The sequence below is a fragment of the Balaenoptera physalus genome, assembly GCF_965194825.1.
Source record: "Balaenoptera physalus genome assembly, chromosome: 6".
NCBI lineage: Eukaryota > Metazoa > Chordata > Mammalia > Artiodactyla > Balaenopteridae > Balaenoptera > Balaenoptera physalus.
The window spans coordinates 127,595,266-127,739,444 of NC_138885.1; the positions used below are offsets into that span (position 1 = coordinate 127,595,266).

Consider the following 144,179-nt stretch of genomic DNA (forward strand, 5'->3'; position numbering starts at 1 on the left):
TCCTGGCACCGAGCCATTGCTATGTAGGAGCCAGAGGCCATCATGGTCATGGCCTCTTACAAAAATCACTCTCTGTGATAAGCATTTTGTGTCAGAGGCCATATACATCCAACTGAGATTTGAAAAGAAAAGATTTAAGGCAGATTTGGAAATGTATTACATTTGTCTTAAGAATATCCTTTTCAGAACGAAATTGAGTCATTTGTTGAGACGTGGATGGATCTAGAGACTGTCATACAGAGTGAAGTAAGTCAGAAAGAGAAAAACAAATATCGTATATTAACGCATGTATGTGGAACCTAGAAAAATGGTACAGATGAACCGGTTTGCAGGGCAGAAGTTGAGACACAGATGTAGAGAACAAACGTATGGACACCAAGGGGGGAAAACCGCGGTGGGGTGGGGATGGTGGTGTGCTGAATTGGGCGATTGGGATTGACATGTATACACTGATGTGTATAAAATTGATGACTGATTAAAAAATATATATATATCCTTTTCAGGGATGGGGTAGGCTGATTTGGGGTAAAACGCCAGCTGTTATTCTGGAGTGGCAACAACTCAAGCTGGGTTCATGTTCTTTCAAACCAAGGTGAGATGTAGGAATTTTTGGAAAGAATAATAACATTCCCATTGACTTCAAAGAAATAAGTGTCACAATGAGATGAGGAGACGGAATGTGGGTAAATCAGGCTGCTCTGAGACCTGCTTGTGATTGTTCCATAACGCATCAGTGCAACTATGATCGTAAAAGAAAAGAATCTTACAACTGGGGAAATCCTTCCCAACAAGAGTTTCTTTATTTAGCTTTCCTGAATTTAGAGACCACAGAAGGTCCTTTCATAGCAAGACAATTAATAAAAGTAAAAAAAAAAAAAAAAAAAACTTTAGCCATCAATGTATGGTGCATTATTCTATTTAAGATTTCATTTTTAGCAGTACAGCACTGCTGGGCAGAATATGGAAGAAATGGCACGTAATGTACGGGCACAGTGAAAACAAGCGCGGGCGTTGAAGTTGTGTAAAAGAATTTCAGAAAAGCAAAAAAGTAACTATGATTCGATTTTCAAGTTTGTTCAATATGTGAATTGTCTCCAGCGGCTGGGCTGTCTTGTTTGCACAGTTATTATTCACCTCAATAGCAGGGTCTTTTGAAATTATCAATTTGTGATGTGGCAGAGATTACAACCCTTGAGTGCACAGGAGTGACTTCCAGGTCACAGAAGGAGAGGGGGGGTGCTGGAGGAAAGACTTGCCAACAGACAAACCCAATCCCAGCAAATGCTGCCAGCAGCTGAGCTGGCCCACCTGGCAGCAGCTTTGCTTCCGGCAGCAGCTCTCGTGCTGGCAGCGGCCCTTCCGCAGCCGCAGCTACACGGGCTGCAGCTCCAGGTGCGGCGATGGCGGCAGACCGCGGGGACGCTGCAGCAGCTCCCAGGGCAGCCGTAGCAGCAGGGGCCGCAGCCGACCCGGGAGCGTCTGCACGGGGCGCAGCTGCCGCCACCCCAGCCGAGGCAGCCACCGCACCTTACACAGCCACAGCTGCCCACGGTGTCAAGTAGGGAGGATGCGAGAGAGATGAGGAAGGAGACACAGGAGGGGAGGGAGGTCTGATGCTGCCTTCTGCTGGGGGAGGCCCTTATATACCGACTCTGTGGACAGGAGAGGGAAGACACATGACCATTTCCCTGTTGCTATTTGGCTTGATTTACATGGAAGAATCCATCATCTCTTATTACTTCCCTTTTAGATACCTTTGTCTTCATCACATTTTCAGTTTTGTTAATTTTTTCATAAAACTATATTCCAATGCAATTTGAAAACGCCTAAAAGTTCTAGGGAAGCATGCTGGGAACCAGGCTGTCAACAGGGATGGGCAGACTTCTCTATCATCCCTCACTGCCCAGGGAACATTACTGTGTGTGGGGGCTGTCCGGGGTTCTGCAGACCATACCCATCATTGGACAGCCCCTAGGCCAGGTGGTCTGTGAGCTTCCAAGGGGGTCAGTACAGTGAAGTTTAAGGTATAATCTCTGACCTCAAAGAGTTTGCAATAAAGTGACGTTGGGAGATGGGGATGTGAAAATGGCAACAGAGTCAAAGTCCACCGCCAAGGCCAGATGCCCTGATCATGCTTTGTGGCCAGTGGGAACTGCTGAGACTAGAAGCTTTTATTCTTTACCTCTTCATTTGAAGCATACCATTGTGATTTGTCTTCTCACACCCAGGCTGTAATGATTATTTTAAAAACAAATACATCCTCCGATGAGTCTGAATTTTGATGATGTAGTTCTTGGTATGTTTAGCTTTGGATGAGGAACTAATTTTGTCTTCGATGATACGACATCAGTTGATGTCTGAGAGAAACACTTTGCTAAGTAGCCTGACTTAGGGGATTCTGACAGCAGGGCAGTTACCCTGAAGAGTGCGGGGGCAGAGGCCAGAGATGTAGGGGAAGTTGGGAAAAAAAGGAGTCTGTGGCTATGAGGTAAAGCATGTAGTTGTGGATCCTGGTGAGATCTGAGGGTTGGTGACCAACATGGAGGCTGTAAAAATATAAGGTAGGAAAAATGAAAGTGCAAGTGGGCTATTCATCACACAAGCTGGTGTAGGAGCATCTCTAGACATCACTGAGAGTTCAGAGACCTTGGTGGGGATATTTGGTGGCTGACTTTCCCCCAAGCTTCATTTGCAACAGGCTTGCTGTTCAGAACCCATTTTGCCAATCTGGTAAGATTGTTCTTCAGGAATTTGAGTGAGAGGAAATGCTGTGTCGTCCCCAGGGCTGACTGTGGTGTTATCAATGATCCCAAACCATTTCTGTGGTATGCGGACCAAAGAGCATTTCAGCTGCTCAGGGGGTGCTTGTACAGGGGTGAGCGGCACAGTGGAGCAGAGATATGTGAATAGGTGTGCGAGCTTTTAAAGAGGCAGAATCAACAGAATTTGGTGAGAGACTAGATATGGGCTGAGAGAAAGGAAGGATTCAAAGATGACTTTTGAAATAGATTGCCAATTTGATGGGTAAGGAACAGTGGAGAAATTTACTTTTTTGTGGGGGGTGGGCAGGGAAGATTAGGACTTGAGTCTGGGGCAATCGACACTGGAAGTGCCTCTGAGATACCCGCAGGGAGAAGGTAGAGTGCGAGTTGGCTAAGTTCGGAGTCTGGAGAAGATTCCAAGCTGGACGTGCACACTGAAGGAACGAGTCCAGGCACACACATGTGGAAGTGGAAACCATGGGTGTGGATGTGAGCGCTAAGGGAAGGATTGCAGGGTGAGAGAGGAGAGCACTGGATCCAGGCTTTCAATAGACAACTTCGGAGGTTAAAAAAGAAAAGAGGGTCATTTCATTTAAAAATTTTATTTGCGGGCTTCCCTGGTGGCGCAGTGGCTGAGAGTCTGCCTGCCGGTGCAGGGAACAACGGGTTCGAGCCCTGGTCTGGGAGGATCCCACATGCCGCGGAGCAGCTGGGCCCGTGGGCCACAACTACTGAGCCTGCGTGTCTGGAGCCTGTGCTCCGCAACAGGAGAGGCCGCGACAGTGAGAGGCCCGCGCACTGCGATGAGGAGTGGCCCCCACTCGCCGCAACTGGAGAAAGCCCACGCACAGAAACGAAGACCCAACACAGCCAAAAATAAATAAAAAAAAAATAAAAAAAAAATTTTTATTTGCATTTCATTCCAAAAATTTTGGAAATATAGCCGTGAACATGTAACTTCACAAGAACTAAAATGGCCAATTTAATGAGGTGGAAGGCACACAGTAGTAACAAATGGGAAAATTTTGAAAGAGAATGGCTTGTTCAATTTGTATATTCATATTTACTCATCTGCATCTCGAAGTTTCTGTTAAAGCAGGGTGATTTCAACTGAATATTTGGAGAGAAAACCATTGAGGAGAAACAGAACAGGAGCTGGTAGTAATCAAGTGCCTTCTTAATTCAAAATCTCAAAGATTCAACTGTGTTTCTGTGAAAATGAAGATCCCTTCCAACATGTTAGCATCTCTTGGTTTGTTTCTAAAATGACTTTAAAGAGAAAAGGTAAAATTAGCAAATGTATTGGGTCAAATATAGTCCATAAGAATGTAAACAAGGAATAACCCCAGACAACCCCATTTGGAAACTGCAATGGCAGCAACGAGGGAGTGACCACTGGTCAGGAGTCCTGGGTTGCTCCCTCTCCCTTCTCCCAAGATGGTTTATAAGGGCTTCGTAGAAGGCGGCATCAGACCTCCCTCCCTCCTGGGTCTCCCTCCTCACCTCCCCCGAGGCCTCTCTCCCGACGCCGTGGGCAGCTGTGGCTGTGGAAGGTGCGGTGGCTGCCTCGGCTGGGGTGGCGGCAGCTGCGCCCCGTGCAGACGCTCCCGGGTCGGCTGCGGCCCCAGCTGCGGCCCCTGCTGCTACGGCTGCCCTGGGAGCTGCTGCAGCGTCCCCGCGGTCTGCCGCCATCGCCGCACCTGGAGCTGCAGCCCGTGTAGCTGCGGCTGCGGAAGGGCTGCTGCCAGGAGGAGAGCTGCTGCCGGAAGCAATGCCGCTGCCAGGTGGGCTGGTCTGCAGGTGCTGCTGGTTCCCATTCTGTTGGTAAGACTTCCCTCCTTCCCATTCTGCTTGTTTTTCCTCCGTTCTATGGTCCTGGACTCTCTTCCTGGCTTTCTTTTGTACCTCAAGTCTTCCCATCTGCAAAGTTTCCAAACTAATAGGAAACATCTAATGGAAAAAATATGTATTCAGCCCAGCACCTGAGTAACTGTGCAAATTAGTAAACTCAACTGAACACAATAATGATTCCTAATGTTTGGTTTTATGGATATGAATACATCCAATTGACTGCCATTCAGCTCCATATTTGCTCCGTTTTTACCTGTCCTCATGCATGGTTTTCTTTTCTTTTTTTCCTTTTGTGTTCTTAGTTATCACAGAATATCGTCCAAACTTCCTAATAAAATAAAAACTAGATGCCCGTAAGAAAACATTCTTTTTGTTTTCGTTGTATCTGAGCACACTGAATCCTGGTTTGTCTGTTCTGAAACTTAAGAGAGAATTTATCTTTGAACAAAGCCTTTAAAACCCTCACAGTGGCAGCCTCACAAGCAAAGGTCGGATAGGAAGCCCTGCCAGGTCTGGGGGGACTAATCTCTCCTCCCAGTGAAACAGCACTTTGCCTCAGTGACTCCTCTCTCCCTTATACCCAAGCTTGTAGCCTCTTTCCTGGTTCATTGATGCAACATGACATGGCCCATCAGCAGCTGGTCCGCAAGCCAAACAAGGCCATTCCCTTCAGGACCCAAATACAGAATTCAGTGGCGGGACTAAGACCACTTGGGCTTTTGACAGGTTTCTTTTACTGACATATTCAATCTTTTTTCTTTGCCTCTTCCTGTTCTTTGTGTATGAAGTTTTCTTTTCAATTTTTTCAGTACACTGCAACATTCAATAAAAGATATTGAAATATTTTAAAATAAAACACATTAGATTGCCACAAACTCTCCCAATGCCTCTGTCTTCTCAGCTATCTTTAGCAAAAGTAAAAAGTGAAATGAAGGCCTGATGAAAGGAAGCCAAGGGGAAAGGGGGTTTTCAATGCATTTTTTCCAGGAGAAAGTCTTTTCTCCCACTCTTTCAATTTAATTAAAAGCAACAGGGTAACCGCTTCTTTTCTTTTTCCTTACCTTTCTATTGCCTTCTTTCCCTCTCCTCTTCTTTCCCCTCCTTTTCCTTTCCTTTTGTCTTTTTATGGTTATTCTCTACAACTTTCTTCAATTGTGGAGATCTTGCTGTTTTATAAGGTGTAGAGATGGTAGGCTGAGGAGATTTTGGGTAGCAATGGTTCAGTATTTTCACATTGATGCAAACTTCATGTTCAAAAAAGCAAAAAAAGATCTAGTGTGGATAACATATAAAAATAAAATAAATTAATAGTATAGCTGGACTCAAAATCAAGATAAATATCCCCATGGAGAAGACACAGAATGAGAATGCAGAATGCAAGGCTGTAGGCGTGGCCTTGTTGGGTTCTGGGCCTGAAAATGGGCTATTAAGAGAGTGGGGATATGATAGCAGAGACTAGATATCCCACATGGGATGGGAGACCAGAGCCACGCTCACTTTCAAGGTTAGGTGCCAGGGTGGGTCCTCTTGGGTCTTGAAAAATACCTACTGCTCTTTGCTGCCTAGGGCTATGGCTTCTAAACTATTGTCCACCAGAGAGACTGGAGGATGGACACAGTCCTGAGACCGCAAATCTTTTCCTCCTGCTTCTCCTCCTCCTCTTCCCCGCCCCTCCCCTTCCCCCTCTTTCTTCTTCTTTTAAATATGAAATGTTCCATAACTTTGCATGTCATCCTTGCACAGGGGCCATGCTAATCATCTCTGTATCATTCCAGTTTTAGTATATATGCCACATCTGAGACCACAGATTGACTTAAATCATCTGTGGTTTGAGAATAATCTATGATATCCCATGACTACTATGGGATGGGGCCTGGGGGTGGGGCAGGAAAGATAACTACAAAACTTCTAGACAGGAAGAAGCAGGGTGTGGGGAGTTGGGGTGAGAAGAGAAAGAAATGAAAACAAAACCAAAACACCTTTCACTTTAAGTAAGTCTGCAAACAAGTTTCAAACACACTTTGTAGTAGGAGCCTCTAAGATGACGCCCAATGATCCTTGCCTCCTGGTGTTGACACACTTGTGAAATCACCTTCTCTTGAGTATTGGTTGGATCTAATGGCTAATGACCACAATGCCACACAAATGGTAGGATGTCACTTCCTTGATTAGGTCATAAAGTCTGTAACTTCCGTCTTCAAGCTGACTCTTGATTTCTTGGCTTGTACACTTTGATGAAGCAACCTGCCATGTTGCAGGGACCCACATGACATGGAATTGAGGATGGTCTTCAGTCAACAGCCAGCAAAGAATTGAAGGCCTCGGCTCAATGGCCCACAAAGAAATGAATTATGCCAACAGTCACATGAACTTGAAATGGATCCTGCCCCAGGCAGGCCTTGAGAGGACCACAGCCCAGTCAGTACCTTGACTGCAGCCTGTAAGAGACTCTGAAGCAGAGGACCCAGTTAAGCTATACCCAGATTCCTGACTCAGAAACTGTGAGATAATCAACGTGGCTTTTTAAGTCATAAAGTGTTGTAGTAATTTGTTATGCAGTAATAAATAACTAATGCACATTTGAAAACATCTAATGTTGAGAAAGAACAATGAAATAAAACTTCGGACGTGAATTCATTTCAGATGAAATTGACTTTATAAAACTGACAATGTTTTTTTTTTTTTACATCTTTATTGGAGTATAATTGCTTTACAATAGTGTGTTAGTTTCTGCTTTATAACAAAGTGAGTCAGTTATGCATATGCATATGTACCCATATCTCTTCCCTCTTGCATCTCCCTCCCTCCCACCCTCCCTATCCCACTCCTCTAGGTGGTCACAAAGCACCGAGCTGATCTCCCTGTGCTATGCGGCTGCTTCCCACTAGCTATCTATTTTACGTTTGGTAGTGTATACATGTCCATGCCACTCTCTCACTTTTTTCCACCTTACCCTTCCCCCTCCCCGTGTCCTCAAGTCCATTCTCTAGTAGGTCTGCGTCTTTATTCCCGTCTTGCCCCTAGCTTTTTAATGACCTTTTTTTTTAATTCCATATATATGTGTTAACATATGGTATTTGTTTTCCTCTTTCTGACTTACTTCACTCTGTATGACAGACTCTAGGTCCATCCACCTCACTACAAATAACTCAATTTCATTTCTTTTTATGGCTGAGTAATATTCCATTGTATATATGTGCCACATCTTCTTTATCCATTCATCTGTCAATGGACACTTAGGTTGTTTCCATGTCCTGGCTATTGTAAATAGAGCTGCAGTGAACATTGTGGTACATGACTCTTTTTAAATTATGGTTTTCTCAAGGTATATGCCCAGTAGTGGGATTGCTGGGTCGTATGGTAGTTCTATTTTTAGTTTTTTAAGGAACCTCCATACTGTTCTCTATAGTGGCTGTATCAATTTACATTCCCACCAACAGTGCAGGAGGGTTCCCTTTTCTCCACACCCTCTCCAGCATTTATTGTTTGTAGATTTCTTGATGATGGCCATTCTGACTGCTGTGAGGTGATACCTCATTGTAGTTTTGATTTGCATTTCTCTAATGATTAGTGATGTTGAGCATCCTTTCATGTGTTTGTTGACAATCTGTATATCTTCTTTGGAGAAATGTCTATGTAGGTCTTCTGTGCATTTTTGGATTGGGTTGTTTGTTTTTTTGATATTGAGCTGCATGAGCTACTTGTAAATTTTGGAGATTAATCCTTTGTCAGTTGCTTCCTTTGCAAATATTTTCTCCCATTCTGAGGGTTGTCTTTTCGTCTTGTTTATGGTTTCCTTTGCTGTGCAAAAGCTTTGAAGTTTCATTAGGTCCCATCTGTTTATTTTTGTTTTTGTTTCCATTCCTCTAGGAGGTGGGTCAAAAAGGATCTTGCTGTGATTTATGTCATAGAGTGTTCTGCCTATGTTTTCCTCTAAGGGTTTGATAGTGTCTGGCCTTACATTTAGGTCTTTAATCCACTTTGAGTTTATTTTTGTGCATGGTGTTAGGGAGTGTTCTAATTTCATTCTTTTACATGTAGCTGTCCAGTTTTCCCAGCACCACTTATTGAAGAGGCTGTCTTTTCTCCAATGTATATTCTTGCCTCCTTTATCAAAGATGAGGTGACCATATGTGCATGGGTTTATCTCTGGGCTTTCTATCCTGTTCCATTGATCTATATTTCTGTTTTTGTGCCAGTACCATATTGTCTTGATTACTGTAACTTTGTAGTATAGTTGGAAGTCGGGGAGCCTGATTCCTCCAGCTCCATTTTTCTTTCTCAAGATTGCTTTGGCTATTCGGGGTCTTTTGTGTTTCCATACAAATTGGGAAAGTTCTTGTTCTAGTTCTGTGAAAAATGCCATTGGTAGTTTGATAGGGATTGCATTGAATCTGTAGATTGCTTTGGGTACTATAGTCATTTTCACAATGTTGATGCTTCCAATCCAAGAACATAGTATATCTCTCCATCTATTTGTATCATCTTTAATTTCTTTTATCAGTGTCTTATAGTTTTCTGCATACAGGTCTTTTGTCTCCTTAGGTAGGTTTATTCCTAGGTATTTTATTCTTTTTGTTGCAGTGGTAAATGGGAGTGTTTTCTTAATTTCACTTTCAGATTTTTCATCATTAGTGTATAGGACTGCAAAAGATTTCTGTGCATTAATTTTGTATCCTGCTACTTTACCAAATTCATTGATGAGCTCTAGTAGTTTTCTGGTAGCATCTTTAGGATTCTCTATGTATAGTATCATGTCATCTGCAAACAGTGACAGCTTTACTTCTTCTTTGACAATGTCTTTTAAGTAATAATTTTTTGGGAATTTTCAAGGAGATAAATAAAGGGATGACTTCCATAAAAAAAGAATAAGAATTTAGAAGGCAAATACAGGTAGAAATGAAATAAGAATAGGTTGATATCAAAACAACCAATCTGAAATCTTGGGAATAAAATTATGCAAGTTGAAATAAAAACTCAAGCAACAAAATAAATGTGGGCACCGTTAAAGAGAGAATTTGTGAATTGTAAAATAGATATGAGGTGTTTACTCAGCACACAGCAGGGAGAGATCAAGGCCCGTAGTAGAGAATAAAGTCGTTAGTCCCAACAGTCTTATCTAATCTGGGAAGAAACATTTTGAAAACTTTCCCAGTGGAGCTGCCTCATATGCCCAAGCATTTCTTCCCACTACCCCTAAACTCATTCGCCTTGGACTTAAATTCAAGACACCTGGGTGGATTAAATTTCAGGCATCTTTTATCCTGGGGTGGATTAGTTTCCAGGCAGCTTTCACTCTACTAAAAACATCAGACTCCAAATTATCACAAAGCAAATGTCAGTGTTTTCCATTAGAACTTTTAGTGAATATTGAGTTGCTTAAAATTAATTAGAACACCTCTTCTTAGACAGATCAAGTAAGAATTTAGTAGATTGTGCATCTGTTTCTTTTCTGGGGATGCTCACTAGCCAACACCACAGGTCTCTGTGAGTTAGGCTATTCTGATCACTGTTTTGGCTCCACTGTGGTAACCATACCATCTTGTCTTTGGCAATTAAGTGACAGCACTTGGCCTCTGCTACCCCAGGACCCCATTATCTCCATTGCATTTAAGTATCTCATTTCAATGGTATCAGCTCCCACTGTAATTTCTGACCTGTAGAGAAAAGCAACCACAGAGTTCTTCAGGAATGCTGGGCTCCCCTCACAAATGTATTTCTCACAATCATGGTAGCATTTTTTAGCAATAGTGTATTTTTTAGTTAAGATTTGTACGTTATTTTTTAAGATATAATGCTATTGCACATTTAATAGACTGCAGTATAACTTTTTTTTAAACATCTTTATTGGAGTATAATTGCTTCACAATGGTGTGTTAGTTTCTGCTGTATAACAAAGTGAATCAGCTATACATATACATATATCCCCATATCCCCTCCCTCTTGTGTCTCCCTCCCTCCCACCCTCCCTATCCCACCCCTCTAGGTGGTCACAAAGCACAGAGCTGATCTCCCTGTGCGATGCGGCTGGTTCCCACTAGCTATTTTACATTTGGTAGTGTATATATGTCCATGCCACTCTTCTCACTTCGTCTCAGCTTACCCTTCCCCCTCCCCATGACCTCAAGTCCATTCTCTACTTCTGCATCTTTATTCCTGTCCTGCCCCTAGCTTCATCAGAACCAATTTTTTTTTTTTTTTAGATTCCATATATATGTGTTAGCATACGGTATTTGTTTTCCTCTTTCTGACTTACTTCACTCTGTATGACAGACTCTCAGTCCATCCACCTCACTACAAATAACTCAATTTCGTTTCTTTTTATGGCTGAGTAATATTCCATTGTATATATGTGCCACATCTTCTTTATCCATTCATCTGTCAATGGACACTTATGTTGTTTCCATGTCCTGGCTATTGTAAATAGTGCTGCAATGAACATTGTGGTACGTGACTCTTTTTGAATTATGGTTTTCTCAGGGTATATGCCCAGTAGTGGGATTGCTGGGTCATGTGGTAATTCTATTTTTAGTTTTTTAAGGACTTTCCATACTGTTCCCCATGGTGGCTGTATCAATTTACATTCCCACCAACAGTGCAATACAGTATAAATTTTATACACACTGGTAAACAAAAAATTCACGTGACTCACTTTATTTTGATATTCACCTTACTGAAGTGGTTTAGAACCAAACCTGAAATATCTCTGAACTATGCCTATATACAATACTAGTATAATAATAATAATCACACATTGATCACTTAATATGTATTGGACCTGTGCTACGTATTTCTTTATCTATTATCCAAATCAAAACAAATCACACTTTTATGAGGTAAGGCACAGACAGCTAATATATATCATTCACTCTAGGATATTTCATCTTTCTGCTCTTGGATGATCCCAGTTGTCTGATTTCCATGTTATTTTGGGGACAGACTTGAAAGTATTGAAATAGTATTTTGGGTCCCAGTTGCTCACTGAGACCATACAGATGGTTTGTTTCAGTTTCATCATCTCCATCTTTTGGTTGTATCCTGTTTACTGCCCAATAGCTGAGGCTTTAATGTGATGTTGATGAGGTTCATGATGGTCCTGTCTTTCATGGTGTCTTAGTCTAGGATAAAACACTAAAGAACCATGTATTTTAGCACCATATATATTCAGGAAGCCTGTCCTCTGAGTCCATGGGGGGAGAGACCAGACTAAAACTGTGTTACTGGGCTCCTGTCAGGAGTTGAGTCCTCTGATTCGTTTAGTTTCCGACCCATAGTAGAACTACATTTTCCCTTTCTGTATTTGGCTGAATAGATTATGTAAATGCTAATTATTAGGAAAAGTCCAACAATGACAGAAAATTAACTCCCCTAAACTAAAAACTAAAAAAAAAAAAAAAAAAAAAAGAAAAAGAAAAGGACATTAATGAGTCACATAATTCTGACACTGAATATATATAATGATATTTTACTACAAGCTGAGAGAGCTTCCGCAGGTCTGATTCTCTGTCTCGGTTTTCTCATTTGTAAAATTAGAATAATAACAATACCTACTCATACACTTGTTGTGAGGCTTAAATAAGTTGTTAAATGTCAGGCATATAGAAGGGTGCCTATATAGTATGAATTCAGTAAATTTTAACTTTGTATACTTCTGAAACTCTCCAAATATATACATATTCTAAAACTATAACTATATAGTTATATATACAGATACAGTACATATTTACTATATATGTATATATAGTTTATTCTTTTCCTATAATGTAGTATACTTGAAAAAATTGCAGTGTTTCCATCTAGAACCATTGAAATTATATTAATAGACCTATAAAAGTTTAGAATTAATGTATGTTTCTAATGAAATAATTGAACCCTTAATGGTTCAATGGTTTTAATGACTCTCTTTATATGTCTAGATCAAGAGGCCTTAATTATATTTTATATTTTAAAAATTTAACTATAGTAACTTAAAAATTTTTTTGTTTGTATGATGTGAATTTTCTCTTTCCCCCATCTCCCCCTTGAACTTTAGATGTCCTTGTATTTTAGATGTGTTTTCTATAAATAGAATATATTTGGAATCATTTATAATGATTCCATTTATAATTGGAATCCTGTCTGGCAATGCCTTTTAGTATTTTACATTTTTTTACTGGGTAATTTAACTTAAAATTGTTTGAATTTAGTTTTTAAAAAATTATGAACATTCACAAAAGTGGACAGAATAGTTTACAAATGCCTATTTATCCATCACCAGGCTTCATCAATTACCAGCTCAGAGCCAGTCTTGTCTCATCAATGCCCCAAGCACTTACCCTTTCCCCTCATAGATTAATTTGAATCCTGTATCATATAACTTAATAAATATTTGTGTGTATCTTTAAAAATAAGGACTCACGAAAGCATAACCACAAACTACTATCACACCTAAAAACATTAATAATTCTTTAATATCTCTAGTCAGTGTTCAGATTTCCCTGATTAGTTTCTTGGTATGAATCAGGATTCAAATAAAATTCAAACATGGTAATTGATTGATAGATCCCCTAAGATACTATCAACTTCTTTTTCTTTTTTTTTTTTTTTAAAAGAAATTCACGTTCTTTTATTTATTTATTTATTTATTTATGACTGTGTTGAGTCTTCGTTTCTGTGCGAGGGCTTTCTCTAGTTGCGGCAAGTGGGGACAACTCTTCATCGCAGTGCACGGGCCTCTCACCATCGCGGCCTCTCTTGTTTTGGAGCACAGGCTCCAGACGCGCAGGCTCAGTAATTGTGGCTCACGGGCCCAGTTGCTCCATGGCATGTGGGATCTTCCCAGACCAGGGCTCGAACCCGTGTCCCCTGCATTGGCAGGCAGATTCTCAACCACTGCGCCACCAGGGAAGCCCAACTTCTTTTTCTTATCCCCTTGAATTTTCTTTGTTCAAAAGAACCATAGCTTCCCAGATTCTGGTGTTTTTGAGTGATATCCCTGGATGTTATTTAATGAGTCCTTGTATCTCCTCTATTTTCTGTAAATTGGTAGTTCAGTCTAGGAGCTTGTTTATTATTTCTTACTACTATATTTTTCGTATTTTTTCATGCTCCGGAATTCCCCCCTCCTTTCTTGAATTCTTTAGTGTTATCATTTTTCCATAATATGTTGTATTCCTCTCTTCTGTATATAAATTATGTAATCTATTTCTAATTTTTTAGTAGTTACACTTGACATATTCACCCTTAAACAAAGCAGGGGTGTATAAGAATGCTGGTGGTGGGAGTTGTCTGTCCTGGGTACAGTCAGTAAGGGGGAGAATTGTCCGTAGAGAATTTAAAAGCAATAATAAAACTGATTAAAACTCTGTTTGCATTTTATTATTGCCATGATCCAGCCATTCCACACAATGATGCTGATAATTCTTTTAAAACCTTTGTTGGTCTGATTATGCTGTTTATTATTTCAGTTGATTTGTTTATGATATTTTATATCCTTATATGATTTTGGATTTTTTAATCATAAACTCATATTTGGTGGAATTTCATCTGTGGTAATATTTTGATTCTTGTGTTGAGGGACACTCTTCTAGAGAGCATCTGCTTTTAATACATATATGTGCCTGCAACCATTGCCAATCTGGACCACTTTAAACTAAATTCTCAGCTTAAAAAAAATTAGCTTGCAGGAATTGGGTTCTAGAATTACGTGAGTGCTGGCTTATGAAGACAAATTCTTAGAGTTAATTCTTCCAATTCCACCCAGATTAATCTTCTTTGTTAGGGTTTTTTTCCCCTGTTTTATTCTATTTCACCACTCACTGAGGATGTAGCCCTTTGGGGTGCCACTGAAGCCCAAACTCCAGGTCACTGGGAGAATCAGCAGATGCCTTGAGCACATGACAGACTCAGTGCTTCCTTGTCTATCTGGTTTCCTGTCCTGCTTTGACCTCTGAGGATTTTTTCTTACTTATTACCAATTCAGACATTTATTTTAAAAAGTTAAATTTATATCCACAAGTTTTAAGTGTTTTGTAGTGTAAGGATTTTCCTGATATCTAGTCTGTTGTTGCTTTAATGGAACTAAGCCTTTCTTATTTTAGTATTTTTAAAAACACTTGTTGAAATTTGTTTAAATGTCAAACATCACTCTCTTCTCCTTCTTCAAGTTCAATCCCTCAATCCTATTCCCCTGAAGATAACTGCACTGCGGTCATCTCCACGAGAATAGAAATATAAGAAAAAAAGTTGTCCGAATGATCAGGGCCCAAACGCGTTGAAAATCCATATAAGTCGTTGTTTTGTTTGATATTGAAAATCTGGCTTTCAACTTCAGCTATTCTTTGAGTTGACTCCAAAATAGCTTATGAAATAGTGAAGCCTAAGGCTGAGCAACTGTACACTTCACAGGTTTGGATTAATGGATGTGAAGTGAAAATACTCATCTGAGCTACCTGGGCTGGCAAATATTACATGCTTTAAACACATGTGAAAATTTTCAGTTTTGGTGTGAGTGAGGCTGCCCCAAATTTGAACACATCCCTATTTCATGCACTTAAAATAACAGCATCACTGCTCTACTTTCTGTGAGGTAATCTTTCTGTTTAGAGTGTCCCTCCCTTAACTAAGCCCTTTGGGGTTATAACTAAAAATCCATTTTCATGATCCTAATTTTATTTAACTTAGAGTAGACGAAAGCATCTACAGAAAGCATTAGCATAACCTAATGGAGTGTGTAATCAGGGTCCATCTGGCAGGTCCTAGAGTAGCTGAGTGCAATGGCTTTCTGCCAGGAGAGCTAGAAAGGATCACTTTGCATTCCCCAGGGAGGACAAGAAAGACAGAGCAGCACAGCACTGTGATTTTCATGACATCAAGTGGCCACTTTACACCACTACTCTTCTCTTTTCTTTTTCACGTGTACTTCCCAAACTTGGTGGTAATGGGGTTTAGGACATGCTACCCCCGAATATGCATCTTGGCATACTAAATATTTTTTTTAGTAGGTTCTCATTAGTTATCTATTTTATACATAGTAGTGTATATATGTCAATCCCAATCTCCCAATTCATCCCACCCCCCATTTTCCCCCCTCGGTGTCCATATGTTTGTTCTCTATGTCTGTGTCTCTATTTCTGCTTTGCAAATAGGTTCATCTGTACCATTTTTCTAGATTCCACATATATGCGTTAATATACAATATTTGTTTTTCTCTAATATTTTTAATGGGAATTTGAGACACTGCAGGTGCAGGAAGGACTTTCTGACCTTCCCCTGAAGCAGGTCATTAGACCCTCATGTGAGAGGTGCCCTCCCTATACCCAGAGGAAATGAGCATCCTTACCTCCAAAGACAAAGGGACACAGAGAGGAACCTGAATGCACAGGCTATGCTAAGTTTCCCCCAGTTTACTACTCTTAGCTCATATCCTTTCTGTCCTATCACATTTTTTTCATGACTTTCCAGTCTTCATCAAATCTAAGATAAAAACACACAGGTTTAAATATTTCTCTGGGTCTTCATTTCCTTATGAAGGCTCCTGTGCCCCATAAAACTTAGATCACATAAATTTGTATGCTTTTCTCTTGTTAATCTGTCTTTTGTTACAGAGACCCAGCTAAGAACCAAACACGGTAGGAGGAAAAAATATTCTTCTAAAATTGCAGAGTTGCTTTTCATATCTTAAGCCTCCAGACCATCCAGGGAGAAGGAGGGCGAAGGCAATGAGATTCATGAATGGGAGGAGGTCCTAACTGTCAACTCCCTTAATCGAGAAGAAACGGATGTTCACCCAGTCTGTTCCCCATTCAAAAGAGTATCTTTGCAAGTTGGAGGGTGGAAGGATGTGTGTGTGTGTGTGTGTGTGTGTGTGTGTGTGTGTGTGTGTGTGTGAGAGAGAGAGAGAGAGAGACAGAGAGAGATGGAGAGATAGAGTAACAGGCAACCAATTTGTCAATAGCTGGGTGTTTGGTGTGAAACTAGTGAGGTGTTATTACTTCATTTACTTAACTAAAGGGTTATCTGAAGAAGTTAACCTTTATTGAGAGGTTGTGTGGTTATTCACCCCCTTCCTCTAACACCCCGTGCCCTACCCCCCATATTTTAGACTGAGGAATTTCATCTATCTTTTAAAAATAAGATTCCCCCCAGGAAATTATATCATCTATATATCACAACATATTCTTATGCTTTTAGTAAAGGTAGAGACTTTATAGTTACCACTCCTTGCCTAATTGGCTGTGTATTTAAAGATTACTATTAAATTACTCCTTAACTCTTTCTAGATGCGGTAAAAAGATTCTTTTAGCTTTTCTCATGGGCCTTTTTTCCCCCTAGCCTTTCAGTAATCTTTGAAGATGTGCTTGAATCATCTTTCTAAGCTCTTCATGGCTTTTTTTAAATTGCAAAATTCGTAAGTAGCCTATGTTGTCATAACGGTTTGAGAAATGCTAAGAAAATAGAATTACTTTAGGATGTTTCAATGCAGTCTTCTCTCTGATAAATCTCTGTGTCATGTGGAAAATGCTGACATTGTACTTTCTATTTTTTTAGATTCCAATCTTTTAAAATGGCATTACATTAAAGAGCTCATGGGATGTCATAAGTGCATAATCAATGATAAATGAACGTTTATGATGGAGATTAGGGAGTTATTAATCAATATATCTTTACAGTCTTGGCACTTAGAAGTTTAATTCAAGCATATTTAATTAGATTCCTACCAAAAATCAATTTTGAAGAAGTTTGCTTTTCAAAACCAGGGATTTGCAATAACACATTTTTGTCTAGGGAAATATTTTATTGAAATAGGATTTATCTTTTGTTATGCCTTTGGATTGTGTGTTTTTTTGCTTACTCTGCTCTGGCACCTGGGTAAACAAGTCCTTTCTTTGGGAGCTGAGGTTGAAAACAATTTTCAATGAAAGAACCTCAATGAAAGTTGTTCCTAGTGCTGAGGATGTTGGCAGAAACTAGAAGAGAAAATATAGAAATACAAAGAAAGATTTTGGAGAAGTTTCTTAAATCTAGATTTCCCTTGGTTGAGAAGTTAAAAAGATTAAAAATCTTGTATTATCAGGGGAAACAAGATGAAGCTTGACTTTTTCTGCCAAATTTGATTTTTTTCTGAGTCTTTGATATTTGCATGAACTCCCCAGAAAGGTCAAAATGATTTGCCAGCAAAGCAGACATTTAAATCAGGTTATACAAAATAGCAACAGAAGGAGGATAGACAGATTGATGGATAATTTTCATCTCAAGTTCTATTTTGCCTACTTCAGTCATAGGAATATATTCATTTCAAATTAAGACACAGTGGGTTTGTGTAAAAAAGAAGGAACTATCTGGAGATGATTAACGTAAAAGTCCTTAGAAAAAATAAGTACATCCTAACAGTGTGACTAATGTGAATATTTATTCCATTAGGAGAAGAGAGAAACGCACCCATGTATTGAATACACTATGGGCCAGAAATCATGTGTTTAACAGGCTGGTATTTCGTCTCTGTAAAACTTCATGAAGTAGGTGTTATATTCTCCATTTTATTGATGAGAAAACTGAAACATTAAAAAAGGTGAGGAATTGCATGAGGAGTACAGATGAAACAAGATTGACCACAAAATGATAATCGTTCAAGTTGGGTGAAGTTTCACTACACTATTCTACTTTTTAAAGTGTATTTGAAATTTTCCAAAATTAGAAGTTTTAAAATAATTACTAATAAACTTGAATATTCAAACCTATATTTTTCTGATTTCAAGCTTGTATTCTCTCCATCACACACTTAATAATTTCTGAAAAACAGGGGAGAAAATTGCAAGCCAGATAATAAATCGGGAAATCAAATTTAATTTTTTTTTTTTTTTCAAATTTAATTTTAGAGAGTAAAAATTGCTTGCTTTATTATCTCAAAAAGTATTGAATCTATATGAATCTTAGTTTTAATATTTACTAAATGCAGATATCCTTCCTTCTATTGAACAAGTGGGAGATTAAAATAGATTTTTAAAATATCCTGGTGTTATTTTATTTAATTGTGTTTTGTGAAATGATTTCTTTTTTTGTTGTCAAAGAAGATAGCTCAATATTCTAAATGTTTTGTATTACATATTTATAGAGATATGTGAAATTGACCATTTTGTTCATGAAATTGAGTAGGCTTATGGAATTTGTGAACTAAGCTTTAATAAGAATGAACTTTAGCCAAGGCAAGGAAAAACCTTTAGCTGTGGGAAATGGGAACCACTTAAACGGGAATGACTTTATGGTTCTATTTTAGGTAGTTATTTTAGGTAGCCAGGACATGGAAGAAACCTAGGTGTCCATTGACAGATGAATGGATAAAGAAGATGTGGCACATATATACAATGGAATATTACTCAGCCATAAAAAGAAACAAAATTGAGTTATTTGTAGTGAGGTGGATGGACCTAGAGTCTGTCATACAGAGTGAAGTAAGTCAGAAAGAGAAAAACAAATAGTGTATGCTAACGCATATATATGGAATCTAAAAAAAAAAAAAAGGTTCTGATGAACCTAGGGGCAGGACAGGAATAAAGACGTAGACATAGAGAACAGACTTGAGGACACGGGGAGGGGGAAGGGTAAACTGAGACGAAGTGAGAGAGTAGCACCGACATATATACACTACCAAATGTAAAATAGATAGCTAATGGGAAGCAGCTGCATAGCACAGGGAGATCAGCTTGGTGCTTTGTGACCACCTAGAGGGGTGGGATAGGGAGGGTGGGAGGGAAATGCAAGAGGGAGGGGATATGGGGATATATGTATACGTATAGCTGATTCACTTTGTTATACAGCAGAAACTAACACACCATTGTAAAGCAATTACACTCCAATAAAGATGTTTAAAAATATACATATATATATATTTTTTAAAAAACCAACAAATGCAAGCATTTAAAAATTATGTGATTCAGTGAAAATGCACTACTTCAGGGCAAAGAATTACCAACTAAACATAACTAAAACCAAAAATAATCCTGGGTCCCACAAAGAGAACAGAACAGGTGGTCCAAATGAGCCTTATAATTTCAGGTATTTCTTGTTAAGCTAAAAATTTTTCCCTTGAACAAATGTTATACTAGATTACTGTTTTGAAACCTAGATTAAATCAAATGGCAGATTCTCATTTAGTATGTAAATTATTCCAGGCTGGAATCTTGATTTAATTTGTACAGATGCTTAAACAGCTTGTCAGTGATGACTTGGTTTTGGATAAGACCTATGCACATGGTGGTTTCGGATGAAACCACAATTCTGATGGCAGGCTGAGAGTGGCATTGACTACTAAGATTTCTCAGTCTAAACCCAGAAAATACTTTCCCAGGTACCTGAAATTACATGTAATCATATTATCTAAGACCTTATTTCAGAATTTCTGCTGGGTCATTTCTCAATGGCACCCACTTGTTCACTGTGGAACCATAAAGCTACCATGCAGAGTACACGGCCCCAGCTAGTAAGTTCTTGGAAAAAGAACTGTATTCATGTTCTTCTGTTAGGCATTTAACACTAAATACAAGTGAGCCTTTGTGATAGTCTATAATTTAAAAGATAGAACCACCTTGAAATTTTATTTAATTGTTTATGCCCCATGTATTATGGAATCATGGGATTGGCATTTACCAACTTACCCTGTAACTTAAAGGAAAGTAATAGGAACACTTTCTAAAGCCTTAAAGAACATTAATTTGTACCTATATGAAAATAGAATGGTTAAATTAAAAAAAATTCAGTAGCCCAAAGTTTTTTTAATATTTTATTCATTCTTTTTTTTTCTCTAGAAAGGCTGGTCAGGTGCTCGCCATGGAGCGAGAACCAGGATAAACACTGGGTGTATAATCATGAACAATCTTGACACTATCCTCACAGAGCTTGCACTCCATCAGAGAATAAGTAATTGGTACTAGACAACTGTTTTGTCTAATATTTAATTAAATTTATCAGTTTTTGTATCATGAAAAAGAAATAGGAAGTAAATATATTTTTATAGAAGAATCACAGTCATTTTATGTGAACTTTTTATATCACATGATGGTTGAAACCATGGTCAATAATTTTTAGAATTTCTTCCAAACCTGAACACTAACTTTTTGCATTATAGATACATTTACCCCACACTTGTTAAGTTTATTTTAAAATTTGCCTAGAAGTTAGAGTAGTAATTAGATATGAGTGAATTTACAGAGATTGGATCTTGAAGAGATATTAGCACTCCCATGTTCATTATAGCACTATTCACAATAACCAAAATATGGGAACAACCTAAATGTCCATTGATGGATTAATGGATAAAAAAATATAGTACATACATACACTGGGATATTATTCCGCCTTTAAAAAAGAAAGAAATTCTGCAATATTGGACAACATGGATGAACCTTGAGGACATTACACTAAGTGAAATAAGCCACTGACAGAAGGACAAATACTGCCTGATTCCATTATTATAAGGTATCTAAAATATAAAATTCATAGAAACAAAGAATATAGTGGTGGATTCTAAGGGCTGGGTAGAGAGGAAAATGAGGAATTGCTAATCGACCTGTATAATTGTGTATATTTCAGTAATGCAACATGAATAAGTTCTAGAGATCAGAGGTACAACATTGTGCCTATAGGTAACCATACTGTATTGTACACTGAAAAATCTGTTAAGAGGATAGATCTCATGTTACGTGTTCGTACCAAGAAAGAAAAGGGGGGCACTATGAATGAAAAAAATCAATAAAATGATTCTGTTAAATAAATAAATGGAATACCAAAAAGATAAAAAATCAAAACCTGAAAAATATATCACTGTTTATTAATTGTGAGAACTCTGATTTTTTTTGCCTGATTACTAATTTTAAGTCCCAAGAGAAAGTTGGTTAAAATAGGAATATAGTTCCATTGTCTCTTATATGAAGCATTAAATATAACAATGCAAAATGCTATTTAGAGGAACTGGAAGAATAAAGAAAGAAACATATTTTGTTGCTTGAGATTTAGATGGCTAAAGAAAGAAATGATACATACATAAGCTGCTGTAGTTATAAGAAGCATGTAACTTGACTTGAATATCAAAGACCAGCAGAGCACACCCAGCTATTAGCTGTGGATGCATGAGAAACAGAGAACGTGTATCAGCTGCAGAGAAGATTCCCAAAGCCAAGATTCCCGAAGCCACTCTCCCAGAAGATTCTAGTTGACGTTTACATGGCCCACTGCCATGTACCCCTGAAAAGAGAGGAAACCCCAATCATCCTGTTATTCTATGCATAATAAAGTAGTGTACTGTTTTGCTAAAATCTACATTGCATAAGCACTGAAGCATTTCCAGGCTATGGTAAATAAGGTTGACTTATTGTGAACTTTGATTGAATGAAAAATCACTTGATCCAGCTCTGCAAACTGTACATATCTTTTTTCTCTCAGCCTTTTTTAAATAGACCAACTATGTTTGGGTTTCCATAAATCAATAGACTGGAAAGGACCCATAGAAGTCACTTTTTCTTTCCTCTTCCCTTTGCAGAAGGTAAAACTCAGGCTCCGAAGAAGCCTGGTGTCAAACAAAAGCAAATCCAGACTTCGACAGGGAGAGGCTTATTTAAAAGAAAAACGATTGGAATCTGGAGAATGCTGCAATTGCCAAAATCTGAAAGTATCTTAAAATCAAACCGAAAAAGGTTTTTCTTTTAAAAGATAATCCTTTGCTATTGGGCAAGCGGAGATACACAGGATCTTTGGAGGGGAAGTTGGACAAGCAAGGGGAAGTGACCAATAGAGTCTGACAGGAAAGTGTCCCTCTGTGGTCAGCCAATTCCCCGGAGAAACAGATAAGGCAGGGGGTGGAGGCCTGTAGGAAAGAGAGGAGCCTGATTAAAGTTTGGTCAAGACAAAGCAATAGGTAAGAAATGGGCAATTGTTAACCCTTGGTGACCGAGTGAGGTACCAAGTTCTTCAACACAAACACTAGCTCTTTCTAGCACACCCTTTCTCTGCGCCATGTAAGGATGCTCTAGTAAGAACGGCCTCTCTCTTTGTCCTTGTCTCTGTTCTTCTCTTTCTTCTCTGTAAAATTGTTTAAAAATTTTTTCAAGATCCCTGACAGATACCAAACTTCCTTTCCAGAATTCTCTCTACACACTTCTTCCCCATTTGTGTGTTTGTACATTCCCTTCTTTATTTGGTCATTCATTCACTTACTTGCCCACCAAGCATTTTTGAGCTTCTCTGTAGGAAAACATGGTAGTAAACTATGGATCCTTGCTCTTGAACATAATACACCCCACTGAAGAAATAAGACAAATAAGTTTGTAGTTTTTTTAAAGAAAAATGTCTTATTGAAGTATAGTTGAATTACAATGTTGTGTTAATTTCTGCTGTACAACAAAGTGACTCAAATATACATATATATATTCCTTTTCATATTCTTTTCCATTATGGTTTATTACAGGATACAGAATATAGTTCCCTGTGCTATACAGCAGGACATTGTTGTTTATCCATTCTATATATAATAGTTTGCATCTGTTAATCCCAAACTCCCCAATCCATCCCTCCCCCACCTTCCCTCCCCCTTGGCAACCACAAGTCTGTTCTCTGTGTCTGCGAGTTTGTTTCTGTTTTGTAGATAAGTTCATTTGTGTCATATTTTAGATTCCACATACAAGTGATATCATATGGCAATAAATTTGTAGTTTTAATAGAGTGTGACAAAGATTGTAAAAGTTCCGATCCTAACTCAAATCGAACGTAACCCTAACCCAGTGGTTCTCACCAGGGGTGTTTTTGCCTCCAGGGGACAGATGGCAATATTTGAAGACATTTTTGGTTGTCATGACTGGGGGAGGGGCTGGCTACTGGGATCTAGTGGGCTGGAGACTGGAGATTCTGCTGAACATCCTACAATGCACAGGACAGGCCCCATGACAAAGAATTACCCCGCCCAAAATGTCAATAGTGTGAGGATGAGAAACCCTGACCCAAGCCCTGACCCAACTAATGGAGTGCTTAGGAGCATATGTGGCCACAGGACAATCCATTGTATAATGTGCATAATATAGACAAACTTCCAGTGTGTTCCCGCAATGTGCTGGGAGCTAAGTAGACAGCTGTCAGATTTCTTACTACCCTCAGCTTTCTTTCTTAAAGACATAGTTTAATTTGCGTGAGTCCTTAGGTCAGCAACCCAATCCTACCTCACCTGGTTTTGCCTAAAAATTTGACACTAAGTAAGGTCTTCAGTATCACCAAGAGACTAATGACTATTTGTGTTTAAAGGGCTTGTCAAGAATACATTTTATGAAAATTTTATCTTTTCTACACATTACCTGGAGAGAAGAGGAATTTTTCCTGCTTCTCCCCAGGAGCAAGTACCTACAGAGGAAATAAGTGAAGGGGAACCAATTCCTAGAACAGTTTTCTAGGAGTCAAAATAGGATTTCCAGAAAGGGAAACGAGAAGAATATGAGCTCAACAATGGACCCTGATATGTTCAATAAATACATGGGTGTGGAACACCCCAACTTCAAAAATAAGTATCTTCAAAGTCTTATTTGATGTGAAGGCTTTGTTTCATCAGGAAGACCCGTGTGCATTGTTGGGCTAACTTCAAAGACGGCTCTGGGCTCTGCCTTCTGACTGTAGAGTATTAACTTCTGCATCAGCCCACCTTCCCTCTCTCTCTGCAGTCCCCTCCTTTTGGAAAAGTGTTTCAAATTTCACAAAATATGTTCTGGGAAAAAGGAAGAGTGCTTGGACATGCATCTAAAAAACCCCAAAAACTGTAGCTTCGCAGCTGGGAGGGAAGTTTTGCCAAAACAGAAAGCCCAGGAAGGGTTGAAGGGTGACTCCAGTAGCAGAAGCTGGATACCTTCCATCCCCTAGAGACCTTCTCAAGGCTTCTCCAGCCCACTCAGTCTCCCTGCCTTCTTCCTACTGGACAAGATGCAATATCAGAAATCTGTAGTAAATAAGGATGAAACAGACACGTACCAGCCAACTCACGGAAAAGCCATAAATGCTCAGGTACACCATGTCCTCTCGGAGGGCCTTTCCCTTTCCAGAAGGCTCTTTGTCCTCTGCTGCCATTTTCACCAAAATCAAGGATTACTGTTTATTTGTTAAGGATGACTATGTCCTCAGTTCTTTTTTTTTTTTTTTTTTTTAAAGAACTATTGGCATAAGTGCATTCTTTTTTTTTTTTTTTAATTTTTATTTATTTATTTATTTATTTTGGCTGTGTTGGGTCTTCGTTTCTGTGTGAGGGCTTTCTCCAGTTGTGGCAAGCGGGGGCCACTCTTCATCGCGGTGCGCGGGCCTCTCACTGTCGCAGCCTCTCGTTGCGGAGCACAGCTCCAGACGCGCAGGCTCAGTAGTTGTGGCGCACGGGCTTAGTTGCTCCACGGCATGTGGGATCTTCCCGGACCAGGGCTCGAACCTGTGTCCCCTGCATCGGCAGGCAGACTCTCAACCACTGCGCCACCAGGGAAGCCCCCTGTCCTCAGTTCTTACTAATGACAATTGAATGAAAGTATTATATGCATGAAAGGCCAGAGAGCAAATTATATGGGATAATGCAGTAACTTGGTTGTGGAGAGAAGATTGGATGGAGGGTTGTTAGAATCCAGTCTGGATGCACTTTTATTCTAGCAGATAATTGGATATGGTAGGGAATGGGGTAAGTGGGTATGGAAAATAGTCTTAATAGAAGGCAACAAACTTTGGCAAATCCCCACATGTATAGTTAAGGAAAGATACAGATATTTAAGTTGTCTCAACTGGAAAACTTTGAAGTGATAAGACAGATCCTAGAGCAGTAATTTTCAAACATCTTTGACTAAAGCTTGAGAAAGAAATATCTTCTGTATGTTGACCAGTACATACATATGTGTGTGTAAACTAGTTTTCACAGAACAGAATTTATCCTTACAAGCTGATACGCTCTCTATTCTATTCTGGTTAGAAATCCACTAAGTTGATTTCAAGATCTGTATGTTATAAAGGGCCAGATAGTAAATATTTCAGGCTGGTGGGCCACATATCTTTCTTTGTTTTTATTTGGTTGTTTGGCGGGATCTAGTTATTTATTTTTTACAACCCTTGTCATATATTCTTTTTTTCCCCCTTACAATGTTTTAAAAATGTAAAAACTATTAGCTATGGTAGCCCATGGGCCATCATTTGCCCACCTCATATTAATGGTTTGCAAATCACAGTTTAAAGACTAGAGTTACTAAAAAGTTAGAGAGAGGAAAGAGTTTTGATAGTTTGACCTTGAACCACCCAACTCGCCATGGCCAAACCATGTTTGACCAGTGGGACAGCAATTTGCAGCCCCTGTTTTTAGGGATGAGTGAAACTCTATCTTCCATGTATAGCTTCATCAAAGCCTTTTGTTATATTGTTTCTTTAAAATTTTGTGACAATAACTCGTTTCTTTTTCAAAGTAGTTGGTATTCAATGTCGAAATCACTACAACAAGATTATCCAAGAATATAATTTGAAAGAATACATTTCTTAAACAATGATAAGATACAGCTACACGTACCCCTGAAGATAAACTATAGCTACCCCCAAAGTTTGCAAGGGCTTCTACTGCTCCATTATATATTGTGGAACTCTGGGACAGTGCCTGGTAATCTCACAGGATTTGAACATAGTTCAAAACCTGGTTAAAACCTGCTGTGGAAAAAGCCCACCATAGGGACCAGTAAAAAATATGTGTTGAGGAGTAGCACTCCTTCAAGTCTTAGAACTACTGCAGAAACTCTCAAAGCTACACTTTCTGGCTTTGTACTGCTCAACTAGCCATCGTCCAGGTCCCCTGAAACAGTGATTTGTTCTTGGCAGACTGGTTTGTGATCCTTTTGAGGTTCCTCTAAGACAGCATCCTTTCCTGCTGGCTTTGGAGGAGCTTCTTTGCTGGGTTTTGCATGAAAAAACATGCTCTTCTTAGGCATTGGTAGGAAAAGTGAGAAAAGGAAGGTCATGGAGACAGAGGCCAAGATATGACATTGAGGTAAAAGTATAATAGGTTGGCCAGGGATACCAAGAGTTGGGCCAGCACTGAGGCCGCCGTGTAGGCCACCAGCGTGACACTCCTGCAGTAGCCGCTCACTTTCTGATAGTGCTCTGGGCTGACCATGCTGTAAATGTAGGCATAGTAGGCCACCTCGGTGGCGGAGACCATCCCATAGAAGAACTCTGCAACCTGCATGGTCTTCACTCCTTGGCCAAACAAGAGCAGCAGCCAGGTAATGATGAAGCTAATCCCTTGTAGGATGTTGACTGGCTTGTAGTGGACGTGATCGGTGAGGATAAACACCGGGAAGAGCACCAGGTAAGAATACAAAGTGAAAGACGTCTTTTGTGATCTATAAGAATAAATGGGCAGGGCGTGAGGACAAAACCCCAGGAAGAGAAATGTGCCACGGCTCTCTGACATATGCATTATCCGGATGGAATGTATCAATCCGAGGACACATTGCTTGGCCCCTGCCAAAGTGGGTCCACTTTGATACTTCACATGCATTTCTGACAGTATAATGAAAAGCAAAGGAAAACTGAAATTCAAGGAAACAAACTGCAATGATGATAGATGTTCATCACATGTGGATTTATTCCTCCAGGTGTAAAGAAAGAGCAGCTATTGCTCTTAGTTGTTATCTGCTTCTTACATGTTAACATGTAATTTGATCTGCATAAGCTATGGAGGCTGGGAAAAGAGTCCACGATGCATACATTCATCTTTCACACTGCATGGTATTTCCAGGGCAATTCAGGGCTGCTCAGGTACTGTTGCCTGTGAGCACTTAATAGTTTACTCTTCTTCAAAGTCAGAACCACAAGGGTAAAAAGGATGTTTCAGTCCTGAAGAACCTGAACATCTTCACCTTTGATCTGCATCAGTGTGCAAGGACAGACCATCGAGATACCATCATGGTGATCACGCAAATATAAAGCAAATGGTCAGTTCAAGATTGAGAGTCAAAGAAAGAAATATGTTTGTGTATCTTGCTGTTCCACATTCTTGGCCTTATTTTATTGGGCTGCGATGGAGGAGCCATGAGAAATTGCTTAGTAGCTCTCTTGCTTAAGTCAATTTGGGTCACAGTTTCCCACAGAACACTGGCTGTATTAGCAAATTATCTGACCCCCATCAATAGCACATGATTATTTCAATTTCCATAAGAGTAATGTATAGTGGAGGGGAGATGACATAGAGGAGGTTGGGGTAGACCCTCTCGAATCTCAGTGTCTCTCAGACCTCTGAAATAAACCCACTGATTTACTGAGCCTGAGAATGTCCTTTGTTTTGACAGAACCTGTGTCCTCACCTCTTGATTTCCCCGGTGGACTTTTTTTTTTTTAATTTATTAATTTAATTTATTTATTTTTGGCTGCGTTGGGTTTTCGTTGCTGTGCGTGGGCTTTCTCTAGTTGTGGTGCGCGGGCTTCTCATTTTGGTGGCTTCTCCTTTGGCGGAGCACAAGCTCTAAATGCGCGGGCTTCGGTAGTTGTGGCTCGTGGGCTCTAGAGCGCAGGCTCAGTAGTTGTGGCGCAGGGGCTTAGTTGCTCCGCGGCATGTGGGATCTTCCCAGAATCGAACCCCTGTCCCCTGCATTGGCAGGTGGATTCTCAACCACTGCGCCGCCAGGGAAGCCCTCCCCGGTAGACTTTTATCTAAGTGTTCTTAAAGTTTGGTAGAACATTATTCTTACTCTTCCTGGCCTTTAGGTCTAATTACCAACCTGGGAAAAGCTGCATTCCAGATCTGCTTTTTATGACAGTCTGGAGTCTAAGTCTGGAATCTAAATTTAGCTGGGGTATCTCCCAGCTAAACCAGTTTGCACTTAACGGCATTCAAGGTTGACATGTACTTGTGTTTAGTGTGAGGAAAAAATGGTGGATTGGTTTAGGGGGCGAGGTTTCCTTGGTGTGGGGTGGGGGGATGTGGATGGTGGCCGGCAGGGCAAGGAAGCAAAGGGAGATAAAACTGTCATGCCCCATTTGCTGAACCACCAGGATGTAGATCAGATGGTAGTGATTTTTTTTTTCCCTAAAGAAAAGTGAACTGATTGAGTTCCTTGTCTGATCTTTTTATTGCTCAATGGTTCAAAGCAGTGGTTCTCAAATTTTAGCATATCTCAGATTTACCTGGAGGGATGGCTAAAAATAGATATTCAGATTCAACAGATCTTGGGTGGGGCCTGAGAACTTCTATTTCCAACAACTTGCCAAATGATGTTGATGCACTGGTCCGAGGACGATACTTTGAGATCCACTGACTAATGGGCTTCTTGAGATTAGATCCTATCACCTAACAGTTAAAACTGCCTTAATGTTTACAAATAAAGAGGGGAAAATCTTCAGAGGATTTTTCACATGGTTTTCCAGTAACTTTTTCCCCTCCAAATCTTACACTATCTTCTAAGACTTGCGCTCATAACTGGGAATGACTTTATTCTAGGTTAATGATAATAAGCAATGAAGTCCTCAAGTATTATTTTTGTATAACTGAAAGATTAAAGTTGTTTTGCACCCACCCTATTTTTGTTGTAGCTTGAGTTTATAGTCTTACATGACAAATACATGAAAATCATTCAGGCCCATTTGTTCACATTTGAGATGTAGGAAGTACTGATATTTTGCTCCTACCCAAGGCTTTAGACATTGGTTCTAACTAGACTTAAATCTAAGATCAGCATGGTAGCTAACTTACCACACTGAGGCATATATTTTCTTCTGGTCCTGCTAAGTAAAATATGACAAATGGCTCTGATAGCGTCATCATTGAGAAAAATCCAAATAAGCAGAGAATGATTGGGGGAAAAACCCAGGAATGGCTTGGTGAAGTTTGGCACCAATTCAAGGATGGTTAAATCACTGCAGAAAGAAGAGAAAAGCAGGTAAGAAGAGTGGTCATCAATCCAACCGACTTCTTTTCATAAAACTTGCATTCTCTTCCCCATGCTCCATTGTGACAGTGAGAATGTATCACAGGTCAAAACACAAAACTTGAATCTTTTCTTTTGGATTTCTTGATCTAAGGGAAAACTAATGATTATTGAAAGACACTGTAGTAAAGGATTAAATTTCATCTCAGATGGAATGATGGGGTCGCTGATAGAAAAGTACCCTCAAGCTTTGCCTGAGTAAGTCAGTCACACCCTCCTTTTGTCTTTTATGGTAGAAAACAATCAGGAAATTGCTCCTGAGGCAGAAATCATGGACAGAAGATAAGATTGGTAGAATTTAGGTAGAGAAGAGAGTTTCCAACAGACGTAATTGCTAAGCAAAAACATCTACTTTGTGCCCCCCCCATCAAGAGCTTATTAACATGTAGCTGTTGATAAACTGGAAATTCATTTTACTGAGTATTTAGAAGTGGTGAATAAAATGGCCTTTGGGAAGTAAGGATTTATAAAGCAGTTAGACCCCTTGCTTTTTCTAAGTACAGTCGTCCCTCGGTATCCCTGGGGCATTGGTTTGGGGTGGGGGGCAGGGTGGGACGCGGATACCGGTGCTCAAGTCCCTTATATAAAATGGTACAGTTCAGTCATCCCTCGGTATGGATCTGAGGTTAGTTGAATTCAGGGATGTGGAACCCGCGGATGCCGAGGGCCGACTGTATCAAACTCAAAGTGAACATTGATTTAGTGTAAGAAGCCTGAATTAATTTCAACTGTCATCCATCGAGGTGATTTGATTTGTTTTTAATACCTATTTTCAGAAGAAGAATTATCATGCCATCTAGATAATATCATGTCATGGGTAAAATTAAAACACAACACTTAGAAGTATTTTTAGGAGTTGATATTTAGCCTGTGCCCTGTTCCTATTTTTTTCCATGTATGTTGCTACTACTGAAAAGTGAGAACTTATGTTCTGGATGATAAGCCTTAAGGTTGGCTGACAAAAAGGAAAGACGTGGGTATCCTTTAGAAAGGCAATACACAGCTCCAGGCAAAATCTCACTCACTTGGTCATTGACTGGGTTTTCCTCTCTGAAGCCTTCTGGCTTTCTCCTGCTTCTCTCCCTCCTTACTCTGTGTCTCATCTCAATTACAGCCCTGGGCAGGACTTTATGGCACAGCAGTCAAAGACAGAGCTCTAGAGTCAATTAGGTCCAAATCCTTCTCTGCTACATACAACCATGTGACCTCAGGCAAGTTCCTGGACCTCTTTGCACAGATTTCTCACGTGTAAAATGAGGACGATAATAACTACCTTATATGGTGAGGATTACATGCATTAGTACATGGTAGAACAATGCCAGTTCATAAGCACGAGCTATACAGTCTGTAATATTGATAGCTTTGAAAGGTACTGATGTGCGGACGTGCAGTTCTGCTCCTTAGCCTGGGAGCTCTTCGGGAGCAGGGATTCATCTTTGTCACCCAGAGTCTAGCACAGGACCTGACACACAGAAGGTCTCCTGGAAAGTTGTTGTAAGTACAGCCATTGGACCAAATGGAGTTTCTAACTGACTAGAAACATTCGAAATAATAAGAACAAGAAGCTTTCCAAGTGTTCACTTATTTAAAGTTGTTCTCTGGAGTGGGAACTACACGCCATTTGATTTTCAAAATATGCTTAGAGCAGTTTTGGAATAAGGAAAAGAGGATTTCCTGGTGGGAAGACATCGGCTTTGTGGTTGAGCAAATTCAAATCTCTAATCTGCCCTCTCAAGTCATGTGACTCTGGACAAGTTTCTTAGTGTGTTGGGACCTCAGTTTTCTTCACCTGCACAGGCGTATTGTAATGTCCATCACGAGTGTAGTTGTGGGGAGATTTCCTGGCATAATGCCTGTCGTTGTTGCAGGTACATAACATGGACTAGATTCCTGCCTCTACCTGGAGAATCCACATCCAACTTCTGTGGCAATGGATAGGGAAAATACTAGAGAGTGGTGGCATTTGGCACCATTGTGCTGGTTTCTGTTGGAGCATGACATGCTTAATCTGCGGGTAGGTTCTAGAACCTGGGACAGTTAGGTTTTAAGTGAGTGAATTTAGCAATTGAGATGGTTTTTACACAGATCAGTCCTGCTGGCAGTTAAGGGGAACAGCCAGGGGAGTTTTCTATTCATCAGAAAGTAATCCCCTGAAGAGCAACATACTGAATAATTGCATACTTTATAAAAATTCATAATTTCTAACTGTCAGACCCACTGAAGTTTTTGAAAGTGTTTTTGAGAGAGTAGTAATTCTTGGGATACTAGTAATAAAATGCAGAGTAGCATCATATAGTTTCTAATAGAGGTTGTATCGAGGAAATCTCAAATCCCCCTCCTGAATCTATGCCTCGGTTGTTGGCAGGGATGAAATAGCGTCATTTTTGAGAGCAGGGACTTTGGTTCCAAAGAGACCATGTCTCAGGTTTTTATGTTGAAAATAGCTTCTGATTCTACCCCTAATGTCGGCAGCCAGTTGGTAAAAGCAGAATATTGGACTCAAAATGTGTGGATTGGTTTGACTAGATTATGGAATCCATTACCACCACCATGAAAAGACTCGTATAACAAGTGATCGCATGGAGAAATAGTACAACAAATCCTCTCAAATGTGAGATTTCCACTACAGTACTCCAGTTAGGACAGGCTCCAAGTTTGCCCCCTGCTGTTATCTTTATTTATTGCAAAAACACGGTGTGTTTTTATTTTACCTATCGATGTTCTGCCTGCACAGCCCCTCTGAATTGAATGACTTTCCTATGGTCTACGGAAACCTAATGGCTCCCTAGGAAGAACTTTGAAAACATGAGGAGTACGGTAGTCCTTGATCTGTTGTCTCTGCTAAGATTGAAGGGAGCAGAAAAACTCAACCTGAAAGATGAAACACACCTTTCTTCAAGCTCTTTTTCTAATTCCAAGGCATTTTTTTTTTTTAATTTTAAAAATTAGGGGTGGAGTTGTAACTTAAAAAAAGGCCAGATACTGAATTTACAATCCCAGATTGTCTTAGTGGTACAATTTTTAATATTTCAAGCAGGTGATAATTTTTAGTTAATTTTTAACCCGTTGCTTCAAAGGTTACTGGTAATCAGTTAAAATGTTACCAAACAAAGGCCTTGATATGCTCCTAATTATGTTAAAATGCAAAGTTGGGTGCACTGAAAGCGGGGGGCTTCTGTTTCAGGACACTGATCTATCCTAGCGTCATTGCAGCTCTGGAGTCCGGGAACCTGGGGGCCCTGGCTGGTTGCGTAGCTGGCTCACTCCATGAGTGGGTGGGAATTAAATAAATATCCCAGCTATTATGTGATGTGGACCATCAGACACATATATATTTTCTTCTGTTGTACTTAATCACAGTTGGCTGAACCTACTCAAATTCCTTAGTCTTTCTGAGTCCCACTGATTAAAAGAAGATAAAAAATTATCTACTTTACCATTTGTGAGGAGTAAATGAGGTCAACAGGAGAGGACTCAGAGCAGTGCCTAACACAATAAATACCAGTGTCTTTCCCTTGCCTTTCTTTGAGAATCTGCTCTAGTCTCAGTGACCCAGGAAATCACAAGGGCCAAAGAATTGCTAATACATTAAAAGCTCATAATATCAGCGCCAGCTAATTTGGATTGTGGATCATTAGTACAAAATGTATAATTAATGTCAAGGTTATTTTAAGACAATAAGGAGAGATTGAAAAAGTAAATTGACAGTTTAAATAAGGTTGCAAGGAAAACTATTTCTTGAAGGAATTACCTTGTCTGAAAACCCCTTATAAATACTAACTTACGTAAAAAAATCATAAGTCATACTTATCTGCCCTTTGATCAAATCTTTATGGTCTTTCACTACAAGAACACTTGGTCAGTTTAGTTAGGTTCTGCTCAAAATACATGTTGTCCACACACATACTTCTCCATTCAGATGTTTTACTAGTTCATTTAGATTCTTCTCCTTATAGTCTAGATTAATGAACATTTACTGTATGTACTTTTTAAAGAATTGAAAGGAAATGATCTCTATATTCCAGCTCATCATGACTCAGTGCTAAAAATATTTTTTACCCAGATTATGTATATCAGCATTCCATAAGAACATTCTCCGTCTGGACCCTGCCTTGCCCTTTTTAACCAGTAGTGTTGGTTAATACATACTGACTATGTAGCCTCATCATTTTTTAATGGTGATTAGACAGATTTTCTCCTAGTTCACTTTCAATGCTCACTTAACTCATCTCACTATTTCCATGCTATGAGCTAGCTGTAGGGACTCATTTCAATAGCATGTTTCCTTTGCACACAGGAAATCGCAAGGATTGATGAATTGTTGATACCAGTTTTGGTACTGGGAAGTGGGAGGCTGCTGTGACAAACACCTAGAAATGTGGAAGTGGCTTTGGAACTGGGTAATGGGCAGAGGCTAGAAAAGTTTTGAGGTACTTGATAGAAGAAACTTAGAATACGTTAAAGAGATTGTTGGTAGAAATATGGACATTAAAGACATTTCTTGATGAGGCCTTGGAAGAAGAGAGAGGGGCTATAGAGAAAGGGTCTACTGTCTTAGAGAATACATATATCATCAGGAACAGAATATTGTTAGAAATATGCATGGTAAAGGTGCTTCTGGAGAGGTCTTAGATGGAAAGGAGGACCGTGTTATTGGACGCTGGAGGAAAGGTGATCTTTGTTATAAAATGGCAGAGAACATGTTTGAATTCTGTTCTATTGTTGAAAGTATAATAGAACTTGTAAGCAATGAACTTGGATATTTTGCTTGGAGATTTCCAAGCAGTGTAGAAGGTATAGTTTGGCTTCTTGAATTTTTGATAATTTGGACAAAATGTAAGATGTATTTCACATTAAAAAATTTTCACTGAATATACTCTATCCTGGATTTCCATGTATACATACTTTCATTATTGTTAAATATAAATAGGACAAATGAGTCTTTATTTATATGTGGAGTAAAATTTCCCAGTTTGTTTTTGCAGCTATGGATAAATATCTTTAGCTAGGTAATGAACATCAGTTACATCAGTGGTTGTTTGAAAACTTAAGTATTCTCATAAAAGACTGAAATGTTAGTTTTTAAAATTTAATGTTATATGAATTGCAGAAATGATACTGCCTCGCCCTTTTAGGTGACCTGCCTTTTTAAGCAAACCGTAATTTTCATATAAAAAAATTATAAATTTACTTATAGCTTAGTCATTACTCCACTTGTAAAGTTATCTTATACTGATTTTCTGCTTGTGAGACTAATGTGTATAACCATTGCTCTGCTTTTTACTGGCTCTGTTGTCTTTGTCAGGTTATCAAGTCTTGGAAACAAGTGTGCCATGGTGGCAATGAAGGTGCCTCTTGTATGGGAGGCTGGTGCTCCCAGAGCATTTAGTGAATTCATGCTTTCAGCCAACGGAGCCCTCATCCATCCTAAGTATTCAGGCAGCCTCTGGGGCAAGGAAGAAGGAAGAAAGACTTTTTTTCTTGTCGTTGTAGTGAAATTGCTTTAATCCATTCATGCACCTTTATCTGGTTTCCCTGGTCATAAACAGAACATAAATTCACGATGGCTGGCCAGAAAAAAAAAACTTATGCTGGAAATACCATCCTTTATTCGTCTTATCATAGGTCAGCTTTATAGGGTTTTCACCACTACTTCACAGTGCAAACCCTGTTTTTTACAATGGGTGTTATCACCACAGAAATTTTCTTTCAGAGTAAAGTCGATCGGGTCCATTCTAGAATGTTCTTTTGTCATTCATGGCAGTGCAACAAAAAAATTGGGTCCAGTGATTTGTTGGAATAGATGTAACTCTTATGGCATAAAGTGAAAACTGCTGAACAAATGCTAAGTATGGAAACTCTTCTGTTTATGAGCTTTTGGGTTTTCAACAGGTTGTTCCCAAGTTCATTTTTCCTTAATTAAAGGCAACATGGTATAAAAAATTGCTGTCCACCTGTGAGTGATAGGCTGAGTTGTGATTTTGCTCCTCATCTGGGAGGCGTGTTTAAATACTGATTTTGGGGTCCCTCCCCCATTAACTGACACAGTGGGTCTTGGGGAGGGAGATGTGGGTTCATACTGAATATTTTCATTTCTAACAAGTTACCAGGTAATGCTGATGTTACTGCTTGGGGACCTCACTTTGAGAGTCACTGCTTAGCAGGCAGTCATCTTGGTCAACTCTTAGGTTGAAAGTTTGAAAGAAGAGATTTCTGTAGTAATTTTAGCTTTACTTTCTTTGAAGATTAGACACTAGAGGGCGGTGTGACCACAGCACACACACTAAATCGAGCCTAGTGATTTCCAACTAGTCTAAACTACTGCTTCAGCCCAGGCATCTTTGATTTTAACTGTTTTGTTTATTGACGTTTCACATTGGAATATATATGTAAGAAAGGTTCTGCTGCTAAAAATAACTTTAAAAGCTGCACTCTCTCCAGTCCCTTCTCTGTGAAGTCATAGATCCTGTTATCTGGAGAGCTGGGGCTCTACGGGGAGTGTGTGTGATTTTATGTCCCCTTATTAAGACAATTTTATTTTTTTAATTTTTAAAGAATTTTTTTAAAATTAATTTTTATTGGAGTAGAGTTGACTTACAATGTTGTGTTTCTGCTGTACGGCTAAGTGAATCAGTTATACATATACATATATCCACTCTTTTTTGGATTCTATTCCCATACAGAGTATTGAGTAGAGTTCCCTGTGCTATACAGCAGGCAGGCCCTTATTAGTTATCTATCTTATATATAGTAGTGTATATATGTCAATCCCAATCTCCCAGTTTATCCCTCCCTGGCACCTTTCCCCCTTGGTAACCATAAGTTTGTTTTCTACATCTGTGACTCTATTTCTGTTTTGTAAATAAGTTCATTTGTACCATTTTTTTAGATTCCACATGTAAGTGATATCATATGATATCTAATTCAGACAACTTTAGAATTGAAAGATGAGTTAGCTCTTTGAGGCTCGCATTTCTAAAAGTGCTTTCAATGAACCCAAGTTCAATTAATAATGGAAATAGGGTTTTGAGACCAAGTAAGTTCGGAAACATTGGGTTAAATAAAGTTATACAGGTTCCTTTACTGGAATGTTCCTCAGAGCCTTTATTTGTCAACTGGAAACCACTGGGAGGGGGTTGTAGAATGCAGGGTGACTGTGGGTATTTTGGACAGGAATCAATGATCTGGTCCTAATCCTTCATCTTTTCCAGAAGGAATCAGAGACCAGTAGATAAAATGACTGCTGGGCAGGGACTTTCCACAGGATCAAACACCTACGGGACTGCGTGCAGTGACAATGCCCAGCCCAGTCACATGCAACTCCCTACGGGCCCTTGGGTCTTCATTTCCACTTGTTGGAATATCCTTCCTCCAGGTACCTGCAGGCCGTGCCCCATCACTTGGTACAGACTGTGCTCAAATGCTCCTTATCAGAGACAACTTCTCAGACCACCCTGTTCAATACAGCCCTTCTGATGTCATCCTCTGTTTACTTGCCTTGCTTTGTCACCACCTGTTATATATTAATATGCTTAATCGTTTTTATCTGTTTATTCCTTCTAAAATAGAAGTGCCATAACGGAAGGGATTTTTTAAAATTGAAGTATAGTTGATTTATAATATGTGTTAATTTCAGGTGTATAGCTAATGACTCAGTTTATATACATATATGTATATTCTTTTTCAGATTCTTTCCCATTATAGGTTATTATAAGATGTTGAATATAGTTCCCTGTGCTATACAGTAAATCCTTGTTGTTTAACAGAAGGGACTTTATCCGTCTTGGTGTCTGCTATATTCCTAAGTAGACGCTCATTAACCTTTTTTGGATAAATTAACTAATGTTATCCAAGTGTGTAAGATTGATTATTGTATCAGTCAGGGTTCTCCAGAGAAACAGAACCAATAGGAGTTTTATATTCAATATTATGTGCTAAATGTGTTAAAATGGTAAAAACTGGAGTGCTTTATGAAATAGTTCTAACAGGATCCAGATAATCTGAACACTCTTTAAATTTATAGGAAAATTTCCACTTGCATTTCTGGGGTTAAAAGTCCAATATCTAACACTTTTTAGTTTAATGGTATTTTATTTTTATACCCTCTGGTTATGTTAGAGAATATTCATACAGGCTTCAGGAAGTTTGAATTTAAATATTTTTAAGATAATGGGTGTTTACATTTATGCAAAGGCATTTCTGAGAAGGAAATCTACACCAGGTTTGACTGCGATTAAAAATAATGTTATAAACCAGTGTTACTTCAATGAAAATAAAATAAAAATAAAAATAGCAGGATGAACGGAAGGAAAGTATACAGTTGGAAATAATTGAAAGCAGAAGTTAACCAACAGAAAATAAAGAGATGACAAAGGATTAAGAACTCATTGTGACTTAATGGGTGGCCTTAAAAGACAATGTGTTCAAGAAAATCTGCACCAAATTTTTCAATAAATGTACAGCTTTCTTAAAAGAAAAGATAACTGCCTTGGAGAATACCGGTCATTTAAAAACCTTCCCCTCTCCGAACCTCACAGGAGTGCCTCTAATGGGCAGACTGACCTACAGCCATACAGGGAAGTGAATCCAGGCAAATGTCTTTCCAGGCTTCTTCGATGCAGGAGGGAGGGGGCCTCCGTAAGGTGGTGGTGGTGATGGTAGTGATGATGTTGAGTTGCCAACAAACAAGGAAGCACAGGATCTTTCAAAGTTGTTTTTGAGGTTAACTGCCTTACAGTGATAAGGTCTACCTTGCCCGCCATGCTGAGTCTCAAAGGGCTTTATCTTTTCTCCTTGAATCACAAGACCCCTCCCACACTTCTCCTGCTGACCATGAGGTAATAGGGTAATAGAATTGAGGAGTGGAGGGGTGTGTGTGTGTGTGTGTGTGTGGTCTCCGAAATAAAAGAAAGCTTGAAAATAGATGTGGTGTGTCAAAGAACTCACCTGTTAAATACCTGGCTTCTGGTATTAGCTGGAGCAATCCTGTCTACATGAGAGATGAAATTATCTTTATAAATGCATTTACTCTAACTTGCTAGTGACAGTCGATTAGTCCTCTGGTAATTTTGCTTTGAAAGGAGGTTAGAGATAATGCTCACCATGAAAGATGGTACTCACCTGAAAAAAGAATGAGGGTGGTTCCAGCTCTCAACAGGAGAAGAGCTTTGGGAGGGATGGACCTTCCAGGTCACCCTGTATTGTTCACCACCCACTCTATCCTTTCACAAGCTGGGTCCACATGAAGATGCCTTATTTGTGGACCTATTAGATGAACTGACCTCTTCTTTGAGGTAAAATAAATACTGATCAACAAGGCTCTTACTTAGAGTAGGTGGCGATGACAACCAGAAACAGGATTATGTCACTAGAGAACAATAATGACAATGAAAAAAAATTTGCCAATGATTAAGTGGAGGTGACTGCTTTCCATCTACCTCTACTTCACAGAAAGTAGGGAGTTGCTCTTCTACGCAGGATGCTTCTGGGGTTTTCCAGGTCTTTCTTGTGTAAGTAACTGATGAGTCATCGATGAGCCTTACTGGGGTCATCTCTTTTCTGTGCTTCTGGAAGCCCAGTCTCTTCTTTTGTCCATTATATTTCTATCTATTCTGATCATGAGTTGTTTGCACAAGTCCAAGGTTGAACTTTGAGCTGAACTTCTTGTCTTTTCTTCTCCATGTCTCTCATGGACCTACGACTATTTCTGCTGTCCTGGAGATGCTGAAATTCTGTCTTTTCTCATCTTTTTGTCGATTCTAACATTCTTGCCCGCTGAATTTGGCTTGAGAAAATCAGAAATAAACCTAATAGAAAAAACATAATCTCCCACTTGATGGGGATGGGAGAGGACCAGAGCCTCCTTGAAGAGAGGAGAGGATGAATAGGAAAAGGTGCCAGGATCAGGCAGAAATAGAGGAAGATGATCTTGAGGAAGAAGGGAGATGGAAGTTATTTTGCCCAATTGATAAGGAGACCAATAATGTTGCCGGGGTTGTTCAGGTTCTTGAATTCAAATACCAGCTTTATCCTTTTCTAGCTGTGATTTGGGGCTTTTAACATGTGGTAACTGATATTATCCTTGCTACTCATTGCTGCTTCAGACAGTTATTCCCAACCTCCTTAAGAAAATATCAACAAGCTCATTTTTTGGTAACTCATTTAGCTTGACCACTTTCTCCTAGTTGCTGGTATCTGGTTGACCTCCTGATCACTTTTCCTTAGTCATCAACCTCTTTGGCATCAACTCTTCATCCCAAGTCTTGCTATTATCTTGCACTTCTTCAATAACCACATGAAAATGTATCCTGTCTTTCCAGTTCCTTGATCTTCTTATTTCCAAAGAACTCTTTCTTCATTCTACTTCAGCTGTCCATCCTCATGGCCACACCCTATTTACCCTGAATTAGAGAATTCGGTCATCTGGCTCTGACTACAATCACCTCTTCTGGCTTATTACTCGATCAACTAGTTCCACTGCACCATTCTTCATCAAGATACCTCTATTCTCCTTCTAATCTCCCAGGCTTCTCCTTTCTTTCTTTTTCTTATTATTTCTATAATAATCATACCAATGCCCTAAATTCCCTTGCCTGTAAATGTTTTAATCACACCTGTGTGGAAAAACCCCAATTCTGGGGTTTTTACAGAGGCCATTTCTTATTTGGTGATTTTACATTCATTACTGTGTCTATTGGATTAATAGCTGAGTTCTCCCTTAGGCTGTAAACTCCATGACATCAGGGATTAAGTGTGTTATTTTATTTGCTAGTTTATTCGCAGTGCCTAGGAAATGGTCTGGTAGAGTATGGGCTTAATAAATATTTTTTAAATGAATGGAAAATCTACTGAGCCCCAGTTGCCTCATTTTTAAAAGTAGGAATCATAATATAGGCTTCAGAGGAAGGCTGGTGAAGATTAACTGAGATCTGTGCATGGAAGGAACCCAACACGGTATCTGGCATAAAGTTACTGCTCAATATAGTTTTGGTTCAATTTTTTTCCTTCTTCCCCCTTTTCCTTCCTCCCATTTTATAACTAGCAACTGTTTACCTGCCTGCATGAGTGTGTGGGTGTTCAGTGGTCCAGACCCTGGTCTCGGTGGATGGAAACAATGAGTAGTGGCCTAGGGATGGATGGAGGGCTCATTGCTGACCTCTGGGGAGGTTCAGAGGCTCCCTTAGCCTATATTTCTCCAGACCCTTGACCACGTCCACTGTGCCTGGAGCAGGTGTTTCTGCCAGAAGGAAGTGACAGGAAGACCATCTGCTCAGAACAGCCAACAGACCTTTGATCTTGGGAGGATGGGCAGAGAGGCCAGGGTCCAGGACTGCAGAGGAGAGCTGAGGTTTTCAGCAGTCATCAGAGGATTCCTTGGTAAGAAGCAATTTTATTGGCTTTGACCTTCGACCTCAGCTCTGAGATCTGCTGGGAGGCTTCTGAGCCTGAATCCTGCCTCTCAAATGCTCAGATTTGGGCACTCCTCCAATTCTATCTTTATTCCAATGTTTGGGTGACTGTCCCAGTTGATTCATTTATGTGCCGGCCTTATCCTTTGATTCTCTCACACACAGGCCATTTACCAGGACTATAATGAGCAGCTTTTAGCATTGTATTCACTTGGGGAACTTGGTAAAAATACAAAGGTCCTGGTCTTATCTCTATAGCTTCTGATTGAATAGATAAAGTTTGAAGCCCAAGAATCTGCACGTTTACAAAGCAGTAGTTTTACTGATGGAATGGTCACAGTTTGTAGCAGCAGACCAAGGGACACTGCATTTCATGCTCTCCATTGGCCCAGGTCTCCCAAAGACAACCCCCTGAGGTATGTACAAGGATGGCCATTCACAAAGGTAGGAGGTGAGTTTATTACAACTATTGTACTTCGCATTTTCCCCATCTCTCATGGAGATCCTGGAGTGCCCTTCCAAGAAGAGGTACTAGAATCTCCTATGTGCAATTTTCAGCTTCTACTCTGTGATTCTTCTGTTTCTGATGTGCTCCACGCCTAAGCTGAGGACCACTCTGGCGTCCCTGCCCAGATCGCTTTCCCAGAAAGGGATCACCTGAGTGTCAGGTCTGCATGCTGTCCTGGTTTAGTGCTGTACAAAGTGGTATGGCAGGGCTACACTGGCTAAAGGAAACATGCACATAAATATCTGACACTCTTCAGCCCACAAAAGACGTCTACCACCTACACACCTCCTGGAAGTCCCACAAGTAAAATATGACTTGTCTTCTTCTAAAACCTCTTTAATTTTAATAACTGCCTATAAATATGGCTTCTAGCAACCTAATTCGGTCCGCTTGTCCCTGTCTGTCCACATTTCCTGAGTTTCTGAGCGTTCAGCTTGTCTTCCAAGTATGCAATTCTCCATCAAAACCAAATCAATTCTGGGAATTCCCTGGCGGTCCAGTGGTTAGGACTTGGTGCTTTCGCTGCCGTGGGCCCGGGTTCAATCCCTAGTTGGGGAACTAAGATCCTGCAAGCCGTGAGGTGTGGCAAAAAAAAAAAAAAACCAAAAAAAACCCAAAAACCAAAACCCAAAAAAAACCCTAAATCAATTCTTCCTAACAAATGCTATCAACAAGCTCATAAAAGTAACACTGCTGGTAATTGCCGTTTTTTTTTTTTTTTTTTTTACTTAATTCCTACTTGGACAGCTCTTTATACCACTTGCTTTCCATGCCTTGTCTCTAATCCTTTGAAAAATTTGCAAAGTAGCTATTATCTCCATTCGGTGGATGAGAAAACAGAAATTCAGAGACAGATAATGTGGCTTGCCCAGGGTCATAGAATTTAAAATCCAGTTCTGTAAGGATGTAAAGCCTGAACTCTTTTTTTTTTTTTTTCTACTGGGTTAGGACATGATAATCTCAGTTTCTTTCTCTTATTCGTTTCAGGCTGGTCCACAAGCTTGTTTACTTCCTCTGTCCTTGCTGCCTACTCCTAGAGATTGAACCTGGGATGAGTTCCCAATTTAAGATTGTCATCTAAAATGGTGAGTATCATAAATGTTCATGTGTCACCCCAACTGATACGAAGTGGAGCGTGCGTTCTTGAGATTATTTCAGTGGACATTTATAGAAGATCTCCTTTGACTAGTTTAAGCACCCCATCCCCAAAAGCTGTTCCTTATACCAAAGTGATCCTTGACTATACTGCTGGTGACATCTACCAGTTGTCAGGCTTTCAGTGGTAAGACACTTAATTATCATTTGGAAAGGTTCCTAAATTGAAAGTTCAGATGAAAGGGAAGGAGCGTTTACACTGAGAGCCGCCTGTGTCTGTGAGGCCTGGGGATGCAGGAAGGGGGAAGACCCCTTTTCTTCCCTTCCCCCAGGACCCCTGTTCCTGTCTGCTGCTGGTGCTACTAACAGAGTTTTGGAGGTTGCTTCGAAGATGTTTTGCCTTTATTATTGCACCTAATGGTATATAATTTTGAGTATATGTTGCAGACCCTCTCCAACCTATGGCAAATTACAAGATCAATGACATTTAAATCATTATTTGACTCATGTAAAGACCTTCTCCATAACAAACCCAATGAGGAGTAGAAATAAGAATTCATACAAATTGCTGTTTTGCTATTGCCCTCTCTGTTCTGATGTAACATTTTTTCTTCCCTCTGGAATGAATAATTTTTCCATACTATATTTTACCGTATTAAGATCAAGCAAGAGTGGTTTGATATTTGGTGAAACCAATGTCTGAAGCAAAAACTAGAAAGATGTCTTTCATCAGCTGCCTCTTCCAGCAGATTAAGTCAAGCTTGTCTGGGCTTACCTTTGTGGTCTTGGAAGAGAAGCCTTTACACAAAGGGAGAGTGTTAGCCAAAAAAAAAAAACAGAATTAACAAGGTGAATGTGGAGTTCTGTACTCTGCTCCATTGGAACACAAAAGCCAGCCGCAATCAGTCACAATCTCAAAGTTCCCATCTATAGGGCAGATGGGATAACACTTGCCACAAATCTTTATTGAGCAATGAAGCACACCATGGAATGCCACCATTCTCAGCAAACAGGAAGGACCACGTCAGAGTTCCATTACCACAGGTTAATGAAACGTCTGCTGTTGCGTTGGAGAGAATTGATTTTTCCTTGTATTAAAAATAAATTACTACTATTATATCAACAACTTCTTGAAGAAGTTAAGTTTTTGGATTTTCTCAGCACCTAATTTTGTTAGTGACCAGAAGAACAGTCCCATTCTTACTATTTCACTAGCTTCATATGTTAATCTTATGCCATAGGGCTTTTCTAAAGTCACAGTTTTCTTCCTGGAACATTTAATTGGGTTGAACTTTTAGAAGTCTGCACACTTGTCCTTTTTCTCTATGACATTTTATTAATTCCTATCTCCAAAGTTGGTTGTGTTTTTTCCTCTACCATTTTCTTTGGTAAAGTCTTCTTTCCAGGATCGCAAAAGCATTTTGGTCTTTTAGGATTAAAATTTAGACACCTACCTCCTTTTATTGCAATTATTAGTGTGCTGCCTCATTTTTCCTGTTATAACACTTACAACCTGTTCTTGAATCACCTCCTTTAAGACATTTGCATTGTCTCCAGGCCAGCATTCCTCTGTCTGTATGTGGGTATAGCTCACAGGGCTAGATGTTTGCCTGTCAGCACTATGGATTTTATATAATGGCCCTGAAGCCCACAAACATTCTTAGGTTAGGTCAGCTGTCTTTATACAGCCATCCCTCGGTACTTGTAGGGAATTGATTCCAGGACCTCCTTGGATACCAAAATCCACAGATGCTCAAGTCCCTATATAAAATGGCATAACTTTTGCATAGAACCTACAAACATCCTCCTGTATGCTTTAAATCATCTCTAGAGTACTTATATATCTAATACAATGTAAATGCTATATTAATAGTGACCAAGGAGTGGCAAATTCAGGTTTTGCTTTTTGGAACTTTTTTGGAATTTTTTTTTTTGGCCTCACCACATGGCATGTGGGGTCTTTTTTTTTTTCTTTTTGGAATTTTTTTTGAATATTTTCGCTCTGAGGTTGGTTGAATCTGTGGATGTGAACCCCTCAGATACGAAGGATCGACTGTCATCATTTTGAAAGATCTGAAAGAGAAATGACATGCACGAAGAAAACAAAAAGGAACAACAGTGTTGCCAAGATTCCAATTTGTGCAAAGTAGAAGGGAACAGGATGTGGGATGTACATTCCGCCAAATACACTTAAGAATTTGCTTTGGGGAATTTTAGCCTCCCCTTGCCCTTCAAGATTCATCCCTTATCTTTCTGGGTCATCCTGGAAGAGAAACTCAAATGCAGTACCTCTAATAATAGTGTCTCTGGACACAGCCAAATGCCCCAGTATTTTTTCACTCCTCCCCTCCTTTTTAATTCCAATGGTCTAGAAGAGCTAAGCTGGGGATAAGAAATTTGTAAATGATTGATTTTCATTGCCCCAAATGCCCACATTATTTTGGCAACAATGTTTTACACCCTTCTTCATAACCCACTATTTCCTTATACTGTCCCCAGAATAAACTCTGACAATAAAGTTATAGATTGGGGGCTGGGGGTAGGGACTACAAAAATTGAATACCTAAAAATGGAAATTGAAAGATTTAGTTGAATTTCATATACATTCAAATAAAATAAATTTCTAATTTACTCCTAGTGTTAAAGCAAGGAAAATCCCCCATCCATTTAGATAAAGCCATCATATGATGTCCTGATCTGGGCCAAGATCTAATCTGGTCCAGTTGAAGCAGAAGAGAATGCTAAGGGAAGAGAAGAGAGCTGTTTGATTTCTATTTCTCTGCTGAAAATAGGAAAATGAAAGGTGGTTTTTTTAAGCCTTCTGATTAATGCAGGACCTAGAACAATGACTGCTTCATATCAAGCACTCCATTAATTACTAGTACATAAAAGGTCTTACTTTCGATGGGATCTTCTCCAGGGCAATTCAGTATTTTCAACCTCAAGCAGACCGTCTCCTTTCAAGACCTCCAATTTTCCTATTAGTGCAGTGACAGTAGTTTCCAAAACCCAAACTACTGCTCTGCTACGTAATTACTCAGTACAGTGAGATATTTGAAACTTTGTCCTAGAAAAATGCTAACAATGTGGTCTCTGAGTCAAAACTTGGGTAGCTCAAGAAAACATGTATGCCTGAACATCTCACATTTAGAGAAATATCATTAACAGTAATATTAGCCAAGACTTACCCAGGGCTTACTGTGTCCTGGGCCCTCTTGGGTACATGGCATGTATGTCTTAACCCATTTAATCCTCACAAAAATCTTATGATGTAAGATCATTCTTGTCCCCATTTTGTAGGTGAGAAAACTGAGGTACAAAAATGTTAAGCATCTTTCCCCAAGTCATTCGGTGCACAGGGATGGGAAGCTGGGCAGCTTGACTGCACAAATAAAACAAATCCCCCTGAAGCTCCATCAGAATACCATATCAGATCACCCGATTCCCTCTTCTGTCGTCAAGGAAGACAGGAGGTTGGCAAATGGATGGAGTTACCTTTTCTCATTTCTGCCTGTTTTGATTCCTTTCTGGATGAGTTCTTATTTCTGCTTCTCCTGCTCCCAGTATCCGTGATCGCCCAGCTTCTGAGACCCCACAGCCACCCCCCCTTCACTGCTAAAGTGTAAGGGCATAGTCTGGACACTGAGGCATACACCTGGCTGAAGTCAACTTCTTTTGTAAAGTCACACAAAAACTCGATCCTTGGGTCCAGTTCTTTCTGGAAATATGGGTAGCTGGGGAAAAAAGCATAAACCAAGATTTTCCTCAGACTGATATGATCAAAGAAACCTAATTCAGAATTTCTTTAGAATTTTGTGTTCAGCGACCTAAAGTCCTAGAACCTCAGATTTAGAAGTCTCCCAGGATAGCTTCCCGCCCAGAGTCACTGCCACCAGAATACTCCCCCCACCTCCCCATCCCCCCGTGATGTTTTTCCAGGCTCTGCAGAAGCAAAGGGACACGGAATGGTGGGGTTAGAATGTTGTTGCTTTTATCTGGCTTTTAACTTTTCAGTTGAATATGAGATGTTTGGATATATAGGGAAGAATTTGTGCATCCGTGGAGAGCTAGACATTAACTAGACTCTAGAGCAGGGGTCCCCAACCCCCGGGCTGCAGACCGGTACCGGTCCATGGCCTGTTAGGAACCAGGCCGCACAGGAGGAGGTGAGTGGCGGACGAGTGAGAGAGCGAAGCTTCATCTGCTGCTTCCCATCTCTCCCCATCGCTCGCATTACTACCTGAACCATCCCCCAACCTCCATGCTCCGTGGAAAAATTGTCTTCCACGAAACCGGTCCCTGGTGCCAAAAAGGTTGGGGACCGCTGCTCTAGAGCACATGCTTTCCAGTTACCTGATTCTAGCCTTTCACTGCCAAATGGGTTATTTCACAGAGCTGTATATTGTAGATAACTAAAAGCAACAGGAAATAATTCTCATCTGTACACGTGCAAATGAATTCTGTCCGGTAGAGGGACCATCCTTCTTCCTTGCGGTAAAAACACTTGAAAGGGAGTTTCTTTTGGATACAATTCTTGGTTGACTTTTATCTTCTACTGTCTCCTGACTTTCATTGTGTTGAGATATCTGCCTTTGATTTAGTGATCATTTCTTTGTAGGTAATTTTCTCTTTTTTTTTTTTAAACTGGCTATGTTTAGATTTTATTTTTGTGTGTTCTTCAGTTTCACTCTGATGTGTAAAGTGTGGATTTCTTTGATTTTCTCCAACTTGGTATTTGTTGAGATACTTGAATTTGAGGATTGGTATCTTAACATCACTTTGGAAAATGACCAGCCACTACCTTTGAATATTAAGTCTTCTCCAACTTCAGTTAGATATTTATTAAACTAATGTTTCTCAACAAAAGTACTATTGTAAATTTGGATAGGAGATTCTTTATTGTGTGAGACTATTCCTTGCATTATAGGACATTTTACATTCTTGGTTCCCAGACACTAAATGTTATTATTGTGATGAAAGTGCCTTCAGACATACCCAAATACCCCTAAAACTAAGTATCTCTGCTTGGGGACCACTGTATAAATCTTCACTCTTTCATCTAAGTCTTTTCACCTTCATGTTTTTAATCTTTATGCCTCTCTGTGCTGACTTGTAAGTAATTTATTAAGCTGTGTTTTCTGTCTCTGGTTTTCTCTTCAGCTGTGTCTAATGATCTGTTTAACCTTTCTATTGGGTTTTAAAAGTCAGTTATTTTTCATTTCTAGATATTCTAGAAATTTGCTTCTTTTGTAAATGTATTTAGTAATTGTTGATAACCTTGTGTTCCTTTGTCATATTTATATTGGCTTCTTTTATTTCTTTATACATATATTAACCTTTTAATATTTCTATACGTAATTGAACCCAAGATATCATTGATTATAAGAAATACCACTCATTCACGTATCACTAAGAAAGACAAAAGACTCTGTGTGATGAAAAGTATCCTTACAGTACTCCTCTGTAAAGAAATATATTTTCTTCTTCATTCCATATCTTGAGGGCATGGACAGACTCTTCCCCATTTTTGGAAACCGATCAAACATCTAGCACTTTTTCTTCAGATTCCCCTGTAATCTGAATTAAGGCTTACATTTTAAGACTGTAGTGGGAGAAACCAGAGAGATGATGACTCTCATAGAATTCAAAATTCAAAGGAAAACTTGGTTCAGATACAAAATAAGATTTCAATTGCACAAGTTATTTTCATAATTTCTTTAATTCTATTTTGTCCATCCATGATCATCTTTGTGTTTGCAAGTCAACACATCAGATATGGATGACAGGATGAATGACATTGCCATGTTATTGTCAGAAGGATATGTACTTTCAATTGTGTGTCTAGAGGTGGTAATGATTTGCTCTGAGTAATACACATTTCCTCGCCTAAGTCAACCTGCCAACCCATGGTGTACGTTTATAGGACGATAGGGAGATTTAGATATAGTCTGTGGTTATGATGATGGAATAAAGGTAAGTGGGCTACATACGAGTAAAACCTGTTCTCTGGCCCCAGTCAAGACCCAGTGGTCCTTCCTTGATGACACAGCCCCAAGTGGGCTCTCTCTGATGCTGCCGGAAGCCTGGAAGATGGGCTGTATCTCCCATTTGACCCTAATCCTGGATGTCTGCCCTCAAGTCCTTACTTCCGGGATCATTTTACTCCTGCCCAACCTCAGGACCCCTGGCAACCTCAGCAGCTGGCACAACCAGCTCTCCTCCTCGTACTTCCTCAGTGCCAGGGGACACTCAGGATTACTCTCTCAAGGTGAACAGAGTTCCCCAGGGAGAAGGTAAGATACACGTCCACGCATTCCTTCCACCGCCGTTTTTCTTTCTTTTCTTCTCCCTGCAGCGCCCCTGTGGTCTGCTGCCGCCATCGCCGCACCTGTAGCTGTAACTCGTATGGCTGCGGGTTTGGGAAGGGCTGTTGCCAGCAGAAGAGCTGCTGCCGGAAGCAAAGCTGCTGCTAGGTGGCCTGGCCCGGCCCTGCTTCTGGGGTAAGAGATACTGGAAGCTGTTCTCTGCAGTTAAGGAGACTTCCCTTCCTCTTCCCACTTGCTGTCACCTGGATCTCCTGGGACTTACTCTTTTGGACAATATCTCTGGTTTTTGAACTCTGTGCCCCTCTCTTTCAAAATGATGGTCTTAAACCTTTTTATTTGAAAAACATTCCAAACAAACAAGAAATGGTTTGAAAAAGATTCCAAACAAACAAGAAATGGCCGTTACAGAGCTGTAAACCCAGCCAAAGGGATCACAGTTCCGAGTGTCCTACCTGATGGGTGTTTTGCAGCCTTGCAGCTTGGTACTTCTACCTCTCTGTGCGCACGATGCCTATTACTCTCACCTGCTCTAGTCCTATTACTATTGTTTCCAGTCATCACATAGCTCCTGCCTAAATTTCCTAATAAAACACGAAAACCGACCCTCAGGAATTCTGCTTTTATTCTGCTACGGCAACAACAGATTTCCATCTTCTTGAAAAAGTTGAATGACCCACGTGCAGAGACAGCAATGCACCCACAGGGCCTCTGGGGTCCAGGCCTCCCAGCCACACGCCGTTCTCCCATCTCATGAGATGGATGATTCCCTAAGATAATTCAACTCCTGCTACCTTGTGTGCCTCTTCCCTAAAGGCCCCGCGACCCTGCTTATCTGTCAAAAGTGCATCACATGCCTCTCCAGTGACAACTTTCTCAATCAGATCTACAGATTTCACCTATGTCAAGGCCTAAATATAGGCAAAGGGCAAGTCCAAACAAGCTAGAACTATCACCTTATTTTTTTCTTCTCAGAAATGGCTATTGTCTTGCCATTTCTATCCCCTTATTTCTGTTATTTGTCTATGAGTTCTGTTTCTGTTGTTGTTTCCGAGTCATTCTATGTACAAAACAAAACATTTAAAGTATTTCTCCATAAGGTGTTCTTACCAGTCACAAAACCCTACACCTTACAAAGCAAACCTATGTTTGAATTGAAAAGAGTAATAATCTTTCTTTCTAATGAGATACCAAATAAAAATTTTTATTTAAAAAATATTTGATTTTTTTCTTCTGTGTTTGCTCCTTTTAATTATAAGCGCACATTTACTTTTCCATGCGTATTGCCAAAAATGTAAAAACATCAGAATGGTTACATATAAAAAACTAAAAAATTCTAGCTCCTTATTCTCCAATGTTAATTTATTTCCCAAGACTTTAAACGCCTTTTTGAAAATTAATATTTTAATTTGGGAGTGGGTAATTTATATGGTGCGAACATCAAAAACCATGATGAGATGACATCTCCCTCTGTTTCGCATTACCCCACAGCAGGGAATTATTATTATTAGGTGTTTGGTTTTTTTTTTTTGGTACTTCCAGAAAACTTGTATGTGTATATAAGCCAATATAGATATTTTCTCCTTACTTTTACACAAATGATGAGCTATTGCATTCATTATTATTTTGGCATTTGACTTTTCTCCACTTAATAATAAATTATTATTATTTACTTAATAATAATAAATTATTACTATTTACTTAATAATAATAATATATTTTAGAGCCCTTTATCACTGTGAAAAGATATTCCTCATTTTTTTAATCTGGTTAGTATTATTACAAGTGAATATACTGGTGCCCCATAATACATCTTCCCATCCCCATTTAATGAAATTTGAATAGTTTCCAATCCTTTGTGTTTAGAAACTTTACTGTAATGAAAAACCTTTTATACAAATCAGTTCTCAGGCATGCAAGTATATCAGAAGTATATATTTCTATCAGAGAAATCTGTAGGTGGAAAGATATACACATTTCTAATCTTAAGAATGCTGAATTTTCCCTTGTAGCAATGAAATTAATGTACACTCCCACCAAGAATCTTCGAGACTGACTGTTGACCCATTCCGAGAGAACAAATTCTGTCATCACACAGTTAGATTATTTTCTACTCTGACAGGTGAAAAACAGTGCTTCGTTGTAGTTTTTTTTTTTTTTTATACATTAGTTTTTTTTTTAATAGATCTTTATTGGAGTATAACTGCTTCACAATACCATGTTAGTTTCTGTTGCACAACAAAGCCAATCAGCCATATGCATACACATGTCCCCATATCCCCTCCCTTTTGAGCCTCCCTCCCGTAGTCCTCCCTGTCCAACCCCTCTAGGTCATTGCAAAGCACTGAGCTGATCTCCCTGTGCTACGCTGCTGCTTCCCACCAGCCAACTATTTTACATTCCGTAGTGTATATATGTCGATGCTACTCTCACATTGCCTCAGCTTCGCCCACCCACCCCATGTCATCAAGTCCATTCTCTACGTTTCCCTCTTTATTCCTGCCCTGCAACTGGGTTCATTAGTACCATTCTTTTTTTTTTTTTTTAGATTCCATATATATGCATTAGCATATGGTATTTGTTTTTCTCTTTCTGACTTCACTCTGTATGACAGACTTTAGGTCCATCCACCTCATTACAAATAACTCAATTTTGTTTCTTTTTATGGCTGAGTAATATTCCATTGTATATATGTGCCACATCTTCTTTATCCATTCATCTGTTGATGGACATTTAGGTTGTTTCCATGTCCTGGCTATTGTAAGTAGTGCTGCAGTGAACATTGTGGTACATGTCTCTTTATGAATTATGGTTTTCTCAGGGTATATGCCCAGGAGTGGGATTGCTGTGTCATATGATAGTTCTATTTTTACTTTTTTAAGGAACCTCCATACTGTTCTCCATAGTGGCTGTATCAATTTACATTCCCACCAACAGTGCAAGAGGGTTCCCTTTTCAACATACCCTTTCCAGCATTTATTGTTTCTAGCTTTTTTGATAATGGCCATTCTGACCGGCATGAGGTGATATCTCATTGTAGTTTTGATTTGCATTTCTCTAATAATTAGTGATGTTGAGCATCTTTTCATGTTCCTCTTGGTCATCTGTATGTCTTCCTTGGTGAAATGTCTATTTTGGTCTTCTGCCCATTTTTTAAGTGGATTGTTTGTTTTTTTGATATTGAGCTCCATGAGCTGTTTGTATATTTTGGAGATCGATCCTTTGTCTGTTGTTTCATTTGCAAATATTTTCTCCCATTCTGAGGGTGGTCTTTTTGTCTTGTTTATGGTTTCCTTTGCTATGCAAAAGCTTTTAAGTTTAATTAAGTCCCATTTGTTTATTTTTGTTTGTATTTCTGTTACTCTAGAAGGTGGGTCAAAAAAGATCTTGCTGTGGTTTATGTCAAAGAGTGTTTTTCCTATGTTTTCCTCTAAAAGTTTTATAGTGTCTGGTCATACATTTAAGTCTTAATCCACTTGGAGTTTATTTTTGTGTATGGTGTTAGGGAGTGTTCTAATTTCATACTTTTACATGTAGCTGTCCAGTTTTCCCATCACTACTTATTGAAGAAGCTGTCTTTTCTCCATTGTATGTTCTTGCCTCCTTTGTTATAAATTAGGTGCCCATATGTGCGTGGGTTTATCTCTGGGCATTCTATCCTGTTCCATTGGTCTATATTTCTGTTTTTGTGCCAGTACCATACTGTCTTGATTATGGTAGCTTTGTGGTATAGTTTGAAGTCAGGGAGCGTGATTCCTCCAACTCCGTTTTTCTTTCTCAAGATTGCTTTGGCTATTCAGGATCTTTTGTGTTTCCATACGAATTGTAAGATTTTTTGTTCTAATTTTATGAAAAATGCCACTGGTAGTTTGATAGGGATTGCATTGAATCTGTAGATTGCTTTGGGTATTATAGTCATTTTCACAATGTTGATTCTTCCAATCCAGGAGCATGGTATATTTCTCCATCTGTTTATGTCACCTTTGAATTCTTTCATCAGTGTTTTATAGTTTTCTGAGTACAAGTCTTTCACATCCTTAGGCAGGTTTATTCCTAGGTATCTTATTCTTTTTGTTGCAGTGGTAAATGGGAGTGTTTTCTTAATTTCTCTTTCTGATTTTTTGTTGTTGGTGTATAGGAATGCCAGAGATTTTTGTGCATTAATTTTGTATCCTGCAACCTTACCAAATTCATTGATTAGTTCTAGTAGCTTTCTGGTGGCATCTTAGGATTTTCTATGTATAGAATCATGTCATCGGCAAACAGTGACAGTTTTACTTCTCTTCCAATTTGTATTCTTTTATTTCTTTTTCTTCTCTGATTGCTGTGGGCTAGGACTTCCAAAACTATGTTGAATAAGAGTGGCGAGAGTGGACATCCTTGTCTTGTTCCTGATCTTAGTGGAAATGCTTTCAGTATTTCACCATTGAGTATGATGCTTGCTGTGGGTTTGTCATATATGGCCTTTATTATGTTGAGGTAGGTTCCCTCTATGTCCATTTTCTGGAGAGTTTTTGGTCATGAATAGGTGTTGAATTTTGTCAAGAGCTTTTTCTGCATCTACTGACATGATCATATGGTTTTTATTCCTTAATTTGTTAATGTGGTGTATCACTTTGATTGATTTGCATATACTGAAGAATCCTTGCATCCCTGGGATAAATCCCACTTGATCATGGTGTATGATCCTTTCAAAGTGCTGTTGGATTCTGTTTGCTAGTATTTTGTTCAGGATTTTTGCATCTATTTTCATCAGTGATATTGGTCTATAATTTTCTTTTTTTTGTGATACCTTTTTCTGGTTTTGGTATCAGGGTGATGGGGGCTTCGTAGAACGAATTTGGGAGTGTTTCTCCCTCTGCAATTTTTTGGAAGAGTTTGAGAAGGATCAGTGTTAGCTCTTCTCTAAATGTTTGATAGAATTTGCCTGTGAAGCCATCTGGTCATGGACTTTTGTTGGAAGAGTTTTAATTATGGTTTCAATTTCATTACTTGTGATAGGTTTGTTTATATTTTCTAATTCTTCCTGGTTCAGTCTTGGAAAATTGTACCTTTCCAAGGATTTGTCCATTTCTTCATGCTTGTCCATTTTCCTGGCATGTAGTTTGTAGTAGTCTCTTATAATCCTTTGTATTTCTGCAGTGTCAGCTGTGATTTCTCCTTTTTCATTTCTAATTTTATTGATTTGTGTCCTCTCCCTTTTTTTCTTGATGAGTCTGGCTAAGGGTTTATCAATTTTGTTTATCTTCTCCAAGAACCAGCTTTTAGTTTTATTGATCTTTGCTAGTGTTTTCTTCATTTCTATTTCATTTATTTCTGATCTGATATTTATGATTTCTTTCCTTCTACTGACTTTGGGTTTTCTTTGTTCTTCTTTCTCTAGTGGTTTTAAGTGTAGGGTTAGAGTGTTTATTTGAGATTTTTCTTGTTTCTTGAGGTGAGATTGACTTGCTATAAACTTCCCTCTTAGAATTGCTTTTGCTGCATCCCATAGGTTTTGGTTCGTCATGTTTTCATTGTCATTTGTTTCTATGTATTTTTTTATTTCTGCTTCGATTTCTTCAGTGATCTCTTGGTTATTTAGTAGTGCACTGTTTAGCCTCCATGTATTTGTGTTTTTTACAATTTTTTTTCCCTGTAATTGATTTCCAATCTCATAGTGTTGTGGTCAGAAAAGATGCTTGATACAATTTCAATTTTCTTAAATTTCTGAGGCTTGATTTGTGACCCAAGATGTGATCTATCCTGGAGAATGTTCCATGTGCACTTGAGAAGAAAGTGTATTCTGCCACTTTTGGGTAGAATGTTCTATAAATATCAATTAGATCTATCTCATCTATTGTGTCATTTAAAGCTTGTGTTTCCTTATTTATTTTCTGTTTGGATGATCTGTCCATTGGTGTAAGTGGGGTGTTAAAGTCCCCTTCTATTATTATGTTACTGTCGATTTCTCCTTTCATGGTTGTTAGCATTTGCCTTATGTATTGAGGTGCCCTTATGTTGGGTGCATAAACATTTATAATTGTTATATCTTCTTCTTGGATTGATCCTTTGATCATTATGTAGTGTCCTTCCTTGGATTTTTCAGAGTTTCCACTGAAAAATCAGCTGATAACCTTATGGGGATTCCTTTGTATGTTATTTTTTGTTTTTCCCTTGCTGCTTTTAATATTTTTTTCTTTGAATTTAATTTTTGTTAGTTTGATTAATATATGTCTTGGTGTGTTTTTCTTAGGGTTTATCCTGTATGGGACTCTCTCTGCTTCCTGGACTTGGGTGACTATTTCCTTTCCCATGTTAGGGAAGTTTTCAACTATAATCTCTTCAGATATTTTCTCAGAACCTTTCTTTTTCTCTTCTTCTTCTGGGACCCCTATGATTCAAATGTTGGTGTGTTTAGTGTTGTCCCAGAGGTCTCTGAGATTGTCTTCAATTCTTTTCATTCTTTTTTCTTTATTCTGCTCCTTGGCAGTTATTTCCACCATTTTGTCTTCCAGCTCACTTATTCATTCTTCTGCCTCAGTTATTCTGTTACTGATTCCTTCTAGTGTATTTTTCATTTCAATTATTGTGTTGTTCATCTCTGTTTGTTCTTTAGTTCTTCTAGATCTTTGTTAAACATTTCTTGTATTTTCTCAATCTGTGCTTCCATTCTACTTCTGAGATTCTGGATTATGTTTACTATCATTACTCTGAATTCTTTTTTAGGTAGATTGCCTATTTCCTCTTCATTTATTTGGTCTTGTAGGTTTTTACCTTGCTCTTTCATCTGTTACATATTTTTTTGCTGTCTCTTTTTTTTTTTTTTTTTATGACTAGGATTATGTTCCTGTTTTACTGGTTGTTTGGCCTGAGGCTTCCAACACTGGAGTTTGTAGGCTATTGGGTAGAGCTGGGTCTTGGTGCTGAGATGAGGACCTCTGTGAGACCTCACTCCGATGAATATTCCCTGGGGTCTGAGCTTCTCTATTAGTCCAGTGGTTTGGACTTGGAGCTCCCACCGCAGGAGCTTCTGCCTGACCCCAGGCTTGTGAACCAGGATCTCGCAAGCCGTGTGGGGTGGAAAAAAACAAAAACAAAAACAAAGAATAACAAAATAAAAAATAAAATTAGACTATGAAACTAACAGATATGTTAGAAAGAATGTAAAAATAAAAACATACGTGAATCAACAACTGGAAGGTACATCAGTACCACAATAGTCAAAAAGAGAAGGAGGGAAGAGAAAAGAAAAATGGTGGGGGGAAGGCCTTGACTATGGAGGGCAGGGACTAAGCAAGGGCAAGGTTTGGGTGGTGGGCGGGGCCAATGCTCAGGACCTACAGGGCTGGAAAAGGCCCTGGGGGCTGTGGGGGGTGGGGCTTAGGCTCAAGGAACAGAAGGGGCCCAGGCGTGTCCCCAACCCCTGGTCTCAGAGGGCAGGGGACCTCACCTGGGAGCCCAGCAGGCTTCCTGGGCTTGAGAGGGCAGGGCAAATGCACTCCTCTCCTCTCCTGCTCCTCCGGTCTGGGGTCTCGGAGGGTCCCTCCCGCCTGCCTCTCCTGATCTCCCTGGTCTCCCTCCTATGACCCCAGGACCCACGTGACCTGGAGGGGGCTTTGGATTGCAGGGGACCAGCCTGGGAGCTCAGCAGACTCCCTGAGCCTGACTGGGCAGGGCAATTGTCCTCTGCTCCTCTCCCACTCATCCCAGAGGGCCCTTCCCACCTGCCTCTCCTGTTCTCCCCTTGGCCTCCCTCCTATGCCCCCAGGACCCACGTGGCCTGGATGGGGCTTTGGAGTGGGGGGTACCGGCTTGGGAGCTCAGCAGGCTCCCTGGCCCGAGTGGGCCAGGTGATCACCCTCTGCTCCTCTCCCACTCTTCCTAGAGAGTCCCTGCCATCTGCCTCTCCTGATCTCCCCGGCCTCAGGGGCACCGATCCTGTATGGCCTCCACTTCTCCTCCCCCCTCAGTCCCGCTATGTCCTACCAGTTGACTCTGGGATTCTTCCCGTCTCTTTGGGTGTCAGAGTCCCCCACCAGCGGCCGGCAGGCACCCTAGTTGTGGGGAGAAGCTAACTCCATGTCTTCCCACATTGCCATCTTGAATCCATCTTCTTCACTGTAGTTTTTATACACATTTCTCTTATGAGCATTTTTTCACATGTCTGAGCCCTTTCTCTGAATTCCCCGTTCACATCCTTTGCCCATCTTTCCATCAGGGTTTTGACCTTTTTTCTTATCAATTTGTATTGGTTCTATATAAATTAGGGAAAGTAGCTTTGATGAGCTGCAGTATTTCTTCCAGATTATCACTTGTCTTTTGGCTTTGCTTATGTTGCTTTTTCTTCCATGCATAAGTTTAGTTTTATGCTGTCAATTCACTTTTTTATGACTTCTAGGTTTTCTGTTACTTTAGACAGGTTTGAAGTTATAATTTTTGCATGTTTCCTCCTGGTACTTTTGTAGTTTCATTTTTCACATCTGCATATTGATACACATCACACACTGATGGTTATTCTAGCACTCTTGGGTCCAACTTAATTTTTCCTTTGAAAAAAATTGTTCCACTCTTATTAAATATTGTATCTTTTCCTTCTTGTATGAAATGCTATCTTTATCATAGTCTAAAATCCCATATGAATTAGGGACTATTTCAGAACTTCCTACTCTGTTGCATTGGGCTGTCTCTTCATGCTGATTATGTTACTGTAATTAAGCATTTAGAGTAGGATTTTATTCTCTGCAAATAATTTAATCTCATTTTTCCACTTAAAAAACATTTTCCTCGTTCTCCTTTGTTAATTTCCAAGTAAAGTAAGAATCAACTTTACTAGTTAAAAAAGTATTTTTTTTCTCTGGGATAGGATTTAACATATAAATTTATTTAAGAAGCCTGATGTCTTTATATATTTTTTTCTTCCTAACCAAGAACAAGGTAGGCTTTTCCATACGTTTAGGTGTTATTTCATAATCTCCAAAAGTGTTTTCAGGCACATTTATATATACCTTACACATTTATTAAATTAGTAAATAGATTAAATGTAATCTTAGGTATTTTATTTTTATTCTACTATAAATGTGGTCTTTTACTCCCATGTATGTTCTAAATGGTTGTTGTATCATGAAAGCTTTTGATTTCTATTTACTTACTTTCTATATTACTAACTCAGTTTTTAGTTGAGACTCTTGGGTGCATACTTGTAGCCTCTGGAATTGTGATGGTTTTGCCTCTTCCTTTCCAACTTTTGACTTTTCATTTTTTTTTCTTGTCTAACTGTGTTGGCTATATCTTCAGGACAATAACCGAGAAGGATAACAGTGTTCATTCTTTTCTTGCTATTGATGTAATTAGCTATTAGTTTTCTCCACTGTATTGGCTTTTGGACTGAATTTTAATTTTTTGTCCAGAGATTGAATTTTGAGATTTGGAGAAAAGTCTATTTGAAACACAAATCTTGAATCAGCATTCATTATTCCCAGTGGCAGACTGTTCAATGAGATTTTTGTTGAAGATTCAAATGACAGATAAACTCAGACAATTTTCAGTACAATTCACCAAAAAATCAGAAAGGCTCTTTAATATTTTTGCACAAATTTATTTTATTTAGCACAATCTCTGTCATCTAAAAATTAGGTGTTTTCCCCCCCCCATCAGTGTTTTCTTATTTACTAGTACTTCTAGAAATCCCTGAAAATTTCTACTTAAGTTTTTCTGTTTTAGGCAGACATCACACCAACATGACATTAAAACACTTGTCTGGGGTCATGATAGAAGAAAGCTCATTGCCTCTCCTGGGGCCACTGGGAATTGGCATGAATGTCATTCTGTGGCCACACAGGAGTGTCTGGAGTTATTCCTGAGGTAGAGTTTCAACGACAAAGCTCAGTAGAGCACAAAGTGAAGAGTAATGATGAAAAAATTAAGTGGTTATATTATCAAATAATAGCTTGTGAATAATATTGTGTTATCAGGAGAGAAAAGGATTCCTTAGAAATGGGATCAAGCCTTATAATTCTCTCAAGGAATTGTAAGTTTTAAAGAAATATACTTAATGGAAGAAGAAGGACAATGGCTCATGTGACAAAAAATATCCATTGTGTTGCCTGTTTTGGGTAAAGTAAAACAAATATCTAAGCCAAGCAAGAGGGTCACTTCAGTTAGTATTTCTGCTCACAAATGGGGAATATCAAACTCTAGGATGGCTGGAGTTTTCTCATGGTTTGTTTCCATGCCACTTGCACGTCCTTACAAGAAATCAAAACCAGAATTTTCCAGTCATTGCTATTCACTGGGGTTCCCCAACATAAGCTGTTTAATTGAGATGGTATACCTGAACAGCCGCATCCAGTTCAGCTGGGTACATAGATATCTGGTCCAAAGCTGAACTTTCCTGGCTTTGAAAAGGTTCACTGGAATCCAGACTTGTGAAGTGTGTCAATTTATGGCACTCCATGACTTTGTGACAAGCAGAGTCCTTGCTCAGAGGCTGTAGTGGTTGACAGAGGTTAGAGCCTTGTTCATTAGTTGTTCTCTGGTTCTTCTGGGTGTGGCCCATATGGATTCTGACTTGTAGCAGAGCTCTGCACTGTCTTTCGGCATTTGGTTGAGTAGATAATGAATATACTTCTCATTAGGAAAATGCTAGCAATGACTGCAAAATAACTCCCATATACTAAAAACTAGAGAAAAACAGAGTTAATTAGACACACATGAAATATGACTACCTATGTTACTGATAATATATAGTGATGCTGTTGATTTACTTGGATTATGGTGTAACCGAGAATCAGGATCTTAATATGGATCTTTTAGATTTGCACAATACTCTCTTCTCCCCTCTTAGAAGAACCAGGCATGAAAGGGTAAGCAATGCAGTAACTAAGAGTGTGGGCTCTGGAGTCAGGGTTGCTTGAATTCAAATTCTAGCACATGTCACCAATAGTGAAAAAAACACTAAATCCCACTGATTTGCGTGTCTCTGTTTGGAGGATAGTGCAATGCTATATGTAATGTCTCCAGGAATGAATTTTCAACGCTGAGGTTACTTTTTATCTGCCTTATCCCCTTTTTTTCAGATCCACATGTAAAATGCGAAATTGGACTAATTTTAAGTCTCTCAGTACTCTGAGAGACTTAAAAGGGAAGTGAACTCTGCAGCTACGTACCCCTTCCCAGTTGCATCTTAGTAAATTGTGGTACTGGACCACAGGGGAAAGAGGAGACATAAGGGGGACATGAAGGCAAGAGTGTTACCTGATGGGGTTTTATGGACCAAAGGCAAATGCTAACCTATAGTGATTACTGCTCAAAACCTACTTGGTTTTACAGTTGATAGTTAAAGGCATGGCTTATTTTACTTTATTTTATTTTTTAAGTTTTTTTTTTCTGATGTGGACCATTTTAAAAGTCTTTATTGAATTTGTTACTATATTGCTTCTGTTTTTTGTTTTGGTTTTTTGGCCACGAGGCATGTGGGTTCTTATCTCCCCGACCAGGGATCAAACCTGCACCCCCTGCATTGGAAGGTGAAGTCTTAACCACTGGACTGCCAGGGAAGTCCTAAGGCATGGTTTATTTTAAAATTTGCCTAGCCAAGAAATTCAAGAAATTAAATACTGCCAGTGGTAAGGTTGAAAAACCCTTTGAGATGACCCTTTGAGTTATTCTACATCCCCCCAACTTCGTGAATAGGCAAATGGAAGTTCTGCAGCTTACCTGAATGCTGATTGGCAGCCCCAATCCTCCCTGATCTACTACGATCACGGTTATAATGGTCTGAATCACCAGGGCAATGAAGGTGTTGATTCCAAACACCAGGGCATAGCGTTCCACACTCAGATTAACTGCGATCTGAAACCTGTCATTCAACATAGAATAAGATTTTTAATGAGAACATACATGGGATTCTTATCTTTAAAAGAAAATAAATAGAAAGCAGTGTCTTGTTAACAGCACTTTTTGTCTAAATCTCCTCCAGTACAGACAAACGGGCAGAGCAAGGAAAAAGTTTATACTTAAAGGCTGAATTAAAATATACTTAAAGGAAATATGGCAAAATTCCTCCTATCCAATTTAATGCTTCCAGAAATTAAACCTAAATGTTCTAATTCTCATAACTTGAGAATATGGGATGCTATCTGATTTTAGATACAGTTTCACAGTGAATTTTTATGAAATTCAGCAACACCCAACCTAAGGAATTTTTTGGAGAGTTATTCTCTTTATTGTTGACTGTACTGACAGTTTCAAAGTTTGGTAGGTCAATTATTCTTTGGAAGATCCAGACCATGACTGGTGGTACAACTGAGTGAATCTATAATTAACTTATTTTTTATAATTATATAGATTTTGAAATCTTATTACAAAGCACTTTTGAAAGACTGGCAGATATATGTTATTTATAGTTCTTCCTTGGAATGCAGGTAAAGGCTTTGGGTTCTGAATATTCTTAAAATGAAAAGAAACAATGTCATCCTACCTTAACAAAATACTCGCCTTAGAAAAAACTCAAGACACGTGAGTTTGATACATTAAACAGATACCCTTTGGTGAAAAAAATGAACTTGCTTCAAGTTTCATCTCTTTCCTTTGTTTCATGATGTTTTCTCAGGGTCCACATTTCCGTGTTTTGTCAGTTACTTATCAAACATTTTTCACAGACTAAAACCCAAAACTTTATAAAGCTTTTGGCTCTACTTCATTCATGTGATTTGAAATTCAAATGTTTCTTATCTCTTTTGGTTAATACCAAAGCATATATCCTATAGTCAGCTTTCTCTGCACTTATATATAGAACCAAATGTTTTTAATCATTAAAAAAAATGATCTCTGGGATTCATAGTTTCTTGTAATCTTTGCATCTACTTTTTTCAGTATCCAACTTGCTGAGAATATTTTGTTTCATATAAAAGTATATGCCTGGAATTACTCAAGCAACTCAAGTAAAATCAGAGGTGTAATCTAAACTTAATCATTCAAAATCAAATTAATTCAAAATCAAATTATATTACACCATGCAAATTGGCAAACTGTTTGAAATAAAAATCACAACGTGACAATGTATCATTGTCTTTGGTTTATGAACTTACAGAACTTGTTTTCCTTGCTGATTAATATTAGCAATATTCGGTGAGCAGTTAAGTGAAAAGATGGCTAAATTGTGCCTAATTTAATATGAAGTAGTCAACATTTAATATTGCAATTGATTAAAATCCTTCCAAAGTTCTCAAAAGAATTATAGGAATGCAGAAAAGAGAATATGGTTTAGTTTTAGGAGTGGGAAGAAGTGCTTAGTAATACTTACACTGCTATGGTGATAAGAAGCATATAGCCGGTCTTGAATAACAAATAGCCAGCATAGCATACCCATATGTTGGTCGTGTAATGCATGAGAAATAGAGAGCCTGCATTGACAACCGAGAAGATGGCCAGAGCCAGCTCTCCCAGAAGATCCCAGTTGACTTTCACAAAACCCACTGCAAAGGCAGCCAGGGCCCCTAAAGAAGAAACATTAAGGAAGATCCAACATATTGACTTTGCCCATAGGAAATATCAACATGCTCTCTTAAGAACTCAGGTCTCAGGTAATTCTGAAAGATGAACATATTGCTTTCCCAATTCGTGAAAATAGTGTGATCCACCTAAATGGGGATTTATCCATTTCTCAAGCATGTTTTCCTTCGGCTACTCTCTTTAATTTCTATTCTTTCAGTCATCTAGTTGTCACACTTTTAATTAGCATCAACTACATGCCAAGCACTGTTCTATGCAGAGGGACTAGAAAGGTTCCTAACCACACACAGAGTGGGGAGAAATGATACATAAACTCAGTCACTTAATACAACATGCTCAGGGCAGGGATAGATAAAGGTGAAACAACTGCTCTGGCAGTACACCTAGCCTGTTCATATTTGCCTTTCTTTATTGTTTTCCTCAGTGATAGGTAACAGATACGTTGCATCAGGTAGTAAGTTTTAGTCTTTATTACTAATCTTTCTTAATCTTACTTCTAATCTCCATCTTAATGTCTTCAAGATCTGGCTTAATTTACTTGAGGTTTTGGGTGAACAATTTACAGAGTTTAAGAGATTGAATAATTGACAGTAATTAGGGTTAGTAATTATAGTTCTCTTTAACAAAGTGAGAGATATTTATGTTTCAAATTACTGAGATTTGATTAACTTTTCCACATATGATCTAGGCAAGAACCATACTGCAAAAGAAATAAAGTTACTTTTCTTCCCAGAATTTGGAATGTAGGAGAGATAATTTCAGTGAACTAATTCTAGTACAGTCTTGGTTGCCAGGAGTTAAACTGAAATCTCCTAAAAGGGAGACAATAATAAAACGGACACCCCATGAGGTTTCTGAAAATTTATGTAAAAAAGGGTGTGGAAATCTCCTATTTCCTAGAAAAATACCTTCAAAGTCTTAGTTGAATTTAAGCTTCCATTAACCAGGATATAAATATTTATTGTAGAGGGAACTTCAAAGGCAGATTTCCCTCTGATATTAGAATCCTGACTCACATAATATCTTCCACTTCTGATTTAAATCTCATAACAAAGCTAATTTTGAAAATTTGTGGTGTAGAGCCTGGAATTGCTTAAAGGTGGGCACTAGCTAAATCAAAATCTTTATTGACAAAAACCCTTCCAGTGATAATTTAGAAGTCTTAATAGTTTAGTTCATTTTCTAAAATAATAAAAACACCTTGTTTATATGCAAGATGCCTATTTTCTCTTTGATATTAAAAACAATCCTGAAAGAACAGGGGGCATTATTAACACTTTTCTTGATGATGAAATGGAATCTTAGGAATCTGGCTAGAATGTTATCACTTGGTGCTGAATTCTGAGCTCTTGAGTTACCAGTGACTGCAACACATCAAATAGAAATGTCATGTCCCTCTTTTTGCCCCACTGCCTTCTATTCCTGAAAAAGATTAATATGCCTTCTGAACAGACCTAATTTACCACCATGGAGAATTTAGCAACTGGAGAAATGAACTTAGTGGGGGGTAGCCCATCAAAGGAAGATCAAAGTTTACTTACCTCCAAAGGTTGCAATAGCTTCTACTGCTCCATTATATATTACAGAACTCTGGCCTGGGGCCTTGTAATCCCACAGGACTTGAACATAGTTCAAAACCTGGTTAAAACCTGCTGTGGAAAAAGCCCACCATAGGGACCAGTAAAAAAGATGTTTTGAGGAGTAGCACTCCTTCAAATCTTGTAACCACTGCACAAAAACTCTCAAAGCTACATTTTCCGGCTTTGGGCTGCTCCACTGGCCATCATATGGGTTCCCTGAAACAGTGAATACTTGTCCAGCCGGTTCGTGATCCTTTTGAGGTTCCTCTAAGACAGCATCCTTTCCTGGTGGCTTTGGAGGAGCTTCTTTGCTGGGTTTTGCATGAAAAAACATGCTCTTCTTAGGCATTGGTAGGAAAAGTGAGAAAAGGAAGGCCATGGAAACAGAGGCCAAGGATAGGACGTTGAGGTAAAAGTATGATAGGTTGGCCAGGGATACCAAGAGTTGGGCCAGCACTGAGGCCACTGTGTAGGCCACCAGCGTGGCACTCCTGCAGTAGCCGCTCACTTTCTGATAGTGCTCTGGGCTGACCATGCTGTAAATGTAGGCATAGTAGGCCACCTCGGTGGCGGAGACCATCCCATAGAAGAACTCTACAACCTGCATGGTCTTCACTCCTTGGCCAAACAACAGCAGCAGCCAGGTAATGATGAAGCTAATCCCTTGTAGGACGATGACTGGCTTGTAGCGGACGTAATCGGTGAGGATAAACACCGGGAGAAGCAGGACCAGATATGAGTATGTCCACACGGGGAAGATCTCATTTGTGATCTGCAGAGTTGAAAAATGGATCCTGTGACCATGAAGCACCAGGAAGTGAGGAGGGCTACCTTTCTCAGATTTGTGTATTACTAAGGTACATGTCGCTTGCCTGATACAAAACTCTGCATCCAATCAAATAGGGTATTCTTCATATTATGAGAAAGCACAATAGAAAACTGATTTTCAAGGAAACCAGTAGGAAAGGAGAGCTCCCCCCTACCCCCCCAAAAAACCCACTTCATATACTTACGTGCATCTCAGTAGGAGAAGATATTGGCTTAATTTGCAAACTGAACTATATTAAATTTATAATAGTATGTACACTAGAGCCCAGGCATACCTTATTTTATTGTGTTTTGCTTTATTGTGCTTTGCAGATACCGTGTTTTGTTTTGTTTTGTTTTTTACAGATTAAAGGTTTATGGCAACCTGCACTGAGCAAGTCTATTGACACCATTTTTCCAACAGCATTTGCTCACCTCATGTCTTTGTCACATTTTGGTAATTCTTGCAATATTTCAAGATTTTTCATTATTATTATATTTGTTATGGTGATCTATGATCAGTAATCTCTGATGTTACTATTGTAATTGTTTTGGCGTTTTTTAAGCAATGAAATATTTTTAAATTAATGTATATACTTTTTTTAGACATAATGTTATTGCACACTTAATAGACTATAGTATAGTGAAAACATAACTGTTTTATGCACTGGGAAATTTTTTTAAAAATTTGTGTGACTTGCTTTATTGCAATGTTCACTTTATTGCGGCGGTCTGGAACCAAACCTGCAATGTCTCTGAGGTGAGCCTGTAAACTAGGTAAAAATTGTTCAACAGACACTTGTGAGTTTTTCAGGCTATTAAAAAGTACGATTCTCTTCTTGTTCAGAGATTAACAACACTAGATAAAGCAGCTACAGTGTTAGAATAATCCAGCAACCTTTATCTTTATGTGATTCATCATTATGACAAAAATCTCAGCCCTTGCAAGTCTGGATGAACACACACATGAAGAGAGCACAGAGTAAATCATCTTGCAGAATTACGGTGTGGGAACAAGCAATGCATTTCATCTCCTTCCTGGCCAAATTTGCTGGGCTCCCAACCTCGTTTCCCTCCAATTCTACTGATTTGTCTCTGCTTACTCAGTTCTGGCCTCAGTTTAATACGGGTCATCTCATGGATTTAGTCAGAAATGCATAGCACCTCAAGGTCCATTCACAGAAAGGACTGAAGAAGTTGTTGATCTTTGGGGCATGACGGGTACAGGTGCAGGTCAGCTGCATTAGACTTTGTTCTGTGCCCCCTCCCCGCTTTCTCCAGCAACCTCAGTGGGTTCCCGTTTCAATGACAGGGGAAAGTTCAGTGATTTGAAAGGCTAATGTAACTGCGCTGCACCTTTGAGGTCCAGTTGGTCCATAGTGGTTAAGGAAGCAGACCCCTGGGGTTCACTGGTTGATTCTGGACATCTATCTGGTGTTTGCTTTGTCTTAATAGTGACATGCTTCCATCTGGGAAACTTTGAAACAGAGTTGCCCCTAAGTGATTTTACACTACGGCAGAATAAGCTTGCCCTTCCGTCCATACCACCTTATCACCAAATAAAGCAGCATCAGTGAGCCTTTCAGGTGAAGCCACACACTCTACAGTGTTTTCTTAGCTATGGCTGGAGACTATAAAACCAGTCCAGGGTGATTCTCCGACTGGGTCAGTGCACTTTCTTGTTGCACTTGTCATAAAAAATAAAAAAAAAAGGTGGATACTTTGAGTAAGAGAATTGGGACTTCTGGGGAAGATAAAGCTGGGAGATAAAGCTGTTAATGTCTCACCTGCTGATAAATAGTTTTTCAAAGCTGAGTTAGTGTCCTAAAGAAATGTTACAATTTTTAAACAGATTCTGCTTATACCCCAGCAGGCTAAAAGTTTATTAGGACTAGATCTTGTGCCTGGCATTGATTTTATTTTAGGATTAGTATAATAGAATCAATGAAGACTCGACATGTTCCCATGCATTAAGCCTAATGTTAGAAGTCTATAAAAGTGAAAATATTTATTACACATGCAATGTGTTTTGGTTTCCCATTTTTGCAAGTGTGAGGAGGAAAGAGTAGTTTGAACAGTTCTATAACACATACTATGAAGATGGGATTCATTGAGGTCAGTGTGTTAATCTTATTTCCAGTTGAATGAAAACCTCACTCTAGGTCCTTGTTCGAGTCCTGTAAGATTAAACCACATCAAGATAAGTATGTATATTAACTCACCTCTTCACTGGTCAGGTTTTTATCTGGCCCAGATAAATACAGCATAAGGAAGGGTTCTGAGGGTCTCATCATGGAGAAAAATCCAAACAGGCAGAGGATCACAGTGGGATAAATCCAGGAATGGCTCGCTGAAGTTTGGAAACAACTCATGGCTGATCACATGGAAACAAAACAAAAATTAACTGATGTTTATTCTTTCGGGCATCCTGGATGTTATGAAAAGCTCATTTCTAAATGTTTACTGAAAGGACAAAGTTTCATCCATCGGAAGCTGACCTGAAAAGGTGAGTGATGAATAACTGCTTTCAAATATTCCTTAGGAGAATCAGTCAACCCTCCTTTGCCAACAAACTTCTTACTCATTATTGCTGGGGGAAGAGTCCCACCTCTTTAGTGCACTCCGTCATAAACATGGTAATAAGTAGCTACTAATAATTGGTAAACAATGGGCCAGTGGATGTTTAAAAGTAAGTAAAACATTGGCTAGTGAATCACCGGTGTATAGGCAGACCTCAGAGTTACTGCCAGTTTGGTTCCAGACCACTGCAACAAAGCAAATATTACAATAAAGCAAATAGCACACATTTTTTGGTTTCCCACTGCATATGAAAATTATGTTTACACTGTACTGTAGTCTATTAAGTTTGAAACAGCATCATGTCTAACGAAGCTATGTGCGTACCTTCATTAAAAAATACTTTATTGCTAAAAAATGCTAACCGTCATCTGAGCCTTCAGCGACCCGTAATCTTTTTGCAATGTTAACATACAAGATCACTAGTCACAGGTCACCATGACAAACATAATAAAAATGAAAAAGTTTGAAACACTGTGAGAATTACTGAAATGTGACACAGAGACACGAAGTGAGCAAACGATGTTGGAAAAGTGGTGTTGATAGATTTGTTCCAGGCAGTGTTCCCATAAACCTTCAATCTGTAAAAACTGCAATATCTGTGAAGGGCAATAAAGTCAAGTGCAATAAAACGAGGTCTGTCTGGACATGACCTTCTAGGAGGTCAAAACCAAGAGAACAGAGACTGAGTTGGTCAAGGCTTCCTCTGTCTGCACACTTTATTTTGCACGGCAACTTCTGACTCAGAAATCTTAATACACTGAATGTATTTATTTTCACCTTTTCCTTCCATCAGACTCTCCCTTGCTTAGTGTTGTGCTTGACACATAATAGACCTCCAAGTTATCTTTGTTAGGTATCTATGATCTGAGAATTTATAATTCTTCAGTTAAAAAATTAAACTGGATAAAGCTCTGACTTGCCATCTTTTCCATATTTCCCCCCTTTTCCATCCTGGTGCTAACTCTGGGCTGGGAATAGAAGGGTCACGTCTTAGACTGTTATTCCGCTTTTCTTTATGACTGGGCCCATCTCGTCTCTCAGTCTGAAGTTTCACACTACTCAGTGGGGCAGGTAGCTCATTAACAGTTCATACTCAGTTCATACTTTTTTCCTAACCCAGAAATAAAATTGCTTGAACTTCAAATTTCAGACAAAAACTCCTCATCTATCACTGCACAGAAAAACAAGAACAACAAAGCCCTTATTTTATGGTGGCCACGTTTGAAAACATCTTGCTTTTTCATGTGGATTACAATGTGCAACGGGAAAACTCACTCTCATGTCTTCATATTTTGGATCAAGCTTTACTTTGTAAAGGGGACACATTTTTTGGTGGTCTTGGGCGTGGTTAAGTTCTCGAGATAAGTCCTAGGAAAGAAACGAACCTGCTGTATGATGCTTTTCTGTATCTAATCTAACTAAATCCTCATCATAACTATAACACACAATAATTTCCCAAATTCCCAGGTGAGGATATGGGAGATCCAAGATGTCCAACAACTGGCTTCAAACCACATGGTCAAGATTTGAATCCCGGTCTTCCTGGCTCCCAGCTCCAGGGTCCTGTCACCTGCTCCACTTGGCCTCATTCTGGTGGCCTTCTTCCTTGGCTGCTGTTATTAACCGAATGACATCCTCTCCCCACAGTGAGGGAAGTGCTTTTAGGAACACATTCATGCTGAAGAGTATGGCTTAATACCCAGAGCTTCCCGGGGCAATAACAGGTTGAAAGTGGGCCAGAGAGAGGGGAGCTGATGCTCGCTCCAGAAGAGCAAGTCACCTGGGTGGGGTGGGAGCTCTGCTAGGGGCTGAGGAGGTGGGGGGCCTGCTGAGTCACACCACTGGCCTGCCACCCACCCGACCCATTCACAAGGTGGTCCCAGACAGCTTCGAGGTTCCTCTCTTAAGTTAAATCAGTTTGTTTCTGTCAACAAAACCCTTGATGAGGCTGCACAGAGATCAGGGGAAGGATATGGATATGGAAGTGGATTACAACAATGTGAGCAATGCGACAATGTGAACTTCTTGCCGAGAGCTTATGGGATCTGACGGTCCTCCACCTCCTGCCTCAGCCTAGAATGCACGGGATTTATCTTCTTCCTGAGTTGCTACCAGCGTTTGTGAGTAATGTTCTTATAGAAAGGGCTATCCTGGGTAGGCAATTACTGAGGCTTGGCCATCTTTCGAAGGGTAGTCTTAATGGGGTGACATCTGCTGACTCTACATCTAGAACATTCTCTCCATCTGCTGACCATGGATTGTGCACTAACTCCACAAGTCATTGTCTTCTCTGTGCATCTCAGAAACCTAGGACTATGCCCGTGGTCCCTGGGCTGCTAAGAGACCCCTGGATCATCTATCTTTGCATCTGATAACTATCCTCCCACCCAAGTATTCATACCGACCAGGCCCGACCCTGCTTAGCTTCCGACATCAGGCGAGATGGGGTGCATTCAGCCTGCCAGGGCCATAGACAGAACTGTTCTAATAGTGCTGCCCCATTGGATTTAGTTGGGAAGGTCAAGCAGAGAAAGACAGTATATGTAAGCAGGAGGGCAGAGCCTTTTGTCTGTTTGGGTCATTGCTCTATTCCTGTGCCTAGAAGAGCTCTCCACACAGTAAGTCTCGTAGAAGGAAGGGGACGAACCTCTGCGAAGCAGGAAAGCTCTGTCTGGATTTCCTGAGGGCCTTTCCTAGTAGCATCAGGTAAAGGCCAAGGAGGTTTTCAAGTGTACAAGCACCTTGCACTCAGTTGCTCGTCTGTGAAGTGGGATAACAATGCTACCTGCATGTGTGGGCTTTTTGCGGGCACCAAGGGCTTGGATACCTGGAAGGGGCTTGGCGCCTTGCTGGGCACAGAGCTGCAGCTCAGACATGTCATTTTCCCTCCGTCTGCTCTCCACGTGGCAGGCCCCACAGTGATTCGGGCTTAATGAGCAGAAAACGAGGGAGGGTGTCTGGCTTTAGCTGAAAACAACTGAGAAACACCTGGGTGGGGGGGTCATGCGTGAGCCCGAGGGTGCTGGGCTTCCTTCCCTCCTCCTTTTCCAGCCCCTTCCCACAGAAACAGACACATGCTCCAAAGCTAGTTTTTCTGCCAGAGAAAATGAGAGAAGGCATCTAAGCGAACAGGAGCAGGAGTCCTTCGACCGAGGAGGACTGAGTAGAGCAGCTGGAGTTTCCTGGTTTAGCTGCAGCAGGAGCTCCTACACCCTTTCAGAGACCCTGTCCCACCTGGTGGCGATGCTTCAGCCTCCAGGGCCACGGCCCCTGTCCCCGCCCGCTGCCTGCTGCCCCCCCCCCCCCGGGAGACTCTGAGACTCTCGGCTGCTGATGTCTGGCTGTACTTCTCCCTCCCCCCACCCCCCACCCAGGGTCTCCTCGTCAGGCACTTGCCTCACTGCATAGCCCTTCTCAACCCTGGCCAGTTACTGAGACTGTGAACTTGACTCGCATCATCACCACCGGGGGTTTGGTGAAAATACAGCTTCCGGGACTCCAGCCCTGAAGTGTGATTCAGTAGGCACAGTGAGGCCTAGGCATCTGCATTTATAGGCGCTGAGTGAGTCTGATGCCAGAGGCCCAAGAACCCCTCCTCCCTTATCCATGCGCTGGGCTGAGCAGCTCCACGCCACAGTGTGGTGGGGGAAGTGGAGGAAATCATCCAGGGAGCTTTCCCACACCTACACCGACACCTATTACCCCCGAATCCTCTGCTGGGCCTCTAGGCCCTGGAGAGTCCAGGGCGGGTGGAAGAATCCTCAGGGGATTCCGACGTTTCAGATAAGAGTCTCCAGCCCTGCCCCACCCACATGCACACAGCACTCTGTCTGTGACGTGTTCTGTCCCATCCAACCTAAACTGCTTATCCGACAGCGTCTGTGTTCAGCCCTGAACAAAGCACCATGCCTCTGGCTCCTTCAGTTACCACAGCGATTAACATATATTTAAATATGCATACATATTTTTATTATACATGTATATATATTATGTTAAATTATAATATGTTAATATATTTCATTATATATTTATGTCATATCAAATTATATTATATATTTATAACATATATTTATAATATATTTATATTATATATAAATATAATTTATATATAAAATTTATAAATTTATATATTTATGTGATATAATATAGTTGATATATTACATAAATATATTTATATATATTTACATATTACATATAAAATACAATATATTTATAATTATATAAATTATTATTATTATTATTATTTATTTATAAATTATTAATTATTATTAATTATAATTATATATTATATAATACAGTAATGCCCAGCTTATCAATGGTTCAACTTAGGATATTTTGACTCTATGATGGTGCGGAAGTGACATGCCTTCAGTAGGCAGTGCACTTTGCACTCTGAATTTTGATCCTTTCCCAGGCGAGTGACACGTGGTCTGTCCCATCCCCTCCCGTCATGCTGGGCAGCGGCAGCCTCCACTCAGCCAGGCGATCAGGGTGAACAACCGACACACTTACCACCTTTCTGGACCCTGACGACCATTCTGTCTTTCACTTTCAGTACAGTATTCCATACATTACATGAGACATTCAATACTTTAGTATAAAACAGGCTTTGTAGTAGATGATTTTGCCCAACTGTAGACTAATGTAAGTGTTCTGAGCACGTTTAAGGTAGGTGAGGCTAAGCTATGATGTTTGGTAGGTTAGGTGCATTAAGTGTATTGTTGACTTAGGATATTTTCAACTTCCGATGGGTTTACTGGGGCCTAACCCTAACCCTTGTAAGTCAAGGAAGATCTGTATACAATATATTATATATAAAATTTACATAAAATTAGGATTGTTCTAAGGATTAGAGACAAATAATTATATAAAGCAACTATATTATAGATTTTATATATATATATATATATGACCCCCCCAGTTTCTCAGACATGGGAACTGAACCTCCCCAGAGCTCATGGCCACTCAGCTAAAAAAGGTTAAAGCTGAGTTCAGGGTTGGGTCTGTTGGCTCCAAGTTTACATCTTACTTTTCTCTGAGGGGTAGATGCCTCCTACTTCCGTGGCACCATGCCCACCATCTCGACATTTTCTTCTTCTCATTTCCTTGCTAGCTACGCCAAAAAGCGCTGTCAATATGGGCTCTAGGATTCCAACCGAACAACCTGGGCCCCGCCCAAATCCTCCCTCTCTTACTGGAGAAGCCTGAGGCTACTGGCCTCACGATGCTTGGAAGCACTGGCTATCATCTTTTGTTTTTATCTTATTGAGGAGATGCTGCTCTTTCCGTCATCATGACTATGACTATGATAATCAAATTACTTATGCAATTTCTTTCTACGATTTTTACATTTGGAAAATTATTTTAAAATTTTAAATTGAAGTACAGTAGATTTACAATATTGTGTTAGTTTCAGGTGTACAACAAAGTGATTAAGTTTATATGTATATATATATATATTTTTTTTTCAGATACTTTTCCATTATAGGTTATTACAAGATATTGAAAACAGTTCCCTGTGCTATACGGTAGGTCCTTGATGCTTATCTGTTTTACGTATAGTAGTTTGTATCTGTTAATCCCACACTCCTAATTTGTCCCTTTCGCCTTCCCTCTCTCTTTGGGTAACAACAAGCTTGTTTTCTATGTCCGAGTGTGTTTCTGTTTTGTATATACATTCATTTGTATTATTTTTTAGATTCCACATATAAGTGATATCATATAGTATTTGTCTTTCTCTGTCTGATGTATTTCACTAAGCATAATATGCTCTAGGTCCATCCATGTTGCTGCAAATGGTAGTATTTCATTCTGAGTAATATTCCATTGTGTATATACATATCACATCTTTTTTTTTTTTAACACGTTAACTTATCCTTTCTTCCTTCCTTCCTTCTTTCCTTTCTTCCTTCTTTCCTTCTTTTCTTTCTGGCTGCACTGGGTCTTCGTTGCTGCACGCGGGCTTTCTCCAGTTGTAGCAAGGGTGGGCTACTCTTTGTTGCGGTGCGCAGGCTTCTCATTGCAGTGGCTTCTCTTGTTGTGGAGCACGGGCTCTAGGCGTGTGGGCTTCAGTAGTTGTGGTGCACGGGCTCATTAGATGTGGCTCGTGGGCTCTAGAGTGCAGGCTCAGTAGTTGTGGTGCACGGGCTTAGTTGCTCCGCGGCATGTTGGATCTTCCCGGACCAGGGCTCGAACAAGTGTCCCCTGCATTGGCAGGTGGATTCTTAACCACTGTGCCACCAGGGAAGTCCCATACCACATCTTCTTAATCCAATTGTCTGTTGCTGGATACTTGGGTTGCTTCCATGTCTTGGCTATTATAAATAGTGCTGCTATGAACACTGGGATGCAGGTGTCATTTCGAATTAGCATTTTCATTTTTTCCGGATATATACCCAGGAGTGAAATTGCTGGATCATGTGGTAGCTCTATTTTTAGTTTTTAAGGAATCTCTACACTGTTTTCCACAGCGGCTGCAAATTATTTTAATTTTTCTTTGACAAATTAGAAGAGAAGTGAAGTAGATAGAGGAGGTGGTATTGTCCTTGTTTTATACATAAGGAAACTGAGGGCCAGAGGCAATAAGGTTTGTGCCGGTTTTCACATTTAACCAACATTAAAACCTGAACTTGGACTCAGTTTTTCTAATTACAAGTTCAGTAATCTTTCCTCTTACACTGTGTTGAGAGTGACTGGCTATATCCTCAAAATTCCAATTCAAATTTATTTTAGAATAGTGTTTTTCAGATTGTCAGTATCAAAAAATTTTAGTGGGTTGCCAACAGGATTAAAAAAAAAAATGTTTCAGAAAAACATTAAATATCAAAGCGCACTGCAGAGTATGCCTGTTTTTTCCAAAACTTCTGCTTGGAATATATCAATACAGTTGACCCTTGAACCACGGGGGGTTAGGAGTGCCCACTTTCCTCGCAGTTGAAAATCCAAGTATAACTTATAGTCGGCCTTCTGTGTCCACAGTTTCACCCTATCCATGATTCTGGATCTGCGGATTCAACCAACCAGCTTGTGTACTACTGGCATATTTACTATTGAAAAAAGTCTGTAAATAAGCAGACCTGTGCAACTCAAAACCATGTTGTTCAAGGGTCAACTGTATATATATATGGCTACACTGTACATTATATTACTGTGGATACAGCCACTGGGTTAGAAGTTTCAGAGGAAAGAATAAGACTAAATATTGAATGACATCCCTCATAAGCACACCTGTTTACGTCATCATAGAACACCTATTCTATCTGGAAGGACCACAGCCTTCAGGGCAACGCACCATTCTGGAACAGGCTGTTTTTTTTGCTACTTTACCACTTATCATTCCACTTGAACCCCATAAAACTATCCTCCTCCTAAAGAGTACTCTAAGCTTCCCTTTGCTTCATTGAGTCTATCCTGAGGACATGAATCAGGTTGATTTTCTGAGTTGGCACTTTTGAAAGAAGATGTTTTTCTTTCCCCTTTCTGCATTCTCCAAATAAGATAATCCTTTCCAAAGTTGCTCCTGTGGCAGTAATTCTCACATATTACTCACACGCTCCATCACCGTTTTAAAAAAGGTACGAGGACACTGTGCGGGCAATAAGTTAAATGAGAAAAAAAAAAAAAAAAGGGACAGTCTCCAAACAAGTCAGCCTATCTGGCTACCGTGACTCAAAATCTACAATGAAGACGGCGCAAGTAACATGAGAGGCTGTATGAATCAGCAGAGATTTGGAGCAGCTACATCTACCATAGAGACTCCCTTGGTGGCCTGGGATGCCCTGCAGCACTCTTCAGAGGGCGAACTCCAGTTGACACAGCAGACGGAGCAGGTGAGCGCTGAGCTTTAGCCTCTGCGTCACTCCTGAGCCATGGTGGCCCCAGGCAGGTTGCAGTCTCCCTGCTCCGCCTACCGCGCAGGCGAGACCCAGCTGTGCTATCTGCACACACAGGGGGCACATCACACGGGCCCTGGGCGTACACTGCCTTGTGCACCACTGGGGTGACCAGCCAGCCCATGTGACCTGGAACGAACCCCAAAGACCACCAACACCTTTGTTATGGGAAGGGACCCACCTAAATTACTTTGGGATCTATGTGCTCCTTTCTCTTTTTGCTGGCAGGGGGATAATGATTTTTTTTCTTTAAAGTCCACAGCCATCCCACCAGGGATCCTTCATATTCTACTGTTAAGTCTTCAGCGTCTCTCAATCTCTAATTTGGACCTAGTCCTAGAAGGTCCCACATTTTTACTGCTGCTTCCCTTTCTTCAGGGTATGTGGAGACAGTAACCTTCTTAACATAACAATTCCCTTCTAATCTGAATTCATTTTGAGGTGCTCAGAGACTTTTCTTAATCTCCTAAAAAAATTAACATTTACTTTCGACTATGATCAAGTTGGGCTGGTTGTTTCCATCTGCCTTGGAAAAATTTCTTTCTATGTAACCTTTTACCTGTTTTTAGTGTCTTGGTATCAGAGTTCAGTTTTTCCTCTCCTCTTTTATTCCAATAATTACTATGTTGTTGAATTTTTCCATTTCTTTTGTTCTTTAATCACATTCTTAAATCTTTCCAACTGGTTTCAGGCCAACACTCTTTTCCATATGAATGTGCATAGCTTTAGGAATAATCCTAAGTGTTTCCCTAATTTATAATATCATCCCTGAAACTCCCATTTTTCTTATATTGACTGCAAAAGAAGTTCATTTGTCATTATAATTCTATGGTATGGGGAAAATAAAACTTTTTTTTAATGGAAAGCAAACAAAAATATTGACTTTGTTGCCAGGATCCCATTTTGAGTGAGTTTCAAGGTTAACCTAGAATGCACATTTCCTGGTTCCTCTACCAGGGAGTCCAGAGCCCTGCACTTTGCTGTATGTCCTTCAGTTAGTCTTAACTTGTAGACTCATTGTGTGAAATAAACCTTTTCCATGTTTGTGCACATAAAAATTTTCATGTATTATTCCTGTCTACCACAGGGACCCATATTGGGCCTATGACAACTTGGACTTAATCTAAATTTCAGGCATGGACAGTGTCCTATTTCCTAATCCATAGGCTGTGTATATATACACAAAAATTCTTATGGCCACAAATTTCTAAATACATATTTCCAGTGGCATAGGACAGGCAGCTATGAAAAAGCAAGAACTGTAGAAATTGACGCACACCTGTAGGCTTCCTGGCTCTGAGATCTGGGTGGATTTCCTAGCTAAAAAGGACCTTAGTTGTTCACATCCCCCCACCCACTCCCAGAAGATGGAATTCTGCTTCCAGAGCCAAAGTTTTCAGAGCTGCGGGGCTCCCTGAGGCAGGGGTCAAGGTGACCTGATTAGAGCAAAGACCTTCCCCAAAACTGGTTTTGCAATGGTTCTCACAACAGAGGGCCTGGAGTATAAGGGACTAGGTCAGCAGAAAGGAATCATTTTATCATATCTGCTTCCACGCTTGTTTAGAAGATGCTGCCAGAACTCACTGAGATGCTAATAATTTTGAAGGAAACTATCTGGAAGCCTCGGTCTCCAGCCAGTCCCTAGCCACCCCTCCTGACTAATCACTCCATTCATCTCGGAGAGGGTGCCTGAAGAGATGCCCAGCACCTGGCAAGCGGGCTGGTATAATTTTCAGAACCTTCACTGTAGTCAAAACACCTATCTCAAATAACAGAGCAAGAGATTGGTAATTTAGAAGAATTATGAATCTCACAGCCTCTAAATTCCAAAGGGCTTGGGCAGCGGGGCAAGTAGATGACGTTTGCAAAAGGTTTCACTCCCCAAGGCCCAAAGCTTTTGTAAAAACAGAGGTAGAACCAATATTTGTTACATTTTCCAAAAAAGCTCAAGCTCCCCTTTTAGGTTTTCAACACTGCCAGGCCAAGTTCCTCACCAGCTAGAAGCAAATCAAAAATTTAATCACCGAAAACTGAAACATTCGCTTTTTGCTGATTGAGTATAACAACGAATTATGCTTTTTAATCTACTTACTACTAAAATAGAAGAAAATATGATTTTGAGTAAAACATCCAGATCAAAGAGCTGCAGTCTGCTTAAGTCAAGGCAAGGCAGTGCTGGAGGAAGGGCTGGGGAACGGACTCCAGGGAATCGCTTAATTACTGTTCTCTGCTGCAAAATCAGGGTTGCAGGGTGATTGCACCAGTTTCTAGTGAACTACTGCATTTTAGCTGTGACTTCATCGTATTTAAAATGCATTTTACTTATCTCTATCTCACTCTCTGCAGAAAAACTAATTTGACATCATAAACTCTAGTATCATAGAGTACCATCTAGAAGAAAACATCTTTGTGACCTAAGGGCTGGCAAATGTTTCACTGCAGTGACAGCAAGTAACAACTTAAAAGAAAAAGAGTGATAAATTGAATTTCATTAAAAAAACCCATATTTACTCTTCAAGAAATACCATTAAGAAACTGGAAAGAAAAACCACAGAAAACACTTCCCAACCACTAGAAGGTCTAAGTACAAAAACACTAGCATACCAAACGTTCACGAAGATTTAGAGCAACTGGGTTTGTACACGTAGCCTGTGAGAATGTGAAATGGTACCAACTCTTTGGAAAACCTTTTGGCAATCTATACAAGAAAGTTCAAGTATTCATAATTGCAAAAGAAAAAAAAGGGAAACAACTGAAATGTCCATTAAAAGGTGAATGAATAAACAATGCTGTATATTTAAGCAACCAATACTGATTTAATCAGCAATAGAAAGGAATGAACTATTGCAAAAACTTGGTTGAATGTGGAAAACATTATGCTGTCCCAAAGAATCAAGACTTAAAACTGTACATTCCATTAATACATATAAAGTTCTAAAACGAGCAAAACTAATCTGTAGTGATAGCAATTGGATCAGTGGTTGCCTGGGGTAGGAGATGATAAGGGAGCGACTGATTGCAGTGGAATACAAGGGAACTTTCTGGAGTGATGAAAATGCTCTACATCTTGATAGTAGCTGCGATTACAAACTTACATTTGTCAAAATTCATTTGCATTTTATGTACATTTTATTATACGCAAGTAAACTATACCTCAATAAAGATAATTTGAAAAAGCAGAACGAATCATTGATACACGGAATAAAACAAAATAAATCTCAAATATTATGCTGCCTAAAAAGAATCCAGACACAAAAAGGACACCCTCATATGATTCTACTACTGATAGAAATCAGAACAGTGGTCACCTCTGGCGGCAGGTGGGGTGGGAACTGTCTGTAAAGGGGCATGAGGGAATTTTCTGGGGGTGATGAAATATCCTATATCTTGATAAGCTATAGTTACATGGGTGTATACAATTATAAACACTCAAACCTAAAATCTATACTTTATATTGTGTATACATTATACCTCAGTTAAAAGAAATACACCTTCCGCCCCATCAGAGCATTTTACTGTGTAGGACTCCCCAAAGCCCTGGACTTTCCTTATTGGTGCAACAACTAAGGTTTTTCCAAATTCTACATCGGGGCAAGGCCTCTATTTAATCCGAAAAAAAAGGACATCATCTTTGAAACTGGGTCTGTCCTAGACTATTAGAATGCAACCAGTGCCCATAAATCAAATCTAGGACAGGCCAACAAACTTTGTAAGTCTGGGCACATATAACATCCTTCAAAATAATACAGATAGAATCAGAGTTACCTGTTCCTTCTGTGCCCTGAACTTAGTCCAGTTTCCTGCCTTCAGATCCAACTTCAGCTCCTTCCTGCTGCCAGCTGCTACGAGTCACTGTCACAATGCCCCTTCCTTTCATTGGTGTTTCAAGCCCTCCTCCTTCAGAATGGAGCTGTCAGGAGCAATGGCTTTATATGCACCAAACCTCACCCCCCTTCTGATGGCTTCATACTCTGGAACCCACCCTCTTCCGTAGCCACCCTCTTTAGAATGCCATTGACTAAAACAGACAAAGAGATTCAGATCTCTCTAAAACACAGATGATTAGGGAGGTAAAAATAACAAAACACTTCCCTCTGAGTGCTATTACTAAAGTAATCTAATTCAGTCTCTCTAGAATTTTGTACGAAGTGACTTAGAATCTAAGGAAACTATGAAGTAGCCCTCTCGCCCACCACCCACTCATAATCCTTCAGGTATCCCCCTTCCCCCAAACCAAACCTAAGTGAAACCAAAACCATGGAATCATCCCCGAAATGAAGCACACACATAACTTCAAAGCTCCACACAACTTTAAAAGGTAATTAGGTCCAGATATTCAATATGCGGGCTCGAAGAGTTCTGCTTTTGGTCAAAACCACAGCAAGAGTAGATACAGGTGACCTTTAAACTATACCCTTCGAATTCCATCTTATCGCATGTGGCACTCTTTTTTTACTTGCACGAAACATATGCTGAGGAATTAATCATCCCCTCCCAGATGGTTTATTCTCTGTATGTCTATGCTTAGATCAATCTGGTCTTAGGTGCAGCTGGAGCAATATGCCTATCAAACCATCACACTGGTGAGGTCACCCCATCACATCCAACCACTGACATGCAGTGTGGTAACTAGTCAAAGGCACGGGGTGGGGTGGAGGTGGAGGGAAAAAGTGCTTCAAGGAAAAACTAGGCATTGTCTGAGCTATTTTGCAACTCTGCACAGTAATTGTAGTAACTCATAGGCAATGTGAAATAACTCTTGTCTGTAGACATGAAAATGAGTTCTGTCCAAGGAAGGTATAGCCTTCTTCCCCTCACCTCCGTGGAAAACCAGTTTTACCTCCATTTCAACATTCCTGATCTATAAATGTTACCAATTCTTTGGATTCTCCTTTGATCTGGTTCTAACAGCCTTACCAGTTTCCTCATTAAGGAGTTAATAAAACCTTTAACATGTGTTTATTTTTCAATCTGTATGAGAGTCATGACTATCTCTTTCTGAAAAGTATCTTTTAATACTTGTTAAGTATTCACTGTGCCTCCAGCCCATGCAAATAACCTCCAATTTATTCTTCTGAATCTAAATGATTTGCGACTAGTTGTTAAATTACCGAATGAGCTTTGATCTTTTGACATCTCACTGCAGACTACCCAGCATTAAGCTTGTTTATTTAATTTTTTTTTATTGGGATATAGTTGTTTTACAATGTTGTCCTAGTTTCTACTGTATAGCAAAGTGAAGCAGGGTTCCCTGTGCTATACAGCATGTTCTCATTAGTTATCTATTTTGTACATATTTTGTTTATTTAATTCTTTTCCCTAGGTTTGTGTTTGCGGTAGCCAGTGTGGTCCCGTGGAAAGAGCATAGGTTTAGAGTCTGAAGCCCATGTTCCCCCTGGCCCCGCCCGTTTCTGGCAGGCATTTAACCTTTTCCAGCCTCCTCTTAAAATGGGGATAATCACACCCACCCCATAAGGTTATTTCAGGGACTGGTCCATCTGGTTCTTGGCCCATATGAGGCGCTCAATACAGCTTCCTTCCCATCTCCCTCATGCAAGCACACGTTGCATATCCAACCAGAATGAACACAGCTGGGCCCTCATAGTTCAGAGACAGTAATTTCAGAAAGGTACACAGTAGATAATTTCACCTAAACTGCTAAGGGGCAGCGAGCCAAATCAATTCATCTTTAAATACTTAGGCTTGAATTGCATTTACCATTACCTAACCTTGAGAAACCACTGTTGGTCCATAACCAATAATGACCGAAAGAAATTAGTATTTTTGTCCATTTCAGCTACCACTAAGACAGTTTGAAAAAAAAAAAACATGTAAGCGTACTTCCCAGCTACCGTGGGTTTGGTTCGAGACCATCCCAATAAAGCTAATATTGCAATAAAGCGAGTCACAGGAGTTTTTTGGTTTCCCAGGGCATATAAAAGTTATGTGTACACTATACCGTATCCTATTAAGTGTGCAATAGCGTTGTCTAAAAAACCCATGTACATACCTTGATTTAAAAATACTTTAGTGCTAAAAAATGCTAACCATCATCGGAGGCTTCAGCAAGTGGTGGTAGTTAACATCAAAAGTCACAGATCACCATAACAAATACAATAATAATAAAAAAGTTGAGGCGGCTTCCCTGGTGGCGCAGTGGTTGAGAGTCTGCCTGCCAATGCAGGGCGCACGGGTTCGAGCCCTGGTCTGGGAAGATCCCACGTGCCGCGGAGCAACTGGGCCCGTGGGCCACAACTACTGAGCCTGCGCGTCTGGAGCCTGTGCTCCGCAACAAGAGAGGCCGCGATAGTGAGAGGCCCGCGCACCGCGATGAAGAGTGGCCCCCGCTTGCCGCAACTAGAGAAAGCCCTCGCACAGAAACGAAGACCCAACACAGCCAAAAATAAAAAATAAATAAATAAATAAACAAACAAACAAATAAATAAATAAATAAAGGAATTCCTTTAAAAAAAAAAAAAAAGTTGAAAATACTGTGAAAATTACCAAAATGTGACACAGAGACACAGAAGTGCGCAAAAGTATTTAAAAAACTCAATAAAGGGAAGTATGTCTGTATTTGTAAGTCATGTTTTGGTCTACTTAAAATACGTACCTTAATGAAAACATACCTTTTGCCTTACGAGACACCAATATGTTCTGTTGTCTGGAGAAGCAAAACACTTCTGTGTATTTTTAGAAAACATTATTTCCTTCACCCTTTTCAAATTTTAAGTACTCCACAAGCTCAAACCTTTTGCATATTTACGGCAGCAACATGGACTTGATAAGTAATTGTTAACATGTTTTTAATGAATTAGGTATCCTTTCCAGAAATATTATCGTAAGATACGACTGTATTATTTTAAAATTTCAGTTAAAGTAGTCTCAATAGGGTCCCGGATCTCTTACCTTTAAAGTCCCCTTTCTTTTCCTCACTAGGACCTTTTCGACATTCTTGGATGGGGATTTGGAATTGTGCGCTAAGATTTCCTTTTAGTTAAAAGCTGTGACCATGGATGTAACTATGGGGAATGCTGGCCCTTTACCAGAATTCAGGTTTTATTTAATCTGCTTTTCCAGATGGTTGAAAGTAGCAATTCTAGCCAAACCTACTTGGGCGAGTCTCAGCACTGTGGATGGCAGAGCTATGGATCCGAGGGGGGAGAAGCAGCAGGAAGAGGCTGGCTGTCCGCCAAGGGCCCAGGGATGTAACCCAGGCCAGTCCGAACCCGCCTGCTGCAGCGCAGGTACCCGCCCGGCTCAAGCTCCCAGACTGGGGGAAGGCGTGGCGAGGCGGCCGAGGGAGGAAGGTATTTCTTCAATTAATTTACCTCCTGGAGACATTCTTACCTACAGGAGGGGATTTCTGCTCGCCGACTCGCTCACAGCCCGGGATATCAAGCCCCCGGGACCAGCACCCTCAGCGGTCGGGTAGGATGAAGCTGGGCTCTAAAGGTAGCAGCGGGGGCGGGGCAGGAGGCGGGGCCAGGGCGGGGCCGGCCCTTCTCGGAGCCGGCGGCCCCGCCCCAAAGTTTTGTGTGGGCTCTTTACAAGCTTCCAGAACCTTTGAACTAGAGGCGGGAATCCGCGGTCTGCGGGCAAACAGCTCTGTACCTGAAAAGACCAGCTGAAAGTAGTATGTTGATACCCAACGAAATAAAGCAAGATGAGCAGAATGCAGTGTCGATCATCTGCTTATAAATATGTCATTTCGTATAAATCCATTTATTCCAAGAATTTATGAGAGAGGCTCAGTCATGATCCCCATGTTGCAAATAAAGCGAAGCTGAAGGAAATAAGACTGGTAAATAGAGAAGCCTGGATTTTTGTCAGAATATCCTGGCTCCAGAGCCAATGTGTATAACCGTTGTTTTTGTTTTTGTTTTTAAAGGTGGTGAGGTGGGCGGTTTTCTGGAGCTTTGAGAATTTTCTAGTACAAATAGTCCATTTATTAAATACTTTTTATTAAGCAGAGATTTTTTAAAAAGCATTATGAAGTTCTCATTGGTTAAAATAGATTATTTTTAAACTTTTTTCTTTATCTGTTGCTGGAAATAGAAAACTCTCTCTATTAGAGTTAGAAAAACTCTCATCTCTCCAAAGATGAACACTGCTTGGTTTCTAAAGGCCCCTAGTGAAAACGGAATTGATTAAAAGCCTCCCCAGGTGTCTTGGGTCACTAAGTCCTATTGGCTTAGATTTTCTATTCTCATCCTCCTGTGACTTTTAAGAAGTCTGCCTATAAATTACCAAGGTGCACCACAGGAGTGGCAATGAGTAAATTGTAGGGCCCTCCCAGGGAAAACTGAAATTTTCTTAAAGGTGAGGGTGTCATGTATTCCCTCTACACATCTCCCTGAGAGACCAACTCACCTTGGACCTTGAGAAGTTTACTGCTGTGTTTCTCCGATATCTCTTAGCCATAGTCTAAGCCAGAGAGGGATGATGAGGAATTCTTTCATTCATAGAAACCTAAACATATTTGCTGAGGAGACGATGTGAGGATTCCATTCTGTATGACCCAGTGGTGGGAGGCGGGCGGGCGGGCGAGGGCGTAGATGACCAGGGAGGAGCCATGTGTTAACAGCTGTTGTCTCGGGTGATGGTTCTTCGGAATTTCTTGTACTGTTCTCCACTTTTGTGTGTGTTTGACATTTTCCATGATTAAAAAAGTTTACAAAAATCATCTGTTCATTATGAAGCTATTTCTTGAGTACATACTATGTGCCAGTCACTGCTCTAGGTGCTAGAGAAATGTCAGTGAGCAAGAGTGAGAATCTTTGTACATTCTAGTTGGGTGTGGGGTGAGGCAGAGAGAATGACAAAGGGTAAGCATGGTAAAGTTATGAATGTTATGGTATGTTAGAAAGTGGTGAGTACTGTGGGAAAGAAAAAAGAGTAGAGATCAGATGAGGGTGTAGAATGATGGAGAAGAGGGCAAAGTCCTGAGCCTTGGGTACCAATGTTGGGAGAGGAGCCGCAGAGAAGACTGAATAGGAAGGAGAAAAACAAGGGTGGGGTGGTGTGATCAGGGAGGAGGGAGAGGTCAACTGTGTCATTTGTTGCTGGGAGGCTGGATGAAAAGCCCTGTGGAAAGTGTCAACTATTCCCTTGGTTGGCTTATACAGGAAGTGAATTGAGTGTCTATTGCATTGGTACTCATCAAAGTGGCTGCAATAACGTACCCCAAAATCTATCTGAATTGCTGGTATAGGATCAGTCACTGAGAAAAGGTGACCAGACAAAGAAAACTGAAATAGAAAGCTGTGTTGTAATTGACTCTCCATTTCCCTCTCTGATGTTGACTCCTTGAAGGCAAGTGATTGTTTAACCTCAGACCTCTAGTGCTTGGCTGAATATCTGGCCTAATACAGCACGTATTTGCTGGCTGAATGAGTGAGTAAAAAACACATAGAGTGAGTGAGTGAAGCTCTGACCGGCCACACTGGGGCTGTCAACTCTTTAAACCAGAACTCAGATGCAGACACAGACGTCACAACAGCATCTGTAGGAGAGCACAGGAATTTCCCTCAATGATATTGACAGCTAAAGGTTGGGGATTTCCCCCCAAATTTCTATCTTTATTGTAAAACCAGATATAAGACCGTAGAGGACCAATCATCCGTTAACTGAAACCTATCCCGATCTTTGAGTATCACTCTTCGTCTTCTGTGCCATTGGCCTCACCCATGGGCTGGTATACATCTCATAGAACAGAGAGACACATTAGAATAAGGAAAGATCTTTTTTTTTTTTTTAAAGTAAATCACTCCTTAGCTAACAATTTGAGGGTTCTCTCCATAACCTTTAATAGTTTAATTATTTTAATTAATTTATTTATTTATGGCTGTGTTGGGTCTTCGTTTCTGTGCGAGGGCTTTCTCTAGTTGTGGCAAGCGGGGACCACTCTTCATCGCGGTGCGTGGGCCTCTCATTATCGCGGCCTCTCTTGTTGCGGAGCACAGGCTCCAGACGCGCAGGCTCAGTGGTTGTGGCTCACGGGCCCAGCCGCTCCGCGACATGTGGGATCTTCCCAGACCAGGGCTCGAACCCGTGTCCCCTGCATTGGCAGGCGGATTCTCAACCACTGCGCCACCAGGGAAGCCCAAAAGATCATTTTTTAATTAAGAAAGAGTTCCTTTTTTTTTTTTTTTACAAAACATAGAAACGGGGAAAAAGTTAGTAAATGTACAACAGAAAAGAACAAAAAATCCATCGTATGTAATGTTTTCAAAAAAAACGAAATATTACCTATCATGATTTTACTTCGTTATGTTTATAATATAAATAGATTTTTGACACGAGTGGCTGTGTTCCCACGCACTAATGTTGGTAATGTATGCTGGTCTTTCATCTTTTTTTTCCAAGTGGAGACAAGATTACAAAGATGACAGAGAATAAATACCTCCTTATGCTAAGTTCTGAAGATACAGGGAGGAGAAATTGATGTCATCATGACACCACACTGAAGGGAAAGAAGAAGCCTAGAAACTTAAGCGTAAAAGGGGCAGAAGAGCAGTTCCAAGGCATCAAGGTACCTGGGACAGGAGGAAGAGGGCAGGAGGGATGGAGGAGAGTCTTACCAGATGCTGTGAGCTGAGCTCCCAGCGTCTCTTACCCCTGAGGCAGAGCCCATTGGCTACCTAGCAGCTGCATTGCTTCCGGCAGCCGCTCTCGTGCTGGCAGCAGCCCTTCCGCAGCCGCAGCTACACGGGCTGCAGCTCCAGGTGCGGCGATGGCGGCAGACCGCGGGGACGCTGCAGCAGCTCCCAGGGCAGCCGTAGCAGCAGGGGCCGCAGCTGGGGCCGCAGCCGACCCGGGAGCGTCTGCACGGGGCGCAGCTGCCGCCACCCCAGCCGAGGCAGCCACCGCACCTGCCACAGCCACAGCTGCCCACGGAGTCAAGTAGGGAGGACGCGAGAGAGATGAGGAAGGAGACCCAGGAGGGAGGGAGATCTGATGCCGCCTTCCGTGCGGGGAGGCCCTTAAATACTGACAGCCCCCCTTTTTTAAGCCCAATTTCCACAGAAGAATCTCACAAGACCTTTTATTTACTTCCTTCCTGAGTACCTGTGCCGTGATAACTTGCTATTTTTTAGCAAGCAGCCTCATAACCTTGAGTTTTCTGTTAGGGATGAAATAGTTGTGTGTTACATCTTTAGTTCAGATGTAGAAAAGTGATGGCCGACGTGTAGGGAAAAAGCAGCCCCAGGGGCCTCAGAACGTTGCCTGCATCTCAGACACGACCATCGTAGATGGTTCGAGTTCCCCCAAGTGCAGAAGAGTTTCTCCACGATGCCGGGCACCCGAACTGGAGGGCTGGGAGAGTCCTGACAGCCTGCCGGTGGGTGAGAAGTAGATCAAAGGAGGGCATTTTCAGGCTTCTTCCTCTCGCTTTCAAAAGGTAAACTTATCAAAGAGGTGCCAGTTGTCAATCCAGGGACACCAACATCCTGGGAGAAGCACGGACCCGCCAAAGCCCGGGCATCTCGGATCCAGAAGCTGCAGTGTAAGTCTTGAGGGAGACTGTGCAGTGGGTCCCTCCCCTGTGAGCTGCCTGGAGCCCAGGACCAGCCGGGCAGGCCTCTATTCTCAAGACACTCAAGGAAAAGCTATTTCTGTGGATTACTGTTCACACCTGCAGGCTACCTGGGGAGAAAGAAGAATGCTGAACAGGTAGAGCCAGCCAGATGGAGACCAGTCATTTCAAATCAACATTCCCCTGGGCCATGATCGGGCTGAAACGCTGGGCTGGCCACAGGTCTTAAACCTGGAGAGGCATTAGAGAAGGCCAGCCACCGGCTGAAATCTTTTTTATTTTTGTTTTCCCCATTAATTAACAGACAAACAACGAGTAGGAACTTCCCTCTCAGCAGATGACTTAGGAGTAGGTTACACAAAATTATATTTTTAGCATCTGACATCACACAAGATTTTTGTTGTTGTTGTTGTTTTGTAATTTTTAATGATCAAGCAATTCTTCTGGTGAACAAAGAATCTCAGGGAGCCAGAAAAAACCATAGCTGTGTTCTAAGGTGAGGCATAATATGAGATATAATGCATTTAGGGATGCTGACTCTTTCCCTTTTGGGTCTGGCTTTTCACTTATTTTTCCAAGAGGTTTTTGTGACTTAGAGGTTAGTAATGAATCCCAGTAGAGAGAAAAACAATCTTTTCTTTTTCTAACCCGCGATGACTAAGAAGTATATGTAGAAACATGGGACTTTTACCTGGCTCTAGATTCAGACTCTCATGGTTATGAAAAATGAAGATTGTTTTAAAATCCTCACTGCAGGCATTTATTTAATTCAACAGCTGACTGTTAAACCCTTAGAATGGGCCAGGCACTACTCTAGACGCTGGGGCAAAACATATCGTACATGCACATTTAAGTTCTTACGGGCACAAAACTGTTAGAAGTGTGTTCTAATTCAAATATAGATTTAAGAGACAGGTAAAGGTTAAAATAGCAATATTCACTGGACAAGACCTCAACAAGGGAGGACGTAAGAGGCCTCGTGAGGTCTTTTATAGGAAGTGGGATCTACAACTCAGCCCCTGAAGATGGTATAAGCCTCGCCAGCAGAAGGCAGCATCGGATCTCCCTCCCCTCCTGTGTCTCCTTCCTCATCTCTCTCGCGTCCTCCCTACTTGACACCGTGGGCAGCTGTGGCTGTGGCAGGTGCGGTGGCTGCCTCGGCTGGGGTGGCGGCAGCTGCGCCCCGTGCAGACGCTCCCGGGTCGGCTGCGGCCCCAGCTGCGGCCCCTGCTGCTACGGCTGCCCTGGGAGCTGCTGCAGCGTCCCCGCGGTCTGCCGCCATCGCCGCACCTGGAGCTGCAGCCCGTGTAGCTGCGGCTGCGGAAGGGCTGCTGCCAGCACTGAGAGCGGCTGCCGGAAGCAATGCTGCTGCCAGGTGGGCTGGTCTGCAGGTGCTGCTGGGGCGTCTGATTGCTCCCACTGCTAAGGCTTCCCTCCATCCCTCCGTCTGCTCTGTGCTGTCTCTCTGCCACCTGGGCTTTATCGCACTTTCCTCTTTGGTTCTTTTTTTTTTTTTTTTTTTTTTTAATTAATTAATTTTTGGCTGTGTTGGTTCTTCGTTTCTGCGCTAGGGCTTTCTCTAGTTGCGGCAAGCAGGGGCCACTCTTCATCGCGGTGCGCGGGCCTCTCACTGTCGCGGCCTCTCTTGTTGCGGAGCACAGGCTCCAGACGCGCAGGCTCAGTAGTCGTGGCTCACGGGCCCAGTTGCTGCGCGGCATGTGGGATCTTCCCAGACCAGGGCTCGAACTCGTGTCCCCTGCATTAGCAGGCCGACTCTCAACCACTGCGCCACCAGGGAAGCCCTCCTCTTTGGTTCTTATTCTCTGACTTTAAGTAACTTTTTCCATTTTTAAGATGGTCACGTGGATATTTTATTCAATGTCGTCCAAGAAAAAAGATGGAGAACATCTTGGTTATTGAGCTCAGAAAAATGAGGTAATGATTTACACCTTTGTTGTTAAATTCTTTTCTGTCTATGCATTGTCTTCTTGTTTTTACCATAAATGTTCTGTCCTTCCTGTGGCCATAGAGTTTTTTCTAGATGGTACCCTAAAAATCTCTTAATAAAATACAAAAATAAATTCTGAACAGTTTCCCTTGTTTTATGATTAGAGTTATTTTTATTAAACTAGCTTTAATTATGGTCTTCCTTGGGCAGGGGCTCTCAAGGATACACAAATAATTATGCCCTGGTGTGATTTACAATCCAGCCATACACAAATAACCATGAAGACAAGACAGAATAGTAATAAACATACCAAAAGTCCATGATGTTGTGTATCATGGCAGGAGGGACTCCTCATGGTTGGATGGGAAATGCGTGCAAAGGGTAGAGTAGCTTCAAGAAAGAGATGACATTTTGAGATGTGTTTTGAAGAATTAGTAAGGTTTTGACAAGTGAAGATGTTTGGAGACAGATATTCTAGAAGCAGAGCAAACAAATGAGGGATGGGAAGGTTCAAGACACATATGGGAACTAGCAAGCAATGAGTTTGACCTAAGTACAGAGTATATCAATATAAATAGTTAGAAATGAGCACTGAAAAGGCTAGGTCTGTCATTTACAATGACAGCACCGACCAGCATACACGTTGCCCTTAAAAGCCAGGCATTCTTCTAAGAATGTACTACATGTTTTGATAGAAGCACTATTATTATGCCCATTGCACAGAGAGGTTAAATCACTTGCTTAAAGCACACAGCAGCTGCTGGTGGTGGAGCTCTGACATGCAGCAATGCTGTAGGCCAGTGAAGGTTTTCAAGAAGGAACTTTTGTGCAGCAACCTGCAGAGTTAATTGGTTCATGGGGAGAACTGCAGCTATGTCAGTAATCCTGGGACAAGCAGTAAAGACTTGAAACAATGGCAGAGTAGGGACAGCCAGGGTATTTGTGGGCAAGTACAAACCCCAATAAATGTCTACAATGTCTACCATTACACATAGGCAAGATAACAATGGTGATTGCTGTGGACTGAATTGTATCCCCCAAACTCATGTGCTGAAGTCCTAACCCCCAATGTGACAGTCTTTGGAGATGGGGTCTTTGGGAGTTAATTATGTTTAGATGAGGTCCTGAAGGTGTGGGCCTCATGATGGGATCAGTACAAGAAGAGGAAGAGATACCAGAGCTCTCTCTCTGCCATGTGAAGACACAGTGAGAAGGTGGCAGGAAGAAAGCCCTCACCAGCACCCGGACCATACTGGTACACTGATCTCAGACCTCCAGCCTCCAGAACTGTGAGAAAATACATCTCTGCTGTGTAAGCCACCCAGGCTATGGTATTTTGTTATGGCAACGTAAGCTGACTGACAGAGTGATGGAACAGTATATGGTGGCCTTTATTCTTTTTTTCTGAGAGATATGGGATACTGTACAAGGTAGCCCATTTTAAAATTTGTATTAAATAGGGACAGCAATTAGGTGAGGGACTGACCATTTCCTTTAAGGTTGTTTGTTTCACTCTGTAAGGTATAAAGGTAAAGGGAATTGATAACAACGTAAAAGAGCCGTCCAAGAAATTACAGGTTAAATTCTCTCATAAATCATTCGGTTCCCATTCATGGTGTACTTATTCTATTCCAGTGGCATGAGTGTTTCAAGAAGAAGCAGGTCTGCTCAATTTGGTACGTTGGCTAAACCAAAAAAGATCTAGGCTTGAAAAAATCACTGTTTTGGTCTACTTATCTAATCAAGATCTTTTGCCTTCATTTCTAAGAGGAATATTAGATTCAGATTGTAGACCCCAAACATACTTTGTATGGATCATAGGGCTTGGCACATACTATAGTTTGCTAATAAATACTGTTTGAGTAGACACTGTGTATATTGTGTGTGTGTGTATATGTGTGTGTATACATATATATATATATATATATATATATATATATATATATGTATACACACACACACCTTACACTTTGGAAAGGTGAGATTTGGTCTATTTAGATTTCTCTTTGGACTTGACTCATGGCTCTCTTTGCTGTCAAAGGAAAAAAGACCAATTTTCATAAAGATGCCTGAAGTTAAAACAGAGCCTTACTGACTTTCTGTAATAGTCAGTGACTCAGGTTTCGTCAACATGAGAGTATCTTTAGAACTTGGCAAGAACCTGAACTAATAGCATGGTACCTTCAATCTACCCTACATTTTCAATTGATTTAAGTAATAACTGTTTTTTAATATTTGTTAGACTAATTAACCTAAAATAATATGATACTGAATTAAACCTCCAGTGATAAAAAGTATTCTAATATTTAGTTTTTAATTACATAAATATCAAGGATCAATTACTAAGAAATGTGGTGTAACATACTAAACAATTTAACTAACTTCTAAGTCCATCATCTGCCAAGAGTACATACTGCATTCATTTCCTAAGGATGTCATAACAAAAGACCACAGAATGAATGGCTTGAACAACAGAAATTTATTTATTTTATTTAAATTTATACTTCCAGTTCTGGGGGCTGGAAGTCCAAGATCAAGGTCTTGGGAGGTTTGGTGTCTCCTGAGGCCTCTCTATACTAAGGCCTCTTGGTTTGCAGACAGCCATCTTCTTGCCTTTTTACTGTGTGCTAACATCCCTGGTGTCTCCTTCTCTTCTTATAAGTACCTCTGTAATATTGGATCAGAACCTCACAACTTAATGACCTCCTTTATCTTTAATTACCTCCTAAAGGGTCCTATCTCCAAATACAGTCACACTGGAGATTAAACCTTCAACATATGAATTTTGAGGGGACGCAATTCAGTTCATAACACGTACTCTTATTGTAAACCCACCAAGGTGGAGTAGTTTAAACAGAACACATGGTATTAAGGGAGCCTCAAACTAGAATCAAAATTAACTTCTAAGAATAAAATTAGGAAGCTTTCTAATATAATCTATGCATCCTACAGGGGCAAAATGATGTGTGTACCAGGATATTTGTTGCGTTATTTGTAGAAGGAAAAAAAATGGAAACGTTTAAAGATCCATCCAGGGAAGACTTAGTTAAGTTACAGAACATAGATGAAAAAGAATAAAACGTAGCCGTGAACAAAAACGAAGCAGCTGTCTCTGTACTACTTCCAAAGTGAGGAACAGCATGGTAAACTATGCTTTAGAACAGATGTCCCCAGCCCCAGGGCCACAGACGGCTGCCTACTAGGAACCAGGCCACACAGCAGGAGGTGAGCAGCAGGTAAGGGAGCGAAGCTTCATCTGCTGCTCTCCATCGCTCCCATTACGGCCTGAACAACCCCCTCTGCCCGCCCTGTCCGTGGAAAAACTGTCTTACAGGAAACCTTGAAACCTGGTACCAAAAAGGTCAGGGACCGCTGCTTTAGAAAGATACTCAAGATAATGACAAGGGAGGGGAATTGGGTGGCTGAAGAACAGGAGAGGGAGGGGAATTTATTTTTCCCTGTTTGTCTTTTTTTGTACATTTAAATTTTTGCACCATTTTTTTCAGAGGAAAAAAAAAAGTCATGATGACGTCGGTTCCTGAAGAAATAATCCAAAGAAACTGCCTGGGGATGCATGATTAAGGAGATTCAGGAACACCTGAAATCTGATTAGATAGTGATGGGTGTAACCTCAGGGAGGTATGACTGGGATGAGTTTACAGCTAAGACACTTAAAATTGATGCTGTCTTTGAAGAACTAGTTAAAATAAGCCGTTGCCATCTCAGCCACACTTTTAAAAAATGGCACAGGTAGTATATGAATACAAGACTGGCAAAATTCAAACAATATAGAAGTTTATGAAGTATGAAGCAAGATGTCTGTCCCATTCCTGTCCCTGTAGACGACTGTCTTTTTTCATTTAAGTATAGATATTTTCACATTCAGAAGCATATCTCATTGATTTTTATTTTTTTGGAATAGCAGTGAAATCAAGAAAGAGACTCCAACAAGAGTCAGGTCTCTTCTGGGCACCCCACCAATCAACTTCGCTGACATTATTTGGTGATATTATTCTGTTTTCCCACACCCCTCAAACTTTGACATGAACAACGTGAATTGAATATTAGCATTTCTGTTTAAAATTCATTGTCATTTGAAGGCTTCTCCTGACCAAGTCTCTATGCGATCTGGTCCTTGGCTACTGGCTTCTAGTATTCTCCCTCACTCTGTGCTCCAGGCAGTCTGTTCGTTAATCTTCCCTGCCTCAGGGCCTTTGCACCTACTGTTCCATCTTCCTAGAACACACTTTCCCTAGATTTTTGCACTTCTGGCCCCTTGTCATCCTTCAGTCAAAGGCTACTTCCTCAGAGATGCCTTCTGCCCTTGCTCTGTTTGACTGTCATCATAGCATTTCTCATATACTGAAATGATAGGAATTTGCCTTTTATGGTCTGATCCCCCCCATATTTAGTGCAAGTGTCATGAGAGTCTGGTTTAGTGCTATGTCTCCAGAACCAGGAATAACTTGTGCTGGTCACTCAATACAAATCAGTAGAGTGAAAAAAAGAAAAAGAACGAGTAACTGAATGTCTGTAGAGATTGGACTAGTGTTACCGAACTCAGGTCTGGCTGCTTGCTGCTTGAAAATCAATACCCAAGAGAGGCAAATGTTGGTAGAAAGGAAAGTTGCTTTTAATCAGAATGCTGGCAATCTGGGGAGATGGTGGACTCAGTGTCCCCCAGAAACTGCCTCCAAAGATTCTGCTCAGCCATGAAAGTTTTTAAAAGGAAAAAGAGAAGTGATCTCAGTTAGTCATTGAGATAAGGGGTCAGAGTTGTCATTCCCCACTGTGTGCAGGCTTGTCGACTTCTTGCAATCTTTCTCTTGATGCTGTTTTGTTCACACAGTTTTTTCACGAGATGACTGAAGCGGGAGGTAGGGAAGAGATCTGGTCATCTGTTAATTACTTATTCTTCATTTCTACTTCTCTGATCTATGGAAAGAACTAACAGGTTGGTCAAGGTATTGTGTGATCAAAAGATTTGAAAGGTGTGCTAGGGCCAGAAATGAGTGGAGCTTGGAGGCGCCTGGTTTAAGGTTCATGACAAGACAAAAGGGGCCTCCTGCAGAGAGCTCTTTCCTGCAAAAGGCTCTTTCCTGCCAAAAAGAGGAAGAGTCCGATTTCCTGATTGCTCAAGTACCAATGCCTTCAAGACCTTCCTCAGCCTTTTTTCTGAATTTAATTTTTTCAATTTCTCTTCATTCAATCTATATTTGCATTAACTCACACACTTTCTTCCACTATTTCTGATGTCAAGAATTCGATAAAAAAAAAAAAAAAAGAATTCGATGATTTTTCTCCACCTGGAATATGCTTTCTGCCATCACCAAATTTACAAAGTCAATTTGTTTTTTTGTTTTTAAAATTTATTTATTTATTTATTTTATTTTTGGCTGCGTTGGGTCTTCGTTGCTGCACGCGGGCTTTCTCTAGTTGCGGTGAGCGGGGGTTACTCTTCGTTGCGGTGTGTGGGCTTCTCATTGCAGTGGCTTCTCTTGTTGCGGAGCATGGGTTCTAGGCACGTGGGCTTCAGTATTTGCAGCACGTGGGCTCCGTAGTTGTGGCTCGCGGGCTCTAGATCGCAGGCTCGATAGTTGTGACGCACGGGCTTAGCTGCTCTGCGGCATGTGGGGTCTTCCCGGACCAGGGCTTGAACCCGTGTCCTCTGCATTGGCAGGTGGATTCTTAACCACTGCGCTACCAGGGAAGTCCCTACAAAGTCAATTTGAAGTGCTCTCTCCGCCTTTCATAATGTGCTGGGGTACAAGGCATCACTCTTGTCTCTTATAGCCTTTCGCCTGGCCCACTCTCAGGGCACTTTCTATATTCTGCTGTAGATGAGCATTGTATAGGTTGAATGGTGTCTTCCTCCCTCAAAAATTCATATGTTGAAGTCCCAACCCCCCAGGACCTCAGAATGTGACCTTATTTAGAAATAGGGTCATTGTAGATGTAATTAGCTGGGATGAGGTCGTACTGGAGTAGGGTGAGCCCCTAATTCAATAGGACTGGTGTCCTTATAAGAAGATGGCCATATGAAGACAGACACACAGGAAGAACACCACGTGATAACGAAGGCAGAGATTGGCATTATGCAGCTTCAAGCCAAGGAACGCCAAAGATAGCCAGAAAACCACCAGAAGCTAGGAAGAGGCAAGGAAGGATCCTCTCCTACAGGTTTCAGAGGGAGTATGGTCCTGCAGGCACGTTGATTTCAGACTTCTGGCCTCCAGAACTGTGAAACAATAAATTTCTATTGTTTTCACTCACCCAGTTTGTGGCACTTTGTTACAGCAAACCTAGGAAATTATAGGGGTTGAATATCCTGCATTTAAGAGTGGTATATAAAGAACTGCTATTGATTTCTTTTATTTGGTCCTACATCTGGTCACCTTTCTGAGCTCTCTTATTAGATCTAATGATTTATCACTTGGTTCTATTAATATTTCTAGGCATCCGGTATTGTTTCTGACAGTAACTAGAATACAGCTAAAGTCTCTTTGTTAAACATGTTTGTTGTAAGTTAACTAGACATTTCTAGGTGGATAAGAGATATTCTTTTCATAAACCATAAATAGCTTTCAAATTTTATGAAATTTTTTTTCTGCATAAAAAAATTGAGATAGTCTTTTAAATTTTCTCCTTCAGTCTAGTGAAGTAGTGAATTTTATAAGTGGAACGTCACTACACATTTCTCCTCAGGCATGACCCTTAGTTTGGAATCAATTTTACATTCTTCTCATAAAATGATGAAGGCAGCTTTCACTTTTTTTTTTCTATTTTCTAACATAAATTTTTAAGGAAGGAATTAAGTATTTTAAAGAATTTGGTAGGTTTATCTAAGAAAGAGGATTTTGAAAATGTATGTATTTGCTTATAATTTTCAAAAAGTGCAAAGTAAATTAAAAAGTTAAAAACATTGATTCCTAATTTGGAGAAAGAGGGAACAGAAGTTGCACTTTTCTGAACATATCTTGTTTTGTGCATTTGACTTTGGAAACATGTGAATATTTTACATAATCATTCAGCACAATTAACACTTGAAATTGAAAGTAAATGAAACAGATGAGCTTAAATGTGAATTGAGTAGGCAGCCTAACCACACAGAAACTATTGCAAGTGACTTTAAAGCATAGTAGTTTATTTGACTTGTACATCTCTAGTGAAATATACTCTAAGCACAAAAGGACTACAAAACCAAACAAAACTGGTGTTTGGTGAACAATTTTTGGTGGTGGTTTGGTATTGTTTGGTGGTGGTTTGGTATTGTTAGGTTGTGTATGTGCTATGGGATAAAACAAATGAGTACTTATGTAAGTACAGTTGGTAAAACCTCTGTAGTCTTGATTTTGAATGAGAAGCATCTATACGAACTAATGGGATATTTAAATTGTCCTACTCTGTCCACCGAGAAGATCTAGAAACAGTGATCAGCCTACTAGCAATGAATGCTCCTAGGGCATAGACTGTGGTCTCTAAATACCATTTTCTTCTAAAAAGCTGTTAAGAGGACTTAGGAACCAACTTAGAGAGGTTCCCATTGGCCGAATGTAAGACAGTTTGAGTATTAATAAGAATGCTATGGCAATGAATTGAAGTATTAATTATGTTTAAACCTATGAGTTCACAATGACAATTAAACAAAACAAAAACAACCTATTGATCATACTTTGGAAGATGCTAGGGAACCAACTGATTATTTTGAAAACTACTAGTAAATAAGCATTTATCCTGACTTTCCTTTATGAACAGTATCTCAGGGTTATCAAGTAGTTGACAAGGGGTTTCTTTTTTAATAGACAAATATTCCTACTACTAATGGAAAAAGAAATGACAAAATTAGAATATCACCATTTTTCATCTTGCAATGAAATCATGGATTTGGGCAATAATTGTCAATGGTTAATATCAATATTAAGGGGTATCAATGGCTGATAAAAATCACAAACATGAGATAACCAACAGTATGTGCCACAAACCTCCTATAATATTCTTACAGAAAATATTGAACTTAAATATGATCATGCTGGAAATCTAATTACCAATTTATAGGAGATACAGAGCACAAGAGAACAAGCTAAATAATACCATGAAGACACAATAATAAAAATCCAGATGGTGGGGAACTCCACAGTACAAGCAACCCAGTGTCTTCAACAAATAATTACAAGGAAAACAAAAAAGGATGGGGAGTGGCTATAATTTTAAAAAGATTTGGGCAACATATTGACCAATTGTAATATGCGATCTTGTTTGGATCCTGATTCAAACTAACCAATTATCTATCTATCTATGCACATATATACAAACACACAGATATATATATATACATACATATACGTATATATAGTTATATAGGTATATATATATATATATATATATATATATATATATATATACACACACATACCTTCTTTTTTGGTGTGATAATTTAGTTAAAAAAGACTTCTTATCTTTTAGAGCTACTTAATAAAATAATTTTAGAATGACTTCTACTAAAAGGATGTGACATATAATGTCTGAGATTTGTTTCAGAATAACCTGGGGGAAGATGAATGAATTAGGTTATACAGGAAACAAAATTATCTATGAGATAGTAATTATTAAAACTGTCTACTACTGCCTGCAGTTGATTTTTTCCCTCCCTCTTTCCTTTCCTTCTCTCCCTTCCTTCTTTCACTCTTTTTCTTCCTTCCTTTCTTCCTTTCTTTCTTTCTCTCTTTCTCTCTCTTTCTTGGTCACTGTAAACACTTAAATCTCTACTTTGTAGGAATTTGAGCAGAGGATTAAAGTGTTATGATTTATGTTTTAAAATGATCACCCAGGACACTTTGTTGCAAGTGTACTATGGGTAGGTAGATGGGGGTCAAGTGGAGAAGCAGAGAGACCAGTTGGGAGGCTCTATAATAATTCAGGTGAGAGATGAAGCAGGAGAGACAAAAAATAGAAGTGGACAGCTTTTGGATAGAGTCTGAGACTAGAGACAGGGTTTTCTAGAAGATGGACTCAGGTGTGAGAAATATAGAAAAGTTCAGAATGACTTTGAGGGTGTTGGCTTGATAAACTCACAGTAACTTTTTTTGTGCAGAGGAGAAAACTGAGGCATGAAGCTATTCTGTAACTTTCCTGGAGTCACACATCTCATAGCTTTTGTCCAGTGTTTGGACCAGGCAGCCAGACCTCAGTGACCCCTCTTCACCACTATTCTATTTTAATTTTCACCTCCAATTTCTTCATTTCTTACAGTGTTATTTTGGATGTGTCATAATTCTCCTCAAGCTTTTCCTCTTCTTGTTGAATACTTCCTCCAAGAATATTTTCACTACTGGGTTTTTTTTTTGTGTGTGTGTGTGACAAAACTTCTAAGATCTTGTGTGCCTGAGAATATTCCACTGTTACTTTTGAATGAAAATTTAACTAGACATAAAATTCTGGATTCAAAAAGTTTTTTTTCAAAATTTTAAAACAGTACCTGTTTGTATTTTTGCTACCAGTGTTGCTGTTTAGAAGTATGATGTAAATTTCATTTTTTTGTGTGTGTGGGTGCTGTCACCATTTCTGTTCCACAGTAATGATGGTCTTAGTCAATGCTACTAAGACAAGGAAAAATATATGTGAGGGATAAGGATCAAAATGGAAAAAACAAATCATCATTGTTTGTGGATGATATAATTGTGTCTCTAGTAAACCAGGGTGAACCTCCAACCCCTGAATAAGATGGAAATGTTGCTGGAAATTGACATAAAAATTAATATTGTTTTATACATCAGCAACAACCAACAAAAATGCAATATGGAAAAAGACACCTTTTACTATTCTCACAAAAGCTATAAGTATCTAAGAATAAATTTAGAGAAAATGTGGAAGACAATCACTGGGAAAATAACAAAATATTTAAAGGGCATAAAAGAAAACCTGAACTAACAAAGCAATATGCAAGGTTCATGGATGAAAAGAGGATGGTTTTGTCAGGATGTCTGTTTTCTCTCAGATAAATATATAATTTTAATGTAATTCCAAAACAAAATTTCAACAGATTTTTTTAAGGTATATATAAAACCCAACCAAAGATAATTTTAAAAATGCCTAGAACCCAACAGAAAAAAATCAAATAAACTATACATATGGACCATTTACAGAAAAAGAAATTCAAATAAAATAATTTCCAATCTTAAGGAAATTCAAGTTAAAACTGTAATGACATGCCATATTATACCTCTCAGATTAGAGTGAGTGTGTGTGAGTGGGGGAGAGAGGAGAGGTTCTAGTTAGTAAAGATTCAAGGAAACAGTAGCTATCGTACACTGTTGGGAGTATAAATTGATACAACCACATTTTGGAAAGCAACTTGGCAATATCTTTTCTCTTGTGCATACAGTCCAAATCAGCAATTAAATTTTAAGTTCATGTTTCAAAATAACTTTTAAATTTATACAAGAAAATATGTACAAAGATATTTATTGCAGCAATATGTATAATGGCACAATTTGAATGAAAAATTCCTAAACAAATGGTAATATTTTCGTATGATGGACTACTATATAACAGTTAAATACAGATCCTGTATTAAATTACATCCTGATAAACCTATTGTAAGTTGAAAATATCATACATTGAAATACATTTAGTACACCTAACCTACTGAACATCATAGCTTAGCCTAGCCTACCTTAAACATTCTCATAACTCTTACATTAGCCTACAGTTGGGCTAACACAAAACCTATTTTATAATAAAGTGTTGACTATCTCATGTAATTGATTGAATACTGTACTGAACATGGAAAACAGAATGGTCATGCGCATGGCTGACATGGAGCTGGGGCTTGATGCCACATGAGAGGATACTGAGTATGGTAGAGTAGATCACTAGCCTGGGAAAAGAGTACAATTCAAAATTCAAAATAGGATTTCTGCTGAATACGTATTGCTTTCGCACCATCCCAAGGTCAGAAGATTGTAAATCAAACCATCTTAAATCAGGTACCATCTGTAGTCAACTAAGTCAACATGGATAAAGACCTCAGAAACAATGAGTAAATGCAGCAAGACGTAGCATTATACAATTTATGTAAATTTAAATGGCATATAAGACCTTCCTCAACATTACTATACATTGGCATGGATACATATACACACTATAAAATTATTTTAAGAATTATTTTTAAAATGAGAAAGACACAGCAACTTTATGATTGTCTTTGAGGTCCATGAAAGAATCAGTTAGTCTGGTTTATTGAGAAGGGGTTACAGTCTAGTGCCCCTTCTTGCAAAAGTCATCTACCAAACAAACTTCTAAAAACTTTTTTTAAAGTACATACTTTAAACACTAAGGATACAATGTTAAATGGGTTTCATATCTCTCTCTGCCTGACTTTGATTGGCAGGAAGCCTAAAAACTTTTTATTGACTCTAGTGGTGGGTAGCACTAAATAATGTATATTTCTGTGTATTAATCTCTCCTCTTAGCTTTGATTTACACACTATATTTTCCCTTTGCCATTACTTTTTCAACTCTTTATCTTTCTGTGTGTTTTCTGAAAGCTCTCTCAAGTCCTTTGTGAAATAAAGTGGAACATAAATAAGCAAGAAAGAAAATAAGCAATCAACAAAAGCCATCTGCACTTGAGCCAAGAAAAATGTTGGTGGTTTACTCTTTTTTGCTGTTGCTTCCCAAGAATTCAGCTTCTCCAATTGGTTCCTACTGATCCACCCTGAGATCTTTCTTCCTGCAGGAAAAGGGTATACTTTATGAAAAACCTTTCTCTATGTTCATTTCCCCCAAACTTCTGCCTATTTTATTTTATTTTTTATTTTTTTTAAATTACTGCATTTTATTTATTTATTTATTTATTTATTTATTTATTTATGGCTGTGTTGGGTCTTCGTGTCTGTGCGAGGGCTTTCTCTAGTTGTGGCAAGTGGGGGCCACTCTTCATTGTTGTGTGCAGGCCTCTCACTATCGCAGCCTCTCCCTTTGAGGAGCACAGGCTCCAGGCGCGCAGGCTCAGTAGTTGTGGCTCATGGGCCTAGTTGCTCCGCGGCATGTGGGATCTTCCCAAACCAGGGCTCAAACCCGTGTCCCCTGCATTGGCAGGCAGATTCTCAACCACTGTGCCACCAGGGAAGCCCCTATTTTATTTTGATGCATGGTAAAGAAAAGGATCCAATAATTCTTCAAAACAGTAAATTGTGCATAATGCCAAAGAGAGGCAGGTTAGGTGAGATTGGAAGAGATGAACTTCACATGCACCATTAATGATTAATGACCAGCTTTCCTCTCATTTCCAGAGGTTGAGCTTCATACTCATACCTTGTTTGTGGACATTCAGATAAGTTCTGTTTTTGATATCTATGTCAATCATTCTCCTTCAATGTAGACATCTTTTCCACATATTGTTCTTCTCTCATACCACTTGCCATCCCTCAAGGCCATACTTGTCAACAAAGACTTTGAGAAAAATGGTTTGGCTGAATCTCCCCTGAGACATACCATTGCCTCTTGTTCTGAGATCCAATTAGAAATTTAACCATTTGCCTCTTGTCTTCCTATCCTATGGCCAGTCTCATAGTCTCCCTGTCCACATAGGCAGCGGGGAGCCTGTTGGGCTCCTGGACCTAATCCTCTGCCCTCGAAGCCTCCCTTCCGGGGTGCAGAACCCAAGCCCCGCCCCTACACCCCCACCCAGGGCCTGACCTCTACACTCTGAGACCCCTTCCAATGTGCTGGGCCTAAAGCCTACCCACACACCCTCATTCAGGGCCCTACCCCCAAACTCTGGAACTCCACACTCCTGAGGCCCTCCTTTGGACATGCTGCCTCTCCCCTTCATTAAAGTCACCAACATTCAAATTATAGGGGTCCCAGAAGAAGAAGAGGAAAAGAAAGGGTCTGAGAAAATATTTGAAGAGATTATGTTGAAAACTTCCCTAACATGGGAGAAGAAATAATAAAGTCCAGGAAGCGAAGAGAGTAACATAAAGGATGAACCCAAAGAAAAAGAAGCCAAGACACACATTAATCAAACTACCAAAAATTAAATACAAATATTTGTATTTAATACAAATACAAATATTACAAAAGAAAAAATATTAAAAGCAGAAGGGAAAAGTAAAAAATAACATACAGGAAATCCCCATAAGGTTAACAGCTGATCTTTCAGCAGAAGCTCTGCAAGCCAGAGGGAGTGGCAGGACATATTTAAAGTAATGAAAGGGAAAAACCTACAACCAAGATTACTCTACCCAGCAAGGATCTCATTCAGATTCGATGGACAAATTAAAACCTTTACAGATAAGCAAAAGTTAAGAGAATTCAGCACGACCAAACCAGCTTTACAACAAATGCTAAGGAACATCTCTAGGCAGGAAACACAAGAGAAGGAAAAGACCTACAAAACAAAACCAAAACAATTAAGAAAATGGTAATAGGAACATACATATCGATAATTACCTTAAATGCAAATGAATTAAATGCTCCAACCAAAAGACACAGACTGGCTGAATGGACACAAAAACAAGACCCATATATATGCTGTCTACAAGAGACCCACTTCAGACATAGGGACACATACAGACCGAAAGTGAGAGGATGGAAAAAGATATTGCATGCAAATGGAAATCAAAAGAAATCTGGAGTAGCAATTCTCATATCAGACAAAATAGACTTTAAAATAAAGACTATTACAAGAGACAAAGAAGGACACTACATAATGATCAAGGGATCAATCCAAGAAGAAGATATAACAATTGTAAATATTTATGCGTCCAACATAGGAGCACTTCAATACATATGGCAAATGCTAACCGCCATAAAAGGGGAAATTGACAGTAACACAATCATAGTAGGGGACTTTAACACCCCACTTTCACCAATAGACAGATCATCCAAAATGAAAATAAATAAGGGAACACAAACTTTAAATGACACAATAGACCAGATAGATCTAATTGGTATTTATAGACCATTCCACCCAAAAGTGGCAGAATACACTTTCTTCTCAAGTGCTCATGGAACATTCTCCAAGATAGACCATATCTTGGACCACAAATCAAGCCTTGGTAAATTTAAGAAAGTTGAAATCGTATCAAGTATCTTTTCTGACAACAACGCTATGAGACTAGATATCAATTACAGGAAAAAATCTATAAAAAATACGAACACATGGAGGCTAAACAATACACTACTTAATAACCAAGAGATCACTGAAGAAATTAAAGAGGAAATAAAAAAATACCTAGAAACAAATGACAATGAAAACACAATGACCCAAAACCTATGGGATGCAGGAATAGCAGTTCTAAGATGGAAGTTTATAGAAATACAATCCTACCTCAAGAAACAAGAAAAATCTCAAATAAACAACCTAGCCTTACACCTAAAACAGTTAGAGAAAGAAGAACAGAAAAACCCCAAAGTTAGCAGGGGAAAGAAATCATAAAGATCAGATCAGAAATAAATGAAAAAGAAGTGAAGGAAACAATAGCAAAGATCAATAAACTAAAAGCTGGTTCCTTGAGAAGATAAACAAAATTAATAAACCATTAGCTGGACTCATCAAGAAAAAAAGGGAGAAGACTCAAATCAACAGAATCAGAAATGAAAAAGGAGAAGTAACAACTGATGCTGCAGAAATACAAAGGATCATGAGAGATTACTACAAGCAACTGTATGCCAATAAAATGGACAACCTGGAAGAAATGGACAAATTCTTAGAAAAGCACAACCTTCTGAGACTGAACCAGGAAGAAATAGAAAATATAAACAGACCAATCACAAGCACTGAAATTGAAACTGGGATTAAAAATCTTCCAAAAAACAAAAGCTCAGGACCAGATGGCTTCACAGGCAAATTCTCTCAAACATTTAGAGAAGAGCCAGCACCTATCTTTCTCAAACTCTTCCAAAATATAGCAGAGGGAGGACCACTCCCAAACTCATTCTACAAGGCTATCCTCATCCTGCTACCAAAACCAGACAAAGATGTCACAAAAAAAAGAAAACGACAGGCCAATATCACTGATGAACATAGATGCAAAAGTCCTCAACAAAATATTAGTAAACAGAATCCAACAGCACATGAAAAGGATCATACACCATGATCAAGCAGGGTTTATCCAAGGAATGTAAGGATTCTTCAATATATGAAAAACAGTCAATGTGATAAACCATATTAACAAATCGAAGGAGAAAAACCATGTGATCATCTCAATAGATGCAGTAAAAGCTTTTGACAAAATTCAACACTGATTTATGATAAAAACTCTTCAGAAAGTAGGCATAGAGGGGACCTACTTCAACATAATAAAAGCCATATATGACAAACCCACAGCGAACATCATTCTCAATGGTGAAAAACTGAAACCATTTCCTCTAAGATCAGGAACAAGACAAGGTTGCCCACTCTAACCACTATTATTCAACATACTTTCGGAAGTTTTAGCCATAGCAATCAGACATGAAAAACAAATAAAAGAAATCCAAATCAGAAAAGAAGAAGTAAAACTGTCACTGTTTGCAGATGACATGATACTATACATAGAGAATCCTAAAGATGCTACCAGGAAACTACTAGAGCTAATCAATGAATTTGGTAAAGTAGCAAGATACAAAATTAATGCACAGAAATCTCTTGCATTCCTATACACTAATGACGAAAAATCTGAAAGAGAAATTAAGGAAACACTCCCATTTACCATTGCAACAAAAATAATAAAATACCTAAGAATAAACCTACCTAAGGAGACAAAAGACCTGTATGCAGAAAACTATAAGACACTGATTAAAGAAATTAAAGATGATATAAACTGATGGAGAGATATACCATATTCTTGGATTGGAAGAATCAACATTGTGAAAATGACTATACCACCCAAAGCAATCTACAGATTCAGTGCAATCCCTATCAAATTACCAATGGCATTTTTTCACAGAACTAGAACAAAAAATTGCACAGTTTGTATGGAAATACAAAAGACCCTGAATAGCCAAAACAATCTTGAGAAAGAAAAGCGGAGCTGTAGGAATCAGGCTCCAGACTTCAGACTATACTACAAAGCTACAGTAATCAAGACAGTATGGTACTGGCACAAAAACAGAAAAATAGATCAATGGAACAGGATAGAAAGCCCAGAGATAAACCGACACACATATGGTCACCTTATCTTTGGTAAAAGAGGCAAGAGTATACAATGGAGAAAATACAACCTCTTCAATAAGTGGTGCTGGGAAAACTGGACAGCTACATGTAAGAGAATGAAATTAGAACACTCCCTAACACCATACACAAAAATAAACTCAAAATGGATTAACGACTTAAATGTAAGGCCAGACACTATAAAACTCTTAGAGGAAAACATAGGCAGAACACTCTATAACATAAATCACAGCAAGATCCTTTTTGACTCGCCTCCTAGAGAAATGGAAATAAAAACAAAAATAAACAAATGGGACCTAATGAAACTTAAAAGCTTTTGCACAGCAACAGAAACAATAAACAAGATGAAAAGACAACTCTCAGAATAGGAGAAAATATTTGCAAATGAAGCAACTGACAAAGGATTAATCTCCAGAATTTACAAGCAGCTCATGCAGCTCATCACAAAAACAAACACCCCAATCCAAAAATGGGCAGAAGACCTACATAGACATTTCTCCAAAGAAGATATACAGATTGCCAACAAACACATGAAAGGATGCTCAACATCACTAATCATTAGAGAAATGCAAATCAAAACTACAATGAGGTATCACCTCACACCAAACAGAATGACCATCATCAGAAAATCTACAAACAATAAATGCTGGAGAGGGTGTGGAGAAAAGGGAACCTTCTTTCACTGTTGGTGGGAAAGTAAATTGATACAGCCACTATGGAGAACAGTATGGAAGTTCCTTAAAAAACTAAAAATAGTACTACCATATGACACAGCAGTCCCACTACTGGTCATATACCCTGAGAAAACCATAATTCAGAAAGAGTGGGGGCTTCCCTGGTGGTGCAGTGGTTGGGAATCTGCCTGCCAATGCAGGGGATACGGGTTCGAGCCCTGGTCTGGGAAGATCCCACATGCCGCGGAGCGACTGGGCCCGTGAGCCACAACTACTGAGCCTGCGCATCTGGAGCCTGTGCTCTGCAACAAGAAAGGCCACAACAGTGAGAGGCCCGTGCACCGTGATGAAGAGTGGCCCCCACTCACCACAACTAGAGAAAGCCCTCACACAGAAACGAAGACCCAACACAGCCAAAAGTAAATAAATAAATAAATAAATAAATAAATAAATAAATAAATTAATTAATTAATTTATAAAAAAACCAAAAAGAGTCATGTGCCTTTGGTCCAAGGTCCTGGAGAGGAGGGGGACGTGGCTGACGAGGAAGCTGTCGAGTCAGTCCTGGTGCAGCGGGAATGGCGGAGCCACATGCAGAGATGAGTCAAAGAAGGCTATAGAGATGGAATAGATGCTGGCAAAGCAGTTACTCTTCAACAAGGTTTCAATCAAGGTTTTAAGGAAGGTGCAGAAGTCATTATAAACTATGGACAACTCAGAGGAACATTGAGTGCTTTGCTCTCCTGGTGTCACCTTCATGATAATAGTTCGTCTTTGATCAGTAAAATAAATAATCTTCTGGATGCAGTTGGTCACTGTGAAGACTATGTGCTCATAGATCTGAAATCAATCACTCCACAGCCCCATGTTGTAGATTTATTGGACTCCCTTCAGGATATGGACCTTTGTCATATAGCTCCAGCTGAGGAAAAGATTGATGAAGCTAAAGATGAAAGATTCTATGAAAATAATGCTGAGTTTAACAAAAACTGTAGCAAGAATCTTAGTGGGGTAGATTGGTCATCTTTAGAATGTTGTAGAACACAGGAGTGTGCACATTCTGAAAACCCAAGCCTCACTTGGATTTTAGAACAGACAGCCAGTTTGGTAAAACAGCTGGGAATATCAATAGACATATTACAGCACCTCAAACAACTATAAAAATTATCTTCACTTTAATAATGAAAACAATATTCAGAACATTCTTAGAACATTTTGTTTCTGAACAAGCTAACCAAAATTTGTACTGGTTTCTACATTGAACTCTTCACTTGTAAGTTTATCCTTCATGGAAGTTTGAAATGTCTTCAAAATTAACACTATTTAATATAAGCCTATTTTCTTTGTCACTGGTAATTTTTATGTGGTTTAAGATATGCTCGGAAATTCCAGTTGTCATCATTTTCAAATTTCTGATCAAAATCAAGCAGTTTTGGACTCATTATTAGCAGAAATGAACAAGAATCAGACTACAGTTAACCCTTGAACAACACAGGTGTTAGGGGTACCCACCCACCATGCAGTCAAAAATCTGCATATTACTTATAGCTGGCCCTCCATACCTGCAGTTGCGAGTCTCAGATTCAACCAACCTCAGATCGTACAGTACTGTAGTATTTACTACTGAAAAAAAATCCAAGTATAAGTGGACCCTCAGAGTTCAAACCCGTGTGGTTCAAGCATCAAATGTTATTTTGTAAGGACTTAGCCCTACCTTCTGCTCTGATCACATTGTCTTGTGATTAGGACCTCATCAACTAATCAGACCAAAGTTACAAAAAATTACCTAATGGCTAAAGTTGTAAATAGACACACATAGATATATATAGATATGTAGACATATATATATTGAAATTAAGAGGCTAATAAGTGTAAAGCTGAAAAAATGTTTACACTGATAATTAAAACAAAATATTAAAGCTTGTTTTAGTTTTTTTATTGAGGTATAATTGATTTATAATGTTTCAGGTATACAGCAGTGATTCAGTTATACATTTTTTTTCAGATTTTTTTCCATTATAGGTTATTACAAAATATTGAATAGAGTTCCCTGTGCTATATAGTAGGTCCTTTTTGTTTATTTTATATATAGTAATGTGTCTATGTTCATCCCAAACTTCTAATTTATCCCCAACTCCTTTCCCTTTTGGTAACCGTAAGTTTGTTTTCTGTGTCTGTGAGTCTATTTCTGTGTTGTAAATAAGTTCATTTTTATCATTTTTTTAGATTCCACATATAAGTGTTATCATACCATATTTGTTAAAGTTTGTTTCAGTTTTGCGTTTATTAAAAGGAAGGACACAATTCCGTGAAAAATACTGAAAATACATTTCATGCTAAAGTAAAAAAAAAAAAAAAAAAAAGAGTCATGTACCACAATGTTCATTGCAGCACTATTTACAATAGCCAGGACATGGAAGCATCCTAAGTGTCCATCGACAGATGAATGGATAAAGAAGATGTGGCACATATATACAATGGAATATTACTCAGCCATAAAAAGAAATGAAATTGAGTTATTTGTAGTGAGGTGGATGGACCTAGAGCCTGTCATACAGAGTGAAGTAAGTCAGAAAGAGAAAAACTAATACAGTATGCTAACACATATATATGGAATCTAAGGAAAAAAAAAAAGGTCATGAAGAACCTAGTGGCAAGACGGGAATAAAGACACAGACCTACTAGAGAATGGACTTGAGGATATAGGGAGGGGGAGGGGTAAGATGTGACAGGCTGAGAGAGTGGCATGGACATATATACACTACCAAATGTAAAATAGATAGCTAGTGGGAAGCAGCTGCATAGCACAGGGAGATCAGCTCGGTGCTTTGTGACCACCTAGAGGGGTGGGATAAGGAGGGTGGGAGGGAGACGCAAGAGGGAGGGGATATGGGGATATATGTATACGTATAGCTGATTCACTTTGTTATACAGCAGAAATTAACACAACATTGTAAAGCAATTATACTCCAATAAAGATGTTAAAAATAAAACCAAAGAAACACAAAGCTTTATTAGTTTTGAAAAAAATAGCTTATTGCTTATATATGTTCACAACCACATTGTCAATGTGTATTCTCCATTCGATAGACAACTTTCTTTTTGTTGGCCATTATTTGGCTAAGACTCTAATCACAACAACATTTCTTGATGTGTTCGGGATTCAGTGGGCACTATTCCCGTTTCCAGAACCTAAATTTACAGGTGAAGATGCTTAGTGTAACTGAACGCAGGTTGGGCTGCTCACCACTCAACTACCAATAAATCGAGGGGCAAGCTTTGGTAGAGAAGAAAGATGCTTTATTCAGAAAAGCTGGCAATCTGGGAGAAGGTGGACTTGCATCCAGAGACCAGCTCCCAAAATTCTGCTCAACCAGGACAATTTTTAAAGAAAAAAAGGGGAAACAATCTCAGTTAACCAATAAGGCAGGAGTTCATTTTTCCATTGCATGCAGGACTGCTGACTTCTACTGATCTTCCTTGGGATGCTGTCTGGCTCATGTGGTCCACCTTTAGTTGGATGTTCTCTTGGCCCTGTGGTTTGCCTGCACCCACAGGGTCCGCCTGCAAATTTTCCTAGGGGAGGCTAGGGGTAGAGAGTCAGTCATTCTTTACTAATTCTTCATTCTTATTCCTGCTTATCCAGGAAAGGAATCAACACGTTAGGCAAGGTATTACGTATATTTAGAAAAGCAGAAATCAGGAGCTAAGTTAAATGTTGCCTAATGATCTCATCTTTATGATTAAGGTCTAAGGAAAACAAGGATGAACAAACAGAAAAGGGGCAGAGGAGCTGCTTAGCAAATCATACAGACAGTCAGCTTCCTGGAGCATAGGATGTGGATTCCTCCACGTGCATAGGTGTGTGCAGGGTTGCTGGACTATATCCCAATGATGTTAATTTATGAGAGGCAGTTGGCTGGCATTCAGGATGGGTGTTTTGGACGGTTGGCCTGAGGAATTGGTGAAGAAGATCACGGTTGGTCTTCGTGTCCTCACCCCATCCCCATTCTGTGCTTTAGGTTGATGGGGTGAAAGACGAGGAGAGCTCATGCTTTCTCCTGTATTCAGTGACTCATATGTTCCCTTTCTTTTCCAAAACCTACACCCAGGAACCATTTGATAGCAGAACTCAGTTACTCAAATCTGTGTGAATACATGAAAGGCGGCAGGTCCCAGGTATGTTTTCATTTAACATTTTACTTTAAATGGGGTATGGGTTGCCTTTGAAGGAACAGCAGCTACGGTTACTAGCTGGGGCTGGAGCACTTTTGTGGTGTTCTGCACACAAGTTCTGGTCTACAGAAGAAAGCTGGCTGCATAGATAGCACAAAGAATGCTCACTTGCTGGAATGACAATTATGCAAAATAAGGGTGCCGACCCTTTGCACACAGCACAAGGGAGTAAAGTGCACCAGACGAGGAAAGGGCAAGGTTTCATAATTGTCTGTAAAGCATCTTTACAGCCATTTCCCCAGGCTCTGTTTTCACAGTGGAGAAAATAGCTTCTTAAATGATTAACACAGTCATAGCTATGTTCTTTGTCTTCAAAAGAGCATGAGGTATTTTGTTGAATATGTGTGGAAACATGTGTCTGTGTGCATTTAAAATCAAACATTAACAAACAGCATAGAAGATGCTTTGTTTTCTTTTCTTGCACTTAGCCCCTCGCATGCCACCTATTTCTAGGTAAAAATTACAGAAGTGGGATCATCATGGTACATATATACGGGTGTGCACAGCATCTTAGATAAGGTGTCGCATATGTTACACAGATAAAAGCGAGTTATGGGTAAAAATGACATCCTCCCCTCCACCCTACAGTTTTTGAGTTTGCCTGCTAGTTCTGAGAGCAGAGAATGAAAGAAGTTCAAAAGGACAAAATCAATTTATATCTGGAGAATAGGGAAGGATTAGACAAGGAAAGAAAATAGATGGTTCATGAGAGACGAAAGCCCACACTGAGTTCTTTGGAAATCTGGGGGTAGTTTTGAGAGACGGGGGAGACGTGAGAAGTTTGGCCACACTCTGGTGTGGAGGGCGCTGGAGAGTCAGGAGATGAAGATGTTTAGGGTGTTTTTTTCTGGCTTCTGTGATCCATTTCCCACTTTGAACTTTGCTAAGAGGTTGCAGGAAAGATTTATTTATTTATTTTTCAATATGAATTGATAATTCATATTGTCATTTTTTCCTGGGTAACTGTAATTCTGTACTGAGATGGACCACAAGGCAATGCAGCTTTTCTAAAAGGCACCCGTCTTCTCCCAGAGCCTCGGAAGATCATGGCTCTGCTGTCACCTTGACCTTCTCCAGTGAGACCCATTTAGACTTTGGAGCTCTGGGACTGTAAGATAAATACATTTGTATTTTAAGCCGCAGAGTTTGTGGTAATTCGTTACAGCAGCAATAAAAAACGAATACAGTGGATGTTCACTGTCTCTCTGGAGAATGATTTGCTGTTGGTTGAATGTGGAACCCTGGCTAGTAATGTCGTATCCCCAGAGCTATACCGGGCTTGGCATGTAGAAAGTGACCAGCGGGATCGACAAGGCTTTATTGAATGAGTGAGTGAGTGAACGAATGAATGAATGATGATGACGTTTATATGCTCTTGACTTTATTGCTTCTTTGATGTAGACAATGTTTGGAATCAAAATACCGGAGTTCTCAGCCATGTAGGTAATGTTTGGGGTGTCCCCGGTCAGGTCTACACATGTATTTTGACCATCACCACCCAGCCTCTGGACACCAGGAAGTGGCAATCTTCTGTGTTCCCTTTCTTTTCTATGATTTAACAATCATACCTTGTTACTTGGTCAGGGTCATATACTTAGATTTCACCTCTGACTAAAGTCTCAAGTTTAGATTTTAAGCACGCAGGGGTCTGTGGGGCATAAAAATAAGTAAAATGAATACAAATAAAAATTGCATAAAATTGTTAGTGTGCTTAATCAAATAAATGCTATTTTTTTCTTTAGCCAATCAATTTCTAATGGAAATGTAATACATTTTTTTAAAATGTAAAGAATTATCCTTAGGCTACCAATTTTTCTTTATTTCCATAGAAAATAGAAATAGTGAACTTAGAGCCAAATTGCAGGGAGTTATGTTCAATTCAGCTCAATTTATTACATATTTAATGGGCGCTGATTGTTTTCAGGGCTTGAGCTCAGAGAAGGATGAAGGGCACCTGTCCTTGCCCAGGAGCACGTCAGGCTAGCGCCAGATCTAGACACACTGGGTTTTCTAAAAAGTCTGCTTTCTGTGGACACTGACCACACGTCAGCCTGGGGCAGCCCTGCTCAGTCACAATTCAGAATAGTCAGCAAGAGGCAAAGGTGGGAGTCTTCAGAAAACCCACTAGTAATTAAGAATGTTTCTATTATCTACTGTTGCCTCACTGAAGCACCCCAAGGCTTAGTGGTTTAAAACAATAGCTGCTTTATGACCCCCTGCAGTTCTGTGGGCTGGCAGGGTTCAGCTTGGTGGTTCTTATGTCTGTGTCCTTTGATTGCACTCAGATGGCCAGTGGGTCCTCCAGGTTCCACGTGGCAGGAAGCGCCGGCCTCTCTCCCTCTCCTAGTCTCAGGCCTCTTGTCTTCACTTGACCTCTTCCCTTCTTGAAAGGGAAGTGAAAAGGGCCTCATGGTTCTCTAGAGTTAACCCAGAACCCCGGTGGACCTTTGTAAACTGGGCTGAGGTGGTCAGACTTTACCCTCCAAGCAACGGTGAACCAGACAGGACTTTGAAGCAGGGGAGTGGCATGATTAGAGCTGCTCTCAAAAGTTCCCTCCGATGAGGAAATTAAAAAAACAGAGTTTGACCAAGCAGTTCACGGAGGGTGGAAGGAAGCAGGGGGGAGGGGAAGGAGAGGGGGGTAATTATAACCAACCAGGAAAATTCGCAAGTAATTTGAAAATGTGAAACCCCTAGGATAGAATTAAGCGGCTCCTATGAAATAGATTCTCTCCTATTCATGTTTAAACATGAAATACTAATCACAGTCGGCTGGGAGGGGCAGACACCTCAACAGAAAACTGAAATTTAACAGTTAGTTCTTACTGAGCATTTACCATGGGACTTTCTGAGCACTTTTCACGTATTAGCTCGTATAATCCACACAACGATTTTATGAAGCAGATTCTGTTTTACGTCCATCTTTCAGACCAAAAAAAAAAAAAAAAAAAATGAGGCACAGAGAGGCATTAGTTGATTTTCCCAGGGTCATTTAACTGGTAGTTGACCGAACTGGTGGTTGAATTTAGGCAGCTTGGGCTCTCAAACACAGCCCTGTGCTGCCACCTTGTGGTTGCAATTGGGAAGTGCAACAATAGAGGTGTGCCCCCGCCAGTCCGCCTGGGGACTTCAGAGCAGGGTCCCTGGAGGATGTGACCTTGAAGCAGAAATTAGGAAGGCTGGGCTGGAAGGCATTCCAGGCAGAGGCAGCAGCACGCTGCAAGGCACAAAGGCTGCAGTCAAGGCGCCGTGCGTGGGTAACATGACAAATCTGCCCATCTTTTCCTTTTGGGAGAAGATCCTTGTATGTTTCTAGGACGGAAAGCGAAACCGGCCCTCCCACAGGGTCTCAGAACTTCCTGACGAGGTTGGGATACTGGGGTTCCCAGTGCACAGAAGGCCGTTTTGGAAAATGTGCACGTGAATGTGGAGAGAAAGAGCCCATTCTTAGTGCCATATAGCTTTGTCAAGTGGAAAACCAGGGATGTGGATGGAAGAGAATCAACCCTCCTCCCCAGGACCCCCAGCCTCTGTCTTTTGTCACAGACACAGTGCAGCCTCGGTGACACTTGCTCCATCTCCCCTGCTTCCTCGGAGGAGCGTGCAGTGTGGTGGGCTAACGCGGGGCTGCCAGGGGGAACCGTACACTGAGAGTGCATGTGCTGCCGGCCTGAAAGTTCCACCAGTTTATTTTAGGCCAACAAGTTTGGACACGTGGATCACTAGCCTTGACAAGAGTTTTTGGCCAAGACAGGAAACGGGGCGCTCTGGGTGGGATTAGATCAGGGAGGTCTTTTTTGGAGCCAAAGGGTCAATCCCAGTTGACCTGTGAGAATGACCAGTCTTGTCATTTCCTGTGCGTATCATCCTCAAGTGTTTTGGCTCTTGGATCTTGACAAAAGGATGACTGTAAGGCATTGTCATGGGCTGAATTGTGTCCTCCCCACAAAATTCATATATTCATGTCCCGACCCTAATACCTGAGAATGAACTGTACTTGGACGTAGGATCTCTAAAGAGATGATTAAGGTTAAATGAGGTCATCAGGGTGGGCCTTAATCCAATATGACTGGTGTCCTAAGAAGAGGAGATTAGGACACAATACCCCAAGAAGAAAGACCATGTAAAGACGTTGTAGGGAGGGGGCCATCTGCCAGCTCCGGGGAGAAGTCTCAGCAGACATCAACCATGCTGGCACCTTGATCTTAGACTTCCAGCCTCCAGAACTGTGAGACAGTAAATTTTTGTTGTTTAAGTTACCCAGTCTGTGGTACTCTGTTATGGCAGCCCAAGCAAATTAATACAGGCATCTTTGTGAAATGATAACTCACAGTGATAATGAGTGAATAATGTGAGTAGTTTCTCTGATAGAATCTAGGTCATCTAATGCCTAAGATTTTATCCCGTTGATGGGTTAGCTTAGGGAGCTTTACTGCCATTAACCCTTTTTGTGTCAGTATCAAGGCCTCATCCAGAGTTTGCAAGGGCAGGTCATTTAGAGCAAGGGTTGGAAACCATGGCCCACGGGCCAAATCTGACCTGTCACCTGCTTTTATTTGGCCCATGAGCTAAGATCAGTTTTTACAGCTTAACTGGTTGGAAGAAAATCAAGGGAAAATAATATTTTGTGATGTGAAAATTATATGAAATTCAAATTTCAGTGTCATCAAGTTTCACTGGGACCCAGTCCTTCCCATTCAGGTAGTTGTCATCTGTGGACTCTTGTGCTACAATGGCAGAGTTGAGTAGTTGTGACCTAGACCCTATGACCTGCAACGCCTAAAAAATTTACTATCTGGCACTTTGCAGAAAAAGTTTGCCACCCCCTGATCTGAGTACAGCATCAGCCAGTGACTCAAAGATGGCTTTCCCTGGGATAGTTTTCTTCCACAGACCACATGGCTTCAGGACAGAGGCGGGAGTGGGGCTTGAGCAAAATGAGGCTGGAAGAGTCGGCAGGGGTCGGGCCACCCAGGGCTTGGGGACTTGTTAAGAATTTTGTCTTTATCCAAACACCAGTGGGAAGCCATAACTGTGCAGTAAATATTACTCCTCCAGGACAACTAGGCCAGGTGCTTAAAAATCACTTATTGAACTGACCTAGGAGGAGAAAAATCCTTTCGTACACCTGACTTTTGGATGGATTCCTGACAAGAGATGAATTCTTCTCCACCATTTGTGCAGTGAACTGCCAGAAAACAGACTGCAGTTCTAAGAATAGTGCTGCAAATCCACTGTGGTGTGTGGGTGGGTGAGTGGAGGGGGAAGGACCACTTCTCCAGGATGCCTGCAGACCCCTCACTCTGTCCAGCAGCTTTTGACCACAGTCTCAGCCCAGGTAGAGATACATCCCCTCCTGACCCCTAAAATCCCACCGTGCTGTCTGGGTGAAAGTGAGCTGTTTCCCCTAACTGATAATCCCTGGCTGACTGTTGAGAACCATTTTCTTAAGAACCATTAAATATGTATATATACATATGTATATGCAATGATTCTTAAGAAAAAAAATGCGTGTGCGTGCACACACACACACACACTCTCACACACACGAGGACCTGAAGGACAGAGAGAAAACTGCCTTACAGGAATTCACAGACTCTTCATGCATTGAAAGTTTGCATGGACTCTTATAAATTACTTTCTTTCCTGGGGGCAAAGCCAATGTTTAAGAAGAGTTTGCAACTTTGGGATACCAGTTTTAGGTAGAAAAACCGCAGGTTAAAGTCTAGAAAGCTGATGCAATTAAAGATGAAGATTCTTTAAAGAGAAAGACACTCTTGTGTGCCTGATGTAATGAACAACCGAGCAAGACAGCGTGGGTAAGGCACAGCTAGCTCACATTTGCTAGAAATAAGCTTTGTGGTTTTAGAACGCTGCTTGGTTCAGTTTCTCCACTGGTTTTGAAAACTAACAATGTTTGCTTATACCAGGGGTGGCGTGGGAACGTTTGTTTAAATTTTATAATAATAAGATAAAGGGTAAGTGGGTGGAACAAAATGCAGATTGTTGGGCCAGTGATGAGACATATTGGTCTCAAATGTCAAGAAATATCAACATTTTTCCTCTTCTCACGTTACTCCCCCCAGTTATAAGACATTAATTTTTATTGCCTTCAGGTACAATAGGAGAAGCCTCAAAAGAGCTTTCATATGAAATGGGAGTCTCACTGGTTGATTATTCTCTAACAAATGACTTTAACCATTGTCAGCTTTCTTCACAGTCTTACTACTCAGCTATATCTATTTAATAAGTAGCAGAATAGGGGGAGACCTTCAAGACGGCAGAAGAGTAAGATGTGGAGATCACCTTCCTCCCCACAAATACATCAGAAATACATCTACACGTGGAACTGCTCCTGCAGAACACCTACTGAACGCTGGCAGAAGACCTCAGACCTCCCAAAAGGCAAGAAACTCCCCACGTACCTGGGTAGGGCAAAAGAAAAAAGAAAAAACAGAGACAAAAGAGTAGGGATGGGACCTGCACCAGTGGGAGGGAGCCATGAAGGAGGAAAGGTTTCCACACACTAGGAAGCCCCTTTGCGGGCAGAAACTGCAGGTGGCAGAGGGGGGAAGCTTCGGAGCCACGGAGGAGAGCGCAGCCACAGTGGTGCCGAGGGCAAAGCGGAGAGATTCCCGCACAGAGGCTCGGTGCCGAGCAGCACTCACCAGCCCGAGAGGCTTGTCTGCTCAGCCGCCGGGGCGGGCGGGGCTGGGAGCTGAGGCTCGGGCTTTGGTCCGATCGCAGGGAGAGGACTGGAGTTGGCGGCGTGAACACAGCCTGAAGGGGCTAGTGTGACACAGCTAGCCGGGAGGGAGTCCGGGAAAAGGTCTGCAGCTGCCGAAGAGGCAAGAGACTTTTTCTTGCCTCTTTGTTTCCTGGTGCGCGAGGAGAGAGTATTCAGAGGGCCGCCTAAATGAACTCCAGAGACGGGCGCAAGCCGCGGCGATCAGCGCGGGCCCCAGAGACGGGCGTGAGACGCTAAGGCTGCTGCTGCCGCCACCAAGAAGCCTGTGTGCGAGCACAGGTCACTCTCCACACCGCCCCTCCCGGGAGCCTGTGCAGCCCGCCACGGCCAGGGTCCCGTGATCCGGGGACAACTTCCCCGGGAGAACGCACGGCGCGCCTCAGGCTGCTGCAACGTCACGACGCCTCTGACGCCGCAGGCTCGCCCCGCCTCCTCCGTACCGCTCCCTCCCCCCGGCCTGAGTGAGCCCGAGCCCCCGAAGCAACTGCTACTTTAACCCCGTCCTGTCTGAGTGAAGAACAGACGCCCTCAGGCGACCTACACACAGAGGCGGGGCCAAATCCAAGGCTGAAACCCTGGGAGCTGTGCGAACAAAGAAGAGAAAGGGAAATCTCTCCCAGCAGCCTCAGGAGCAGCGGATTAAAGCTCCACAAACAACTTGATGTACCCTGCATCTCTGGAATACCTGAATAGACAATGAATCATCCCAAAATTGAGGCGGTGGACTTTGGGAGCAATGATATATATATATTTTTTTCCGTTTTTTCTTTTTGTGAGTGTGTAAGTGTATGCGTCTTTGTGTGGTTTTGTCTGTATAGCTTTGCTTTTACCATTTGTCCTAAGGTTCTGTCTGTCCGTTTTCTTTAGTTTCTTTTTTTTTAAGTATAATTTTTAGTGCTTGTTATAATTGGTGGATTTGTTTTTTGGTTTGGTTGCTCTCTTTTTTCTTTCTTTCTTTTTTTCCTTATTTTTATTCCTTTTCAATTTTTTTTTAATAATTAGGTTTTTTTAATATTAATAACATTATTTTATTTTATTTTTTCTTTCTTTCTTTTTTCTCCCTTTTCTTCTGAGCCGTGTGGCTGACAGGGTCTTGGCACTCCGGCCGGGTGTCAGGCTTGTGCCTCTGAGGTAGGAGAGCTGAGTTCAGGACATTGGTCTACCAGAGGCCTCCCAGCTCCACGTAATATCAAATGGTGAAAGCGCTCACAGAGATCTCCATCTCAATGCTAAGACCCAGATCCACTCAACGACCAGCAGGCTACAGTGCTGGACACCCCATGCCAAACAACTAGCAAGACAGGAGCACAACCCCATGCATTAGCAGAGAGGCTGCCTAAAATCATAATAAGGTCACAGACACCCCAAAACACACCACCAGACGTGGACATGCCCACCAGAAACACAAGATCCAGCCTCATCCACCAGAACACAGGCACCAGTCCCCTCCACCAGGAAGCCTACACAACCCACTGAACCAACCTTAGCCACTGGGGGCAGACACCAAAAACAATGGGAACTACGAACCTGCAGCCTGTGAAAAGGAGACCCAAACACAGTAAGGTAAGCAAAATGAGAAGACAGAGAAACACACAGCAGATGAAGGAGCAAGGTAAAACTGCACCAGACCAAACAAATGAAGAGGAAATAGGCAGTCTACCTGAAAAAGAATTCAGAGTAATAATAGTAAAGATGATTGAAAAACTTGGAAATAGAATGGAGAAAATAGAGGAAATGTTTAACAAGGAACTACAAGAACTAAAGAGCAAACAAACAATGATGAACAAGAAAATAGATGAAATTAAAAATTCTCTAGAAGGAATCAATAGCAGATTAACTGAGGCAGAAAAACGGATAGGTGAACTGGAAGAAAAAATACTGGAAATAACTACTGCAGAGCAGAATAAAGAAAAAAGAACGAAAAGAATTGAGGACAGTCTCAGAGACCTCTGGGACAACATTAAACACACCAACATTCGAATTATAGTGGTCCCAGATGAAAAAGAGAAAAAGAAAGGGACTGGGAAAATATTTGAAGAGATTATAGTTGAAAACTTCCCTAATATGGGAAAGGAAATAGTTAATCAAGTCCAGGAAGCACAGAGAGTCCCATACAGGATAAACCCAAGGAGAAACACGCCAAAACACATATTAATCAAACTATCAAAAATTAAATACAAAGAAGAAATATCAAAAGCAGCAAAGGAAAAACAACAAATAACATACAAGGGAATCCCCATAAAGTTAACAGTTGATCTTTCAGCCGAAACTCTGCAAGCCAGAAGGGAGTGGCAGGACATATTTAAACTGATGAAAGGGAAAAACCGACAACCAAGATTACTCTACCCAGCAAGGATCTCATTCAGATTCAATGGACAAATTAAAACCTTTACAGAGAAGAAAAAGCTAAAGAATTCAGCACCACCAAACCAGCTCTACAACAAATGCTAAAGGAACTTCTCTAGGCAGGAAACAAAAGAGAAGGAAAAAACCTACAAAAACAAACCATAACAATTAAGAAAATGGTAATAGGAACATACATATCGATAATTACCTTAAATGTAAATGGATTAAATGCTCCAACCAAAAGACGGAGACTGGCTGAATGGTTACAAACACAAGACCCATACATATGCTGTCTACAAGAGACCCACTTCAGACCTAGGGACACATACAGACTGAAAGTGAAGGGATGGAAAAAGATGTTCCATGCAAATGGAAATCAAAAGAAAGCTGGAGTAGCAATTCTCATGTCAGACAAAATAGACTTTAAAATAAAGACTATTACAAGAGACAAAGAGGGACACTACATAATGATCAAGGGATCAATCCAAGAAGAAGATATAACAATTGTAAATATTTATGCACCCAACATAGGAGCACCTCAATTCATAAGGCAAATGCTAACAGCCATAAAAGGGGAAATCGACAGTAACACAATCATAGTAGGGGACTTTAACACCCCACTTTCACCAATGGACAAATCGTCCAAAAGGAAAATAAATAAGGAAACACAAGCTTTAAATGATACATTAAAAAAAGATGGATTTAATGGATATTTATAGGACATTCCATCCAAAAACAACAGAATACACTTTCTTCTCAAGTGCTCATAGAACATTCTCCAAGATAGATCATATCTTGGGTAACAAATCAAGCCTTGCTAAATTTAAGAAAATTGAAATTGTATCAAGTATCTTTTCTGACCACAACACTATGAGACTAGATATCAATTACAGGAAAAAAATCTGTAAAAAATACAAACACATGAAGGCTAAACAAAGCACTACTTAATAACCAACAGATCACTGAAAAAATCAAAGAGGAAATAAAAAAATACCTAGAAGAAAATGACAATGAAAACACAATGACCCAGAACCTGTGGGATGCAGCAAAAGCAATTCTAAGAGGGAAGTTTATAGCGATACAATCCTACCTCAAGGAACAAGAAACATCTCAAATAAACAACCTAACCTTACACCTAAAGCAATTAGAGAAAGAAGAAAAAAAAAATCCCCAGGGTTAGCAGAAGGAAAGAAATCATAAAGATCAGAGCAGAAATAAATGAAAGAGAAACAAAGAAAACAATAGCAAAGATCAATAAAACTAAAAGCTCGTTTTTGAGAAGATAAACAAAATTGATAAATCATTAGCCAGACTCATCAAGAAAAAAAGGGAGAAGACTCATATCAATAGAATTAGAAATGAAAAAGGAGAAGTAACAACGGACACTGCAGAAATACAAAGGATCATGAGAGATTACTACAAGTAACTCTATGCCAATAAAATGGAAACCTGGAAGAAATGGAAAAATTCTTAGAACAGCACAACCTTACAAGACTGAACCAGGAAGAAATAGAAAATATAAACAGACCAATCACAAGCACTGAAATTGAGACTGGGATTAAAAATCTTCCAACAAACAAATGTCCAGGACCAGATGGCTTCACAGGGGAATTCTATCAAACATTTGGAGAAGAGCTAACACCTGTCCTTCTCAAACTCTTCCAAAGTATAGCAGAGGGAGGAACACTCCCAAACTCATTCTATGAGGCCACCATCACCCTTATACCAAAACCCGAAAAACATGTCACAAAGAAAGAAAACTACAGGCCAATATCTCTGATGCAAAAATCCTCAACAAAATACTAGCAAACAGAATCCAACAGCACATGGAAAGGATCATACACCATGATCAAGTGGGGTTTATCCCAGGAATGCAAGGATTCTTCAATATATGCAAATCAGTCAATGTGATACACCATATTAACAAACTGAAGGATAAAAACCATATGATCATCTCAATAGATGCAGAAAAGGCTTTCAACAAAATTCAACACCCATTTATGATAAAAACCCTCCAGGAAGTAGGCATAGAGGGAACTTACCTCAACATAATAAAGGCCATATATGACAAACCCACAGCCAACATCGTTCTCAACAGTGAAAATTGAAACAATTTCCACTATTTCAGGAACAAGACAAGGTTGCCCATTCTCACCATTATTATTCAACATAGTTTTGGAAGTTTTAGCCACAGCAATCAGAGAAGAAAAGGAGATAAAAGGAATCCAAATCGGAAAAGAAGAATTAAAGCTGTCACTGTTTGCAGATGACATGATACTATACATAGAGAATCCTAAAGACTCTACCAGAAAACTACTAGAGCTAATCAATGAATTTGGTAAAGTAGCAGGATACAAAATTAATGCACAGAAATCTCTTGCATTCCTATACACTAACAGTGAAAAATCTGAAAGAGAAATTAAGGAAACACTCCCATTTACCATTGTAACAGAAAGAATAAAATATCTAGGAATAAACCTACCTAAGGAGACAAAAGACCTGTATGCAGAAAACTATAAGACACTGATGAAAGAAATTAAAGATGATACAAACAGATGGAGAGATATATCATGTTCTTGGATTGGAAGAATCAACATTGTGAAAATGAATATACTACCCAAAGCAATCTACAGATTCAATGCAATCCCTATCAAACTACCAATGGCATTTTTCACAGAACTAGAAAAAAAAATTCACAATTTGTATGGAAACACAAAAGACCCCAAATAACCACAGCAATCTTGAGGAAGAAAAACAGAGCTGGAGGAATTAGGCTCCCGGACTTCAGACTATACTACAAAGCTACAGTCATCAAGACAGTATGGTACTGGCACAAAAATAGAAATATAGATCAGTGGTACACGATAGAAAGCCCAGAGATAAACCCACACACATATGGTCACCTTATTTTTGATAAAGGAGGCAAGAATATAGAATGGAGAAAAGACAGCCTCTTCAAGAAGTGGTGCTGGGAAAACTGGACAGCTACATGTAAAAGAATGAAATTAGAACACTCCCTAGCACCATGCACAAAAATAAACTGAAAATGGATTAAGACCTAAATGTAAGGCCAGACACTATAAAACTCTTAGAGGAAAACATAGGCAGAACTCTTTATGACATCAATCACAGCAAGATCCTTTTTGACTCACCTCCTAGAGAAATGGAAATAAAAACAAAAATAAATAAATGGGACCTAATGAAACTTAAAAGCTTTTGCACAGCAAAGGAAACCATAAACAAGGCGAAAAGACAACCCTCAGAATTGGAGTAAATATTTGCCAATGAAGCAACTGACAAAGGATTAATCTCCAAAATTTACAAGCAGCTCATGCAGCTCAGTATCAAAAAAAACAAACAACCCAATCCAAAAATGGGCAGAAGACCTACATAGACATTTCTCCAAAGAAGATATACAGATTGCCAACAAACACATGAAAGGATGCTCAACATCACTAATCATTAGAGAAATACAAATCAAAACTACAGTGAGGTATCACCTCACACCAGTCAGAATGGCCATCATCAAAAAATCTACAAACAGGGCTTCCCTGGTAGTGCAGTGGTTGAGAATCTGCCTGCCAATGCAGGGGACACGGGTTCGAGCCCTGGTCTGCGAAGATCCCACATGCCGCGGAGCAACGAAGCCCGTGAGCCACAACTACTGAGCCTGCGCGTCTGGAGCCTGTGCTCCACAGCAAGAGAGGCCGCAACAGTGAGAGGCCTGCACACCGTGATGAAGAGTGGCCCCCGCTTGCCACAACTAGAGAAAGCCCTTGCACAGAAACGAAGACCCAACACAGCCAAAAATAAATAAATAAATAAATTAATTAAGAGAAGTGTAAGATCCTCAAAGTCAAGGACCAAGTCTTAATAAAAAAAAAAAATCTACAAACAATAAATGCTGGAGAGGGTGTGGAGAAAAGGGAACCCTCTTGCTCTGTTGGTGGGAATGTAAATTGATACAGCCACTATGGAGAACAGTATGAAGGTTCCTTACAAAACTAAAAATTGAACTACCATACGACCCAACAATCCCACTACTGGGCATATACCCTGAGAAAACCATAATTCAAGAAGTGTTATGTACCACAATGTTCATTGCAGCTCTGTTTACAATTGCCAGGACATGGAAGCAACCTAAGTGTCCTTTGACAGATGAATGGATAAAGAAGATGTGGCACATATATACAATGGAATATTACTCAGCCATAAAAAGAAACGAAATTGAGTTATTTGTAGTGAGGTGGATGGACCTAGAGTCTGCCACACAGAGTGAAGTAAGTCAGAAAGGGAAAAACAAGTACCGTATGCTAACACATATATATGGAATCTAAAAAAAAAAAAAAAAAGGTTCTGAAGAACCTAAGGGCAGGACAGGAATAAAGACACAGACATAGAGAATGGACTTGAGGACACAGGGAGGGGGAAGGGTAAGCTGGAAGAAGTGAGAGAGTGGCATGGACTTATATATACTAACAAACGTAAAATAGATAGTTATTGGGAATCAGCCATACAGTACAGGGAGATCAGCTCGGTGCTTTGTGACCACCTAGAGGAGTGGGATAGGGAGGGTGGGAGGGAGACGCAAGAGGAAGGAGATATGGGGATATATGTATATGTATAGCTGATTCACTTTGTTTTAAAGCAGAAACTAACACACCATTGTAAAGCAATTATACTCCAATAAAGATGTTAAAAAAAAAATAAGTAGCAGAATAAAGAGGTGAAACGAACTCTCCTGCCACTGAGAAATTCTCAGGTGGCTACACCTCCACATTCTTCCTAAAGGGAGTGATCTTTCTTCCATGGCTGCTGGGGGTGGCTGGAGTCTGAGGCCTGGGTGCCGAGGTAGAGACCAGAGAGTGGGCTGGAGGTGAGAGCCTGGTTAAACATAGACTCTCTTGTGCTTTTAATGGATCAGAACCGACTGCCTCACTCCCAGGGGTGACTATCTGATATCCGACTTTCAAAAGAAAGTTCTGGAATCGTAAAATGCAGAACAGTGCCATTTTCTGACACTCTTTTTATGCTAAAGTTCATGGGAAGATTCACTTTTGCTGAATACTGTTGATATTTTTAATTTTCTCATTATTTCAAACAGTATCTAAAGGGAGTGGCTAGGAAATTATTCCTCTGTTGTTTATTGTTTGTCAGTAACATTATATTCTGTGCTCATTTATTAATTTGGAAATCCTTTAGGTCCTGGAAACTTTCTTAGGGCACCTAGAAAAGAAGTGGGAGAAATATGTCCTGGAGTCTGTGCAAAGGGATTCTGAGTGAGGCTTCAGGGGCCAGTCCAGAGATGTGGAATTCCTCTGTGCCTGGTTCCTACTCTGTTTGTTCTGTTAGTTCCTACACGATAAAAGTTTGTTTCTATTTATCTTTAGGTGAAAGCAACCTAAGTGTCCATCAAGAGATGAATGGATAAAGATGTGAAATATATATGTATATATCTCAGTGGAATATTACTCAGCCATAAAAAAGAATGAAAACTTTGCCATTTTCAGCAACATGAATGAGTATTGAGGAGTATTATACTTAGTGAAATATTAGTATTATACTTAGTGAAATAAGACAGGAAAGGACAAATACTGTATGTTTTCACTTATGTGCGGAATCTAAAAAATAAACAAACTAATGTAATAAAACAGAAAGAGGCTCACAGATACAGAAAACAAACTAGTGGTTACCAGTGGAGAGAGGGGAGGAGTGAGGGGCAAGATAGGTGAAGGGGATTAAGAAGTACAAACTCCTATGAATAGAATAAATAAGGCACAAGGATGTAATATACAGCACGGGGAATATAGACAGTATTTTATAGTAACTTTATATGGAGTATAATCTATAAAAATATTGAATCATGATGTTGTATACCTGAAACTAATATAGCATTGTAAGTCAACTATATTTCAACTGAAAAAGCAAACATGCCTTGGCTCATCCTGTGGAGGTTAATTAGGTTTAGCACCTGTATTTGCACAAGTTTTGCCACTGTATCAAATAACCACTTGGCTTCAAACAACACACATCTATTCTCTTACAGTTCTGGCAGCCAGAAGTCTGAAATCAGCCTCACTGGGTTCACATCAAGGTGTTGGCAGTGCTGGGTGCTGCTGGAGGCTCTGGGGAGAGAATCAAGTTCCCTGCCTTTTCCAGTTTCTGGAGGCCTCATTCATTCCTTGACTCATAACCCCTTCCTGGAATCACTGCAACCTCTCGCTTCCATGGTTACATCACTTTCTTCCTCCTCTGTAGTGAAATCTCCTCTGCCTCCTTTTCATAAGGCCACTTGAGATTACACTTAGGGCCTGCCTTGGTGTCCAGGATAATCTTCCCATCTCAAAATACTAAATCACATCTGCAAAGTCCCTTTTGCCATGTAAGGTCACATTCGTAGGTTCCAGGGCTCAAGACCCGAACATCTTTGGGGCCATTATTCAGCAGACCACACCACCTTTTTTTTGATATTAGTCAAACTGGATGACTCAGGGGATCTTGTTTAGTCCAGGCGGAAACCTTAAAAGCTCTGAAAATATTTGCAAAATATAAGGCCAACCCCAAAAGCAAATGTTTTAGCTTCAGGAAGTGTTATTTGGTCAGAGAAAATGCTTCCTTTAGAATTCTTTAGGAATTCTACCTGCTAGTAAACAAAACATTTGTTTGCTGAAAATACATTTTATTTGAGTAGCAGCTTTTTATAATACTTCACATTTTAATTTTATGTATGATCACAATTGGCACTGTCATGATGACTTCCAATAATTTCCGCCAGCCTTGTAGGATAGGTGTTTTCCTTAGCGTTTCCTCGTTTCTGGAACTCCTTTTTCCCATTGATCACGAGTCCATGGAACTTTGGGCTTTGTCAAAGTTCTGTTTTGCTCACACGAGCTTGCCCAGGGAACACAATCATCTGAAGAAAAAGGCTGCTGGATTTTGGGGGAGTATTAATTCCCTCCATGTCAGAAAGAGTCCTAGAGAATATGGCGGAATGGTTGAAGGAGGTGGACGCATGTTTCACAGTGGGTGAGTGGAGTTGTTCCAGGGCTGATCTGAATATCAGCAAGTGGGGCTGCACTCCAACCAGCTGACCAGTTCGAGGTCAGCCACTTGCCCTCTTTAACCTTGTGTTCCTCACTATAAAGCAAAGGATTTGGCTAGGTTATCTGTAAGTTGCCTTCCTCCGTTCCCATGTTGGGATTCTTTTAAGTTAAGTCTACCCTTAAACGTTTCCCCTCTTTGTGATGAAGGTCTCTGTGAGGGCTTCAGGGTCATTATTGAGATTCTCCTTTTGGGACTTTGCTCCTTGAGATCCCCAGAGCAACGCGGATCGCACTCAAAGCGCGAAGCAAACCAATAAACCCAGGACATAAACAAAAGAAACAAAAGAAAGGAGAGAGGGCGTTTCAAAGCTCTGAGAAGTCATATTTCTTTGTTCGTTGGTCTGTGTGATGAAGGGGGATGATTATACTGTATGAATGAAATTCATACTTCTCAGTGACCTGGTCCAGCCCTGGAAACCACACAACTTACACTATAGGCAGAACACCCAACCCTCGTTCACTAACCACAGGCCACAGTGCATGTATTATACGGTGTGAGCCAGTGATTGCTTTGTTCCTTAGGTACTAACTCAGTCTGCAGTGGGGTTCTCCAAGGTCTGCGGTCTTCACCAGGGTTTCTGACAGTATCAGGGATGTGTGTACAGCTAGAGTGTGTTTTTACGGTCACCCTACTCTCCTTCCCCTACTTTTTCATCATATCCAGGTTTCTGTCGATTTATTTATATTGACTTTTTTTTTCTTTTAGTTTTAAGTTCATAGCAAAATTGAGAGGAAGGTGAAGAAGATTCCCATATTCCACCCCCAACCCCCACCCCAGAGGTTTCCTCACCATCAACATCCCGCTCAGAATGGTACCTTTGTTACAAGTGACAAACCTACATCAACACATCATAATCACCTAATCACCCAAAGTCCGTTGTTTACACTAGGGTTCATTCTATGGGTTTGGAAAAACGTATAATGAAATTAATCCACTATTATGGTATCATACAGAGTATTTTCTTTTGTTTTTTTTTCCAGATTCTTATTTTTTAATTTTTGAATTTTATTTTATTTATTTTTTTTATACAGCAGGTTATTATTAGTCATCAATTTTATACACATCAGTGTATACATGTCAATTCCAACTGCCCAATTCATCACACCACCATCCCCACTCCACCGCGGCTTTCCCCCCCTGGTGTCCATACGTTTTTTTCTCTACATCTGTGTCTCAACTTCTGCCCTGCAAACTGGTTCATCTGTACCATTTTTCTAGGTTCCACATACGTGCATTAATATACGATATTTGTTTTTCTCTTTCTGGCTTACTTCACTCTTTATGACAGTCTCTAGATCCATCCACGTCTCAACAAATGACCCAATTTCTTTCCTTTTTATGGCTGAGTAATATTCCATTGTATATATGTACCACAACTTCTTTATCCATTCATCTGTCAATGGGCATTTAGGTTGCTTCCATGACCTGGCTATTGTAAATAGTGCTGCAATGAACATTGGGGTGCATGTGTCTTTTTGAATTATGGTTTTCTCTGGGTACATGCCCAGTAGTGGGATTGCAGGATCATATGGTAATTCTATTTTTCGTTTTTTAAGGAACCTGCATACTGTTCTCCATAGTGGCTGTATCAATTTACATTCCCACCAACAGTGCAAGAGGGTTCCCTTTTCTCCACACCCTCTCCAGCATTTGTTGTTTGTAGAGCTTCTGATGATGCCCATTCTACCTGGTGTGAGGTGATACCTCATTCTAGTTTTGATTTGCATTTCTCCAATAATTAGTGATGTTGAGCACCTTTTCATGTGCTTCTTGGCCATCTGTATGTCTTCTTTGGAGAAAGGTCTATTTAGGTCTTCTTCCCATTTTTGGATTGGGTTGTTTGTTTCTTTAATATTGAGCTGCATGAGCTGTTTATATATTTTGGAGATTAATCCTTTGTCTGTTGATTCCTTTGCAAATATTTTCTCCCATTTTGAGGGTTGTCTTTTCATCTTGTTTATGGTTTCCTTTGCTGTGCAAAAGCTTTGAAGTTTCATTAGGTCCCATTTGTTTATTTTTGTTTTTATTTCCATTACTGTAGGAGGTGGATCAAAAAAGATCTTGCTGTGATTTATGTCAAAGAGTGTTCTTCCTATGTTTTCCTCTAAGAGTTTTATAGTGTCTGGTCTTACATTTAGGTCTCGAATCCATTTTGAGTTTTTAAAAAACTTAATTAATTAATTTATTTTTGGCTGTGTTGGGTCTTTGTTTCTGTGCAAGGGCTTTCTCTAGTTGTGGTGAGCAGGGGCCACTCTTCATTGCGGTGCGTGGGCCTCTCACTGTTGCGGCCTCTCTTGCTGAAGAGCACAGGCTCCAGACGCACAGGCTCAGTAGTTGTGGCTCACAGGCCTAGTTGCTCCGTGGCATGTGGGATCTTCCCAGACCAGAGCTCGAACCCGTGTCCCCTGCATTGGCAGGCAGACTCTCAACCACTGCACCACCAGGGAAGCCCGGGTTTATTTTTGTGTATGGTGTTAGGGAGTGTTCTAATTTCATTCTTTTACATGTAGCTGTCCAGTTTTCCCAGCACCACTTATTGAAGAGACTGTCTTTTCTCCATTGTATAGCTTTGCCTCCTTTGTCATAGATTAGTTGACCATAGGTGCGTGGGTTTATCTCTGGGCTTTCTATCTTGTTCCATTGATCTATGTTTCTGTTTTTGTGCCAGTACCATATTGTCTTGATTACTGTAGCTTTGTTGTATAGTCTGAAGTCAGGGAGTCTGACTCCTCCCACTCCATTTTTTCCCTCAAGACTGCTTTGGCTATTCAGGGTCTTTTGTGTCTCCATACAAATTTTAAGATTGTTTGTTCTAGTTCCGTAAAAAATGCCATTGGTAATTTGATAGGGATTGCATTGAATCTGTAGATTGCTTTGGGTAGTAGAGTCATTTTCACAATATTGATTCTTCCAATCCAAGAACATGGTATATCTCTCCATCTGTTGGTATCATCTTTAATTTCTTTCATCAATGTCTTATAGTTTTCTGCATACAGGTCTTTTGTCTCCTTAGGTAGGTTTATTCCTAGGTATTTTATTCTTTTTGTTGCAGTGGTAAATGGGAGTGTTTCCTTAATTTCTCTTTCAGATTTTTCCTCATTAGTGTATAGGAATGCAAGAGATTTCTGTGCTTTAATTTTGTATCCTGCAACTTTACCAAATGCACTGAGTAGCTCTAGTAGTTTTCTGGTGGCATTTTTAGGATTCTCTATGTATAGTATCATGTCATCTGCGAACAGTGACAGTTTTACTTCTTCTTTTCCAATTTGTATTCCTTTTATTTCTTTTTCTTCTCTGATTGGCATGGCTAGGACTTCCAAAACTATTTTGAATAATAGTGGTGAGAGTAGACCTCCTTGTCTTGTTCCTGATCTTAGAGGAAATGCTTTCAGTTTTTCACCATTGAGAATGATGTTTGCTGTGGGTTTGTCATATATGGCCTTTATTTTGTTGAGGTAGCTTCCCTCTATGCTCACTTTCTGGAGAGTTTTTATCATAAATGGGTGTTGAATTTTGTCAAAAGCTTTTTCTGCATCTATTGAGATGATCATATGGTTTTTATTCTTCAGTTTGTTAATATGGTGTATCACATTGATTGATTTGCGTATATTGAAGAATCCTTGCATCCCTCGGATAAATCCCACTTGATTATGGTGTATGATCCTTTTAATGTGTTGTTGGATTCTGTTTGCTAGTATTTTGTTGAGGATTTTTGCATCTATATTCATCAGTGATATTGGTCTGTAATTTTCTTTTTTTGTAGTATCTTTGCCTGGTTTTGGTGTCAGGGTGATGGTGGCCTCAATGAATGAGTTTGGGAGTATTCCTTCCTCGGCAGTTTTTTGTAAGAGTTTGAGAAGGATGGGTGTTAGCTCTTCTCTAAATGTTTGATAGAATTCACCTGTGAAGCCATCTGGTCCTGGACTTTTGTTTGTTGGAAGATTTTTAATCACAGTTTCAATTTCATTACTTGTGATTGGTCTGTTCATATTTTCCATTTCTTCCTGGTTCAGTCTTGGAAGCTTATACCTTTCTAAGAATTTGTCCATTTCTTCCAGGTTGCCCATTTTATTGGCATAGAGTTGCTGGTAGTAGTCTCTTAGGATGCTTTGTATTTCTGCGGTGTCTGCTGTAACTTCTCCTTTTTCATTTCTAATTTTATTGATTTGAGTCCTCTCCCTCTTTTTCTTGATGAGTCTGGCTAATGGCTTATCAATTTTGTTTATCTTCTCAAAGAACCAGCTTTTAGTTTTATTGATCTTTGCTATTGTTTTCTTTGTTTGTATTTCATTTATTTCTGCTCTGATCTTTACGATTTCTTTCCTTCGGCTAACTTTGGGTTTTGTGTGTTCTTCTTTCTCTAGTTCCTTTAGGTGTAAGGTTAGATTGTTTATTTGAATTTTTCTTGTTTCTTGAGGTAGGCTTGTATAGCTATAAACTTCCGTCTTAGAACTGCTTTTGCTGCATCCCATAGGTTTTGGATCATCGTGTTTTCATTGTCATTTGTCTCTAGGTATTTTTTGATTTCCTCTTTGATTTCTTCAGTGATCTCTTGGTTATTTAGTAACGTATTGTTTAGCCTCCATGTGTTTGTGTTTTTTACGTTTTTTTCCCCTGTAATTGATTTCTAATCTCATAGCGTTGTGGTCAGAAAAGATGCTTGATATGATTTCAATTTTCTTAAATTTACTGAAGCTTGATTTGTGACCCAAAATGTGATCCATCCTGGAGAATGTTCCGTGCACACTTGAGAAGAATGTGTAATCTGCTGTTTTTGGATGGAATGTCTGATAAATATCAATTAAATCTATCTGGTCTATTGTGTCATTTAAAGCGTCTGTTTCCTTATTTATTTTCATTTTGGATGATCTGTCCATTGGTGTAAGTGAAGTGTTAAAGTCCCCCACTATTATTGTGTTACTGTCAATTTCCTCTTTTAGAGCTGTTAGTAGTTGCCTTATATATCGAGGTGCTCCTATTTGGGGTGCATATATATTTATAATTGTTATAGCTTCTTCTTGGATTGATCCCTTGATCATTATGTAGTGTCCCTCTTTGTCTTTTGTAACATTCTTTATTTTAACGTCTATTTTATCAGATATGAGTATTGCTACTCCTGCTTTTTTATTTCTATTTGCATGGAACATCTTTTTCCATCCCCTCACTTTCAGTCTGTATGTGTCCCTACGTCTGAAGTGGGTCTCTTGTAGACAGCACATATATGGGTCTTGTTTTGTATCCATTCAGCAAGCCTGTGTCTTTTGGTTGGAACATTTAATCCATTCACGTTTAAGGTAATTATCGATATTTATGTTCCTATGACCATTTTCTTCATTGTTTTGGGTTTGTTTTTGTAGGTCCTTTTCTTCTCTTGTGTTTCCCACTTAGAGAAGTTCCTTTAGCATTTGTTGTAGAACTGGTTTGGTGCTGCTGAATTCTCTTACCTTTTGCTTGTCTGTAAACCTTTTGATTTCTCCATCGAATCTGAATGAGATCCTTACCAGGTAGAGTAATCTTGGTTGTAGGTTCTTCCCTTTCATCACTTTAAGTATATCATGCCACTCCCTTCTGACTTGTAGAGTTTCTGCTGAGAAATCAGCTTTTAACCTTATGGGAGTTCCTGTGTATGTTATTTGTCATGTTTCCCTTGTTGCTTTCAATAATTTTTCTTTGTTTTTAATTTTTGCCAATTTGATTACTGTGTCTTGGCATGTTTCTCCTTGGGTTTATCCTATGGGGGACTTGCTGTACTTCCTGGACTTGGGTGGCTCTTTCCTTTCCCATGTTAGGGAAGTTTTCAACTATAATCTCTTCAAATATTTTCTCTGGTCCTTTCTCTCTCTCTTCTCCTTCTGGGACCCCTATAATGTGAATGTTGTTGCGTTTAATGTTGTCCCAGAGGTCTCTTAGGCTGTCTTCATTTCTTTTCATTCTTTTTTCTTTATTCTGTTCTGCAGCAGTGAATTCCACCATTCTGTCTTCCAGGTCACTTATCCGTTCTTCTGCCTCAGTTATTCTGCTGTTGATTCCTTCTAGTGTAGTTTTCATTTCAGTTATTGTATTGTTCATCTCTGTTTGTTTGTTGTTTAATTCTTCTAGGTGTTTGTTCTTTAATTCTTCTAGGTCTTTGTTAAATATTTCTTGCATCTTCTCGATCTTTGCCTCCATTCTTTTTCCGAGGTCCTGGATCATCTTCACTATCATTATTCTGAATTCTTTTTCTGGAAGGTTGCCTATCTCCACTTCATTTAGCTGTTTTTCTGGGGTTTTATCTTGTTCCTTCATCTGGTACATAGCCCTCTGCTTTTTCATCTTGTCTATCTTTCTGTGAATGTGGTTTTTGACCCACAGGCTGCAGGATTGTAGTTCTTCTTGCTTCTGTTGTCTGCCCTCTGGTGGATGAGGCTATATAAGAGCCTTGTGTAGGTTTCCTGATGGGAGGCACTGGTGATGGGTAGAGCTGACTGTTGCTCTGGTGGGCAGAGCTCAGTAAAACTTTAATCCGCCTGTCTGCTGACAGGTGGGCTGGGTTCCCTCCCTGTTGGTTGTTTGGCCTGAGGCAACCCAACACTGGAGCCTACCTGGGCTCTTTGGTGGGGCTAATGACAGACTCTTGGAGGGCTCATGCCAAAGAGTACTTCCCAAAACTTCTACTGCCAGTGTCCTTGTCCCCATGGTGAGCCACAGCCACCCCCTGCCTCTGCAGGAGACCCTCCAACACTAGCAGGTAGGTCTGGTTCAGTCTCCCCTGGGGTCACTGCTCCTTCCCCTGGGTCTCAATGTGCACACTACTTTGTGTGTGCCCTCCAAGACTGGAGCCTCTGTTTCCCCCAGTCCTGTCAAAGTCCTGAAATCAAATCCCACTAGCCTTCAAAGTCTGATTCTCTGGGAATTCCTCCTCCCGTTGCTGGACCCCCAGGTTGGGAAGCCTGGCGTGGGGCTCAGGACCTTCACTCCAGTGGGTGGACTTCTGTGGTATAAGTGTTCTCCAGTTTGTGATTCACCCACCCTGCAGTTATGGGATTTGATTTTACTGCGATTGTGCCCCTCCTACCATCTCATTGTGGCTTCTCCTTTGTCTTTGGATGTGGGGTCTTTTTTGGTGAGTTCCAGTTTCCTCCTGTTGATGATTGTCCAGCAGCTAGTTGTGATTCTGTTCTCACAAGAGGGAGTGAGAGCACGTTCTTCTACTCTGCCATCTTGGTTCCGGTTCCTAGAGTATCTTCACTGCCCTAAAAACTCTCTGTGCTCTGCCTTTTCATCCTTCTGCCTTCCCCCCAACACCTGGCAACTGCTAATCTTTTCAGTGACTTCATAGTTTTGCTTTTTCCAGAACGTCATCATTAGAATCATACATTATGGCATTTTCATATTGGTATCTTTCACTTAGTAATAGGCATTTAAGTTTCCTCCATGTCTTTTCCATGGCTTAGTACTGAATGATATTTAATTGTCTGGTTGTATCACAGTTTATTTATCCATTTACCTACTGAAGGACTTTTGGCTTTCTTCTAAGTTTGGCAATTATGAATAAAGGTGCTGTAAATGTCCATGTGCAGGTTTTTGTGTGGACATAAGTTTTCAACTTCTTTGGATTAATACCAAGGAGCACAATTGCTGGGTTGTATGGTAAGAGTATGTTTAGTTTTGTAAGAAACTGCCAAACTGTCTTCTAAAGTGGCTGTACCATCATTTTGCATTCCCCTTAGCTGGTATCTCATTGTCGTTTTAATTTGTATTTCCCTGACCTACGATGTTGGGCATCTTTTCATATGCATATTTGCCATCTGTATATCTTCTTTGGCGAAGTGTCTGTTAGGGTTTTGGGCCCATTTTTTTAATTGGGGTTTTTTTTTTTCTTATTGTGTTTTAAAAGTTCTTTGTATATTTTGGATAACAATCCTTTATCACAAATCTCTTTGCAAATATTTTCTCCCAGTCTGGGGCCTTACTTCTCATTCTCTTGGTCTTGTCTTTTGCAGAGCAGAAGTTTTAAATTTTAATGAAGTCCCACTTATCAAATTTTTATGGATTGTGCCTTAGTGTTGTATCTAAAAACATGTTGCCATGCACAAGGCCATCTAGATTTTTTCCAATGATATCTTCTAGGAGTTTTATGGTTTTGTGTTTTAGTTTCTATTGCTTTTTAATGCAAAGCACTTTAGCTTTGTCTTTTGTGTCTTTGTCTTTACTTATGATGAATTTACCCACTGATCATCACATTTTGCTTACAAAAACAATTCCCTCTCTGAGAGAATTTCTGGCAGCAGGTGTTAAGATTGTGACATATTTGTATTCTGCATACTTAATTATTCTATAATATACATTGACAGGAGGGTAGAGTATTCCCCAGAGCAAGAGGATTTTGAGCTTGAACTGGAATGTAGTCTTGCTTTGAAAGCATCACTTTTTTTTTTTCTGAACAAATAGTGCAAAATAAATAGTTTATAACATAATGATTGAACAGTTTCTTTTCAATAACAGATAATTATTATCTCCGATTTCTCCTTTGGCCTTCGACTGTGGTTATGAATTCCTTTCTTTTTAATGTAATCATAAGTAAATTGACCCTTTCACCATATCTGAACACTTTATGCTTTTCTGCCCAAAGTGAGATGAGCAGAAAGAAGAGTGAGGGGTAGATGAGAGACCATCAGCTATAACATTAGAAGGCGTGGGTTGCAGTCTTGGTTCTTCATTTATTTCATAACTCACCCTGGAATACTTACTCAGTCGATCTGGGCCCCCATTTATCTACCTGAAACTCAAGTGGCTGTGCTAGATGACTCTAAAATTGCTAGAAAAATATCACTGAACCCTAAGTAGGTCACTCTTCGTAGTAGATTTTTCCACAATTACGTTGACCCTAGAAAGTCTCCAAATCTAGGTAAGCCAGTTTAAAAAGGGAGACCAAGAATATAAGAGAGGAAATGATGAGTCCACTGTTTTCCATTTGTTAATTTTTAAAATAAAAATTCTGGTAAAATCTTTCAGAGTTTCCATTAATCATGAAAAGGGCATTGAGCCTCTCCTCTGACTCTGTCACTGATTAAAAATCTTTCATTTCTCTTCCACCTGGAATTATAGGAGTTTTCTATGTTCTTACCCTTCTTGCTGGTTTGGTTATCATAGGGACACTGTCAACACTGATTTCCAAGAAATATTGTGTTCACATTTTATCCCTGGTGTACTGGTATATTGCCTGCTCTGTTAGAAACTGGAAAAATTCTCTCCCACACCTTGAAAACTCATGTGAAAAATGATGCCAACTGTAAAGGCCTTTCTTGTAACAGAAAGAAAAATGTTGACATTTACATGTTTTGGTTCAAAATTTTTTTTCCCTGTCTCGGTGCTGACAGGTGCAATCCTGATACACATGATTCATTCTCTACTTGTTCTTTACTTTGTATCACTTCAAACAAGCCATTTGTTTAAGAAGAAAAAAAAAATTGCCTCTATCAATTCATGGTTTCTGCCTAGAAGAAGAGAGCTGTCTTCTAGGGAAAATGTCTAGAAAATCACTTTATTTTATCGAGAGTAAGAATTCCAGGGGTACAGCTGGAAGGGGGCTGCTTCTCCCCATCTCAGAGTTTTAGTGACTTAACCAAAAAAGAAGCATCAATTTCTTCAGGCCCTGAGCAGATAGGAAGGCAAGAAAAGGTTCTCTTTGCTCCCAGGTGAGCTGGGCATTTGGAAGGTTCGCAGTAACTCTTCTTTTGTTAAGCTTTATTAAGATTTAATTCACATACCATTTAAAGTGTAAAATTCAATGTTTTACACACATATTCACAGAATTGTGCGGCCATCATTACAATCTTATTTTAGAACATTTTAATCCATCTCCCCCTCCCCTAAAGAAACCCACAGCGCTTTGGCAGTCACTCCCCATTTCCCTCCACCTCCATCTCCTGGTAGTCATTCATCTACTTTCTATCTCTATGGATTTGCCAGTCTGGGACATTTCAGATAAATGGACTCATGTATGATGTGGTCTTTTGTGTCTGGCTTCTTTCACTCAGCGTAAAGTTTTTGAGGTTTATCCATGTTGTAGTATATAACAGTACTTCACTTTTTCATTTTTTGCTGTTAAATATTCCATTGTATGTATATATCCCATTTTATTTTTAGTGATTGACTCCATGAAAAGGGGAGGAGAAAGCTGGCAGAGATTTCACACCAATAACAGTGTGGCCTGGGTAAACAGGAAAAAAGGTGTAGCTGCCTCTTTGAAAGAACTGGGTTTCCATAGAGTGTACATTTCCTGAAAGCAGAAATGATGTTTCTTCTATGTATCATGCACCTGTGTCTGTCTGGCCCTCCTCTGCCCTCCAGGATGGGATGCCAGGACCCACACCCGCTGGCACAGCTTTGCTACATTTTAAGGACCTATTTTCAATCTTGGGGGTGGAGAATGGATTTAAGAAACATAGCCTCATTGTTTCCCAAGTAGTGTTTTGATGTTCCAGAAAGTAACAAGAGATGATCTGTTAAAAAACAAAAAAAGGAATTCTGAGATCAATTACATTTGGGAAATGTCTTATGTTCCCTCTCCGGAGATTTGAAATGAAACTGAGCAAACGAATGTCTCTTCAATAACATCAGTAAAGTATTTGGTAAGCCCAGGGCCATACAAGATTATCTTTCACCATCTCCAGGGACAATGTGGTCCACAGAAAAGTGTGGAAGTTCATCCTTTGGGGAACACTCTAGGACCACTGGCCCAGCCTGACCATATGCTGCAGCCAAGAGTATGGGGCTTCTGCCCTGATTGCTGGGGCCCAAGCCATATCTCAGGGCTCAGGTCACAGACCTGGAGACTGCCTTTGTCTTATTCTCCAGGTCTTTCTGCTCTTATCAGTTTGCCCAGGGACCCCAACCATGTCCTGAAAACTCAGCCCGGGGGCTGGGGCTCTGTTAGCTCCTGGTCAATTTCCCCATGGTTCGTTGCATCCTTAGCCACTCTACTGGGTAAGTCTCTTCAGAGGTTGCTTGTCATTCCTTGGGATACTCCAGGTTCTTTCATGCTTTGCATCCTGACAACACATTCTTCTGCTTGGATGATCAACAAGTTGCACAGATCCCAATTTCCGTCCCTCCCTAGGTCCTGGTCCCTGTCACCCAGGCTCCCCTATCCCTCAGTAGTTTAGTGATCCCAAGATACCCAAGATACGTTTGAGACATGGCAGTGCCCCCCTGGAGTGTCTCGCACAAGGTAGATGCACAAGGTTTGTTGCTGAAGTTGCAGCAGGGTGGCATCAGTGTCATCACCCTCCCCTGGGGATGGATTCTGTGCCATGTCGTTGTCAAAGGAGCGTGAGGTTTAGAGTCAGGCAGACTCCGGCTTTGGTCTTAGCTCTGGCACTTAGTGGCCAGGTGACCTTATGTGGGATACAAATTTCTCTGCGTCTCAGTTTTCTCATCTGTAAAATAGGGATTAATACACCTACTTCACATGATGGTTTTAAGGATTGGTTTTGAATTGATTTAGACATCATCATTGTTAACAAGAATTCCATGATTCTGGTATGAGTAGTTCCCAAATATCATTTCGAGAGACACTGGAGTAGATAACAGATATGAAATTTCTTAGCAGAGAACTTATGTATGTTGAGCTAATATCTGAAAATCACTAAGAACAAGGCCTAGTACATAAGGTGTCTAAGTGTTATGTAAGTGTTAAAAAAAGGAAGAGATTTCTCTTTCTTCTTCCTTCTATATAATAAGGATCTATGAGTCATTGGCTTAGGGAAGAAATTAGAAAATCGCTCATATAATGCTGCTAGTCATAGCAGGATTGGGGGCGATGCCCCACTTTTGCTGGGTTCCATCATGGTAACACTGGACCACAGAGGAGAAGCAGAGCCCCAGGCAGCATGGAGGAGCTGGAACTGTGCTGGCTGAGAGGTGAAACTGAAGTGTACTTTTAAGGAAATCTCCTTGAAAGGAAAACTATGCAGATATCAAGCATACTTCTGATTCCCAAACCAGGTAGCAATTCCCTATGTACTACCCCTCATCTAAAGTGCTATCTTGAAGACCCCTGCCCTTCTTATGAGAATATCCCCTTTACCCTCCTTTGTCCACTCAACTTCAAGCCCAGTATCACAACCCCTTCACCTGCCTCCTGTCCCTAACTTCACTTTCCCAGATCCCTGTGACACCCGAGAGAGAGAATCCCCAACATTTAAGGACAAGTGTGTTCTGACTGTGTCTGTGCTTTCCTGAACTTGGACTCCGTGGGGGATTCCAAAGAATAAAATGAGAAACTAGCCATCAGTTTCTCCTTTTCATCTCTCCTAGGGGAGCTGCAGCTGGGAGGCAGATGGGTTTGGCAGAGTTGATAGAACTCGCCGCTGGATCTTTCCTATTGGAAAGGAAATGAGGGTAGCAAGGTGCTGGATGGAGAGCTTCTGCCTTGCCTTTGGAAGCCCCTGAACCCCACAACCAGCAGAAGCTCTGCTGGCCTTCTGCAATAGAGCTGTCTTTGCAGATGTAATATTTCAGTGAGGGGCTGGGAGCCTGCTGCTGACCCCAGAAATAGTCAGTTGCTAGACCTTGATCCATGAAGCCAGTAGGCACATCTTCAGTAGTGTTCCATTTATATGTGTCCCCAACTTTTGGTCTTTATTTAATTTTTTTTTTCCATACAAGCACAATTCTTTTCCAAGAAGGTGATTGTCGGCATAGCTAATCTGTAAGTGTATCATTCAGCTTAGGCATTTAGCCAGGAAAACTGCTCCCATGTAATGTACCCACATGTTCTTGGTGTTATGACTCCAAAGTGCTGGTACATAAAATGAGAAAGATATTGATTCAAGTAAGAAAAAGAGCATGTGTTTATTTTGAAGCTGGTGGTGCAGATTGGTTTAGGAAAAAAATTCTCCTGACTCTACAACTAACTACTTTTAAGACTTTGACAAAACTCTTTGCTGGGTGGTTGACTTATTTGTTGAGTTGTTCTAAAGTCACAACACCGAAATTTTACTGTGGATTTGAACATTTACCCTCTTCCCTCCAAACCAATTTTACATTTCTAATTTGAAGCTCTGAATTGATAAAAATAGATGACAGGAATAAAATAGGTCCATATTCTTCACATTTCCCAATAGGTCTGAGTTTTTCTTTTTGGGAATTAAATAAAAAGAAAACAAAACAACACCAGAATTAACTGGCTCTGTTCCCAGCACCAGGAAACTACCTGCTCAGCCAGGCAGAATGGGGGAAAGCTAGAGATAAAGGGCCTGGGAACAGTATATCAGTTAGGTTTTTCTAAGGAGGGGAAATCAAGTAGCACACAAACTGCAGCATGATTATCTGAATGAGGATAAAGGAAAGAGGAGCAGTGCCAAGGCTGGGAAATTACCATCTCAAATAATAGGAGTCCTGTAATTCTGCCCAAGGAAACAACTAAGAGCAATTCGGAGCCCACTTTGTGTTACAGAAAAGACTACGGGAAGTTGAAAGTCCTTTGCATGGTGGGCTCAGGGAAATGAATTTAAAGGAATAAGCACAGATTTTTTTTTTCAGAGAAAAAAAAAATTTGCAGAAATGCTCCAAGGCAGTGATTCTTCAACTTTTTGGAGTTAGAGAATCCTTAAAGGCTCTGATGAAAACTGTGGCCTGTTTCCTCAGAAAAATCCACCTATGTCCATAGACCCAACATTTTTTTCTAAGACATTAGAAAAATGTCTTTTTCTAAAACATTTTTTTTAGAGCAGTTTTAAGTTCACAGCAAAACTGAGAGGAAGGTATAGAGATTTTCCATGTAGTCCCTGCCCCTGCAAATGCACCAGAGTGGTGCATTTGTTACAGTCTATGAACACATATGGACATGTCGTTATCACCCAAAGTCCATTGTTTATGTTAGGATCCACTCTTGGTATTGTACATTCTATGGGCTTTGACAAGTGTATAATGACATCCATCATGATAGTATTATACAGAGGATTTTAACTGCCCTAAAAATCCTTTGCACTCCATCTATTCATCCCTCTCACTACCCAAAACCCCTGTCAACCACTATCTTTTTACTGTCTCCATAGTTTTGCCTTTTCCAGAGTGACATATAGTTGGAATCACACAGTATTTAGCCTTTTCAGATTGGTTTCTTTCACTTAGTAATATGCATTTACGGTTCCACCATGTCTTTTCCATGGCTTCATAGCTCATTTCTTTTTAGCGCTGAATAATACAACTGGCCCTACATATTCTTGGGTTCAGCATCTGTGGATTCAACTAACTATGGCTAGAAAATAGTCAGGAGAAAATGTCAGAAATTTCCAAAGAGTAAAACTTGAGTTTTCTGCAAGTCAGCAACTATTTACATTGCACTTACATTGTATTAGGTGTTATAAGTAATCTAGAGATGATTTAAGGTATATGAGAGGATGTGCATAGATTATTAGCAAATAGCACACTAATTTATATATGGGACTTGAGCGTCCAGGAATTTTGGTATTCATGGTGGGTCCTGGAACCAATCCTCCTCAGATGCCAAGGGATGAATGTATTCCATTGTCTGGATGTACCACATCATTTGATGCAGTTTATTCAGTTATCCAGTTGATCTATCCATTCACCTACTGAAGGACATCTTGGTTGCTTCCAAATTTTGATAATTACGACTAAAGATGATATAAGCATCCAGGTGCAGGTTTTTGTGTGGACATAAGTTTTCAACTCTTAGGGTAAATGCCAATGAACATGATTGCTGGATCATATGATAAGAGTATGTTTAGTTTTGTAAGAAACTGCCAGACTGTTTTCCAAAGTGGCTGTACCATTTTGCATTCCTACCAGCAATTGATGAGAGTCCTTGGTGCTCCTCATCCTCTCCAGCAGTACAGTTAAAAACTTCTGCTCTATGAAAGACAATGGTAGGGGAATGGGAAGAAAAGTCACAGACTGGGAAAATCTATTCACAAAAGACACATCTGATAAAAGACTATTATCTAAAATCTACAAAGATCTCTTAAAACTCAACAATAAGAAAACAAAGAACCCAATTAAAAATGGTCCAAAGACCTCAACAGACACCTCACTAAAGAAGATATACAGACAGCAAATAAGCATATGAAAAGGTGCTGTACATCATATGTCATCAGAGAAATCCCAAATCTTTTGTAGAACAGAGTTTTTAATTTAATGAAGTCTGGCTTATCAATTCTTTCTTTCATAAATTGTACCTTTGGTATTGTATCTAAAAGTCATCACCATACATAAGATCATTTAGATTTTCTTTTATTTTATCTTCTAGGAGTTTTATAGTTTTGCACTTTACATTTAGGTCTATGACCCATATGGAGCTAATTTATGTGAATGTGTAAGGTCTGTGTCTTTTTTTTTTTTTTTGCATGTAGATGTCCAGCTCTTCTAGCACCATTCGTTGGAAAGACTATCTTTGTTCCATTGTATTGCCTTTGCACCTTTGTCAAAGATCAGTGGACTATATTTATGCCAAGTCTATTTCTGGGTTCTCTATTCTGTTCCATCAATCTATTTGCCTATTCTTTCACCAATACTACACCGTCTTGACTACTTTAGCTTTATAGTAAATCTTCATGTCAGGTAGTGTCAGTCCTCCAACTTTGTTTTTCTCCTTCAATATTGTATTGGATAGATCCAATATTTTACCTACAGTTTCTGCAGTTTGATAAATATCTTGAAGACCAACCATGGGTTCTAGGGATCCACGATATTGAGGTTAATAATCCTTCAGTTAAGAAGTATTGTAGCAAAGTGCAGTTAAGTGATAAATAATTATAAAACAAGGATAGTGAAGAAAGGCTTCATAGAAGACAGGTTTACTTCTAGCAATGCCATGAAAGATTGGGAAAGGCTATAAGGGAACGGAGAGAAGCAAGGTTGCTAAGTGGAAATCAAAGCAGAAAAGTTGAAGAAGCTTGGATTTCTTGGATCAAAGCAGATCAGGACTGAAATTCAAATTCTACTGCAGTATAGCCATGTGAACTTGGACAAGAGTGGCTTAGCATGCTTGACAGCAAGGTATGCAGTTATAACCCTCATCCTTCTCCTTTTCTGTTCAAAGAAGAGGCAGGTGATGGAGGAGCAGCATGAACTGTGTGTCTGGACTGATCTGGGTTCAAATCCCAGCTCTGATGTTATTAGTTGGGTGACATGCGGCAAGTTACTCAATTCCCCAAATCTCTTATGTCTCAGAGAGGTATAGAAATACGTACCCAAAGAATGGTGAATATGTAAGTAAAGTGTTACCTAGAGAACACTCAACAATTAATAGTCATTACTATGATGAAGGAGTCCAACTTAATTTCAATGGAAGGGCCATCTTGAGAGGAAATAGAAGATCTATGAAGAGCCTAATGACAAATTATAAAAATTAAAGAGATATTAATTTTAATTTTTCCTTTTCTCTAAAATTTCAAACTCAGGGTTGCTGCCCCTCTCCCCAAATCTCTTCACCTCACTTTCTATATGTAACCCTTCTATCATCATTCTTTTTTCTCCTTTATGTCTTCCCTTAAGATCTAGCTCCTACAAAGGGATCTTTCCTATTTTTTTTTTCAAAAACAGCCCCATAGGGAAGGTGAACTTGTCCAATCTTCTTTCCCTCTCTTTGGGAATCAACCAAATGGAACAACAGAGAACAAGTTTCTCCATGTCAGTATCATAATAACCTTCAATTATGTGATGGGGTGACAAGGCTTCAGAAAACTACCATATTAATGCAGACATGGGGTTCTGAGACCCGAGGTCAGGGCAGCTGTGGTGGGAATCAGGAAAATGAGTTGGAAGCAAAGTATGTAAAAGAATTAGTGACTAATAGAAATGGGGAACGATGGGTGGGAATAAACAGTGGTGACTTGTGGTGCTGTACAGAAAAAGACTAGTACAGGTTCTTGTGTGATGTGAAAAGCCAAGTCCTATGGGAGTTCAAAGTGAAGAACTATTTCATCCAATTGTGGAAACTGCCCTGAAAAGTAGCCTTTGAATTAGGTCTTGAATGCTACATAGGATATGAACATCTAACAATAGTGATGGGCCAGGTGGCGGTAGAGGGGGTAAAAGGAGTACTCTAGGAATGAGGGCTGATATGCAGGAGAAAGGCCCTTAAATCAGTATGTCCATATTGCTGGGCGATCGACAAGACCAGAAGGACTCTTAGGTTTCCTAAAAACTTCTTGGGACAATAGCGCTGTAGGTTGAGGGGTGAGGGCAGAACTCCAGCAAGTGAGGACCTCCTACATTCTGAGGGTCTCCCCAGGCCTGTAGATATGTATGGTGAGTGTTACCCACTCTGGTCACCACCACCTTCACAGTGAGGGTGCCTGAAGGCCTGGCTCCAAGAAGGGTGGGGCAACCCCCAGAGAGAGAAACCCAATCAGTCCCTTTGCCCTCCACTCTTGGCTCTGCCTTTTGTCTGAAGTCTGACATTAACTTTTCCTCTTTCATCTTGATCACAGCCCTGGTGTTGGTTCTAAGAAGCTCATCTAGACTCCCTTGTTTGAGTTGTGAGTCTTGTTCTCACGGCCTTGGAGAAGGCGATCAGGTAGTTCATGTGTGATCCTGCTAAGCTGCCTTAGTCACTCCTGGAACCTGGATTTGGTTCAATTTCTAAAGCACTGACTGTGACTTGATGATGACAAATTACTTTCTACTCCCAAGATCAAGTCTCTTCCTGGCATACAGGAAATGGTAAATAGGTCACAAGAAAGGCAAAACTAAAACAATCAGCAACCTTTAAACTGCAGGCAAAGAGGAAACTGTGGAGTCCCTGCCACACCTCCTGGTGGAATGGGCCACGTGCTGGGGAAATTGGCAGGTGGTGTCACACACGCTGTGGGTGGACTGCAAGCTCTTTTAGAATGACAGGATGGGAGTGGGGTGTGGCTTGCTTTTTTTTTTTTTTTAATTTGAGAAGATGCAGGCAAGAAATTTTCACAGGTGCCAGGAGGTGATCTTTACACATCTAGGAAATTTCAAAATTTTTTGCACCACTATCAAGTGAGAATGTTTTATTTATTTTTAAATGAAAAACTTCATTTCTCCTTTTGTGTAAAGTGTCACGTGTTAGATTTTCATATCCCACCTTATTTTTAATAGCTTCACACTTCACTCAATTCTTTAAGGACAGAGAGTAGTTCTTAAACATCTTTGTTTCCCTGAGAATGCTCCTCAGAAGAGGTTTTCAAAAAGTTGTTGGTTA

At 40.1% G+C, this 144,179-nt stretch overlaps 2 protein-coding genes and 2 pseudogenes across 7 annotated transcripts; 2 read left to right on the forward strand and 2 right to left on the reverse strand.

Annotated features, from left to right (window-relative positions):
- Nucleotides 1-4,199: 4,199 nt before the first annotated feature.
- SCYGR5 (small cysteine and glycine repeat containing 5) lies at nucleotides 4,200-50,573 on the forward strand (the record flags this gene model as incomplete). The annotated part of the gene is made up of 3 exons (XM_082464724.1): nucleotides 4,200-4,728; nucleotides 26,756-26,851; nucleotides 48,842-50,573. 3 exons carry the CDS (start codon nucleotides 4,200-4,202, stop codon nucleotides 49,036-49,038), a joined length of 822 nt encoding a protein of 273 aa, XP_082320850.1. The 3' UTR covers nucleotides 49,039-50,573.
- Nucleotides 21,589-33,671, reverse strand: LOC309662202 (thiamine transporter 2 pseudogene; annotated as a pseudogene). The gene has a single exon. The product of its transcript is annotated as a thiamine transporter 2 pseudogene (transcript).
- Nucleotides 50,574-55,679: 5,106 nt separating the features above from the next.
- SLC19A3 (solute carrier family 19 member 3) lies at nucleotides 55,680-82,695 on the reverse strand. Of its 4 annotated transcripts, none has more exons than XM_082464671.1 (6): nucleotides 82,151-82,695; nucleotides 66,992-67,143; nucleotides 63,924-64,734; nucleotides 62,174-62,366; nucleotides 60,586-60,727; nucleotides 55,680-59,549 (listed from the first exon to the last, which is right to left on the reverse strand). In XM_082464671.1, the coding sequence occupies exons 2-6, from the start codon at nucleotides 67,139-67,141 to the stop codon at nucleotides 59,391-59,393; spliced, it is 1,455 nt and encodes a 484-aa protein (XP_082320797.1). In that variant the 5' UTR covers nucleotides 67,142-67,143; nucleotides 82,151-82,695; the 3' UTR covers nucleotides 55,680-59,390. The 4 variants fall into 4 exon arrangements, with proteins under 4 accessions (XP_082320797.1, XP_082320796.1, XP_082320798.1 ...); XM_082464670.1 differs by having other exon boundaries at nucleotides 82,592-82,691; XM_082464672.1 differs by lacking the exon at nucleotides 82,151-82,695 and adding an exon at nucleotides 79,007-79,556.
- Nucleotides 82,696-106,041: 23,346 nt separating this feature from the next.
- On the forward strand, nucleotides 106,042-111,138 carry LOC309662267 (protein YAE1 homolog pseudogene; annotated as a pseudogene). Its single transcript has one exon. The product of its transcript is annotated as a protein YAE1 homolog pseudogene (transcript).
- The last annotated feature ends 33,041 nt before the right edge of the window (nucleotides 111,139-144,179 follow it).

What these genes read in the sequence shown, in the direction of transcription:
- SLC19A3 (XM_082464671.1), bottom strand. Translation starts at nt 67,141, where the DNA reads ATGAGTTGTTTCCAAACTTCAGCGAGCCATTCCTGGATTTATCCCACT. An exon ending in AAAACCTGACCAGTGAAGAG is followed by an intron (nt 64,735 to 66,991) that starts GTGAGTTAATAT and finishes TCAACTCTGCAG; the next exon opens with ATCACAAATGAGATCTTCCC. An exon ending in AGCTATTGCAACCTTTGGAG is followed by an intron (nt 62,367 to 63,923) that starts GTAAGTAAACTT and finishes TTTCTTCTTTAG; the next exon opens with GGGCCCTGGCTGCCTTTGCA.